Raw genomic sequence first — 141,930 nt, forward strand, 5'->3', positions numbered from 1 at the left:
AACTTTATCGAAAATCATTTTGAAAGTATGTATGTTTGTGGATACGAAAAAATTTCACAAATCTGACAGCCATTAGCAATTTAATTTTCAATTTGCATTTTTTCTTTAATTTCGCACTTTCTGCACTTGAAAAAAATAAAAGCATTTTTATCACGCTGTATATTTACGAAGCAACCAAGTCAGCTGGGTTTGTTTTCCAGACACGACGAGAATTGTTCGAATCTTGTTGGATGGTATCATTATTCTAGCCACACTGAAGGACCTAAGTTTCTTGTCCTTTTCTACTGTCTCAGCTTGCTGCAAGACTTTTTTCCAGAAATCTCGCTGGCCATCGAAATGAACATACATATGTATTTCCACAACATATTAGACATGTGAACTCTAAATGTGTCTTTTTTCAGGATTTACTGGTGGGAAGTGATAAGAACGGCTTTAAAGGACTTCGTAAGCAATTTAGTGGGCGATTTAAACGCTTAGTTACTCGAAAAGTAGAACACGGCCCAGTGATACCTCCGGAATTAAAGCCACAATTAAAAACAATATACGTGTACTAATTTTGGAAGAAACTTCGATGGCAAGCACAAATGATTCAATATATGCACGCATATACAATATTCATGTATAGATGTACTCGTATGTATTTTTATATATTGTGGAAAACATTAGTGATAATAAAAGCAAGATAAACTAAGCTCCAATTTTAATCAACATTTTTAAGTACTAAGTTAATCATGCGTAATGTGTATAATTTTCGTATATTATATGATACATCTCAAATTTTCCAAAGCATTTTAGATTTTATAAAAAAAAAATAGATACATTTAAACAAAGCATTTTTAATTTATATTTTACCTGTTGCGATTACCGGTCAACTTGATGGTCACGACAAACAAAAAGTATGAATTGGAAATGGTGATACCCAGTGAATTGGTATCAGAAGTCAGAAATGGCAAGATATAGAAACTAATCAAAAAATGGGTGAAAGTAGGGTACTGAGGAAAAACGAGTTGTTCCAGTGCGGCCATGACATTAATCTGCGCCAAGGCCAAGAAATACAGGTAAGCCAAAAAGAGGAGTGCTGGGAACATACTACTGTTTGAAAAATGCTGAGTCGGCCTCGGCGGTTATTCTCCACATCAGCATAGTGAGGCTAATGAGACAGACGCCTTAGCCAAAACGGCAACATACCGCAGCTCTCAAGGTACCCCACGATCCACTGTAAAGCAAATGTCGTGCCGAATCTACCCATCTCGTAGGAAAATACGCGGAAAAGACTGGGCAGCGCCAGTGCGTACTTTACAACATCGAAAGTTGGGAAGTTTTAGATGACCAGTCTGATCTCAGGTACTCTTTAGAACCCAAAACCCGCGGAATAAATTAACCCCAAAAAGGCTAACTGAGAAGCATGAAGCACAGTTTAAGAGAAATTACTGCCATTCAAAGCTACATTATGAAATGCAATGACTGCAAAAATAGAACGATAAAGAATAACGAGGATCCGGATCGCTCAGACTATATAACCAGTTTAGCACTATACAAAAAAGAAAGGAGGGAAGAAAAATAAACTTGAGGAATATATTTGCATTGGGAAAGTCGAATCCTCATGGCTTAAGGAAAATATATAATAGAATTTTGATTTGTTTTAGCTGCCGCCGTCGCTCCCTCTTTGTAGCTGCCGTCGCCCAGCAGCTCGGTAATGGGAGTCAAGTCTTCTGCTGCAGCCGTCATTTGTATATGGAAGTTGGTTGTGGCCTGCATTGTGGACGTGCTTTTGGAGGCCTGCGACAATCTTGTTCATTGTCGTTTCTATTTTGGACAGCCTATCTTCCAGGCTTTGTTGATGCTGGATCACAGCTGGAGCTGGCTTACCATTTTGTTCTGCCTGTATTTGCAAAGGCAAGATGAGCTTGTCCAGTTTAGTAGTGATGATGCTGATGTCGATATTGTTGTCATTTTTTGAGTGTTTGTTGCGATTTCGACTCAGTTGCTTGATGATCTGCTCCTGTAGTCGTAAACTTGGTGTGAAATTTTTCCCAGATCTCGATCTTCTCTGTCGTTCTTGTTTCTGCTGCACGGAATGACCCTCCCTGAAAGCAGTGACATAGCTCTTGGCTTGCTTTGATGTGCAGCGTGCTTCTGCACGTGTACGGGAATGACTTTGTTGGTTGCTCCGTTGCTGGGTGCGGGGCTTGCTTGCTTGGCGTCGTTGACTTTGGCTCCGAGTTTCAGAAGTCGTTTGTTGGCTTGGACGAATGCTGACCACTGCATTTCACACAGACGAAATCGCTTCGACAATAGTTGTGTGTATGACTAGTCCACCCAAATTCGGAATGGTAAGCACTTCTGAGTTGTTTGGCTTTGGTTTCAACTGTACACTGAACATGTTGAATGGTTCTTGGGATCCGCGGCGTGTAATGCAGCGAACGAATGTGGCCGCGTGTCCATGGCGATCTCTGATTACGATCCTGTAGCCTCTCTCCGCTTAGAGTTGGTACGTGTATGAAGGGGTGGTGCACTCACCGTCCCTGTAGTGGGGCTGCAGGACTCTGTAGGAGTCCACATCATTGCACATGATGCGAGGTCCACCTGGATGTGGATGCCCCAGATTTTCGTCCTTTGCGGGGGCGGAAGGGGGTGTGGCGATATTTTGACACAAAGCGGCTTAATTCATTTATTAATTATTCGTTTATTAAATAACGGAGAAGGGGTCTGCTCCTTCCGCCATCTCTCCAGCGACCTAAGCGTTCGCATCACGCTTGAGGCGAACTCCGCAGCCGCTTTCCACACTTTCGGGTCTGGCAGCATTAGTCGCACCAGAGTCTCGCTGCTGACCCTAGACCCTGCTGCTGCCTCCAGTGTCTGACGCTCATGGTCAAACCTGTGGCAGTCGAAGAGGACGTGACGAGCGTCTTCCTCCATGCCTGTGCCACATTCGGGGCTCCAGCCCTCTGTCTTATGGCAGAAACGCTTGAGGTAGCCACGGAAGCAGCCATGTCCGCTCAGTGCCTGGGTGAGGTAGCAATTTACCTGGCCGCGCTTCCTTTCAACCCAGCATGCTATGCTCGGGATGAGAGTGTGGGTCCATCGGCCTTTGGGTGTGTGGTCCCAACGAGACTGCCATCTGTCCAAGCTGATCCTTCTGGCGGCGTCCTTTATTTCTGCTTGGGAGCGTACTTCAGCTGCACCGTCCTGCGTGGCGTCGTGGGTCTCTTTCCTCTCCCGTATCAGCTCCTAAGCGGAACTAGCCCGGCAATGACTAGCGCTGCATCGTCCGAGATGGTCCGGAACGAGCACGCGATCCTCCACCCCTCGCATATAGCTTTTAACCTTCGCGGCTTTCGCCCAGAATGGTTCGGCGTAGACCATCTGTGACGTCACGACGCTCGTCAGCAACTCGTTGCAGGATTGGGCGTTGCCTTGCGGCGCCTCTGGTCTCCTGGTCCGTAGTCCCCAGGGTTCGCTGTTCCCTATTTCCTGCGGTTTCTTTTGCCTGCAGATGGATTGGAATCATTCCTGCTACCACTAGTGGTAGGATACCATACCGTCTTGGGATACCGTTCTGAATGCACAACACACTCTCAGGGCACACAGCCTCTGGAGTGCGTTGCATTCTCGGGCATACATATGTGCAGCGTACATTAGCGTTGAGCCAACTACGCTCGCTAGTAGCTTTTGCCTTGGCTGTTTCGGGCCTCCGCCATGATGCGGGATAGGGCCACCGCCGGCTTTCCTACTTTGGTGCATGCATACGCCATGTGATGCTTGAAGCTGAGTCTGTGGTCAATCATGAACTCCAGGTTCTTCAGGCTTGGACTGGAGCTAATAGTGCAGTCATCTACTCGGATCGTGGCCGTCTCCACTACTTTCCTGCTGCTTATGAGCACTGCCTCCGTTTTGTGGGTGGCTAATGAGAGGTCCCTCACGGATAGCGATGTTCTGGCTCGCTATGCCGCGTCGTTGTAGATTTCTTCCGCCTCTTCTATCTGTTTTGCCACTACGACTATTGCTATATCGTCGGCAAATCCTATCACTGTGGCACCAATTGGCATATTCATCTTGAGGATTCCATCATACATGATATTCCATGTCGGCCATGATCGGCCGTGGACCGATCCTTGGGGAACTCTTCCAGTGATTTGGTGCTCACGTGTCCCCTTATCCGTCTCATATATGAGCACTCGGTCTCTTAGGTAGTCCGCGATGTTTTTCTGCAGATACAACGGTATTTGGAAGTTTCTCAGTTTTTCTAGTATGTGATCCCAATTGGCAGAGTTGAATGCATTTTGGACGTCGAGTGTTGTCACTATTCAATACTCTTTGGTCCCGTACATCCATCGGGTGCTATCAATTGCTCGCTTTGCTATCTCACATACCTCGCCGATTGCGTCCACCGTGGACCTGCCCTTGTGGAACCCGTGCTGTCTCGGTGAAAGCTAACGCGTTACTGCCTTCTCCAGCCTCGTGCGGATTATGCGCTCGAGAATCTTACCCACTGTATCGAGCAGGCAGAGTGGTCTAGAGTGGCTCCTCGGCCGGCTTGTTTTCCTTGGGTAAGAGGACTAGCCGCTGTCGCTTTCATGGTAGGGGGAAGGTCCCTTCGGACATGCACGCATTGGTTAAACCCACGTACATTTGTGGATTGGTCTCAATGGCCGTGCGAGGAACGGTATTTGGGACCCCATCAGGTCCTGGTGCTTTGCCGTTCTTGATCCGTTGTAGAGCTTTGAGGACTTTGTCTTCCGTGGTGGCTTATATTTCAAGGGGCGGAATTCTATCCATCACCCTCTGGGCTGCCACAAATAGGGTTTCTACTATGTAAACCAGCAGTCACAGTTAAACAACACTCGCAGTCTCTTTATTACCAGCCTGTATGCGAAGCCCCAAGGGTTCGAATCTGCGTCATCCCAAAGCTTTTCGAAGCATTTGCGCTTGGAATCCTTGATCTGTCTCTTCAAGCAGCGTCTGCTTTCTTTATATTCTCCTTGGAGCCTCTCGAATTCTGAGGAACCTCTCGAATAATCCTTTGCCCGACAGGGTCCCGTAAGTACTATCCGGCCATAGCCTAGGTACTCTCGGCGATACCTAACGGTATCTCAGCATAGCAAAGACTTTCGTAGTAGTTCTTAGTCCAACAAGTCCCGTAAGTACTATCCGGCGATACCTGTCGGTATCTCAGACTAGCAAAGACCCTCGTAGTAATTCTTAGTCTGACAGGGTCCCATAAGTACTTTCCGGCGATAGCCTAGGTACTCTCGGCGATAACTGTCGGTATCTACGAATAGCAAAGACCTTCGTAGTAATTCTTAGTCCGACAGTGTCCCGTAAGTACTATCCGGCTAAAGCCTGGACACTCTCGGCGATACCTGTCGGTACCTAGCAAAGACCTTCGTAGTAATTCTTAGTCCGACAGGGTCCCGTCAGTACTATCCGGCGATAGCCTAGGTACTCTTGGCGATAACTGTCGGTATCTAGCAGAGCAAAGACCTTCGTATTAATTCTTAGTCCGACAGGGTCCCGGAAGTACTATCCGACGATAGCCTAGGTACTCTCGGCGATACCTGTCGGTATCTCAGCATTGCAAAGACCTTCGTTGTAATTCCTTGCCCAACAAGTCCCGTAAGTACTATCCGGCGAAAGGCTAGGTACTCTTGGCGATACCTGTCGGTATCTCCGCATGGCAAGTCCTTCGTAGTAATCCTTTGCCCGACAGGGTCCCGTAAGTACTATCCGGCGATAGCCTAGGTACTCTCGGCGATACCTGTCGGTATCTCCGCATGGCAGGACCTTCGTAGTAATCCTGTGCCCGACAAGGTACCGCAAGTACTATCCGGCGATAGGTACTCTCGGCGATCAACTTGAAGGAAAGCTCGTCCACAGCCGGGTCCCAGCGTATTCCAAGAACCTTGACATATTGGGCTATCTCCCTTTAGGGCTTCAAGTGGGTACTCACAAAAATGTCCTTTGGCAGCGAATTGAATAGTGACCAACAGTTTGAACTCCATTTTCGAAGTTTAAATTGAGCTTGGCTCAATAGCAAAATTAATTCATCTTTGAGTGCAACGAGATCGTCGATATTATCGCAACCAGTAGGAATATCATCCACGTACGCGTCTCGTACAAGCACAGAAGCAGCCTTCGGATACAAATCACTATGATCTTGATCAAGGTCTAGCTTTGAGAGCAAGATATGGATGAGCCACACATCGCGGCTGTCGCAGCTCAGCATGTAGACCACGTATACTTTCGTCGGCGGTGTCCACTATTTTACGCACCTCGGCGATGTTTAAACCCTTTGCGTTTGGCAACGAAAGAAAGTTTTGAATGAACGAATGAGCAATCAGTGATCTCCCATGCGTCCTGGTAATTGGCATCCGATATGGGAATATGCTTTATTAGAGACAACGCTTCACCATCCAGATATGATTTCAAATAATGCAACTTTTGGCAATTGGACAGACTACTCTTCTTGTCGACTGAGCCTAAGAACAAGTCACTAAACTGACACCAATCCTCGTATCTGCCCGAAAATGTCGGAATGCGTATTTTTGCGAACTGCAGCTCTGTGGTTCCCGATGAGTCCCGAATCCTCTCGAGGAGTTGAGTTTGCCCCTCAAATAAGCGTTCCACAGTGTTTGATAGCAGTAGATTTGAGTTGTCGTGCTCATTATCGTGACTGCTCCGGTCACGTATGGCTTCGGTGAAAAGCTCCATAAAGCGGTTGAAAGTTGCAACCAGTCGGTCCAACTTTTGCTCTAAGGTTTGCACAGAAGTACATGACTGGCATCTGGTAGAAACTCTTGAGCCTCCATAGCCACGCGAGTTAGGTGATTCGAGGTCGGATTTGCCTCGTGCGGCCATGCGTGCCGCTTGAATCAATAAACTGATGTTTCCTCCCTCTGATACAATAAGATCTGCAGACTTCTTCGTGCTCAGCGACCTTTTTAGGAATATAACAGTATAGGGCGTTCCACTGACTTTTTTGGCTTTTGGAACGGCTACACTTGTTTGTTTATCGAGCCAATCCACATACATATTTTCGTTCAAACATTTTTTAATTTGACCTGCATTTGTTTCATTTTGTTGCCAAACGACAAAAAATTTTCTTGCTCCTATCTTCAAAAGCTTTACTAATTGTATCTATAATGTCACCAATTCAAATCATATAATTGTGTACCGTATTTTCCTTGCATGTTTTACCCTTCTCTGAATTTCATACGGCAAACAACTGTGCATTTTTAAATTTTAATGCAAATTTCAAGAATTGTGGTGGAAAGTGGAATTTCTTACTATATACATTTCAACAAGAATCTATATATCTACGACAGACAAAAGGTTTCAGGGTAGGACTAGGTAGGTCTCATTTTGTATACCTTTTCTAAAATGTAGTTTTCCTTACTAGTTGCCACATCTTGAACGACTCACTTTAAACTACATTTACGAAGACATCACAACTACTATATACAGTTCACAACTCAAAACAAGCCCAACTGATTAAAAATCATCACAAAAATTTAATCAGAGATTTAAAGTTGTTATTAAAATGTCATTGCACGTGCTTTTTGATAACAACAGCTGGGTGGAACAGCTGATTTTGCAAATGTGGAGACATCTATAAAAATTTCTGGTACGCAGCTTTTTTGACTTTTCAAAATTACGTTTTGGCGAACAAAAGTGGTCGTTGGGACCATAGCGCGGCTCTGCTTCTGCGCTTTTTCGGCCAACAACAAAAATTTCAAAGCAACTTTAATTGCCCGTTTGTTTTGCTGGCTGCTCTCAAGTTTCGTATAGAAGAAAAATAATTTGTACGCTACATACGTAAAGCATTTACATATACGTATATGTAGGTGAACTAAATTAGTATATATTTTATTTTACATGAACTAGTTAAATACATATTTATAAACTATATATTGTTATTACACATTCATATATGTATACACGAAAAAATTTAATGTATACATATGTCCATATAGACATACTTATAAAAACGAATACATATGTACATATATAGTGGAATATATACATATGTATATTTTGATTTTTTTATATAAATGTAGATCACTATAAAACCCTAATAACCCTATATAACAATGATAACTGATTCGTGAAAATGAATTTAAAGCATATTTTATTATTTTGGATGTTGGCCTTGTTAAGTTATGCCAACCTAATTTGTTCGGAAAAGTATGAGGCTTTCAATGAATCTGCAACTACAAGTATAATTCATAAAAGAACCAGTAAATTTTTATTTGATACTATTTTTCGAATAAGTTCTGGGGTGTCAAACGCTTTTGGACTTGACACAGAAGATGATGTTGAGTATACTGAAAATTCAAGCCTAAAAAATTGCGACTGTGGTAAGTAGTCTTCAGTGACTGTATGATAAATATCAAAATGCGAACAAAACAAATACTAATATATTTGTTGAAAGTTAAACCATTTTTAAGAATGTGACTAAATAATATTGAATTTGTGAAAATTTACATTACTTGGCTTATTTCCAATTCGTGTTTGTTTTTTTACATACATATGTACATACATTTGTAGTCGTACCTCTATATAGGAACCATTTGTTTTTTATTTATTTATATTATTGTTTAGTTTTCTTTTGTTACTTTTAAAAAATTCTCAGTCACGCGGTGAAAATTACATTCTTATATGTTCATACATTACGGATAAATATTTTATCCAATACGATGCAAATTATACAAAACGAATATATGTGAAGTTTTCAAAGCTGAGTACAATTTTTTATAAAACAGATAACTGACTTACGGTCGATCTTAGATGTCATCGAAGACACCTTCCATTTCTTGTACATATTTTTAAAGCACAGAGGGTACCGTTTATTATCCCTTAAAGCATACAGAAATGTTCTACGAGCGTTATTCTCTAGGGTCCCCCAATTCCTCGATTTTTCGTTAGTGCTTAAACCATCAATCATATAATGGCACGCCTTTATATAGCAAAAATCAAAAATCTTATTGCTTTCTTCTACTTATACATACTTTGACAAATACTGCAACACTTTATCTTTATCCTAGTAAGGGGTTCGGAAATGCTTTCTTCGGGATGCTAAGTAAATCTACTCGAATCTTATATGTTTAATGTTTAATGTTTAGAGTTCAACTATGGAGAGTTAAACTGTGTAAAAATAGGAATGTACAAATTATAAAATTATCAGCTACTGGAAAGTTTGGTACACAATACAAGGCAGAAGAAAGTTAACTTAAATTATTCATTAAAGAGGATTTTACTTTGGAAGCACAAGTAGCAAAGGAAAAAAGATGGACAAATTTATTGTATTCGCAGCAAAGGCTACGGAAAGTCCAAAACGATCTGCAAGGGTAGTTTTAGAAATTCATTTAAACGTTAATAAGTTTCAAATATTTTTTTGTATAAGTTTCCTGAGATAAAAATTTCCACATAATTTTTTACTAATGAAAATATTACTGTTATAGATTGTGGCTTTTCAAATGAAGAAATAAGAATTGTTGGCGGAAAACCAACAGGCGTAAACCAATATCCGTGGATGGCACGAATTATTTACGATGGAAAATTTCATTGCGGTGGATCGTTATTAACTAAGGATTATGTTCTATCTGCAGCTCATTGCGTGAAAAAATTGCGAAGATCAAAAATAAGAATAATTTTCGGAGATCACGATCAGGAAATTACTTCTGAGTCTCAGGCCATTCAACGTGCTGTAACAGCTGTAATAAAACATAAGAGCTTTGATCCTGACACATACAATAATGATATTGCACTGTTAAGATTAAGGAAACCAATTGCATTTTCAAAAATTATAAAGCCAGTTTGTCTTCCCCGATACAATTACGATCCTGCAGGTATTTATTACTTAATTTATAAATTTCAATTATGATCATAAACATTCGATAATATTTAACCGTAGAACATAATCAGAGCATTGAAGGAACCCTCAGAATTGATACTCATAAAGATTGTATATTGGCAAGTTATGATGACAGGAAGAGGAGGGGGGTAATTTTTCGAGTTCATTAGAGTACAAAGTGGTGGAGAACAGCTCACCGAATACAAAACTCATCCTTCATTTAGACTTTGACACCAACAGGCAAATACGCTTGACTCCTCCAGCCCAACCGACCGAGGGGCGCTGCCGCCTGACGCGCAGCACGTTAATCGAACCGATCGCGTATATGCAGGAAATATATATGTTAGACTAATATTGGAGAAAAATTATAACTAAAAATTACTAAAAACTAAACTAAACTAAACGAAAACGGCAGAAGTTGTCTGCCGGCAACTTGCGACGACCTCCCATCCGTTTCAATGCATTTAAGAACGCCTTTGTTGACAAGTCAGAGACAAGTCAGAGACTACTTCGATGTAAACGGCCTTGGTGAGAAGGGAAACGAACACGGCTATGTATGATTTTGTAGGTCCCTTTCCTCGAATGCGTAGATATGTGTTGATGGGTCCACGAAAGTCAACTCCACAGCGTTCAAAGGGTCGAGCAGGAGCGAGTAGCAGCTTTGGTCTGTAGCGAACGCAGTGTAAACAGGAGCGGACAATTCGACGTGCCAAGTCTCTGGCGTTAACGATCGAATACTCCAACCGAATGAGAATGACGAAGGCTTTAGGTCCATCGTGATAGTCCCGAAGATGCAAATGGCAAATATAGTTCCATACAAATTTTAACTGACTTGGCAGCAGCAACGGATGTTTTTGACCGTCTGGTAGGTCTGAGTATTCCAATCGTCCACCAACCTTGATAAGTTCGAATCCGTTCACGACTTCTAAAAAGGGAGTAAGAAACTTTAAACTGATTTATCCAGTAGCTGGTGCTAAGCGACGCAAGTGAAGCAAGATTTCAGATGTCTTCTTCCCAGTCATGTCTCCGCCCCGGAGCAGCCGTCTCATTTTTGAGTCCTCTTACTCGCCAAAGGTTTCAAACCAAAGTTGCGGATTGGATTTATTAAATTTCAGAAGGATGATCTGAGCTAAATGTAGAGAGTTTGGAGCTGTTGGCTGTGCGGCTGCTACTTGAAGCCGCAGCAGTTGCTTTCTTAACTCCGTGTTCGCCATGTTTGTTGCGTCGTAAAATTTTTCACCGTCTTCTGCTGGTTTGTTTTCGATCGACGAACGCAAAAAATAGTGCTGAATAGAATAGAATAGAATAGTCGCCGGTGTTGCTACACCAGCGAACGACTCTAAGATGAGTGTAGCGTTATTGCTAAAAAAAATATTAAAAAATTTAATTTTATACTGGTAAATATGCAATGAAACAAAGGTAAACTTTGACACAATATTGTAAAACTCTAAAGCTCTAGGTCAAGTATTTCTGTATTGTCACTGCTTACATTACTATCTCATACCTCTCTCTTATTAATTTTGGATTTATTGTTCACTTTTAGGTCGAATTGGTACTGTTGTTGGTTGGGGACGAACTTCTGAAGGAGGAGAGCTGCCTTCCATCGTTAATCAAGTAAAAGTTCCGATTATGTCTGTTACAGAATGCCGAAATCAGAAATATAAAAGTACCCGAATTACCTCAACAATGTTGTGCGCCGGACGACCAAGCATGGACTCCTGTCAAGGCGATAGTGGAGGACCACTGCTGTTGTCTAATGGAGTTAAGTTTTTTATTGTCGGAATAGTTTCCTGGGGTGTCGGATGTGGTCGCGAGGGATATCCGGGTGTTTATACACGAGTAAGCAAATTTATTCCATGGATAAAATCTAACTTAGAAAATACGTGCTTGTGTTCTTAGTTTTTAGTTTTGTTATAAAAGTGTTTATATACAAATAAAAATATTTTTTAATTATTGATGACGTTAGAAATAATCCATAGGTTCCTGGCTGGTCCGGACCGCTCATTCGAAGATTCATGCCACGACACGATCTACTCATTTATTCAACATATTTGGCCGTTATTTCTCGCATATTCCGCCAGGGACGAGGAAGGTTTTTTTTTATTTTACTTATTTATTTATTATTGGGCTTTCCTAGTGGTACACGCAAATGGCTTATAATTAGAGCACTAGTCACTATATGTCACATTGGTTTTAGTTGTATCAAACTAAGCTAATATGATTATATACTCCTTTTTAATTTAAGTTTGCATATGTATGTCACATTCGTTATTGTTAAGTAAATTTAGGTAATAGCGAGGATGGGTGTGCGAACGTTCTACGCTTACTGCTTACGAAGCTGTAAAACTATTTAGGGTCCTGTGCAAAACGAGATAGGTAGTTGAGCGTTAAGAACTGAAAAGTTTGACCGAGATATTATAAAGCCAAAGAGAGAAGTAGGAGAGCCATCTTATTCAAATTTTTTATAAAGTCTTGATTTTAAGTTTTTAAGACTAAATAACTCTTTGATAAACCAGATCTAATCGGTCAAGATGGCGGAACAAAAGAATCAAAAAATGTGCCAAGTGCTTTGTATAAAATATGTGTGCCTTTTATAACATTAATGCATAAGTACAAAGCGGACCAATCAAAATACCTAATGAGGTTCGCAAACTCGGCCTTACGAAAGCAGCGGACACGTTCAGATAGCCTAGTCGACCGAACCAATACAGTTGATCCTATATCTATCCACACTTCGAAAGTAGAATGGTTGGCGTCTTCAGGTATAGTGAGTGGAAGCCCTCGGGTTAGCAACACTATGGTCGGATCCAAAACAAAGCACTGACTAAGCAATCGACCCAATGAGTTTTTCACGTGCTTGACATGAGACAGGGACAGGTCAAGCAAGTCGGCACTAGGGTACTATACTCGTTTACCGAAGATCAAACATCAAGTTGAAGTCACCACGAAACCACAATACAGTGTGGCACCACGCGGACGCACCACCACCATACGCCCCTCCTGAAGACGACCCGGCCCCACCGGTGACAACCGCTATGCAGCAGCCAGGCTCTTGAGGTACCACTACCGATCGGCACCCTGACTCGCGACTGTAACGACACTGCCATCGACACGAGTACGACCCCTATGACAAAGACCGAGCCGCTACTCCCACGTCCTCCCAGGCAGGAACCGCGAAAGGTGACCACCACCACACGAGACGCTAATCGGAACCCCGATGCACCTAGAGCCGACACGCCATCGATCGCCGCCGACATCATAGAAAGCCTCCCAGGCAATATTCTCAGCACTACGCCTGGGGCCATGTCGGAAGCCCTCGTCTCCCAAACTAGCCGTCGGTCCAACACTAGGATCGCCACCGAGACCCACACGAGCACACCACCCATGGTCGGGGCGTCGACACGGTAGACGCCCACATAAGAGAATACCCGCGCGATGTCGAACCAGCAATCGACACCACGATCCTCCCTAAGAACCCAGACCACACTTGCGACGATTCGGAGCGGATCTCCGACCCATGGTCCTCCGACATCGCGCCGAAGGTGCAGGAATTTCTGGACGAGGAGTTTCCAGCACTCGCAGGCCTCCGAGGGACCACGAATCGTCCTGAGGGACAACCGCCCCATAAAACAGTGGACTACCCGAAAAATCCAGCCATGCGCCGGATAGCGGAGGATATAATCAATCCATCCCGGAGCCCCCACAGTGCGCCAATCATCCGTAAAAGGAACGGGTGATAGCGTATGTGTGTAGACTATCGACAGCTCAAACAGCGTTCTATCGCGGACGCATACCCGCTACCCGGGATCAACTACATACTGGAGCAAGTCCAAAACGCACGCTTCATCTCGATCCTGGACCTGAAAAACGGGTATTGGCAGATACTGATGGCCCGCAATAGCAGGGAAGCCACGGCATTCACGATACTCGAAAGGGGACTGTACGAATGGAAAGTTATGCCTTTCGGTCTACACTCCGCGGGAGCCACGTTTCAACGGACCCTTGATGCCGTTATCGGCGCAGACATGGAACAGTTCGCGTTCGCTTATCTCGACGACATCGTCATCGTCGGGAAAGATTTTACGGAACACCTGAACAACGCGAATGAAGTTTTCGCCCGACTACGCAAGGCAAACCTTGTGATGCACCTATTTCAGGCTGATGTAACCTCAATCACGTCCAGGGGTCAATCCACAAGAAATTTGTTGTAATATATGGAACTTTGAGGGAGATGTCGGGTTTGGCCTATCTTAGAGAGGGTGGATCGTGGCTTGGTCGAGCGTTGCTAGTGGTGTGCGTCGAATGGTATCACAACGGCCCTAAGAGTGACAGGCTCCTAACCTAAACTACTCGAAAAGCTGACCAACATCAGCTCCTACATTCGTTGCTCACATAATGTCGCCTTGTTATTTCGCTTCCACCACTCAATGCTGCGCCATGCATTCAACTGCATAATCTGAAATCTCCAACAGCAAGCTTACTCTGACGACTTTCGGCTGCTAAACAAAGCACTAACAGAAAACAGAATTCGCTCCAGGATTTCAGCTCAACCGAGTGGGTGGCTGATTCGAGAACACTCACATCCCAGAAATCGATAATTGAATTTTGTCTGGATTTACGGTCTCTATCTGCACCTTAGTAATTGTCACGCTGATCCTAAGCTCTTATTTGTCTGGAATACTGAATTGTGAACACCAGGGACTTAGTAGATTGTTTGTGTTATCCGACCTTGCATGTTCTCTGTCCGTTACAGGCCGAAACTTCAGCAGAGTATGAGATGCCAGATCCGGTGGAATGCGTCTGCCTGAACAGCCGATCGACTTCGGTGGAATACCTGCTTCATTAAATCCGTTTTGGGCGAGGGATTCTAAGCTATGCGAATGCTGAATCACAGATTTTAACGGACCGAATAAAGCGAATCCCAAATCCCACGGAATCGATTCTATTTGGTCGGTTTTGCAGCGAATTGAGTGGTCGCAAGATGATGAATCTGCAATGACCTGATACATCAATATTACCAGCAGGGCTCGAGGCCACGCTGGTTATTGTTGCATTACTCGTATTTTGTTGTTGAAGTAATGGTTTTCATCGATGTTTTGGTATTGTCGACGCTTGGAAGCTGTGTTTAACAAAGTACATTAGAAAGGTATATCGTTTTTGTGTTATTTATACAATATAGTTGAAAAGAAAAGAGTAGTGTGCTTCTGTACATGTGTCTTACAAAGTATGTTAATAATGAACAAAATGTGTCTATTATACAATATAATGGTTATAAAGTGTAGTTATTCATATATCTCATGTGTTGATATTTATTGTTTCGTTTCTACGGTTTTTTTTTCCGGATTGAGAAAATAAAAAACAGTATTTTTTACTCAACAGAGATACTTTATTTTCTGAGAATCTATGTGTTGTTCTCAACGATTTGAGCCAAGACTAACTAACATGACAATCCAATAGTCCACCTACTGGATTTGCCAATTCGTTAAAATATATATGATAACTTTGTATATAATGGATATAGTTAAGTTTCTGTAGAAACATAAACATTATAGATTATTCAGTAAATATAAACATCAAATTATTTTTTTAACATTAGATTATAGCTATTCATGTCGCTTTATTCGAGCAACAATCAACAGAGTTTTAAGTTCATAAAATTAAGGTTTTATTTAAACACATAAATTTAAATACTTTGTTATTTTTTAAATTTGGACTATTGACGACGGCGGGTATTACGCTGCTTATCGAAACGCATTTCCATCTCTTCAAGAACCTTTGGTGTGTAACGAACTATAAGTTTTACAGAACCGATTGCTTGTTTTAACAATTCAACTGCCTTTTCATGGTTTTCCCCTTCAACCGACTGAAATTAAAATTGAATTTTTTAGAAAGCCATTATGAAATATGACAAAACACAGTTGTACTAATGTTAGCGTAGATAATCAAAGGAATGTGATAAATGCGGACACCACGGACACGGACGCTGCAGACGTACTTGGCTGCACGTTCTCCGAAGCGCTGAATTCGGCTACCGAATCCGCATCGCCAGCAGCTGTCGTTGCCCTTGGAGTGGCAAACGAGATCAACTGCTGCACACTTGGAGTGGTCGGAGTCAGTTTTTCGGCAGCGCACGGCTGAGTGACGGTTGGCACTTGTAGATCTCGCGGAGTAACCTTTTTACGCCTCGGAGACTCATTCAGCAGTTGCAGGCTGCCAAATTGAGACTCCATGGCTAGGAGCCGATCGTATTGCTTTTTAAAGCCAACGGTCAGCTCCTTAAAGCCCTTCGAAGTCTGCCCCATAAAAGCCACCATATCATTCTCCACCGCACGGCATGCCTCGCAACTGTAATGCAACCCATTACGTTTGACTATAGCATCACTCACGAGGCCAGAAAATCCAGCGCATTTTGCGTGCACTACGCTGTCGCAGAGCCATCAGGGGACATTCGGCTGATCGTGGGTGATCTGCTTCTTTATAGAAGCAAAGAAGCAAAGAATTTATTTCAAAAATTAAGTTTTTTAAAAACAATAGGCATGCACTCGCGTTAAAGAAGATTTTATCAAGGTTTATAAGGAAAAATACCGGCTATATTTGCAAAGTAAATGGAACAGAAGCGGAGCGTAAAACACGTCTGGCCACTACGAAAGAGAACGAACTAAACGTTATTTGTGTGCGTTATACTATACTATACTATAAGCTCCTGAACAACTGCCGTCTTATTTTCGGATAAACAACTGAACAGTAGAACATTAGAAGATCATTATGCCGAAAACATGTAAAATGCGATAATAACGAGATTACATAAAAAACGGTACATTTTTTTAGCGGTAGTTTTATTGATTCTTGATGCACTTGGCCATTTGGTGGTGCAGTCATTGCATGTCAACGCCGAAATAGAAAAATGTAAGGTAACTTAGAGGTTTTAACATACCACTCCATTGACCGACAGCAATTGATCGCCTCTTTTGAGACCTCCATGTCTATCCGCAACTCCTCCCGGTATAATGCGAGATATATAAATTGGAGAATTTTGTTCCTTGCCACCCATTACGTTGAAACCCAGACCTGTAAAAGAATTAAGACCAGTTTAGTTGCTTGCATGGTTTAATATGTGGTAAAGTCGAATATATATCATAGTTCGCAAACAACGGTCACCACTTTTTCCCTGTACTGTCTCGTCACTGATGAAACAGAAAAAGACCACGCAGACACGGTGTCTCACTGAACAGAACACTTTTTGTCTCTTCACTTGTGTTATGTGTTTCGTTTTTTCTGTTGAGCCCGACACACGATCGTGTTTCACAATAAAAACTTAAAGAGACACTTTTGATCAAGCGCTCACAGAAAAAGTGTCTTTTGATGAGCAGTACCAAAAAAGTGTCTGAGTAAATGATCCGATCTGAGCCAGATTCAGCAACCGGATAGATATGGTCATTATCTATGATTTTGCGTTTTTAGTTTTCTCGAATCTGCAATATTGTGGATGCAACAGATTTTCGTCCTTTGTTAGGGCGGAAGGAGGTAAGGTGAAAATGAGATATACGTTTTATAGTGAAATCTAACAGGATACCAAATTTGGTTACTCTAGCGTTAATAGTCTTTGAGATTTGGGGATATCCCCAGATTTTCGTTCTTTTGCGGGAGCGAAAGGGAGTGTGGCGAAATTTTGAAACAAACTCGTCAAGGTCTGATATCTTAGGAGTGTGGATACCAAATTTGGTTGCTCCAGCTTTTATAGTCTCTGAGATCTAGGCGCTAAAGTTTTACTCTAAGCAAAGCCGGCTATGCTACGTGTGTGTTAGAGAGAGACAGGGCGAGAAAAAATGAAATTGTTTTCTTGATGATGGTTATAATAATGATACGATCCAATTCAGATTCTGCAGTATAAAAGATATGATCACTCTCCAGATTCTGCGTTTTTGAATTGTGAATGCCGCAGATTTTCGTCCTTTGTGGGGGCGGAAGTGGGCGGGGCAAAGTTTTGAAATATTTTTGTGGCAGTGACATATCACAGAAGTCTGGATCCAAAACATCATTGCTCTAGCTCTTATAGTCTTTGAGCACTAGGCGCTGAAGGGGACAGACAGACAGACATGGCTCAATCGACTCGGCTATTGATGCTGATCAAGAATATATATACTTTATGGGGTCGGAAACGATTCCTTCTGGACGTTACACACATCCACTTTTACCACAAATCTAATATACCCCAATACTCATTTTGAGTATCGGGTATAAAAAGATCAAGAAGCGATACTGTTTACATACCATGACGATCCAATTTAAGGAGGTCACACAGGCATAACAAAAACACTAACAAAACTTAGAAGACACTATTATTGGAAAAAGATGACACGTCACATCAAAGAGTACATAAAAATATGTCCTAAATGCCTAGCGTCGAAAACGACGAAATATACAAGATCACCTCTAATTATTACAAACACACCAATATATGCTTTCGACAGAGTGATAATAGACACTATTGGTCCATTACCACGATCAGAGAATAGAAATGAATATGCAGTCACCTTAATATGTGATTTAACAAAATATTTAGTAGCCATTCCAATTGCAAATAAAAGCGCAACAATAGCCGTAGAAGCTATATTCGCATCTTTTATTCTGAAGTACAGTCCAATGAAGACGTTCATTACAGACATGGGAAGAGATTGTCCATACGAACTTGTATTCGGCTAACAACATAACCTACCGATTCAATTTAATAGCTTAGATAGAATAGATTAATAACCGCCTATAAAAGAGCAAGAATACTTTTTGAAGAAAATAAAGCTAAGCTAAAGTTTTCGATTTTAAGCTAGAAATATACCAAGTTTTGTTAAAAAACGAAACTGGCCACAAGTTGGATCCAGTTATGAACCAGTTTCGTATCTGAGACCTACAATATGCAAATAATAATGTGTATTTCAGTACTTTACAACCAGGGATGATATTTTTCTACTGTGGTAGATGGTATATGCTTCATTAATACATTCAAAATACATAAATAAATATCTGAAACCCTGAAGCCCACCTACCTTCTTCTGTTTTCGGTAGTTCAACTACTCGAGGGTGCGCATGTCCTTCGCTGGCAGCAAAAGCAGCAACGGTTGCTTTAGCTGTCGCAGAAGCACGAACATCATGTGAACCTTGTATATCAACCGTCTCATATACGTGTTCATAAACTTCTCGAACAGATGTCATAAAGTCTGAGCTTAAAACCCTCTGTAAAGCAGCAAGCTTGGTTGTTGGAAAGTCGCCGCTCGCTTGCAGCTTCTCGAGCAGCTCTATTGATCTTTTTACATCTGAATCAAGAAATTTTTAACTTATAAACAATCATCGAAGTAATCATCATGTATACAAATTACCTCTAGACAAGGTTAGTGGTTCAACGACGTCAGCCATATTACCATTAAATTCAAAAATATAAATCGTTGAATTAACTTTGTCTATTGACAACTCCTGAAAATAATGTGACCTGATGGAAAATTGCTAAAAATAGACATTCAGGCAATAACGCTTGCTAATTTGGATTGTGGGTCAAGAGAGCGTCAAACTGGTGCGTCGATTTGAAACCGTGGAAAATGGTACATGTAAAGTATTTCGTGTATGTTATTTTGGGTGGAGCAGTTATGTGAGAGCAAGTCGCCTAATTTTGAATAACATACGGTAGATCAAAAACGTTACTGCGAAGAGAGAGAAATCATTAGAAATAAAAAGCAACATAAGTGTTTGCAGCCGTTGTTAATCACTGCTCCCGGCTATAACTCGAATATAATATAATAAAATAATGTTTTCCAATAAGATTTAGTAATGCTTTCTTTTACTATTATCTCCTATCCGGGAGATGATTCCTGGTAAAAGTTTTTCCTCAAAATTTTTCAACAACGTTTTTATATTCAATAACTTGTTGAAGAGAAAAAATTGGGTGTAATAAACCTATACATTTAAGTACAATATAACTCCATTAAAAATTGAAGCAGATCTGTATGAAGTTTTGTTTGACCTTGGTGCTGAAATTTGCCTAATTATATACCACTTGATTTTCTGGTGCTCCTCACGTGCTTTCTACTACTCCTTCCCTGCTTGCAACACTCCCCGATCATTCTTCAGAAGATTTTCCAGCTTGTTTGCTATGGAAGGGCACCTTGGCCGCAGAAGCTTGGGCTACTTGGATCTGTCCCTGTCGGCATCAACGGAATTATTTTGGCCTCTCCACAAATCCGCAATATCATCATAGCAAATGTTTCTCTACACTCTCTACACACTTTTTTAATGGCTCTAAATTACGTATATGAAAAATCGTTTCTTACATAATGTAGCCTGGTTATTTCGCTTCCACCACTCAATGCTGCGCCATGCATTCAACTGCATAATCTGAAATCTCCAACAGCAAGCTTACTCTGACGACTTTCAGCTGCTAAACAAATCACTAACAGAAAACAGAATTCGCTCCAGGATTTCAGCTCAACCGAGTGGGTGGCTGATTCGAGAACACTCACATCCCAGAAGTCAATAATTGAATTTGTCTGGATTTACTGTCTCCATCTGCACCTTAGTAATTGTCATGCTGATCCTAAAGCCAGTTTTGCGCTTGTTTGTCTGGAATACTGTATAGTGAATAGGGACTTAGTAGATCGTGTTATCCGACCTTGCATGTTCTCCGTCCGTTACAGGCCGAAACATCAGCAGCAGTTTATGGGAATGCCAGATCCGGTGGAATGCGGGACGCACAGATATTTCTGGGCAGCAGCTTTGAATGGCATCATTTCGTCTGTATTCCTCTAAAAATTCAATTATTAATTTAGCGCACTGTTCCAACGAGTTGGCCCTTCCTGAATCAATGCCAACTGTTTCTCAACATCCTGTGCTTGTTTAAATTTTGCCATCGCTTAATTGTACTTTTGCCAACACATCCAAGCCAACCCAACCTATATATTTAAAAGAGTGTTTTAACAACGAAAATAAAATAGCTCAACCAAGTGGGTACCTTTCGTGCTTCTTCTCCTTCTCTCTTTAGTTTTTTCTTTCAGAGAGACGGGTCAAGACATAAAACTAAACATCGATGTTTCGCCACAAACAATCGATGTTTCAAAAAATTAAAAAACGTCCATGCATCGATGGTATCATCGATGTTTTTCCACCTCTATAGTAAATTAGAACTAATCTGTTCCAGCTAAAAAAATATAAGATTTTAGTTTAAATGAGTTTACCTCCTCTTCTTTTGAATCGCTTGAAGAAGCGTGGACTTGTAAAAAAGCAAAATGGTACTGCTCTATTTACATTAACATGTTGACATTTCTAAATGTATTTATTGAACCAACCGTGCATTGTTTTGTTACCCATTGCTAGATGTGCATTTGCATATATTGTATATATATACATATGTAAAATTTAACAAAGTTTCCCAGAGCAATATTTTAATGTGCACTTGACCCGGTAATTTTACTCGAAGAGAAGGGGTCCAGTGGTCCCTGGCGCAGTGAGCGAGGTATACATACATATGCATGTAAGGGGTTGTAATCGGCTCATAATATTGCATGCATATACATGTACAAAGATGTAAATACATTTATATGTATAAAAACTAGGTATTCTTCATCAAAATTAATAGCCGAATTTATATAGTCATGTTTGTCTGTCTGTTCCTCTTGCTTATCGTCTAATTTTTGAGTTGCGATGCCAGCTCCAACACTGAAGATACGAGAGAATCGAATTAACCAGAATTCTAAAAAGGTTCTGTTTCAGATCGGATCATTATGATGGGTAATCAACAAAAAACGGACTCTCCTGCTTCGTTCTCTCTCTTCATTTCCCTGTGTGTCCACCTTCTGTGTAGTGATCCGTTAAACCCTCCCGATGGCATTTCATAGGACGGCCAGAGGGACAGAGAGGTGTGTGTAATGGACCGTTTGGCCCCCTATGAAGTACTATCGGGACGGTATTGAAAACAATTAAATATTTTTTAAGAAGTAGAATGAAGATAGACAGAGTGCAGAAATATATTGCTCCGAGATTAATTCTCCGATGCCATTCAGACGCACATAGACGCGCATGCAAAAAAATTGCACAATAATTAAAAATACAAATACAAAAAACGACTCGAGTCGCGGTGAGGTTTTGTTGTTATTGGACTACTCCGAAATGCAATAAGCGTCAACGCCCAAATGATAGACCTAAATCCAACGATTGCTCATGGTAGTCATTCTTTAAAAGTTGATTGTATGAACCTGAATATAGCTGCTCATAGGGCTCTTCTAAATTTAATCTAGAAAAAATATCTTAGATTTTTAACCCCAATAATTTGTTCTTGTATCAAAACTATGGTTTTAATGAGTACCAGATTCAATATATGTAGCTATGTACATACATATGTCTGTCTGTCCGTCTAGATTGACGCCTAGAATTCTTAAATACAAAGAATTAGAGCTGGAGCAACGAAATCGTTTTACAGACTCCTGTGGATATGTCACCGAATAAAATTTGTACCATATTCACAATTTTGAACTATCGAAGATAACGAACACGCAGCATTAAAAATAATAGTATGTTTTATTTACCAGATTATGTAAAGTCGCTCTGTTATTGGCCATAATAAAGAAAATATGTAAGTTCCCCGGTGTCACATTCTCTACCGCAGGAAAAAAAAAAACGCGTTGCGGGAGTAGATTACCTCGTTTAATTACATAACGCTCGATCTCTTTTTGCCATGTATTATATGAACATATGTATATATTTATGTGGGTACATATGTATATAGGAACTGAGTGTACTGGGATACGTGCCTAGGTAAAACGCTGCGACCAGTTATGTTTCAGGGAAAACCTTGGCTCCAAATTTTAAAACAAACAAATATATAAAATAAAACAAATTATAAAGTGAACTAACAATATTTTACAGAATCAACGTCGGTATCAGAAGCAATAGAAGAAATTATTGCAGAGAACTATGATGATGAGGATACAAACAGCCCTTACGTATGCAGAGATGACACTAATTTGGAAAACAAACGCAGAAAAGCCGATGAACAGTTTTGGTTACATCGTATTAAAGAACGAATTGGTGTAACGGAATCCCATCATGGATATAAACTGTGTCCCAACAAATACAACGTTTGGCATAAGTGCTCACTTTATTGCGTTAATAGATGGACGAGCACACACACCCAGCCAAGTCAAAAATATCTTCGACGTTTCAAAAGATTACTGCGCAAATATCCAATAGAGACAGGTTGGAAAAAGGTTTATGATTCTGGTTGTAAATCATTTTACTTTTCCAATTCTACATCGCAAACCGTTTCGTGGTTACCTCCTTCCCACCCAAAAGCTCGCGCTACGCAAAGTGCCGCAATTTTCAGAAAACAGTTGTCTAATTCCCATGACGATTTTTTTTTAGATTCTAAAACAAAAACTGCCAATTTGAATGAAAGTTTGGATTCAGAAAATGCTTTCATTTCTTCAATCCACGGTAATAGTAAGAAACCCAAAATGCGCGACTTGGACCGCAAGCTTCAACGACGGCAACGAAAGGATAACTAAACATTTTTCGTACCAAATTTGATGTGAAATAAATAAATTGTTAAAAGCACAGTCTACATATCTTTATTTACATATGTTGTACATATTTGTGATTTATTTATTTTTTTCACATAAATAAATTTGTTTTAAATGTTTAATCGGACCACGGCAGAAACTAAAGTCGAATATAAAAACTTGTAATATTTTAGGTAAGTGTACGCACCAGAGCGATTGCCGAGTCACACAGTGGGCGAAATGGCCAATCTAGCCTTAATTGATTGATTGTTAACGATTCTAAATACCCTACTGGGTATGAAAGTAATTGCCATTTTGTTTTTCTCTCATATTTCGTGAAGCTGGGAAGCGGTAAACCGAACATATGTTGCAACAGCCGTTAGTTAAAATTTATTCTGAACTATCAATTTAAAGACTTGTTTGCTATTTTGTCAAAGGTGTATATGACTTTTAGTACTATCTTAAAACAGCTGTCGAAGTTAACCTTTGTAAAAGCTTTGCTCAAAAAACATATTGCTTTGTTTGGTAGAGTCCATCTTGTGAAACGGATACGATCTGGTTTCAAATGTTTTTGATATATGTATGTACATTCTCAAAGGTATTGTGTACTTGGATGTTCAAAATGATCTGCATGAGGATGGAGATCTCTCCATTTCCCTCTCTTTTGTGGTAGGTCCACCGCTGGTGATGCTCTGGTTGGTTCTTGGTACTACAGTATCTACAGAGGGGAGGGTAAATCAAAATTCATGGCATTGTCTGTTGGTGGGTCAAAAATTATAAGGAAAATCATAAGTTGTCCCTCCAAGGGATGGTGTTGCTGCCCTGGTGTGAAGGTTGTACCTTGACTAAGCATACAATTACGCATGGGTTCCTTCATTAAGATTCTAACCTGAGTCCCAGAATCACCAAACCGGCTGCTCCAAAAAACTGGTGAACCATTTTTCTATTCACTCTCAGAACGTACGCAGTTTTTTGGGCAAATGCGTCAAATTCATACAAATAGTGCGTATTTTGAATTTGACGCCATAGCTTTTACTGAAACCTGGCTAAACTCTTCTATCAATGATCATGAAATTTTCATTAACAATTACACTATTTATAGAATGGACCGCTATTTCTATTCTATTCTATTTAACCTGCTCTTACATTCCTCCTAGGCCTGATGCTAAGGTTTACTTAAACCACCTCTCAGCAATTAATACTGTCGTATCTGCATTAGGTTGCAATTATCGAATTATTGTCATGGGGGACTTTAACCTCCTCTTTCTTTCTTGGCTGCCTTGCGATGGCGCTTACCTGGTGCTTCCCAATTGCCCCAATGATTTCATCAATGGCCTAACGGATATTTCCCAATATCATTTCGTGAAGATCCTTGCCATCCAGCATTGGGCTCAGCCTTTCTACACGACATCTCAGAGATGTCCAAACTATGTCCCAGGAGGATAGCGAACTTTGTGAGAGCATCTGGATGGGATAATTGCTGACAGGAAGTCTCACAACGCAGGAAGGAATGATCCTATGCGGTATCACAACGGGCCGAAACCGGCCTAAGTGTGACGGGTTCCGAGCGAGCCCGGCAGCCGCCTCAACCTAACCTACCATCCAACTCTTTTGATATCCTTTGAGTGTACCCGATCTGGCGGTGCTGACAGTTCCATGGCTCTTTGCTACATAAAATGTTTTCGAAAAGCAAATTTTATTGATTTAAATCTTCATCTCTCGCTTTTTGATTAGTCGTTTCTTTATTCATTACCGAACATATACGAAACTGTCAACTTGTTTTATAGCTTTATTTACTCCGCCCTTAAATTTGTTCCAGAAATCATCGAATCACACGAATTTTCCTCACTTCACCTCCTAGGCTTGAAAACAATTCAATATTTTCAGCAGAAGTCCTAACCTTTCATTTCATCATATATACAAATCGACTGCCCTTAATCACATGGAAGTTCCCCATGACTATCTTGAGAAAGATTAGTATTAAAAAGTCAATGAGAGAAAAAATAATTTATTACTTAAGATAATCCGACCAATCTTACAACTTTCAGCTTAAACTGTCTCGATATAATTTTGAAATACTTTTTTGTAATTCCTCGAAAATTTTCGAGTTGTAATTTAAAAGTAAGTTTTATATGATTTAGCTTTTATTTGAATAATCAATTTGTAAGAGCAGTATCAAATATTGAGGACAGCACAAGCTACCCAGCCTTATTTTTGGTTTTAAATGTTTAATAGATATAAGTAAGTTGATCGATTTCCTTTAATGGCTAAAATTATACGTTCACATATATGTTTTTATATATTAATAAGTTTATATACATATAGTATTATTTAAACCATTGACTAGTTTGACAGTCATCAATTTACGTTAATGTTGGAGTGGTATGTCCTGTCCCACTGTTTCCTGACCCTTTACTGTCTCTAATCCTTGAACCAGACCCACTCTCATCGTGGGTTTCATTATTGTTTCGATGAGCTGTGACCGTATTTTTTGATCGAATGGACTCGGAGGTCTGTTTTCCAGGTTGGCCATTTGTTTTGTCTGCGGGTTCTGCTAAGTTATCTTCCTCATCAGAGCCTTCCACGCTGGATATTGATGAATTTGCCTTTAAAGTGTTGAAGATTGGTTTAATATTAATACTTTTAGCAAGTGTACAGTCCACCGAAATGAATATAGTCAGCAAAAGAGCTCGGCATGAAATCATGCCTCTAGATCATTACGCTTTTATACTTTCGATCATTACGAATCCTTCCTTAAGTCAGATTCGGATGATCATAACGAATCAATAAGAAAGCAGAATGTTTCATTGAAAGCAGAATGTTTCTGAAATGAGTGTGTGCTTTCACTGAAAAAATGTCAAACAAATTGTTCGGGCGACGCCCGAGTGTAAATTCTTTACTCGTCTTTCTATTTCCTATCCTATTCATTTTCTGTAACGTAACGTAAGCGTACCTTCGCATTTGCTCGCTCAGAAACATGTTCTCATTTCATCATCTATTCTTTATGGAACTTTTTGACAGCAATGCCACCGATTTTGCGGGGGTGGAAGGGGGTGGGGAGATGTTTTAAAATACACTTGAAACAGTGAGATATCACAGAAGTCTGGTTACAAAATATCGTTGCTTCGTAGTCTCTGAAAACTAGGGGCTCCTTGGGACGGACAGACAGACATGGGTTTATCGACTCGGCTATTGATGCTGATCAAGAAAATATATACTTTATGGGGTCGGAAACGCTTCCTTCTGGGTGTTACACACATCCACTTTCACAGCACTTGTTACTGATCCATAACATTTTGAAAATAACTTACGAAGTGAAGACGAAAATCGAGGATTTAATCATAATTGGACGGATTTCTTTGAATTATATTATATGCAGCACAGGTGGCTTTCCCACTTGACTTCTTGGGTGAAAGTTTGTTTTTCATTTAATTTGGACGTTGATATGCAATGACTGCCATGCAAGAACGCAGAATAGGAATCATAAAGTTTATGCGGCTCAACAAATCAGGCCATTCTAACGCACCATTGATCAATATGTACATACAAATCACACTATACATTTTTCCACGATTAACTAAGGATGGAAGGTTTATTAATAGCAATCTACAAGGGTAAGATGGAAATGTCACACTTGAATCACAATTGGGGCCCCGCAGAGCAAAAATTAGGGCCTAGGGGTTCTAGGGGCTAGAACATTGAAATGTCATTACTTTTCATTTCGAGGCATTAAGGTGTAACAGAGTTTAAAATCTTCTGCATACATAAGTACTCGAGCGTATGTTAATACCAAAGGCAGGTCATTGAGAAATAATGTAAGAAATAAGGAGCCTAGATGACTGCCTTGTGGTACTCCAGAAGTAACCTTTACTGGGAGTTTTTGAAGAGGACCCTTTGCGACTTGGAACAAAGGTTGCTAGAAATTTTAGGAGGTTGGGCGGAAACCCTAAAAGGTCAAGTGCTAGAAAAGTGGTTTACTGTGTCGAATTTTTACTGAAGTCATCATTATGTTAGATGTGAGGTCAGTGGCCAGTCGTGAGACAAAAACTTACGTTTCCGGCTTTATTATCTCCGAGGTGATCAATTCGGCTACCGAATTTGCATCACTAGCAGCTGTCTTTGCCCTTGAAGTGGCAAACGAAGTCAACTGCTGTACACATGAAAAGTTAGAGCTTGCAAGCCGTTACGTTTAGCGATAGCATCACCCACGAGGGCTACAAATTCAGCGCTCGCTGTTGCAGAGCCAGCAGGGGACACTAGGGAGATCATGGGTGATCTCACTCTTACAAGATTTTGTGGCGTAGACCACAGAGAATTCCATTCTAATATCTGAGAACATGAGGATCATTATTTTTGACAACATCTTCGAAATCGTGCTTTAACAAATGGGTTACTCTATTGGTTTTTCTGGCGTTAGTCGTGGTAGCCAAGAAAACCAGGAAGCCGGTTGCAAAGGTGGAACTACAAATCGTTACTAACTGGAGGGAACGCGCAGGTCTTTACCTGACGAGCAACACGATAAACAACCGATTAACCGATGGCACAGAGAGTATGTCAGCTAAAAACCAATAAGGACGCAGAAGAACTTACGACAAGCCCAGCAATCTGGTAGATATGGTCATTCACTATGATATTGAGTTTCGATTTTTTCGTTTCCTCAAAATTGTCGATGCCACAGATTTTCGTCCTTTTGTGGGACGGAAGGGGGCGGGCGAAACACATACACTCTCCTGTGTGTACTTAGCTATTGTTATAGTTATAGTTATACTATAACTATGCAAAGGATAGATTAAAGAGAATTTTTGTACGTCCTCCGAGCGCACATACCACGAAGCGTCGAAAAAAATTTAAATGGAATTTGTTCTTATGCAATGCTTTGGTGTTGCATAGTCTTTGCTTTAACTTACCATTTCTCTGCGTGACTTGTACTCAAAAAATTGAATTTTTCGCTCCTCTCGCATTCGCGTAAGCCGCATTAAAAGCGAATAATGTTGCTCTACACGATGTAAGCATGTTCTACAAATGGTTTTTGGCAACGGATCAGTCGGTGAAATCTGAAAATAAAAATATATTGATGGACTAATAATATACACTAATAATTTATATATGTATATGGAGAATGCAATTTTTCATTTGAAATAAATAACTTATAATTATTTTGTTTGCCTTTTAAATTTTTTTTATGGTTGTCGTTGTGAGTTGCTGCTGCGACCGCAACTCCACATTTATACCCAATACATAGTAAGTATGGCTACATTGAACGACAAAGATTGCGTGCGGAAGAGACGGAAAACGTGTCTGAACGTTTCGTCGGGTGCTGCGTAGCCACTGAAAACTGATTTGTTCCTTTTGGCTATACAAATGATCGATCTGATCTAGATTCGGCAATTTGGTAGATATGAATCTACGATTCTTCGTTTTTTGTTTTCTCGTATCTTTGAAATTGTGAATTCCACGGATTTTCGGCCTTTGTGGGGCGAAAGGGGGCGGGGCGATGTTTTGAAATACACTTGTAACAGAGACATATCACAGAACTCTGGATACAAAATGTCGTTGCTCTAGCTCGTATGGTCTCTGAGCACTAGGCGAACGGCAAGACGGATGGACGCACAGACATTTCTCAATTGACTCGACTATTAATGCTGATCATATGATGCTATACATATACATATAATCTAATGTATGTACATATGTATCTAATATACTATACTCATTTTAAGTATCGGGTATACAAACTAGTGAGGCTCGAAAGTCTTGGTATGCACTTAAGAAATTTTGTTTGTATAATAGAAGCAAATCGAAATTTTCGCCAAGACATTTTTGATTTCATTTATCTGTTAATAACTGTATACTATATGTATTTAAGATTAAGGATACAATAATATTACAGAATCTTTGTAATTACGAGGATCAAAACGATAATAAACATATGTACATAACTGTTCTGGCTACATCAATTATTTGTATACAAATCCACACAATGCTACTCAAAATATACCTGTTAAAATGGAAATGTGTGTACATATGTATATACTGAAAAATCTATATTATGTACAAGAGTTTCTTGACATACTGTATGTATTTACTCTGAACTCAAACATTTTGTATTTGAACTACCATATATGCTACCACAGAAAGTAAAGTTATTAAGTTTTTTAATACATACAGTTATTGGAAGGTAGCCGTTAATTTTTTCAACAAGACAGAGACGTTGGCCATGGTCGCTGTATATGTGAATTACAGTTCTGTGCATTTCAGAACATAGTCGGCAAAGAAACCCTGATATGCATGCCTTTTCAATACTGCCCATGACAATTAGTACTCTCTATGTATTAACGTGTTGAACTATGAGATTCGTTATCAATGCAAATAAAATATTGTATTTTCTCTTTCCAGATGTAATTTATATTACGAGGGTTGCATTTTCGATTAACCATACCAAGTAGAGAAATACCCCGCTTCCACTAGGGCACATTCCACAAATTAACCTTGTACTCAATTCTAAACAACATTCCCTGTCGAAATTATGTCTATGATGTGCATCTGCTATATGGATATGCGTTTTGATATTTATATACATATGTACAAATTAATATTATTAACAATTTTAATTCTTCATTAAAGCAAGAATCAAAGCAAATGGGATTGTATTCATTGTGTATAAAAACTAATAAACTTAATATAATTTTATTTAATATGTCTTTTGAATGTGCATGTTCCTGTTCCCAGTTCGGGAGCGAAATATATAATATTTTAATATTTCGCTACAACCTAGTTCTCAGATCCGAAAACGGGTTTGCAAGCAAAACGGGCTAAATATTATGGTAGCGGCAGAGTGTGACCAGCTGTGATTGATCTGCGGTTGCACTGTTCCAAGTTAGAATGTATTATTTGTGGGCACTGTGGATCTAGAGGACGGCAATGAAGGGAGAAAGCACCGCAATATTCGACAAATCTGTTTCGGCTGTACTGAATTCCCATTGTTTTACGCCCTTTACTAGATTCACTTCGTCACAGTCGCACCTAATCGCTTGTTTGGTTTCCGTTTTTTACTGTCCATTTTAGCTGTGTAATCAGAGTACTCTCATACACCACCATATTATGCTATGAGAAATTTCATTCATTAAAAATTACATTGGAAAAAAAAATTTCGCTGGCAAAAATCCTCCAGCTGAACCATCCATGAGGATGCCAGCTGGGCAATGGACACTGTATTATCCCGGGCAAGGGTAATGCACTGTCGATTGCTCTGTCCGGGGTAATGCAGTGTCTACCTAAGGCAATGGTCCAGCGACTTTCCGATCTAAAGTCGGGGGAACTGAACCAGGGCCATGGCTGGCGGGCACGGTGAGGAGCAACTCTCTCTGCGTGTCGCCAGCGGTCACACCTCGGACATAGCGAAAGCAGGCCATGTCAGTTGTAATCCTAAAGGCACAAAAATGGTGTGTTGCAAGATAAGCAGTACGGTTGCCGTTGTCGTGACAGACTTGGACCAGGAAAGGGTTCTATCCATAAGCAAGACCCAACCAGGTACCAGTTCCCTGGTAGGACACGGCCGAAGCGTTCCAGGGAGGGGTTGAAGGCTGAGGCCCCTTATAAGGCGGCCCTCGAGTTACTGAGCCGTCCCCAAGGCAAGGCGGATAGAGGAGAAATCCAAACTAGCCTGGGCTGAGCAACGGTTAGAGGATGGCCGCAGACACTACGCGCAGCTGCCGCAGATGCAGGTAGCGAATGGTGGATTCGCCAACACGGTGAAGGAGATGTTGGCCACCAAGAGTCCACGCTCGATCTAGAGTGCGCGTATGGCTGAACGGGGTCAAGATCTTAAAATGCAACTGGCTGGTGCAGAAGGTGCCCCAGTTGGAAGCTCTGTGAGAGTGGGCCAAGCTGGTGGTGGTAGTCTATACCAAAGACGAAGGTGCAGCTTTTTCGCTGCCTTTAATTTTTCAATAATTTCAGAAATTAATGATTTGGAAACATTATAATTTTTATTTGTTGTTAGTTGGTATTTTGAGGGTGGGCGAAGATAGCAGAGCCCTTTACAAATAGTAATGACGAGGTACCCACTTTGTTTGTGGGGGTCCAGCGACGAGTGAGAAAATATACAAAAGAAAAAGTCGGTAGTTTTTCAATAAGTGTATCTACAGGAAGAGTGTAGAGAATTGGTAAACGCAAATAAATGCACTACGGCAGCTTGTAGCGTAGGTGGAATCGAAACTTATTCTCTTTCTTACGAACTACGAGACGGTGAGCGCCGTATGGAACGTAATGGTATGGTGTCTATGGCTGTGTGCATGCACCAGATACGATCCATTCGAAAGCCGTGCTCTGGGCCACAGGAAGGCAGTCCTCGCGCGATAGGAACCCGGGTTGGATCATCTCCGGGTAGACGTCGGCGCCTAAGATGGTGGCTTGTTGATGAATCTGCGCATTTCCGCGCTTAATATCGTAAATTCGGAAACGGGGCTCGACCTTAAGGATAGTTTCCAGTTGGAGGTCGCCCTTCTTGGTCCAAATTATCGCGGTGCACACCTTCACGTTGCCAACTCGCTTAGTAGGTAGCTTGAAGGCGCTGGCCAATGAGTCGTCAAAGCAGCTCACCTTCATGGGTATCTGAGCGCGCCCGTTTCCAAATCATTATCCCGTATTTAGGTTATTTAGGTTCCTATGTTGTAGAATCCAGTCTATGGAGTGCGCCTACGACGGGGAGACGAGGAGACGGCGCGATGAGGTCGCCGCGACCTCACGGCGCTCGGCGTGAGTCTGTGTAAATGGCGGCAATGCAACCGAGACTGAACGGGCTTTTTTTTTTTCTTTTTTGTTTCTGCTCCGGTTCACCCCTCGAGTCCCCGGTGTCACAATCATAATTAACATAAAATAACATAATTAACATAACTTATTCGCTTATTCAATGTTAATGCATCAACAAGAAATATATATTTTTTTCAAATTAAAATTCGTTGTAGTGTATAAAATGTACAAAACTTCATTACGCTGGAAGCATTACGCTTTATTAAAAAAAACAACTGTTTTTCATCGGTATATTTTGAAAATTAGAAAGTATATTTCGGTGTATATTGGTATATTTTTAAGGGTAGGTGTTATCGATAAGTATCTTGTACGAATATATTGTAAGGGAACATTAAAAGTAATCAATTAGTTACTAGTTCTTTTCGAAATTAATAAAAGCAACAATTTTACGAACATGAATAGCACACTACGGAACAGGAGCAAGAAAAATCAATGCGTTTCTTTAAAACCTCTCGGCAAAGTAGATTCACCCCTAGCAAAATATCCTTTACCAAAACACATGTAAATATATGTACATATGTTTACATTAGTTCGAAGTGACTGGTTGATGACTGAGTTTACCTACAGTGACCTATGTAGACATGTATATGTATGTACATATGTAGTATATGTATTATATAGTGGAAAGATTTCCATAAGATATTTGTTACAGAATTATACAACTAATTTAAAAACAACTTTTAAAGATTTTTCGTGGCGGTGTGAACTTTCATACAGTGATTCAATTTGGTTTGGGCACACCCATCAAATAATAAGTAATAAGTGAAAAATTATATGAGTCTATGACCAAAAGAAAAAATAACAGGGGATTCATAAAATAGGCTATAGGACATGAAACATTGAATGCATCACATAACCACGAGAATTTTTAAGGTAAAGAGCTGGAGAAATATTCAGTCACTAAAACTCCCTTTAATAGCTATGTAGCTGTTTATCCTGACAAAACCATCGTTTCAAAGCTTAACTAAAAAGTGTTGGCCGAACTTCATATAAATCAACTAAACCGTAGTCTGAAAAGATGCAGAAAAACTAAAAAGAATCTATACAAAAAGCGAAATTTAGTTGATGGATAGTGTGCGTATACCATGAAATCTGGTATAAGCTTATTAGAAAATTGTGTAGGAATATTTAGAAACTGAAATTTTAGCTAGAGAAATGGAATTAGTTCTCCACTTTACCACCCCAAAACTTAAATCTTAAAACTCCACATGAGTTCCGTAATAAAACGCAAAACTATGGTGCACCAAAGTTAATTGATTCACTTTGTTATTATAACCTCCTAAATAGCTTCAAAACTGAGGAACCAGTTTGTGGAAACAGGCACCTTTCTGTTTCGGGGGTAAATATCCAAATCCTTTTTACAGCGAAAGTTTAACATTAGGTTGTGTCTCTATAGTAAGATATGTTGAGAACTGAGTGAAGATTGGTGAACTTTTCAATGTTATGGTAGAATTAAGTTTTCGAGGTACACATTTGTGGTTTTCTTAACTTAAACTAATACATACAACGCCTCAGGAATCTTAACATGCATAATATGCCGGATCGCTATTAAGCCAAGTGTCTGGAAGGTGCATGTTAACTCCAAACAGCACAAATTAAATGTGGATTTAACCAAGAAAAATACGATTAAAATATCCCCCAACAAATTATCTCAGCAGTTACTTTCAACCGAAAATAGTAGTACATACAAAGATAAAACCCCTCGAAAAAGTGAACATTCTGATTCTAGGATATGTGAAACATTACCTGGCAAGTTTTTTGATTTGGAGAAGTCAAATCAGTTTCACCAAGCTGATCCAAACGAAGATGAAGAGTGGATACGCTTTCAGCGAGAAATTAAAATGGCTGCTACCGTTTCTAGTACTATTGTGGCTGAGGAACAAGAAAATATTAATATTAAAAGACAACTAAAAGAAATTGATGAACAGATTGACAATTGGAAACGATTTATAAAAATAAATGATCAGAAAAATAGTCTAATTAATAAGGAACGCAAAGTCAACAAACAAGTTTTAGTACAGTCTGATTCAAGTTCAAGTGACGAAGAATACAGTGTTGATGACTTGTACGACTGGAGAACTAAAAACATGCATTCATAAATTAATTAATCTTAGATTTCGTACATGTATATCAATATAAATATAGAGATATGTTAAAAAATGTATTTTTTTATGCGCTCTAGTGGGAAATATAATAAACGAGTCGGTACGTGAGTCGCGGTGCATTACATTACTTCATCTTCAGTTAGTAGGTTAGGTTTAAGGCGGTAGCTGGGAGGGGGGGATGTGAGCCTCCCCCCACCAAGCTCACTTGGACCTGTAAAAGGTACGTTGTGTTGCCGCATGGGCATGTGCCCCTTCTCGTTGCCTGAACCGTGAGAGCAGACTACTGCAGGTTAGGGGCAGTCCCATCCGTAGGCTTCGATGTATTTGTACAAGGTCCCTGGTTTGATTTCGGACAGGTCCGAAATGTCCGTGAGGAAAGCGGCCCCGAGAATACGAAGACGACGATTTCCAAGGGCTGGGTAGTGGCAGAAGAAGTGGGGGACCGATTCCTCCTCCTCGTCGAGACAACTCCTTCAGAAGTCGTTATGAGGGATTGACAGTCTGGAGGCATGAGTGCCGATCTGCCAGTGTCCCGTAATGGCTCGAGTAACTGCAGAGCACTGTGCTCTGCTGAGTCTATACAGCTCTGCTGAGCGCTTTTTCGATCGATATGGCCATATCAATCTTGAGACTACAGGAAACGGTTTGCCGCCATCTCGTATTGGCATTTTGCTCGAACAGCACGTAGCCAAGGGCATCGCTACTTGCTCCCTCTCCGATAGGAGAGGAGTCGTAGTATCCTGTCTGGCTAGCTCGTCGGCGGCGTCGTTCCCATCGATGTCCCTGTGGCCGGGGACCCATATAAGGAAGAGATCTAACTGCTCTGCGATATCGTGCAGAGACCTGCGGCAGTCATTTACAGTCGTCGAGTTCGACGATATTGAGCCTAGAGCTCTAATAGCTATTTGGCTGTCCGAGAAGACGAAATGGCCTGCTTGATGGCTTCAACCTCCGCTTGGAACACACTACAGTGATCCTGAGCCTGCTAAGCCAGGAGAAAATTTCCTGGGCGATCAGAAGCTTTAAGCCTTACAAGTCCGCGGGGCCAGACGGCATTTTCCCTGCCCAACTGATTCACGCGGGATATAAAGCCATTAATTGGCTTCGAGGGAATCTTCTCCCACAGGTGCATTCCTGACACCTGGCTTCAGACCAAAGTCGTATTCATACCCAAGGAAGGCAAGCCCTCGCACACTGCCCCAAAAGATTTCAGACCCATTAGTCTATCGTCGTTTCTTCTGAACACGATGGAACGGCTTCTGGGGCTGCATCTATCGGCGTGTATTCGGCCCAGTCTGATCTCAGACTCCCAGCATGCCTATCGGAAGGGAAGATCCCCCGAAACCAAACTGTGGAAAGCGTCCGTGGTTGGGCACTCGGTAATCCTGATAAGACTCCCGCAATTACCAGAGAGGACTACTGTATTCCTAGTGATCACTTCTCGACGCCCTTCCAGGTATCAATCCCACCTAGGGAGGACTGGGAGATGGGCGAACCAGGACCTTCAAATGCGGTTCACTTCTACACTGATGGCTCAAACTTAGACGGCCGCGTGGGAGGCGGAGTCTTCTGCAGCGAGCTGAACATCAGTCATTGCTTCAGGGTCCCGGATCACTGTAGTGTGTTCCAAGCGGAGATTGAAGCCATCAAGGAGGCCATTTCTATAGTCTCCAAACTACGTCTAGACACGCACTTAGTGTGCGTCTTCTCGGACAGCCAAGCGGCTATTAAAGCTTTAGGCTCAATATCGTCGAACTCAGCGACTGTTAATGACTGCCGCAGGTCTCTGAACGAGATCGCAGAGCAGTTAGATCTCTTCCTTATATGGGTCCCCGGCCACAGGGACATCGAGGGGAACGACGCCGCCGACGAGCTAGCCAGGCAGGGTACTACGATTCCTGTCCTATCGGAGACGGAGCAGGTAGCGAGGCCTTTAGCTACGTGCAGGCTCCTAACGCACGAATTGTTCGAGCAAAATGCCAATAGGAGATGGCAGGAAACCGTCTTCTGCCACTGCCCAACCCTTGGAATTCGTCTTCGTATTCTCGGGGCCGTTTTCCTCACAGGCGTAAGTTATTTTCCTGGGAGTATTTGAGATATCCATGCCTCTTAATAGTGTTGAGTTTATCTTTTTTTTGTTTTTGCTCAAAAATTTGGCTTGGTTGGATTAAGGCACACTAAACTTCAAGTTCTATATTGCTAAAATTGATACACTCATCTATACCACTAAACGATCGACTAACATATAATTGGACGTCATCGACTGCACATCACAGTCGGACAATACTATTGGGAGGTCATTTACATAACTGAAGAACAATAACCGACCAAGTACTGATCCCTGTGGGACAACACACTTAACATAAACAAAAGACGACATACTGCTACGACAGAGAAACTATAGGATTTATGAAGCCAAAAGCTTTAGTGTAGTCAAGAAAATTTAGGAATGTTACATTTCCGTCGTCCATTCTTTAACGGATATCATCTACAATTTTTATTTTGGCGGCTGTACAACTTCTATTTTGTCTGAATCTAGATTGGTTGTCGTAATTAATTTATGCGCTGAAAGAAATTTTTTATTGAATTATGTTATTTTGTTTTTGTTATGAGGTTTTTTTGGTGGTGTTTTTTATGGTGTTGCATAGTGTAATCAAAACATCGGGCTTAAAATCCCACTGAACGATTCACATAAAATATAGATTGTTGTTTTGTTTGAAAATACAATTTTATTCATTTGATTTAAGTTATAATTACTTTCAAGTTAAAAATGTTTGAAGTGTCTCAAATGATAAGCTCGCATTATTTAATGATGTTGGATTCTGTATATTATTATACCCTTTAAAATTAAGGCAGCGATGAAATCCCGGGTCTAGTCTTAAAAGTGATTGAATTTTTGGATTCGATAAGCCAAAAAAAGATTCTCCCTGCACATCAAATGGTATTTTTACTCTTTTATTAGCATACCGCTGAATGTTATTCAAAAGTTCAGCATGACACATATTAGGGGTTTCTCCAAAATACACACCATCCAAATCATTATCAGGGATTATTTGAAACTGAGGAACTCCAGCGTTGTTTAAGATTTTACAAGTGTATACACACTTTTTGTATGGATCCTTTGGATGGGCGTATATTCGTGTTGCCACATAACCAACTGGATATATCCAACCCTCATTATGGAAATTTAAATTCCCTGATATATCGCCTAATGAATGTAGCAGCAAATTATTTAAATGAATTGGAAAAGACTTTTTTAGTTGTGCCGTAGAACCATTTTGAGTATCCTTGTTTATTTCCCTTGGATATGAAACACTTTGTTTATTTTTGTTCAAAGCTCTTAAAAAATTATCATTGGATTCGAGCTTTCCATTTGAAACGCAGTTGGGTTCTATATTGGCCTTTTCTAAACCTTCGTAAAACATTAGTCGCTTAATTAGGTAGATCCTTTGATATCGAGTAGCAGCTAATTCAGACTGTAGATGGCAAATTTCATCAGTAAGGCACGAGTTTTCCTTAAAAAAAAAAAGATGAACAATTTAGTCAATTTTGGAAAGCGGGTATAAAGAATTCCGACATGTATAAGGTGTGCCATCTTTTAGTACGACATCCACCGATATCGCAAGGTAATGGCAATCGCAGACAAACGAGCGCAATTTGTAATTGTTGTTGTTTACATCCAAGACAGAACTCGGATTAACAATTCCTAGGTATGGCCTAGTAGGCAACGTGTGAGCCAAATTTTAAACGAAAATGTTAACCTTACATATTAAAACAAAGGTGACAAACTCCGCTTAACTAAGCGTCATAAAGACGCGCATTGCATTTTTTAAATACACAAGTTCTGGGACCTAGAATTGGAAAATGTAATTTTTAGGTGACCATCATAAATATTGGAGAGATCCGTGTCATCCACGGGCAACTTATTCATGTTCATATTTTCCGAGCCTCAATGGGTTACTTTGATGATACTTTATATACCGTTGATGAAATGCCGGAAATGTGTGCAGACTTAAAACAAATTGAGGATCTGTGGGGCATCCTTTCAGAAAAAGTTTATGCCTGTACAAGGTAGTACAACACCTTGAAGGACTTAAAAAAAGCGATCGTTGCAGAACGGGATAATCAGGGGATATATTTTACGTAGAAAATGGGTTCCAAGGAAAATGTTTTGAGGGAAATTAAATCTCTTAATAATTAATAGAGTTGCCCTTATACTACTCCTGAAGAGACTGCGGCCTATATAGGTTCCCTATACCCATTTTCTACGTAAAATATACATATACAATTTTTGTTGTTTACAAAATTGATATTGAATTTTTTCTGTGTTTTAGTTTTGAACTTATTAACAGCTAAACTAATAAAAATATAAAATAAATCAAAAAATAGGTGTTGAAAAAAACCTCATTTAAAGCAGTACAGATATAGTCCTTTTACTAAGGCAAATGTAATAACGATGATGGGAGTATGGTTGCGCTCAGTGCTTGAGTCGGATTTCGCAATGTGAAGGCGATACAAAACTGGGGACCATGACAAAACCCCATTTTCCCTTCTGTATTGTGTCTGAAAAGTGATATGGCATAACTTTTGCGTGTCTATTGTTACTAAACAAAACAATAAATCGAAATAAAAATTTGTCCATACTTTTTCATATGTATCTATACTAATAAGTGTGCCGTCACTTAATTGATTTATTGTATGTATTGTATGGATGTATTTATCCAGAGACGAAAGTAAACTTAAATGTTCTACTAAATTGTATAAAATTCACTAAACAAACTAAGCTAACAATAAACATATTGATAAAATCGTTTTGACGAACAAATTTCTTATTCTAATCGATTACATTTTTAAGGGTCTACGAATACGTATTTATATATTTGTATTACCAGTATGTACAATTTAATACACCGTTTCAATCTGTCGTACTTTCGTTTATAATTAAAATGCATGACTGGTTGAACTGGTTTTGAAAGAGATTTCATTTTGTTAGAAGCAGAATTAGAAAAATCATATCTTTCATATAGTGATGGGAAACCATCGAGTCACTATCGATTGTTTCTTTGCCTCGATGACCATCGAGGTTTTTTTTATTCAAGTGCAATAGCATTATGACATTAGACTTTGCTAATTTTAAAGCGAAGAGAGAGCATGTGAGATAAAACGCCAAATTTTATTTCCTAGCCATCTCGGATATTAATCGAACATTTTGCCACCCTGCAATATTGAGTCTAAAAAGTATAACGATAATTTCTCTCGCAGCGATGCTCCTAGCTCAACTGAAAGGCCAAGCGGACGCATATATTTCTTCCGTTCTCACTGAAAGATTTTCCCACAACGTAAGATATTTCTGTTTTTTCAGCTAGTCAGTTAGAGACGTGTGATAACATATAGCTATAAAGAAATTTTAGGTTAGAAGTATATGCTATATTCATAACATGCGGCAAACGCCGCGGGTCTTCTTTCTCCCCAGTACTCAGACAATATATATAAATATCTTTTTAAGGAGTCTTGGCATAATAAAGAAGCAATCGAAGCTATTTTGCTATCCACGTGCGAAGTTTAGAAATATTCTATACTCTGTACAATTTTCTATATTACCATTAGGCAACAATTTATATTTTTTAAATTGGTCGGCAGCGGAATTAAAAAAAATCTTGCAAAAAAATAAATAATATATTATTGTTGACGGTTGGTGAATGTTGGGAACCGAGATTTCACATCTATCAAAAGTTTCCACCGTTATCAGGACATGTTCTGTGTGGGAAAATGCTTTAAATTATTAATAGCCTATTCCCACAGGCGACCTTCCACCATCCATTTTAAGATGGTCCGTAAGGTTTTCCCGTTCGAAAAATTGCCCAGTGTTCCACCAACCATCTTGGATGTTATTAAATCACTTGTTTCTATGCGATATTAAGCATATAGTTTACTAATGCAATCCTAAAAACAAATTTTGGGTTACGCAGCTCAGTATACCCAAATACTCATAGATGATGGCCAGTGGTGCAGCAATGAAGTAAGTCCCTAGTTTTGTTGGTTTTTTGCACTGCCCACTATACCGATCCGACACAGTCATGAACCGACACCCGAGCCTTTAATCGACACCAATCGCGAATGACTATCGTTTTCAAATTCTCTCATCTTGCCTTTTTTTCGATATGCTATAGGCCATATATTTAACCTAACAATCGTCGCCTTTCAAATAAATTGATCGCAACATACTCTGCTAAAGAAGCTCAGTAGCTAGAAACAATCTTTATTGGTTGTTTGGTTTATTGGTCTCCCATATTGGTTGTTACTCCTTGGTTGTTACTTTGGTCACCTGGCGTAGTTGAAAGTACTCATCCATGACCTAGCCTGTTGTGGTGACATCTAATGGTGACAGCGTGTGGAAGTGGCTCGACCAAAGACTGTCCAGCCAAGCTGGGTGTGCAATTGGTTGATTCTCCTTTCCTCTGCGGATATCTGAAAGCAGGATCTGTGGGATTACGTCCGCTCCCAGCAGCAGATCAATCCGTTGTGATTTGTAGAACCTGAGATCGGCGAGTTCTATTCCGTTCAAATGAGGATTGCGATGTAAGCGTTTTAAGTATAAACGGAGTACCAACGGTAGTACAAACCTGTGAAGTACAAGAACTTAATGACAATTCTGTAGTGTAGGTACACCTGTTCTTGGAGGTGGTCCCAACTCCAGCAATTTCTGCCGAAATTGGATGCCACTTGAGGTTAAGAGCCTGCACTGTGTGCTCTGTAATGAGGGTTCCTTCCGAGCCTGAATCCACTATCGCACGTACCACAGCTGATTGGCCAGTGTGGTGGTTGTAGATATGTGGTAAACGGAGCCTGGCCGATATCATATAGGTACCCTATTCCACTGTTTCAATTGGAATCTCCCGTTGGCATTATGACACTTATCAGCTTTTTCCATACTTCGATTACCTCTTATATCGTTTTTATATATATATATATATATATCGATACAACTTACAATATCAATCTCATTTGGGAAGAACTGTGACTTTTGTGTGAAATGAAAATTAAGAATATAAATTCTTCTTATTTATAAAAAAACTAAAATGGTTTCTATGCAATTTGTGTTGCAACCTCTTCCAGGCAATGATGATCAATTTATTGAAAGGTAAATATAATAGTGGAGCTGCGCTCCTACGCACATGGGAATATAAAATTATTTGTGAAAATATATACATACTAATACACACACATATGTTAGCTGCATGTTGTTTCTTTTAACAAGAACCATAAATATATACACAATTTGCATATATCCTTAGATAAGGAGGATACATATGTATATCTCGGGCAGTATGGCTATAGATATGTATGTACTTCATGTAGGTGTATGTATATACATATATATATTTTCCAGAATGTGCACCGAAAAGTATGGATATAATAGTTCAAATCTGTTCCTATGCTGTTTTTCGAAATGATATAATTTAATAATTTTAAGTTATTCTATTATATATTCGTTTAGTTATTCTATGTAAATTACTACATAAGTAATCTTGCGATCCTGAATACATATCTACATGCATACACATGTTTAAGCGCACATATATTTTTAAGTATATAACACTTTCGGCAAACTATGTTGTGAATTATCAAGCTTAATACAAAATGCTCCGAATATTTGTGTGCAGCTTTGTTTAATGTAAATACATATATGTACGTTGGGTCGCATATGTATTAGTTGCAAGCCAATCAAATTTTATTTATTTTTTATAGACGGCCACTTCTAACAAATTATTGTTACTTACGCTGTAAAAGACTACGCAAAAAAAAAAAAGTCTAAATTGTTCAGCTAAAAAATATTGGGATATTCTCCATGCAATCGTTAACATTGCTCCAATGATATCCATGCTCCAGAAATAATCGTTCAAAGAGATAATCGTTAGTATATTTCAACAAAACGCTGACATGGCAAAGACCTGTCGAGGCTTTAAAACTAATTACAGAACTTAATAAAAATACATGAATTAGGTTAAAGAAATGTTATTTTTAAAGTATAAATATGAAATAGTTAAAATTAAAAATTAAAAGTTTCAATTTCCACGTGGCGAGCTGCGCACAACTTGTTGTTTGACCGATCGTTCCTATGCGAGCAATGTACTATAGTGGTCCTATATGGTCGATTCCAACGTATCATCTGTCTATTTCTTAGGGAAGACTATTATATTGAAATAACTTTAAAACTAAGAGACTAGTTTACATAAAAACAAACGGCTTTTGTTAAAGTATTGCAGTGTGTGTATCTCAATCCACCATATTCTTACCGGTCTAAGACTATTTCCCGGTTCTGAAGTGATTCCCAGTAGTAGATGGCACTGGAGCCGCGATTGGCAGACTGCATTGACCACGCCGGTGCGTCTATTTCCGTTAATTGGGCACAACTGTTCTAGACTGACGCTAAGTTAATGGCTCCGCACTGGTATAACTTTGCTGTGAAAGGGCAGCGATCTTTGATTTAGCTGGACCCAAGCTGAAGTCTTCAGAACAAACGATCAACAATTCGATTTTCAATTATTGTTTATGTTACGCCCTGCCCTATATTCTTAGATCCCGACACAAATTCTCGAATGGTGTTACACTGTTTTAAAGTAACGTATTTGTTTATTTATTAACCTTCAAAATTTTTATTGTAGAGTACGGGAAGTTTCGGAAAAAGTGAATCGATTTGGGTATGGCACTCATCGTATATTTGAGCAATTGAAAATTCCAGTAAGAGAAGTCGTTATTGGGCCTACCCATATTGGTGTACTTCTTGAGGATGGTAAAGCATTTCGAGTATCATTTTCTATCAACTCTGAAAAGCTTGATTTGACTAAATCTGATACTAAATGGTATGTTAAGAAGTTATGTATTTTTGTACGATTTTATGTTTACATGGCTTTTTTTTATAAGTTCCACAACTGGTGCCGGTGGAACAACCAATGCTTCAAAGGCTCCTTCATCATCGCGTCCCATGGCCCGTTCTAGGGCACGTCTTTTGCGTGCAACAGGCCGGTCAAGCTCAAGTGGTCAAGGATCCGGATCACGAAGTACCGGTGTAATTATAGGAGGCAGCACATCTAATCGTCCTTTGGTAACTGTACCAGCTACGTATGTCCCAGAGGAACTTATTTCACAAGCAGAAGTAGTTCTACAGGGCAAGAGCAGAAATCTCATAATAAGAGAATTGCAGGTAAGCGTTTAATTTCTACAAACTAATTCAGAAATTATAATAAATTATTTTAAAAGCGCACCAATTTAGATGTAAATTTAGCTGTAAACAATTTGCTTTCGCGCGATGATGAAGAAGCTGAAGATACGGAGGAAGGTGCAGACAATTATGTGCCTGAAGACCTTATATCACTGTTGGACAATGGGTTTAGTGCAGATAATAACAGCGTTATCATCGATCCTTCAGATGGACTATTTTCAGAAGAAATATTCAGTAACTATTCAAGCATTCGAAAGTAAGTTTAAAAAAAACTTCGTTTTTGTGGTCCGATCGAGACGGTTCCAACGCATGGTCGCTAATGGTCGTTAAAATGGTCGCTTAACAAGTCTCGGGCAGCTATATGAAAACGATAATATGGCATTATACAACATTTATATTATTTTTAGTTTACTGTTCGACCGTATACGTAGTGAGCGCAGTAATTCCAACACAAACGCAGCAGAAAGTAATCAATCAAACCGTTCAACGACATCAGGTGGTTCTATATCTGGAAACAGTGGACTCTCAGCTCAAATATCTGTTAATGCTGATCGCGAAGCGTTCAGTCGTTGGCGGGATCGTCAGTACTACGGGCCGCGCCGCTGGATAAATAAAGACGATTATACATGGGAGAAGGATGCAGGTAATTTTGAAAAGATATATTTCGTACTTCATAACTTCTCCAAACCATTTTATATTAGATTCGAAAAAAAAAGAACCTTCATCAATGTTGTCTCCAATATGGATATCGGAGGAACTGCAACCATGGCCTGATAAAACTTCGGTCCGGTTTAAGACAATCGGAGCTTTATTTTCTGAATTCATTGCACTGTCTGATAATGGAGACTTATACCAATGGCGTTGGTCCGACTCAGAGCCTTATAAGTCAGATGTAAGTGAATGCAAATTAGATATTATTATTTTTACTGATATTGGTAGCTACTAGAGGTTTGCATGAATAGCAAAACACCGGCTAAAAATTACTAAAATCGATCAAAATCAAAAATAATTAGAAAAAAGTGCCAACTTCGACGTGCCGAGCTGTGCAAAACTTGTTGACCGACCGAAATATATCTAAATATCTATTTTAAATATTCTGACTTTCAACATTCACAATTTTAAAGATGCGAGAAATACGACTGTTCTCACGTTATTTTAATGCAAGAAGTCCTAGAAAGCTACTCATTTGGGTCAGAGAGTACGTACATGGGTGCACGATTTATGTTCGCAAAACCGCATAACTGACTGGACTGGGTCACACTGAAAAAACTATGAGTTGATCTAGTGAAAGTTGATAAGACTAAACTGTTACTGTATAGTCAGATAGTAAGGTAGGGATATAGTGAGGTCAAAGGGTTCTCAAAAGGATGTTTCAACATGCTAATGAGCCAAAAAACTCGCGAAATTTCGCTAGGAACTGGGTTCCATTCGAAAATATCGACATTTTGCCATGTTTTGCTCAGTCACTAGATTTTAATCTCATCGAAATCTTGTGGAGAAAAGTCAAAGCTATTGTAGCAACTGAAAATTTGTCAACCAGAAGTAAGTTTTAGCAAGTGGTTTAAAAATTGGCTCAAATCTTATTGAAACGAATCAGGACCCTATTGACCCATGCCAGACCGCTGCAAGACCATAATAAAAACAAAATGCATTAAAAATTAAATATTTAACCTCAAGAAACATTTAGAGCATCTAAAAACGCTTTAAGTTTAAGTCCCGTTGTTTATTTTGATATTCTTAAAAAAAAAAACTATTTTAATGAACAGCGATTTTATAGGTTATTGTATTCAGATAAAAACTAAGGGTCTTTAGACAAAATATACAAAAAGATATCAATTAAAAAATGGCAAACGTACAAAAAGTTATACCCGACTTTTTTATATGTATTTCCATTTCACATTTGTAAGTGAAGAAACATAAACGATTCTGCTGGTCCTTTTGATTCTGAAGAAATTACAGAGCCGTGAAAAGGTCATGTTTTGGGGAACTTGAGAAAGCAAATTTTTTTGCACGGACAGTAAATGATTTTTATTTTTTTTAAGAATAAAACCAATCAAAAAAGAACACAAAGACATAATTTACAGTTATTTTATAAAAACTTAACCTTAATGTGCATGCCCCAGATTTTCGTCCTTTGCGGGGGCGGAAGGGGGTGTGGCGAAACCGAACGGTCAAGGTCCGATATCACAGGAGTTTGGATACCAAATTTGGTTGCTCTGGCTTTTATAGGTTCTGAGATCCTTGAACTCACATTTTGCAATTGGCAAAGCCGACCATGAAACCTGTGTATTAGAGAGACAGAGCGAGCTAGAATGAAATTATTTTCTTTATTCTGGCTATAATAATTATATATTGCACTCTAAAAGATATAGTCATCCTCTGCGATTCTGCATTTTTGTTTTGTGAATGCCACAGATTTTCGCCCTTTGTGGGGGGCGAATTTTTGAAATATACTTGTAACAGTGACATGGGGTTAACGATTCCTTCTGGACGTTACACACATCCATTTTCACCACAAATCTAATATAACCCTATACTCATTTTGAGTATCGGGTATACAAATTCTGCTATTAATCCCACCGCTTTGTATCTTAACCTTACCGTTTGGACAATATTAAGCTTTCAAATTCAATTTTGATAATTTTTTAAGGTATATTTTTGTTATTGCTTTTACCCAGTCTGCTTTGCCTGCTGCTCGCATTTGGATTATTCGTACACAGTGATTCAAGTGCTGTCAAAAATGGCCATTGTGTGCAGTGCAAAGAAATGGGAATTCGGTGGAATCATTATTGGAGATTCTTTCCTTAGCTGCTGGCTGTGCGAAAATTTTGCCCACATAAATGTGCCCATCACTGGGCGTCAAGCTCAAAAGGGTCTTCTTTCCCCGCTAATTATTCCAAGCCCGTTCTGATTGCTGTCAGAACTGATTTCCAATTGCCACAAAGATTTCATCAATGGGCTAACGGATATTTCCCTTGTCCCAATTAATGCTGTTTAAAAAATTAGGAACAGACTTCTTGAACTCATGGTTGTTAACGATCCATCTCTAGCAACGGTATCCAGGGAAAGTCCAATATCATTCCCTGATGATCCTTACCATCCAACTCTGTTGATGTCCTTTGAGTGTACCCGATCTGGTGGTGTTGACGAAATTTTGTAATACACTTGTAATAGTGAGATCTCACAGGAGTATGGATACAAAATTTGGTTGCTCTAGCTCTAATATTCTGTTCGATTTGTGAATGCCAAAGATTTTCCTCCTGTGCGGGGGCGGAAGGCGGAGGGGCGAAATTTGGAAATACACTTGGATACAAAATGTTGTTGCTCTCTCTCATATAGTCTCTGAAAACTTGGCGTCAAACAAGGCAGACGAACGGAAAGACTATAGACTCGGCTATTGATGCTGATCAAAAATATATATGGGGCTAGAAAAGCATGCTTCTGGGCGTTACACTCGCAAAGTCTGACGCAAAGAACTATATATGTATATCCACTAATCCTTTATTCATAAAATGGCTGAGAAAATTGTAACTCTGTACCTGAAACATCTTTGCAAATCGCTTATGCATTCGGATGATGTTAAGCTCTGTTTTCAGAGTCTGCGATCCGATCTCAAAAACTTTCAGTAATCGTGTGTACACCTTAATCCCTCGAAATTTAATGTAATTAAATGTAGTTTAAATTACCCTGGTTTTACCCTAAAGTTTTCTGAAAACATTTCTACTATGGTAAATTAATAAAGAGGTGGTTAAAGGAATTGTATATAACGAAGAATCTCTATATCTCGGTAGTTCGTCCGATTTTAGAATACGGCTCTTGTGTATGGTGAACTGAGGTCACCAAATTAAACCATGATCTTTTTTCTCTGCGTGGCCTTAACTGGGAAGCAAGTGTTGATGGCCATCTTGCCGTACTTATTCCCACATGCAATAATGTATGATGTGAGCGGTTGCACACTCGACGTTTATTGGCTTTGCATTTTACAACAGCGTGGCCTTTTCGCAGACAATTAATGCATAAGGATGCCGACTTGGCAAACTTAAACCTTTGCATCACCGAGAGACGCGAAAATGGAGGGCAATTTGACACGACATGGTCTCCTGAATTGCAATAGCTAAAAGTTCTACTGTTGGTGAAAGCGGAAGAACAATCAAATGAACTGCTATGATGTTGTTCTTAGCTAGTACGTCCGCCGCCTCGTTTCCTTCGATGCCTTGGTGGCTGGGAACCCAAGAGATCCGCACTGACTTTGTCGTGCTTAGGGTGTCTAGTGCCTCCCTACTCGCCAAGACACTTCTGGAACTGACCGCGGACGCCTGCATGGATCTAATTGCCGCTTGGCTGTCGACCGCATCGTGTGCTCGCTCTATAAGTTAAGCCACCTCTGCTGCTTTCCTGATGGCGAAAACTGACGCCTGAAATATGCTACATCGGTCCGGTAGCCTATACGATAGCCTTATCTCAGGGTCTGTGCTCCTACTCCTCCGTCCATCTTGGAACCGTCCGTATATATGTTGAGGTGTTTAACTTGGTTCCTTCCCTTTTTCCAGCCTTCGGGTCCCAAAGATGAGATAGTTTTGATGTCAAAGCAAGTTTGGGGAATCATGTAATCAGTGGATCTGGTCATGTCCCTGCCAATTGAACTGTGCCCGTATCCTTGTGGCGACATATTTCCTGATGCGATTAGGCGCTGTGCTGCCTTTCCCGCAATCAGGCGAGCGTGTGAAGGGGGTCGATTCCGAGTACAGTTTCGAGTGCTTTTGTTGGGGTTGACCTCAGCGCCCCTGTAATACAGAGCAGAGTCTTTTCCATAAGCTTATGGTATGTATTCTTTTCAGTAGCTTGCCACCTTAGTGTGGCTTCATACAGCAAAGTTGGTCGCACCACCGAGATGTAGATCCAGTCCATTGTAGCAGGTGCCAGGACCCATGTGCTGCTGAGCATCTTGGACGCATAAAGCGCAATGGTGGCCTTCTTCACCCTTTCCACTACATTGGGTGTTCATGCCAGCCTGCTGTCCAGTACTGTGCCTAGGTATTTCACCTGTGCTTTTGGGGTAAAGAGCATGAGATCCGTCTAGTCCTCGTTGATACTGAGTCTTGCCTCTTCCACCCACTCACGTATCTCCCTGAGTGTACTTCCATTAAGGAGGTGAGGGTCGATGGACATACACCCGTAATAAGTATGCCTATGTCATCTGCATAAGCTGTTATCTTTGGGGCCTTCCTTTTAAGTCTCTTGATGAGGTCGTCGACCACCAGATTCCACAGTAGTGGCGACAAGACTCCACCCTGAGGTATGCCTCTGAGTGCCCCCTTTATAACTTTATAACTTAGGAGGTTCTTGATCCAAAGGTTGATTGCTGGGTGTATGTTATTCGCTTCTAGGTTGCCATGTCCTGATGATATTTGGCATCAGTGACCAGCCGTGCATCCAGGGAGCCCACTTTAGTGATTTTAAGGCTTCTTGACGGCCCTCTGTCCCTGGAACGCTTCGGCCCTTCCCTACGCAGGGAGCTGGTACCTGGTTCTGGCGAGCGGAAAAGGATTTCCTCTTCGATCTTGCTAATGGATAGCACGCTCTCCGGGTCCGAGTCTGTGTCAACAGCGGCAGCCACGCGGCTTACACAGCAACGCGTCGTTTTTGTGGCAGTAATATTACAATTAACATGGCCTGCTCCCACCGTGCCCGAGGTGTGACCGCTGACGACATGCAGAGAGGATTTCTCCTCCCCGAGCCCGCCGGTGGGCAGTCACTCTTTCCACCGACGTTTGGGTTGCCATCCCAACCCGTGTTTGCTCCTCTCCAACCTCCATGTTTGGCCCGAAGATCCATACTGGCTAATATTTTTCGGGGGGACCACCCCCTAGCGTTTTATGCCGCCAGGCACCTCTAGCCATGGCACTGGTTCAGTTTCCCCGAATTTAGATCGGGAAAACGCTGGACCATTGCCTTAGCTAGACACTGCATTACCCCGGACAGATCAAGCGACAGTGTCCATTGCCCAGCCGGCACCCTCGTGGAGGGTTCATCTAGAGGGTTTTTGCCAGCTCAACAATAAATAAACAATAAATAGTTAACATTAATCTTTTCAGACTAATGTGCAATTACACGTGCAGAGTATTAAAATATCGGATTGTCACCCTCGTCTACCCAAAATGCATGTGTGAATGGGAATGAAATTGGGAGTAGTTGTTAAAATTAAAAAAGCTTGTTTTGATACAACTGTCTCCAATTCTAGACAACTAAACAACTAGACAAAAGACACTTATACCACCCATGCGGACATCACACCAGTGAAATACATTTGCGGGCAGCATTTGAGTCATGTTCCGAAACTACATCAGGTACAAACGTTGCACTCTTTGCCAGATTCAAAGATTCCTGGAAGACTATTGAACAAATCAAGTTTATGTTTGGTGTGACTGATCAGTACGTTGCGAGGATATGGTTTCAGGGTTAGGCTTATCTTAAAGGACGCTCTCTCCCTGGCATAAGAGAAACTGAACTTCTCCAACTTGTTTCCAACGGCTTTTATTTTACTTTGTATAAAAGCATTTACATACATCATTAGATGTGACATGCCGCTTTGGCACCATAGGCCTGACACTATAGACGTTTCTGGCTGTATGGCTGAATTAAGACGCTGAGTTGAGTCTCCCTGGCTAAGAGCTGATCTTACTACTTTTTAAAGCCCCATTCAGCTCCATTCAGCTTGGAGTTTGCCCTCCAAATACTCTACTACTATAACCCGAGCACATCGCACACCAGATTTGTTGAGAACAAAAATCATCGAATTTATAGGTCATCTGTCTTGGCGAAAAGTGCTCTGAAAATTCATAAACATTTTTAAAATTAATCAAGTAATTTTCCATATGTTGTTCGTTTTCTCTTATGATATAAAAACAAAAAGGCTCGTTTATAATTATTGACGAATTTGAACGGTAGTTGTAAAACAAATATTCATTTGTGCATTGCTAATTTTTTGTTTGTTTCTGGCTTTTGTTTCTATATTGCATAGCTCGCAAATAACACTTTCTGCGTGTCTGATAAAAACCTCTCATTGACGGACACATTGAGAAAATGGACTATAAAGACCCGATCAAATCTGTTTTTGCCCAACTCGCTCTTCGCTCAAGCAAAGACCGATTTTTTCACTTCTCTTTTGTTCCTGTTCTTCACTGAGCATCTTGTCGCGAGTTAACGAACAAAGTGTCTTTTGCGTATGTATGCGTACTAGCGTACTAGCGTGTGATGCTTATGGCAACGAACAATTTTTGTGAATTCTATACGGTTTGACTATTGGAGCTTAAAATGAATCGTGAAAAGCAAAACGAAAATGTTCTTTTGGCAATTTTGCAAATAAATATACATATTACAATACAATAGCCCAAAAGATGAGGAAAACATGAATAAATAAACATATACACGAAAAAAACTAAAAACACTTTACTCAGACACTTTTTTGGTTCTGCTCATCTAAAGACACTTTTGCTGCCCGAAACGCATAACACAAGCGAAGAGACAAAAAGTGTTCTGCTCAGTGAGAGACCGTGTCTTCGTGGTCTTTTTCGGTTTTGTCAGTGACGAGACAGCAAAGGGAAAAAGTGTTGACCGTCGTTTGCAAGCTATACTATATTGACATAATCATATTTTTTGCCTACCCGAAAATAAGGTAAACCGCTAATTTCTACCCTTTACTCACCGTTCAAAATATTATGTGTCCTCATTCTGTTTGATACCATAATAAGAAACTGCCTTTTTTGCTTTCAGGTGGACAATATGTATCATCCAAAAACCTTGGCACTCAACATTAACGAAAGGGTCGTGCATATTTCAGCTAATTTTATACGGTGTTCCGTGGTGACTGAGTCAAATCGAGTTGCCACCTGGATGGACGAACAACTGGGATATCTTGGAGCCAAGCTGGACCATACTTGTTGTACTTTCAATGAATTTATTTCAGATCCAATAACAAACATTTATGTTTGTTCATTGTATACAGTGGTTAGAACGGACAGCAACAACATTTATTGGTGGGGCGTTCTTCCATTTGATCAGCGCCGATATCTGTGGGACAAATTTCGAACAAAAACAAAGAAACCGTTTAAGGTTATTGCAACGGATATTAATGTAGGGGCGCAGGTCATAATGAAAAAATGTCCTATATATCAATCTGGATCAATTGGTTTTACATGTTCCAACGGTGTACCCAAAGTTGGGCAACTCTTAAACTCGGTTTGGAATTTCACTGATGTGTGTCGTATGAAAATTATAAATATTAGCACACATTTGGGCCCAGATAAATGTCCAGCAACTGGGGTAAACCAAAATATCCAAGGAGCATCTACAGATAAGGACCTTTTGAAGGCAACAGTCATGCAAAGCACAAGCAATAGTAAAAATGGACAAATGAGTTCATCGAGCAAGGAATCAACCGATAGGATCGACATGCCTCCACCACCATCTCCGGCTTCTAGCACCTGCAGTGATACTGGTAGTGTTACATCACACAAACGCACTAAGAGAATGACTGCAAAAGAGGACTCCCACACCAATCAAGAGAGCAGAAAGGACGAAGAGCTATGGCAGTTAAAAGACGTTGTTTTTGTTGAAGATAAGGTCGGCCCGATTGGAAAAGTGCTTAAAGTCGATGGTGACTTTGTAGCCGTTCGGTTTCCAGCATTGAACAACGCCTCTAATGCAGCTTCAACATCCAAAGACGAATGTAAAGAAGACGACTGGCAACAATGCCGTCTGCTTCGGCGCGAAGATGTACAAGTTTTTCGGACTGTAATGTCAACGCGTGGTCCAGATTGGTTGCAAAAGCAGCCAAAAAAAGTTAATGTCGGTGCTGATACAGCTGGCGTTCAGTTGCTCACAATAGCTGTTGATATGCGAGGTATTCACGTAATCAAAAAGGTACTCGGTAAAATACATTACAGCTTGTACAACTTGTACAACAGTAAGCAGGAGCAAAACTGCCAATTTCCTACAGACTGCGCTTCATTTATTGGCGTTTCTCCTACAAATATATTAATGGCTTGCAATAATGATTGTAGTGGAAATAACAGTACTATTGTGCTCAGAGATGGCAATGGTGCCCTGTACCCATTAGCGAAGGATTGTCTTGGCTCAATAAAGGATCCCCAGTGGTTTGATTTACCCCCAGTAAAATCAATTACCATGGCAACGATACCGCTACCGGCAATGGTTTCTGGATTAAACCTCAAATCAAAGGTGTGCATGACGGCTTTGCTTTTTGACACACAAAAACTCATGCCGCATATACTACGTTGTGATATAAAGAATAGCTTCGCTGCTATAGCCCGGCTTGAAAAAGAAGATCACACTGATACTGCTTCAGTTGTCGAAGAGCGCTGCGATGGGGCTCGTAACATATTCCATGCATGTGTTATTATGTGTGCCCCAACCTCTAACAAGGATTCGCATGCAGATTCTCCTAGTAGTAGCTCTGATAAAAAGACACTATCGGCTGGGCTTTCGATCACACGTTCTATTCCAAACGCACCAGCATATGTTAGCGGTAACTCTTTTGGAGCGAATGCGTCCACTACCAGTGACAGCGCTAGTTTCGCCACAATGACGGCTGGAATAAGCGCGTCTGGTGTAAGAGACAATCGCATTAATTTGCGTGATATGATGCAACGCCTTATTAATACTGATCAACCTGAGCAATCCGGTCATCCAACGACGAGCGGAAACGAAGACCATGCTTATATTCCATGGCCAGCAGAGGCGTCTTCGGCTAACAATCTAAGCGGGGTCTCATCGCAAAACATCGCAGATGGTATTGAAGATATTTCCAAAGCAATTCCGTCCTCTACCCAGAGTTCCATTTTATCAAGCATTAAATTAGGTTCTCCAAACTACACATTCGATCTATCACAACGCCGTGAGCATGCACTCTTGATTCTGCAACAAATGTGCGCCAGTCCTGCACTACGGCCTTACCTCTACCAGATGCTAAGTACCAAAGATGCGCAGGGTCAAACTGCTTTTATGCTATCCGTTACATGTCGTGCCTATGAAGCAGGGATTATAATTTTGAACACTATACTAATGCTTGCTGATCAAGATTCTCAGTTTAAGGAATCTATGATATTTCCCAATGGTTCTCCAGCGGATCAATCACCATTACATGTGATATGTTACAATGATACGTGCTCATTTACTTGGACAGGGGCTGATCATATAAACCAAAACATTTTTGAATGTAAAACATGTGGTCTGACTGGATCATTATGCTGCTGCACAGAGTGCGCTCGAGTATGCCACAAAGGACATGATTGTAAATTAAAGCGCACAGCACCGACAGCCTATTGTGATTGCTGGGAAAAATGCAAGTGCAAAGCACTTATCGCTGGCAATCTCACAAAGAGATTTGCTTTGCTCTGCAAACTAGTTTCTTGTACCGATTTGGTCACGAAATTCAACTCTAAAGGGGAATCTATACTACTATTTCTGATACAGACTGTGGGTAGACAAATAGTGGAGCAAAGACAATACCGTTTCAATGTTAGGGTTCGTAATGTCGGAAATACTACGGGGAGCACGAATGGGAACAACACAGCTATATCGAATCGAAAGTCTTCCTCGCTGGACGTAGAAAGTGAAATGCCAGACCATGATCTCGAACCACCGAAATTCGCCAGAAAAGCACTTGAACGACTCCTAATTGATTGGAATGCAGTACGCTGCATGATAATGAGTGGAGCTGAAAAAAACGATATAAATTATCATATTTCTCCGAGCAACATTGCAGAAAGCCCTAGTCCGGATAGTTTCAACACGTTTATACAGACCCAGCAAGGTTCTACACTTCTGGACAAGTTTACTCACAGTTTAATTGTAAAATGCACAGGCGACCATCTTGACACTTTGCTGCTTACATTAGTACGCGAGCTACAAAACGTTGGTATTACTAATAGATGTAAGGAGGCTGAGGAAGTTGCAAGGCGCTTCGTTCGCTCCGTTGCTCGTGTTTTCGTTATTTTTAATTTAGAAAAACAACCAAATCCAGAAAAAAGAAAACTACACACTGCATGCAATAAATATGTTCAAAGCTGTGTGAAAGTTTTTCAGACGTTACACAGAATATCTATTGAAGAACTATGTGAGGTTTCTGAAGCACTAATTGCTCCAGTACGACTTGGTGTTGTGAGGCCTACCGCTCCTTTTACAATGTCATCATCAAACCTAGATGTACGTATATCGCATATTTTCCTTGATGATGCGTATCACTAATGAAACAATTTTATAGAACTCGGATGATCTATTTAGTGTAGACCCGTTAGCACCCTCGAATGTAGAGCCACTTTCCGAGAACGTATTGGGACACGATGCTGCAAACGATCAAAGTACTAGCTTTAATATCCAGCAAAACTACGACGTTGTCGCAATGGAAAGTAAGTAACTTCTTTGATTACTCATTCTTATTTAAAATGAATCTACAACAATAATATTATTAGCGATTCGCGATGCTTCAGAATCGGAAGAAGCTATTAATCGAGAAGCAAATTCTCATACTCAGGACGATGATTTGATAGAAAATCAACGAAATGAGGATGGTCTCCAGGATGATGAAAGTGATAATGATTTTACTTTTAATGATGCTGAGACCGAATCAGACTCTGATGACAACCAGAGTAACCAGGAGGTGCAGAGAAACGTTCCAACCGGTGCAACCGCTGGATCCGAAACAGGTGATTGGCTTTACTCTAAAAGTTTTTTAAAAGTAACATTTGATATAAACATACACATTTACTCGTTCTGGAAATTATCCAATAATATGGAGAAAAAGAGATATTTTTTGCCCTTTCTAAAACAATATCCAATATCAGCAATTCCAAATGTTTGACTTACGCATACGATTATAATTATTTAATGTATCAGTAAAAAGCATGGTATGTTTGGCATCCGATTCGATTTGTCCAGCTTTTGGAAGCTTCTCAGAAAAGACTCGATCTTTCACTCGGCTTAGCATCAGCGCCGATCAGGACGGTAATTTGGCCCTTGCATTTTCAGTCTCGAGCATTAGCTCGCACCAATTAGATTAACATATGATGTTAAATGTACATGTAAATATTATTTCAACTCTCGACTTTCATTAAATTTAAAACTCGCAACAGTTATTAAAAACGGCAAATTGGCAAATTAAAACTTTCGCGAACTTTGGGACTATACGGAAGCAGTGTTGCTGCAATTCCAGTTCAGGCTATCGTTTCGACGCACAGTGGGATATTCCGAGGTTTCAGCTTGCTAATACGTGGACGTTGACATGCAATGACTGCATCTTACAAGAGGCGATGCAATTCAATTCTAAAATCGTACCAACTAGCAAAGTATAGAAAGTCTTTGTTATGTAGGGGTCGTCAAATTCCTTTTTCCTCGTTATAAACCCCCATGGCCTTCTTTACCATGGTCGAAATTTGTTCAGAAAACTTTAGCTTGACGTCTAATATTCCACCAACATCATCCACCAGGGTTATTCTCTCAATGCCATTAATTTGCATTTCGAGGCATCAAGGTGTAACAAGGTTGTTGCAGTCATATAGTGAAAGAGGTAAACTCTAACAAGTTCGTGGTGTTTGATCGCCGCCTAATAAGCCCTTGCAGATTTGGAGATATAAGTGACTTGCAGAGAACATTTTAGGAATAGCGGAATTTTTTTGCTATACTTCTATAATTTTTTGAGTCACACTTGCTACCTTTTTTATGGACAGGAATTATAAACGATTCCTTCCAGATCGGGGGGAAGCAAGAAGAATCAATAGACAGGGTGAATAGTTTATGCAATGGTCCACACAGACTCTCGGCGCAGTACGTGAGAACACAGCCTTTAATCGCGTCTTGACCCGGTGAAAACACCGGCTTAACTAGTCAAACGTTCCTTTAAGAAGGGATTGAAATCGTATGGGTATGGATGACCGGATTAGCTTTCCTCAGAATAGGTAGTTTGGAAAAGTTGAGCAAAAAGATCGGCGATTGCCTGATCATTTTTTATAAAGTCTTGATTTTAAGTTTTTTAGACTGGATAACTCTCCGGTAAACCAAGGCGGCTTTCCAGATCTAATCGGACAAGAAAGCGGGACACAAGAATCGAAAAATGTTCCAAGAGCATTGTAAAAAATTGTTGTGCCTTTTATAACATCAGTGCAGAAGGCGGACCAGTCAAAATCCCTAATAGGGTTATTAAGCTTCGCAAGCTAGGCCTTACGAAAACAGCGGACACGTTCAGTCAGCCTATTCGACCGATCCAATACAGTTGGTCCTATAGATACTTCGAAAGTAGGATGGTAGGCTTCTTCAGGTAGCGGGAGAGCACGGGTTAACAACACTATGGTCGGATCCGATAAAAGTTTTCCTAAGAATTTATTAATTAATTAATTAACTAATAAAAAATACCAAAAACAGAATCATACGATACATACAGATAGGCTCCATTTTTCATTTACTTTTGCGGATTACGTTTTCAGCCAAAATGTTTCGTTTTCGTTTTGAGGTTCTCCAGTTTTCACATATTTTTGCTGTTTGCACCAAAACGAAAATTGTTGTTGCCCTGGCCAATTTTTTTCGAGTCAAATTTGAGGTTTGGCTAAAGTAAAATTATTATTATTTATAAAGAAAGCAAAGTTAAGTTACCCTAATATAGGTGTCAAGCTTATGTTAATGCATCAATAAGTCATCTATTTTTTTTCTTTGTGAATGCGAAAAACGGAGCATGGCTGATAGTTTACTTTTTTTCCACCTGAAAGATGCAGTATTTGAATAAAAGTTAAAACATTTTTAGCGCACTGAAACAATTTTCAATTTTGAGTGCTCATATCTTCTAAACTAAAAGTCAAATTATTTGAAAATTTGATTTTTTAAAGTTTTGGGAAATTCTCTATTAAATGCATGTATTTATTGTATCCAAAGCGTTAAAAAAATTCTCGAATTTTGCCATCTCTTTTCGTCTGATTCTCCACTGTGCTACATTTATATTTGAGTGCTTGCAGTAATGAAGCTTTTGTAGAAAAATGTTTTAATAGTACCCCCTGGTCCATCGATAAAAAATATTTTTTATCGGACAAACCCCTACACGCTTAAAAACTTCTGGCTTTTCATTGTTCGTCTGCTGCATAGTCTTGTAAATTTGACAATGTTCTTAAAGAGACATGGATTCCTCTTCAATTGCCTACTTTTGGATTTTTCGTCTATCAAGTGTAATATTTAAACCAAAATATTTCAATATAAAGCCCTCCTCTTTGCATAATAAATAAATAAAATATTCCAGAAATTTCGGATTTGTCAATAATGTAACCTTCTTCTCCTAAGAAGCTGGACAGGAGTAGAATAGGTTGTCTCTATAACTATATCTATGTACTTCCTCGGAGTTTTGTATTGAGATCTCGGCCTCAAATGGCACGCACGGAAATATCGACATCACTACATTTATTATAGCAGTTTTACGCACGTAAAATATAGATCTTTAATATTTTATTACTTTCTTTAAAGATATTGGTGTTCTATTTTTGGAGGACGAATCGGGAGACTCATCAGCACAAGAGGAAGATGGTTCAGAAGATGGTGAATCTGATGATCATTCCGATGAATTTAATTTTAACGATCAACAACTTGAACGTCGTAACACTAGTTCAAATGCACGTAGTGATCTAGCTCCCCAGACAATGCAATGGGCAATCAGAAGCCGTGACACTGCTCGGTCATCGCTACGCGTGCCAACGGGTTCCAATTTAGTTTTCATTGACCCGATGGCTTTAAGACGCTCCACAGTACCAGCTACTACCGCGGTTACTACGCCATCCGCAGAGTCTCATACAATGGCTACAACTGCTAGCAATTTAGCACGGGCATTTGGAATTACAATTAGACAGATTTCTGAACTTATAAGTATTCTATCTTACAATATAGTAAATGATATAGATACATCATTGAAAATTCAAGGAGAGGAAGCAGTTGCTGTCCAGGCAAGCTATATAATATATATAAACAAAACTGTAATTTAACTTTAAACTGAATTAAAACTTTTTGATTTTAAAGGCATTTGTTGAAAAGCGATTAAAGTCAACATGGGACTGGATGTTTACAGTGATGGACGGAACGGAAGCACAGCTAAAGTTTGGTGCCTATTTGACCAACTATACTGACCCCAATCATCCTCTGCACCCCCTTAACCTTAGCGGACCATCGACCAATAATCAAACACCTGCTCCTACCACTTCTACATCCATTGGTGTTAATGTGCTGGGTAAGACAAATTTGTATATTGTAATTTACTTGAAAATTTTATAAAATGTAATTTTCTAAGGATCTAACTCACGTCGAGACTTCTTTACATACTGCCTGTCTCTGATGCGTGCGCACACCTCTGAACATAGAGATGCCCTTCCAGTATTGGATATAACTGCTCTTCGACATATTGCATACGTGCTCGACGCGTTTATTTACTATATGCGCAATGATACAGGATTTTATGATAAGCAGGAAAATATCTCTGGACGTATAAACAATGTGTCACCAATGCCTGAAAATTATGATACGGACGATGAATCAACGAACTTAGAAGAGTTTAGTGACGTACAGCCGTCTACAAGTACCCTGTCTTCAAGCAATCTCGGCACACGCAGACATGCCTTTTTCACTAGATCTGAGTCGACCCTCAGCTTAGGCTGCTCGGCGCCGGACGGCTTTGAATTACCGCTTGATATGGCAATGCCCCTTGCCGATAAACCTCATTTGCTGCAGCCTAATTCCAAACGACAGGAGCTTTTTGCCAATCTACCACTCCTTGTAGTTGCAAGTGCTAATGCTAGTATCGATGACCCTCCTACAAGGCTCGGATTTTCCAATTCCTTAAAAACGGATGGGCCTGTTTTTGAAACTGTCCCATCCCAACAGCCTGTGGAAGTAATACAAAATCCGGTGAATAGCATCTTAGATGATGATAATATCGCATATGAGGCTGATGAGACTGCAGAAACCAATATTTACCTGCAATTAAAGAAAAAACAGTGTTTCGAAGATTTAAAATCCCGTAAGGACGTTGATGGTACGTTAAATATCCTTTCTTGCTAACTCTCCAAAAACCCATATTTTTCTCTTAGTAGGAAGTCAAAGCTGCCAATTCGATAGAGTGGTATCAATGGATACAGATGAGTTGGAAAAATTAGGCAGTGGTACAAGTACATCAAAAACGACGGATGCGTTAATGGCTACAAGACCAGAAGTTATAATTGCGCCAAACAAAGCATCATTAACGTCGTCGACAGCCGATCATTGCAGCGTTATTGTACTGGCAGGAGGTTCTTGTTTAAAAACGGTTGACTCGGAGCTCAACAGTTCTTCTTCCAATTCCATTTTATTAACTTCGGAAAAAACAAAATGTGATACACTTCAACCAAAGACACCACCGCAGATGTTGGTGTTTCCTATTCGAGGTTCTTTGTTTTACAAAAATACTTTTTCGGAACTGCCGTCTTGGAACTTTTTGTTAAGCCGTTGGAAACTAACACTTGATATCTTCGGACGTGTATTCATGGATGATGTTGGAATGGAACATGGGTCTGTATTGCCAGAACTGAGAGGTTTTCCTGTTAAGGAAATGCGTTTTCGACGACACATGGAAAAACTGCGAAATGGTCAACAGCGTGATTTAGTGTTCTGCAAACTCGAACGAAACCGAGAAACGTTAATTGTTCAAACTTTTAAAGAGCTTAATACCCAATTTGGCAATCAAAATAGGCGATCTCAGCCTCCTATTGCATTCAACAGAGTAAAAGTAACATTTAAAGATGAACCCGGTGAGGGATCTGGTGTAGCCCGCAGCTTTTATACATCCATCGCAGAAGCTTTGCTGGCTAACGCAAAAATGCCTAGTCTTGAATCTATACAAGTGGGGAGCTCGCATAGCAAATATGGAGTGCCGTTTTCGAGTATACTGAGAAGCAGAACCGTCGCCGGATCTAGTCGCGACCAGCCCACATTACAAAGACGTGGCACCAGTAGCAAAATTCTATGGCGAACAGCTCGTGACCGAAAGGTTTTAAATGTAGATGCCAGACCGTATACCCCATCCAACAGCACAGGTAAAGAATATATTTGTAAATAATCTTTTTCTTTTAATTTTCAATATTTTACAATACTTTTGCTATGCTTACTACTTACATAGATAATTCAATGGCGGAGAGCGCAAACGAACATTTATCTGTTCATTTGCAACAACTTGGAGAACGTTTATACCCTAAGGTAGCCTATGTTCAGTTAATATAACCATTGAAATAATTACAAATGTTTTACTTACCAGATCAACTCGATAAACTCAGCACATGCACCGAAGATAACAGGAATGCTCTTGGAGATACCAACCCCCCAACTTCTATCTGTTCTTTCCTCAGATGAAACACTGCGTCAAAAAGTTAATGAAGCCATAGAAATTATAACTTTTAAGCAAAAGTCGGAATCATGTTCTCAAAATAGTCAACAAAAAAAATCTGCATCAGTAGTGCTAGTCGAACCCGCAGATGACGATAATGAACCATTATTTTACTCTCCGGGTAAGCGGGGATTTTATACACCACGCCAGGGCTTTGCGACCTTTGAGCGCATTAACGCATTTAGAAATATTGGAAGGTAAGACTTTTGCGAACTATTTAATCAGATTTTCGTTTACAGCTTTATTAATTTTTCCTCGTATATATTTAGACTAATTGGACTTTGTCTGTTGCAAAATGAATTGCTGCCACTGTTCCTACAAAGGCACGTGTTAAAGTACATACTTGGACGTAAAATTAAGTTCCACGATTTGGCGTTTTTCGATCCAGCATTATATGAATCTTTCAGGCAAATTATTCAAAATGCCCAAACAAAAGATGGTGAAGAAACTATCAATCGAATGGAATTATGTTTTGTGTATGTACAAATTGTATTTCACGCAATGCAAGTTTATATTATACAATATTTTTTTTTTAGAATTGATTTAATGAAAGAGGAAGGTTGTGGCAACACAGAGTTAATTCCGGGAGGTCGTGAAGTACCGGTAACATCAAGCAACATATTCGATTATATAAGACGTTATACGGAATACAGACTGATTAAATCGCAGGAAAAGGCACTTGAGGTAGGTAACTGTTAATGGTACTAGAAAAACATTTTTAATATTTTTTTTTTAGGCATTAAAAGACGGGGTTTTTGACGTTCTGCCTGAAAACAGTATGAACAGCTTAACCGCAGAAGATTTACGTTTGCTCTTGAATGGCGTCGGAGATATAAACGTATTAACATTGATTTCATACACTACCTTTAATGACGAGTCTAGTGAAGGTCCTGATAAACTTCTAAAGTTTAAACGATGGTTTTGGAGCATTGTTGAAAAAATGAATATATTGGAACGTCAAGATTTGGTAACTGTTCTTGCATAATTCAAATATTTATATTAACTATATTTTTTTTTTTTATATTTTAGGTTTATTTTTGGACAGGTTCGCCAGCCTTACCTGCTTCGGAAGAGGGATTTCAACCCTTGCCCTCTGTTACTATAAGACCTGCGGATGACTCTCATCTTCCCACTGCAAATACTTGTATATCTCGACTGTATATCCCTTTGTACTCCAGCAAATCCATTTTACGCACTAAAATGCTGATGGCCATCAAATCCAAAAATTTTGGATTCGTATAAGCTAGAGAGCACTTCTTTGTTTATAAGTTATTCTTTTTTCCTTGATTCTATTTTAGATTTTGTTTTTGTCTTATAGCAGCTCTTTGCAATTAACCATACCATTCCCATTTTTGATTATATAAAAATTGCATCAAGTTTGATAATTTTTCTCAAATAGATAAATCTTTTCGTAAAATTATTGAAAGCGATTGTCGAAATCATTACAGACTTGTTTGGAAAAACTGGTTGGTAAATATATTAAGAATCAAAACTGAAAAAATTCAAGCAAGAAAAGCAATTAGGTATTAGAAATCCTATGTTTTAAATTTGGAATAAAGTATGTTTTCTTACACAAATGTATACAAATCAGTTCTAATTTTGCTCTGAAATGGTGTGACACTTTATTTAAAACCTCCATCCGTCGGTTCGTCAGACCTGACCATCACACACTCACTGTAATTGAGATAACAAGATTACAGGATAACACAGCTTGTAGTTTGGACGTGCTTTACATATGGTCTTTTCCCTCTGGAACTTTCGGAGGAGTACCGAGCTCCTTTGCGGTGTTTTTTTTATTGATCTTCAAATTTGGCCTTGTTAGGCGTTGTGAAGGGGTTAGTCGCCCGGGGCATAGCCCGCGTGCCCCGGGAAGCCTTATTAAAACTGGAGGTCGGCAGGTATCCAGAGTCCGCATATTAACGACCGAGCACCCCCTCGGCCATGCATCCCTCGGCATATGACAATGTCACCTTGGATTGGGGTTATTTAACTGATAGTTTTCTTCTCTCCGGCCGACTACAATTAGGCAGCATCCTGACAGAGACATGACCGTACCAGGACCTGTTTCCAGCCGCCGTCACGGGGAGAGTATAGTCGCACTTCCTCCGGTGTGTACAGTTACGGCGGGTGCCGGTTCGCTCGTGACCACCTGTATCCTATGGCGTGAAGCCATGAACCCGAGGCGCCTGTGCCCCGTTTCGAGCTTACAGTTGTGACGAGCCGACCCGTCATCCGATTATCCCTCTTTAGCACCCGATGGCTGACGTCCTGATGGAACTTAAGTAATTTTTATTCATGATGATTATCCATTTCTTCTGTATGGTTAATTAATAGTACTGTTAATGGATTCCAAACATTACATTACTTATATAAAAGGATGAAATTGGCTCGTAGCTTTCTGTTTGAATACTTTGATGAGGTACTAGTATGTTATCATCGGTTCGCACAGTACAACCATATATTTTTGTTAAAATTCCTTGTTGCGGAAGATCAATTAGTTCTTGATTTGAGTTACTACATTCAATTCTAGCATTAGTGTTTACTGGAACTTTGAAGATAAAACTACCCTGTATATCTAAATCGACCCAAAGTCACCTTGTCTCTGCTATCTTTCTACGAGGCTTGTCCGTAAAATAAGTTCCACGGGCTGCCGCTGGCGCTAGGATCGTTTCTTTGCGCCGCCAGGCAACAGAGGCAGGTTGTTTGGTTTTCCCACTCCAATCCCTTACCAAGCCAGCGTCGCTGTGACGGTTAGTCTTGGCTCAGCAGCCGTCAGCGATGGAGCTCCCTTCTGCGTCTCCAGCGAGCTGCGAGTTGCGGTCTGTTATTCGTTTCCTGGCCGCTAAGAAGAAATCGTCGAAGGAAATTCACGAAAAACTTTGTCAGATGTATGGAGAAGGGTGTATGAGCTCCAGGATGGTGCGCAGATGGGTCAGGGACTTTAAAAACGGCCGAACAGACGAACACAATGAAGCCCGTGTATGGTGGCCATCGGTTTCCGACGAAACAATTGTTAAAGTCGAAGCGGCAATGCTTGAAGATCGACGGATTACTGTTCGGGAGCTGTGCGAAAAGATTCCGCAGGTGAGCAAAACCACAATTGACAAGATTTTGACTGAACATTCTACACGGAGGCGGCAGAGTTTTATGACTCTGCTTTGAAGAAGTGGGTGCATCGAATGCAGAAGTGCATAGAACCAAAGACTATACAATACCAAGATGTTGCATGAGCGACCAAAAAGCTGTTCTATGGCGGGTCCTAACATTAGAACCCAAACGGCACGAGGGAGCGCGCGGGGTTTCAATTCCCTTTTCGCCTGTACTTCGTCTCTACCGCGACCCCTCTGCCCATCGGTTTCGTCTGTTCGGCAATTCTGGACTCTCGAGCCTCAGCACCGTCGAAGCAGTGGTCGCGGATCGCCGATGTCTTTGGAGCGGCACAGTGGGACCTTTGGCCGTCTCAGCTTGCTAAATTAGTTAGTGAATATGATTTTTTTACTATTTCGGCTGAGTCCCCACTCTGCCGCGCCAAAGACATCAGCGACCACGCTGCCCTACGGTTTCGGCACGCAGACGATTCATATTTTGTTTTTGTATTCTTTCTCTCGAGACACACCGACTCGACGCTGACCGAGGCATTGACGAAGCCGAGTAGCATTTCGGAGGCGATGGTAGCGTAAAAGAGAATTGAAGTAATAGCCCCGCGCGCCCGTACCATGAAGCGTCAAACGAAAATTGAAAAAGAATTTGTTCCTCATGCAACATCTTGGTATTGTATAGTCTTTGATAGAACGCATCGGCGATCATGTAGAAAAATAAAAGTAATTCTGAACTGTCCGAAAATGTACTTCTCTTAGCTATTAAACCAGTTTTTTGATGTGAAAAAAATTCATGGAACTTATTTTACGGACAAGCCTCGTATAAACGCAATTTGAATAACCTCATGGCATCTTTTGGATTCATTTCTGAGTCTTGCTTTTCTGACTCAATTCCAGCCAATGCATTGTTCGTTTTATCAACCCGTCTTGATGTTTTATAGTTACTACTAATGGCCATCTAGCTGGGTTCATCTCTTATTAATACAATCTGTGTCCTTTTTTAATATTCTGCATTCCTATTTTCCATTCTAAATAGGAATGTGTGCAAATAATCTTCCTTCCATTTAATCCAAAATTCTCTTTTCATTTTCTGAATTAATCATCACCAATCCAGATTCCCGATTTTTTCCTCTGAAATTGTCTCAATCGGGCCAAATATTGGCCTTCCAATAATAAAATGACTTGGTGTTAATACATCCAGATCGTCAATATAATTTGTAGCTGTATGCAAAGGGCGTGAATTTAGTACCGCTTCAATTTGACATAATAGAGTTTCCATTTCCTCATAGGTTAAATTATTGTCCCTAATTACTCTTTTTAAGCGATATTTCACTGATTTTACACCAGCTTCCCAAATACCTCCAAAGTGAGGTCCTGCTGGGGGGAATGAAGTGCCACTCGATCTGTTCTTTTTCTAATATTGGCAACAGTTTTAGGGCTCTTTGGTATTCCTCGTCTAATTGGCGCGAAGCTCCCACAAAGTTGGTTTCATTATCGGTTTCATTGCTCATTTTCCCCCTTCTTGAGAAAAATCTTCTAAGTGCAGCCAGAAATGCACCTGAAGCAAGATCGCTGACGACTTCCAAATAAATAGCCTTTTTCGACATGCACACGAACTCGGCAGTATATCCCTTATAGGATTCCTGCGCCCGGTTTTTAGAGCATAATTTATGGCAGAGATCGCCAGAGAGCAATTCGAAGAGCAGAAGGACCTTCACAGGAAGAAGGAAGAACATGATATGAGGCAGGAAAAGATAGCCTCATCCACACGTAAAAAAATTCCAGAATGATTTATTGGAAGTACTGAGAAATATAAATATATAAGTTTTTAATTTGCATTATGGTCTAAACAATATTTTGCGATTGCAGATCGTATCTGTTCTGCTGACTGATTAAAATCACCAGAACTGATTCTGCTATCGGGCTGTTCGCATATTTTGCTGTTGAAACACGGCCGAAATAATTGCTACATCTTGATCATCCATTATAAGAACCAAAAATTAATAAATCTTCCGCGCAAATGTAATGCACTTGTTATTGGCATTAGCTGTTTTTGACGGATGGTGGATGGTGCCAGTGTGAATCGGAGTTTCACATCCGTCAAAAAATCCCACCATTCCCCCGGGATGGACTCAGTGTGCAGAGCCTATAATCCTATACATTTTATTCCGTACCACTAAGTGAAATTTTACAATTCTAACGAAAACTGTGGTCATCTGCAATTTGTGCCAGTGGGAATTAGTTTTTCATATCTTGAAAAAAGTTCCCACCGTAACCCCTAGATGTTCTCCCTTTAGGTAACTACCAGCGTCAATGTAATGACACCTAGTCTGCGTCATTGTGTCTAATCAGACATCGATAGACAACGCGCGGTGTAAAAACGATATTATCTCTTTAAAACATCGCATATACACTTTATGAAGTATCGATAAGATATCGAGAAAACATCATTGGTATTCATATTTGCTTATCAAAATACATATGTTATGGGAATAGCGCAATTAAACATATTTTAGTGAAGCGTAATCGGAAAAATTGATTCTGTATAGAATATGGATGTTCATACCAAAGTATTACTTGTAACAGCTAATGTTGGGAGTTTATTCGAAGATGTAAGTAGAAAATATTTGAAAAATAGAGGTTTGTTTACATTTTAACATTTGTATAAACATTTGCATAAATGTATACATCACTATTAGAATGTATGTATATTAGAAATTTTCATGTACATACGAGCATTATTTTAATTATTTCATAATGCAGCCAGAGGGACTTCTTCAGACATGGCTACACGAATTTCTTTCCAAGGTTTCGTATATTCAACCAAAATTTTTAGCTTTACACCTTCAAGAAGTGGGAGGAAAAACTTACGAGAAATCAATGGAACACGTACAAGAATTTATCAGATGCTTGTGTGATGATAGTGTAATGGCAGATTATTTATCCGTTCATGCATATTTGGATGAAGATTTTAAGTCAGCTGAACACTTTACGGTAAGTAAATAAGGCCAGTCGCAACTTCATAAGCGACAATTAGATACCCCGATGGTATATGTTCACTCGGTTTCTACATACATATACACATATGTACACATGTACATACATAAATCGAATGGTTTAATTTATTAATATTCGTTTACATGGGTATATATGTCAACCATTACCTTAATGGTAAATAAGGCAGGTTACCAAATATTACTAGCCTTCTCTAGTACTAATCTTATTGGGAGAGAGCGGCCTTCACATGCCAGGCAACAAAAACCCACCCTTAACTGATAAGTCTGACCAATGGAGAGGGTTTTCCTTATTCCGTCCTCCATCTTAGGAGTGAGTAGATAACATTAATATAGATACGTTATGGTGGTATTCCACCAGTTTGCGAATAAACGAGGGGGAACGTTGTGAGTCGCTGCGGACATCGCAACTCTATATTTACACCCGATACTTAGTCAGTATGGCTCTCCTCCGGCAGAAGCCAAATTGATTTGTTCCTTTGGACTATATAAATTATCTGATCTGATCCAGATTCAGCAATCTGATAGATATGGTCATTATCTATGATTCTGCGCTTTTAGTTTTCTCGAATCTGCAATATTGTGGATGCTACAGATTTCCGTCCTTTGGGCGGAAGAGGGTGGGGTGAAATTTGGAGATATACGTTTTATAGTGAGATCTAACAGAAGTGTTGATACCAAATTTGGTTACTCTAGCCTTAATAGTCTCTGAGATTTGTGGTTGCCCCAGATTTTCGTCCTTTGTGGGTCGGAAGGGGGTGTGTCGAAATTTTGACACAAAACGGTCAAGGTCCGATATCACAGAAGTGTGTATACCAAATTTGGTTTCTCTGGCTCTTATAGGTTCTGAGATCCTTGAACTCATATTTTGCAATTGGCAAAACCGACCATGAAACCTGTGTGTAAGAGAGAGAGAGCAAGAAAGAATGAAATTGTTTTCTTGATTCTGGCTAGTACAACATTTTGCTTTAATTCTTCGCTAAATTTTAATTTTTCACTTCACCAAATCGGTGATACTTTTTTATTTGAGGGAATCACATTTTTTCTTTCGCTGAGAGTTACGTAAGATCTCTAGAATTTAATTCGTATAGCTTTCTTGGTATAATATGCATTTGGTAAAAGTTATTAGGAAACCAGCAAACTTACCCTATACATTCTGGTCGCTTCCCTCAGCCACCAACCACCTGGATCTCTGGCAACAACAAACTTAAGACATTGATTGGCAACCCAGATCTCCAGACTAACGCCTCCGCACTTCTACTTGTGAGGTTATTTGAAAATTAAAGCTTACGCCAGCTGAGGCTTACTACCATTGAAGAGCTCCAGGAAAAAATTCGTGCCGAAATCATTGCTATACCGCCCGAAAAAATAGAAAAAGTATTGGAAAAATGTGCAAAAAATAAATTTGTATTGTGTCCAATAAAGGTGGCCACTATATTAATATTGTGTTTCAAAATTATTCTGAATGTATATATATATTTTTTTTTTCAAAGTTATTCGATGTTGACACCAAAAGAATGTGTTCGGGCCAGCCGCCAAATAATAACCGTAACTTTAAGCATTATTATTGTATGAGCAGAGAGAGCCGCCTATGTTGTAAAACGTTGACTTTTTGCAGAGCTGCTGCGTTCTCCCGCTAAAGGAGCTCTCTGCCTCCGCCACTTCGGCAATCACTTTGATCTGGCGCCGTCGTCTATTTCAGTTCTACGCTAACCCCTCTGCGCATTGGTTGCATATCGATCTCGCCTAAATTCTATCTGGCCATAGAAAACAATCGGCTTCCGCTAACCAAATTCTCTTTTAATTTTTGAAACAATAGGTGCCAAAAAAGCTTTGCATCTCAAACAGGATGTTTTCCACGGAAAAAAACCACCGAGACCAAAAAAATTCTTATTGAATAAAATCACATTTTCATTTTTTAATTATATTATTTATTATTATTATATATTATTTTCTAATATTTTTCCTGTATATTTTAAAATGTAAATTAACATGTTTCCTTTATTATTATTATTAAAAAAAAAATCAAAGAAAAATGGACCAACGGCGGCTAACGGTATTTTTAGTATCTGTTATCACCACAAGAAATTATTGTTCCGTGCAAGATGTCTAGCAAAAATGCGCTTCACATTAAACAATTTTTTTTTGTATTTTTATAGATTCAAAACTATTTTTAAGACACAGTTTGCTTAATTTGAAATTTATATAAATATAACATTTTATAATTTATATAAACATAATATTGTCTCTTATAGGCACTTGGAAATCTATACTTCGCTCATATAGACATAGTGTCTTTGAAAATATGGAATTTTTTAACTCACAACTGGGAAGAGCAAATCCAAAAAGATAAACACATATATTGCGGTAATATTGAAACAATTGCAACAAAGGAAAAGTCAAAATTCCCGCAAAACTATTTTCCGGAAGTAAGTATTTATTTATTTTGCGTAATTAAAAATACGTAACACACTCTTGAATTCTGAGAAATGTCAGGACTTAGCATGAATCGCACATTGACTTGGGTTGCACGCTCGAGCCTGATGCTCCTTATGGAAGCATATCTTGACCTTTTATTAAATTTAAAGCATGAACACCGGATTTCGTTTTGAAATTTCGATTCCACCCCCGCTTCTACCGATCGAGGAATACTTGTCATCAATCTCCGAAAGCACTGAAATAAACGAGGGGGAACGTTGTGAGTTGCTGCGAAGACCGCAACTCTACATTTATACCCGATACTTAGTCAGTATGGCTCTCCTCAGGCAGACGCCGCTAATATTAAACGACACGACAAAGATTGCGTGCGAGAGAGACAGAAAACCAGTCTGAGCGTGTCGTCGGGCACTGCAAAGCCACTGCAAATTGATTTGTTCCTTTTGGCTACAAAAATGATCCTATCTAATCCAGATTCAGCAATCTGATAGATATGGTCATTCTCTATGATTGTGCGTTTTTCGTTTTCTCGAATCTTTAATATAATGGATGCCACAGAGTTTCGTCCTTTTTAGGAGCGGAAGAGGGTGGGGTAATCTAACACGAGTGTGGATACCCAATTTGGTTGCTCTAGCTCCTATAGTCTCTGAGATCTAGGAACTCACTTTTAGCAATAGGCAAAGCCGACCATGAAATGTGTGTGTTAGAGAGAGACAGAGCGAGAGAGAATGACATTTTTTTCTTGATTCTGTCTATAATACGATCTGGTTCAGATTTTGCACTCTAGAAGATATAGTCATACTCAGTCATACATTAAACGCAGGTTTTCTGTTTTCTCGTATCTTTGAAATTGTGGATGCTACAGATTTTTGCCCTTTGTGAGGGCGGAAGTGGGCGGAGCGAAGTTTTGAAATACAATTGTAACAGTGAGATCTAACAGGAACATGGATACAAAAATTAGTTGCTCTAGCTCTTATAGTTTCTGATCTATAGGCGCTCATAGAGAGGGACAGACGGACGGACGGACAGACAGACATGGCTCAATCGACTCGGCTATTGATGCTGATCAAGAATATACATACTTTATAGGGTCGGAAACGTTTCCTTCTGTACGTTACATACATCCACTTTCACCAAAAATCTTGATACCCCTAACTCATTTTACGTATCGGGTATAAAAACAGTTTAAATAAAAGTTAGGGGAGAGTGCGACTATGTAAAATTCTGGTGGTTGACTACTAAGTAACTGACAGTTAAAATAGTTGTGGTATACGACTGATGTTTGGGGGACTTACATCACTATCATCATCACTCAATGGCCGCCTCAATAATCCAGGACTTGAGGCAGGCAACAGTGTCGCTGCAAGGATACGCACCTGGAAAAAATATTATAAAATTTGCTAGCTATAGATCCTTAATGATTTAAGTTGTACATTTAGTAAGGGACACGGCCAATGCCTTTTATTTATGCCCAAGAATCCAAAAAAATAAAAAATTATACAAATTAAATGAAAATCGATTATAAATAAAGGGGTATGAACTATCGCGGGAGTGTCTATGTGGTTTTAAAGTCCACGAGAACCGAGGTAAACAGCACTTCCTCTGGCGTCCTCTTGGAGGCATCTTCAAGCGATACCAGCACCGAGCCGCCTGGGTATTTTCTCCTTGCTCTTAAGAAAGCCGGTTAGCCGATTACCCCATGTTCTACACATTTCCTTCAGCTGTCTCGCTTTTTTATTCTTCAGGTGGTAGTACTCCTCCACCTGCTTTCGGTCTGTAGTCTGGGCTGCATCTCTAAGTCCCTTTGCAGCGTTCTAAGAGAGGACGTCAGGGGCGGTACTTGAAGGGCGCTCTCGATGGTGGATACTAGCGAGTGTAGTGCCGTCTCCACTGATTTCTCTTTGGTGTAGGCGTGTTGGTTTGTTGACTTCAATCCCCCTACCTCATTCCTGATGTGTAAATCCAACAGCTTTTCTAGTGTTTTTAGTATAAAGGAGGTAAGGCTTATCGGTCTGTAATCCTTGGGACTCACGTGGCTGCATTTTCCTGCCTTAGGGAGGAAGACAACTCTCGGGGTTCTCCATTGGATGGGGATATAGCCCGTACTTAGGCATGCTGAGTATATTGCGAAGACCTCTTTGGTCAACTACATCATGGCTGGAAATATCCCGTCCAGTCCTGGTGCTTTTATGCCCGCGAAGGAGTCTATGGCCCAGTGGATTCTCTTAGTGGTTAACAGACCTATTCCTCAGACCTGTTCCTCAGTTGCTAGGTCCTGATGCTCCTTGGCATCAGTGACCTCGGTGCATCCAGGGAAGTGCGCCTCCATTAGTGCTGTTAGAGCTTCTTTACTGCCCTCAGTCCACTGTCCGTTGTCTAGTTTTAGTTGGCTCTGTACTGTGGGCTGCTTTGAAAGCAGCTTCCGGAGCCTAGCGGTTTCGGGCACTTTCTCGATGTTGGAGCAGAAGTTTCTCCACGAGTTCCTTTGTGCCTTACCTATTTCCTTCTTGTAGCTCCTAAGTAGGATTTTATATGGTGGATAATCTCTTCGTTCGCTTGTTTGGCGATCTTGAAGAATTCCTTGAGGTTGTTCCTTTGGAGAGAGAGATCTCGGTTCCACCAGAGTGGCTTGGACCTCCTCTTCGTTCTCGAGGGTTTGCACGATGCATGGTAGGCGTTCAGTAACTCGTTAGATAGGGTCTTTAGGGACTTCTCTATATCCTCCGCGGATTTCACTGAGCCCGGATTCGCGAGCTTCGAAGTAACTGTCTTTTTAAACTTTAACCAGTTTGTGTTCCGGGGGTTTCTATGGACTGTTATCTTCGAAGAGTGTTTGAATTCGCACTTGAACTGAATGTACTTATGGTCTGAGAAGGATGGTCTTTCGAGGACTCTCCAGTCAGATACCAAGGTACTCTTTCCCGTTACAAGAGTTAGGTCTAGCACGTTTGACGAGATGGGACGAAGGTGTGTTCCTCGCCCACCTTTGCTACGTCTAAGTTGGTGGATAAGATAAAGTCTAGGAGTGACTCACCTCTATCATTGATGTCAGGGCTTCCCCCACACATTGTGATGGGCGTTGGCGTCTGCGCCATTGAGGAGTTGGAGATTTGTGGAGCCGGCTTCTGTCACCAGACTCCTAAGTTCGTCCGGTGGAGCGGGCCTGTCGTGTCCCATGTAGCAGGAAGCTGCCATAAGGCGCTTTTCCTCGCCTTCCAGCATCACTACCGTCAGGTCATCCGTGCTGTAATGAGACATAAGATTCCCTTCCGTACGAGTACGGCGGTTCTGATCCTGCTTACGGATGTTGAGTGCCCATGCCCATGCCCACGCATGGGAGCGCTAGGGTCCTCCTCCATTCGCGTGAACAGTGACTCAACGAGCTGCGCGTGGACTAACTTCCACTGCGCCGCCATCATCTTCCCATTCTCGTCGCTGCGGTCGATCAAGGCCACAAAGAGATGTCTCTTGGACACTTCGCTCATGGCCTTCTGTCTCGGCTTCCTTGCCTGGGGCTGGGGCTGGGGGGGTGGCCACCTTGGGCCCGCGTTGCCGCTTGCTGGCCGGAGTGTCTTTGGCAGCACTCTCGATCGAGCGTTGTCTCTTAGACCAACCACCTTGTTAGCGAATCCACCGTTTGTTGCCTTCATCTGGGGCAGCTGTGCGTAGTGTTCGCGACCCTCCTGTACCCGTTGCTCAGCCCAGGCTAGCTTAGAATTCTCCTCTTGGGAGATATCCGCTTTGCCCTGGAGCCGGCTCAGTAACTGGAGGGCCGCCTTATACTGAGGCCTTCATCGCATCCCTGGAACGCTTCGGCCCTTCCCTACGCAGGGAGCTGGTACCTGGTTCTTGCGAGCGGAGAAGGCTTTCTTCTTCTGTCTTGCTAATGGATAGTACGCTCTCCGGGTCCGAGTCTGTGTCGACAGCGGCACCCGCGCGGCTCACCCTGCAACGCGTCGTTTTTGTGGCAGTAGTATTACAACTGACATGGCCTGCTCCCGCCATGCCCGCCATGTGAGCGCTGGCGACACGCAGGGAGGAATGCTCCTCCCCGTGCCCGCCGATGGTAGCAGTCACGCTTTCCACCGACGTTTGGGTTGACATCCCAACCCGGGTTTGCTCCTTTCGAGCCTCCATGTTTGGCCCGAAGATCCATACTGGTTAATATTTTTCGGGGGGACTATTCCCTAGCGTTTTATGCCTGGCACCTCTAGCCATGGCCATGGTTCAGTTCCCCCGACTTTAGATCAGGAAGACGATGGACCATTGCCTTAGCTAGACACTGCATTATCCCGGACAGGGCAAGCGACAGTGCATTACCCTCGCCCGGGATAATGCAGTGTCCATTGCCCAGCCGGCACCCTCGTGGAGGGTTCAGCTAGAGGGTTTTTGACAGCCAATTTTGTTGATAGATATGACTTTTTATTTATCTTATATTTATTTTATCTTATTTTTGTTAATGGTGTAATTTGTATTTGAATATAAAATATTATCACAGATACAAAAAGCGTCCCTATGAGCGTCTATAGCTCAGAGACTATAAGAGCTAGAGTAACGAAATTTTATATCTAGACTTCTGTGATATGTCACTGTTTCAAGTATATTTCAAAACATCCCACTTCACCAGAGACGAAAATCTGTGGCATCCACAATTTTTAGGATCCGAGAAACCAAAAAACGCAGAATCGTAGAAAATCGCAGAAAATGACTACACCTAATTCTGTTTTTACACGGTAGATTTGTTCCTGAAAAAACCGTGTAAAAAATGCATTCCCTACCGGCAAGCGAGGTGTAGGTTGCCGTTTGTAGCGTCCTGTCAGCTTCCAAAGGGCGTAATTTGAGTGTACGTCTTCTGTGGCCTGTACTCGTGCCTGAGTCGTTTCTTGAGCAGAGAAGCCCTTCGATCTCACTTGAAGTGTCAATTTTGGTCACAAGAGTGTCGACTGCGGCATCTACATTTTGAGCGGTCCTTAAGTATGTATGTAAGTCTAGCGAGATACCCAGAATTTCCTTGAACAGGTGAATGTTTGAGTTGGGTTTCAACAGACTCGTCATGGCTGGGATTGTCTGCAAAGTTTTTGATAATGTAGCAGTAAGAGACAGTTGGTCGGAGCTGAGGTCATGCTCTTCACCGATATTTAGGACGTGTAGCGTTGAATCCATGACCGCCGCAAGCTGAATCGGCTCCAATTGCACAGCGTATTGGTGAAAGTGGGAAATATCCTTCCGAAGGAGTACATCTCGTCCTCCTCCAGACCTGTTGGAAGGGTGGTCGGCTCTGTAACACTCGTATTCGTAGAGAGTGTAGTTTTTTCGTGGGTATAGGTAGGTTTCAGCCACTAACATGATGTCAATGTTAGGACGCTGTAAAAATAGAGCCAGCTCATTAGTGTTATGAGCAAGGCTACGGGCGTTCCAACATCCGTTCCTTAGGTCCGACAGCATTATGGTCTTCTGGTGTACCTGCGTTACGCAGTTGGTCGAGGAATTGCAAGGTACCTGCTGCTCCCGTTGTGAGGCCCGCTACTGACCTTTGCAGTTCCATAAGAGCTATGGAGTTTGTATCCGTCTGCGGTTCAGGATGAGAACCTTGAGCGTTGGTGGACCAAGTTGGTGGTCTGCGTATTCCTTGAAGCAGAGGGAACTGGGTGATGTAGTCCTGGTGTGTCGAGTAGTGCCGGCGAGTATCAACGTAGTCCTGCTGAGGTTTGTTTCGTCGGAAAGCATCCGCGAAGCATATCCCGCGCTGTAATGCCTTTGAGGGGATGCTTGTAACACCCAGAAGGAAGCATTTCCGACCCCATAAAGTATGTATATTCTTGATAGCCTAGTCGATATAGCCATGTCTGTATGTCCGTCCGTCCCGATTAGCGCCTAGATCTCAGAGAGTATACAAGAGAAGTTTTTTGGCATGAAGATACGAAAAAACACAACATAGCACCATATCTATCAAATTGCAAATTTGAACCAGATCGGATCATTATTATAGCCAAAAGGAACAAGTGAAATTGCAGTGGCTACGATAGCGTAGCCACGCGCTTACTTATTCCCTCTCTTTCGCACACTCTTCATCGTGCAGTGTGCGCCCTACTGACTGAGTATCAGCTATAAATGTAGAGTCGCGGCCCTAGCTGCGAACATGGTTTGAAAATCAACGAGGGGGAACGTTGTGAGTTGCTGCTGCGACCGAAACTCTACATTTATACCCAATACATAGTCAGTATGGCTACGTGCGTGCGGGAGAGACAGAAAACGTGTGTGAAAGTGTCGTCCGGCGCTGCGTAGCCACTGCAAATTGATTAGTTCCTTTTGGCTATAAAAATGATCCGATCTGGTGCAGATTCGGCAATCTGGTAGGTGTAGTTTTTTCGTATCTTCAATATTATGGATGCCACAGATTTTCTTCCTTTCTAGGGGAGGAAGGGGTGAGGCGTATTTTGAAATACTTGTGCAGGTTCGATATCACATTAGTGTGGATACCAAATTTGGTTGCTCTAGTTCTAATAGTCTCTGAGATCTAGGCGCTCACTTTTTGCGATAGGCAAAGCCGACCATGAAAATAAATTGTTTAAATAAAAAAAAAGAAAATAAAATTTTTTTTCATTCTGGCTATAGATTCTGCAGTCTAGAAGAATATTGTCTATTGACTATTATCATCTCGACTCCGCATTTTTGGTTTTCTCGTATCTTTAAAATTGAGGATGTCGCAGATTTTTGTCCTTTGTGGGGATGGGGTGAAGATTTGAAATACACTTGTTACAGTGACATATTACAGAAGTTTGGATACAAAATGTCGTTGCTCTAGCTCTTATAGTCTCTGAGCACTAGCCGCTCATAGGGACGAACAGAAGGAAGGACGGGCAGACGGACGGACAGACATGGCTCAATCGACTCGGCTATTGGTGGTGATCAAAAATATATGTACTTTATGGGATCGGAAATGCTTTCTTGTGGACGTTACACACATCCACTCTCACCACAAATCTAATATATCCCTATACTCATTTTGAGTATCGGGTATAAAAATGTTACATTTTTTAGGAACTAATCTACAGAATTAGGCGTAGTTCCCTAAATCCTAAATCCTGAAATCCTACATAACCATAAAAGTTATTACTATTGCTAAAAGAATTTTTTAGATGTACAAAAATACGAAAAATTATATTATTAAAAAAGCAACTATGGCTCCGCATGTTTAATACTGTTAAATCTATTCCAATAAGGTATATATTCTTGAACTTTTCTCCTGCTTTAGTGTAAATGGTCTCGGAAAGGTTTTATGCGCACACGTTGGGAAATTAATGGTACAGTGATCGATCTCGTCAATATCCACCTTTTTCATGATGCATCAAATTTGGTTGCTTGTGAAAGTTTTCCATCTGTATATTGTAAAACAAGGAGAAGAGCGTTAGTTCATACAATTGAAAGGTACTATTAAATAAATAATTAAATACAAAAATGCAATTCAATTACATATATTTTAAAACAGATTTCATTCGGATGAAAAGAATGGTTCAGTACCATATTTCCTATTTGGTGATTTCAATTTTAGATGCGATACCGACGGCGTCGTAAAAGTAAGTTAACAATGTCAACCTAAGAAACTGTATTTTTGAACTTTTTGAACAGGAACTAACGAAGAACCTAAATCCCTATCGCGCTGATGATACCAGGATTGAAAACAATAAAGTTCATTATCGTAATTCAATTGGAGACACCGTACTTACTATAGGAAAGAAGGAATTTAGTCATGTCGATCATCAACTGAAGTTTAAGGAAGATTGGGTAACTATTTATTGCAGATCGTAAGGCTATATTTTATTATTTGCTATAATTAGCTCAAGAAGTATGACAGAGAATTGGAGCCACTTAAGGATACTCTAGACGAATACCCGATAAATTTTTTTCCTACTTATCCTTTTGAAGAGGACCCACACATGCCCATGGACTATATGTCAACTCGTTGTCCGGCGTGGTGTGATCGTATTTTAATGAGTCCCCAAATTAAGGAAATGGTCGTAATTGATGAATGGAAATATGGCATGATCGGTGAATCTGCATGCATGGGAGATCATAAGGTAAATTCAATAACTATGAGAAGCTTAAAACCAAACGTTGGTTCACATATGTACATATATGTCTTAATAGTAGATAGGAAAAACCATTTTTACAGAGTGTATTGTAGTTTATTTTGTCAATGACTTGGTTGGTCCAGCTTATCGTAAACTTAAATATGATGTGTTTCATTAAACGGTGCGCGGAAACTAAACGACTTTACACATTATACATTATATTCCTATCTTTTTAGTCTGCTGTTTGAATACGGTTTAGATGCTTGGAGTACCCCAATGAAAGGTTCACCAAGAATGGATTCATCGGGAAATTCATTTCTAGCAATTTATATTATAGTGCACAGTCTGTTCAAAAAAGATGTTAACGCCATGGAAACATTTTTGAATATTTTTATATACATGAATGAACGCATTGAAGTCTTTAGCCAAATCTAGTATATTCTATATTATATCGAAGAACTAGAAATAATTTTAAATGGTTTTATTGTTATTATTCTCTAAAACTTCATAAGTCTCTTTTGGTGTCGGAAAACGTTGCCCATCCTATTAATCCTATTAAAACGGCAAAAAATTACATTAAAAATCTTTTAAATTTGAATACGTATTAAGCGTGATCCTGTGATATCGGACTTTGACCGTTTTGTGTCAAAATTTCGCCACACCCCCTTCCGCCCCCGCAAAGGACGAAAATCTGGGGCATCCACAAATCTCAGAGACTATTAACGCTAGAGTAACCAAATTTGGTATCCGCACTCCTGTTAGATCTCACGCCACCACAAAGGACGAAAAACTGTTGCATCCACAATATTGAGGATACGAGAAAACTAAAAACGCAGAATCATAGATAATGACCATATTTATCAGATTGCTGAATCTGGATAAGATCAGATCATTTTTATAGCCAAAAGGAACAAATCAATTTGCAGTGGCTACGCAGCGCCCGACGACACGCTGATTTTCTGTCTCTCTGACACGCACTCTTTGTCGTGTCGTTTCGCGGCGTCTGCCGGAGGAGAGCCATACTGACTTAGTATCGCGTATAAATGTAGAGTTGCGGTGTCCGCAGAAACTCACAACGTTCCCCCTCGTTAGTGATAAATTTCTTTTACTTTTGAACACATCAGTTTCACACGGAGTGCTAAAATTCTTGTTAAATTTGGTTGGTATATAAAGATTTTCAAAAGATGCTGTTAAATAAATATATACAGTTAATATAAACAACACAGTGCGACATAATAAAACTTTTGGAATGTGTACTTTGTACGGGACAAAAATTATGTTTAGGCCTGGTTGAGTAGATCACATACTTACAGCTTCTGAAATTTGTGGGTATGTTTTGTGGGTATGTTACAAGTTTTAATTAGGGGGAGGTGGTATACACAACCAGGCCTACAACCTAATTTTTGTCTCGTGCAAAGTACAAAAGCTCCGTCGCATAGTGTAATAAGTAATACTAATTGAATTTAGCGATATTGAAAATTGTTTTTAATCGGTCTAATAATTATTATCTCTTCTCTTTTATCATGTAGCCTATTTACTTAAGTGTTCGTCTAAAGGCAAACAAAGGTACTTGTAGATCTTGTGTTTGCACCTATACACAAACTTATGCAAAAAGCGAAAACTTCCCAACATCACCTCTACCCGCAGTCAGAAACATATGTCCCTATTCCAATAAATTATTTTTGGAAGTTTTATGCGAATGTAAAAACATACCTAGCAGTGCAAAGCTTACAAATGTAACCGATGTACGTAAGGTATTCGAATCCTTAAAAGTAAGTCAAAGTGAACATAAAGAAGGAATCACTCCCTCAAATATTCCGAATATAACTATTAATGTAATTGACTCTGATAATGTCTGCTTGTGCTTGTGTTCACAATTATCTAGTACAATTTTGCAATTTGACGATCAAATGGAAAAAACTGATGAATTAAATTGCGTCATGTGTCGTAATATAGGGAAAATACAGACAACCGCGTTCCAACACAAGCTTTTTTCGGAGCGCCTTCTGCTCCCCCAAGACACAATAATCAGCACTATCGATCAACAGCATCTCAACACAGATATTGAACATGTTCATGATGATCCATATACTCCAGAAAGCAATGAGTCACACTCACCTCATCCTGAGATGACAAGCGGATGTACGTCAATCTCAAACCGAATTCGCAATCCGTTTGATCCTACACTGTCACAAGACAGATATTTTGAAATTAAAAATACGGAATTGGACCCTTCGGATAGTGAAAAGCTAGCAATATCAAGAAATTTTGACTCTGAAAAACAACCGAGAGGAACTGTACCTCCTGACCAATTGAAATCTAGGTTAGAAAACTTACAGAAGTTATCAATACGTTCTTTGGGGCGTGATGACACTTTTGTTCGGAATGGTGATGTTGAAAATGTTAATAACGTATGCTCAAGTGCTTATCCATCTCGCACAAGACGAAACTCAATTGTTATCCCTATGTGTTGTAACATTAATTAACATCAGTTTGTTTTTATTAAATGATTTTGCTAAAAAAAAAAAAAGTATTCCAAGGTCGTCTTCTTTTCATTCTTTTCTTTCATTCTTGTCATTTTTTTCAAATACAGCACATTATCTCTAATATGTCGATTTTTCGGTATCAGTCCTAGAATTTTAATATTTATATTAAAGGGCTTACTTAATAGGAATACTCCAATTCGAAAAATTAAGCTACGGAGATGGAGGGTTTTGATTTCGGAAAAATATGGGTTTGAATTTGATTCAAAAATAGTTAAATAACTTATTTTAAAACAAAAAAGTCGAAAGAAAAGAAAATTATATTTTTACATGCAGACGGACGATGCTTAATTTTATTAAACTCAAATAAAAAAAAAAACTAAGAAGAAGAATTTAAATTTGAATTAAATACCTTTTTCAAAAATTCATCAGACGAATTGTTAAAAAATTGTTGGGTTAAATTTGTATTCAATTTGTTTCATCTTTATTATTTTGAAACGAATATAAATTTGATAGATATAAAATAAACATGGTTCGATAGGTCTAAAATGTTGAATTTTCAAATGACAGCTTTTATTTTCTGAACATAACTTTTTCCAGATTATTAAAAAAAATTCACCTTTTGGACCATAGTTACCTTTGCTGTGGTATAAAAAATCATTATCATAAATCAATTTAGCACCAAAAAAAGTTGGTTTTCAATGTCATTTATACATTTTTACATATGTACGTTTTTTTATAAATTCATTTGACAACTCATTTTATTTAATGCAATATCGTTTATTTTTTTCGCAGTGGAAGAAATTCAGCATAAACCCGTTCTTAAACATTTGTTTTGGATTTATATATTTTTTATTTTTTGTCGATCTATTTAAGAAAATAAACATTTACAATATACCTTCAAAATCGTTTATATTTTTTAACTATTAATTTAATAATATTATTGTAGTTAATTTTCAAATATTTGCGTATTTGTGTAAGATCAGTCATATATGAATGTAAACGTAAGGAATCAAAAATGTCTAGGCTCACCCATCATTATTACAAAAAAGCACCCAAGCATTATAGGATTTATTAACTTTTTATTGAACATTTTATCCAACAAAATTTTTTGTGTTACATGTATGCTCAAAGTTATGGTGTGCCTAAACTTTATTGATCCACTTACAAGTTAGTCTTTTAATTATACCAAAGACTTTACAATACCAAGATGTTGCATGATGGAACAAAAAGGTTTTCATTCAGGGTTTCATTTTTCTTGCCCGCTGCCCTCTCGGCCACAACAAATACGAAGGCGCAGAAACGGCGTACTTTTCTAGCAACAAATACACATTCTTTGGCGACCCACAAAGTCTATCCTCTTGCACAAGAGAATGGTTCGAAACGGAATTTGCAATAGTGCAATAACAAATTGTAGGTCTTCGGCATGATAGGCTTATTTTCTCCGAGACGGTGAAAAAATGCGCCTCTCCAAAGACCGAGTATTTGTTATAGGCCGAAGCCGAGTAGGCAGCGGAGCCGACGGAAAGCGAAGATAGCCTTAAAGTGAATTGTACTACATACAAGTACACCGCGCTTAAATACCAAGAAGCGTCAAACGAAAATTTGAATTGAATTTGTTCCTGATGCAATACCGTATTCTATAGTCTTTGATTATACACCAACAAAATTATTATTCAAGAAATTTAAATTTTAGTGGTTTTAGTGACTGGTATTTAATGGATTTCACTTTTTAATCTAATTTATTTTCTATTGTTATAGGCTCTGCGCATATCCCTTATGTTCCCGAATCGTTAAAAGTTTTAGGGCATGAAGCCTTGAATGATGATAGTCTTTGGATGGAACAATCAAACATTGATACTTGTTGTTCTTCGAACAGTTTGGTTGCCAATACGCATTATATACGTATGAAGCCCGTCTCTACCAGCCCGAGTAAAGACATGAAAGACAAGAATGGTATTCTGTCTTGCAAAAATGAAGATTGCAAAAGTCTTGACAATGATAATGCACTGCTATTAAAGGAAACCGTTTAAAAAAATCACGTCAAGAATTTGTGTAAACTGGCCCAATTACTTGTACCTTAAAGTATTGTTTTTAAATTATGTATGTTAAATGCGTCCATCTTAAATAATGTTTTTAAATGGAGAGCTTGGAATATTTAAAATATATAAACATGTGTACTTTATTGATTCTTGAATTTATTTTAAACGAAAGTTAAGAGAGGATTCATGTTTTTTACACTATTCAATAAGTTTTTTTGCTTTAAAATATCTGCGAAGATACAGGACTTGCCACGTAGCCAAACCAAGCAAACAGCACATGCTGAAAATGCTAAAGAATAGGACTCGACTATTTGTTTTTTCTGCAATAAGAAGATACAATTTTTTTTTATAAAGTTATTATTCTTAACTGGCGAAGACTGTTTTCACTTTTACCATTTGTGTCACGCATTTCTTCCTCTCGCTTGCGCATTAGAATAAAATCCCGCACTATTGAATCGGAAAGGTCTTCCAAGCGTTTAAGGTCGACTTCAAGAGGTTTCAATTTGGAAGCCTCACCAATCTATAGAATAAGAGTTTAAAACTAAACGTGGTACCCATTTAAAAAAAAAAAAATCAGTTTGACTTACACCCTCGTAGCTTTTTGTTTCTACACCTTTTTTTGTCACTAGCGAAACCTCTTGCGGAATCCCTCGTTGATCTGTAGCAGTATTATTTATATAATATTTATGGGTAGAAGGCATTGTTTTACATACGTGGTGGTACTTTTGAGATGAAGCATATTTCGTAGGCGTCATATACTTCTGACATAAAACTGAATTTTCCTTTGGTAATGTGCTCCTTTTGTGACAATATATGTCCTTTTGTGTCCCGTGCCTAATTTTATTGAATTTTAGTTTCGATTTCGTTTTAAAAAATGATGATCAAACTTACAACATAGTCGATGATTTGGCCGGGCACATCGGAAACTTCGTATTCCCCCATTACCAATTGATTTGCCTGAATGTCTTCTTTGAGGCACTTTTGGGTGTTTGGCGCCAGGTTAAACATAACACTGTCAATTGGCCAAACATATCCGATGAATAAAAAATAAAAAAACGTTGCTTTTGCCATGTCGTGAGTTTCAATATAAATAACTTAATGAATGACAAAGATGAGGTGGCCAACTTTTCTTCTTCCTACTTCATACTCGACATTCAAAGTAAATTTATTGACATTCCAACAATTGCAACCCTGCATGAAATTTAATTTTAAGTGTTGAAAAAGTGAGAGCATGATTACTGGTATTCGTTAAAAGATTTTCCATTTGCTTAAAATATCGTAGCTATCGGTTGAGAGATATAATTGTCACTCATGTGATGAAACTGTTTATTAAGAATAAAAAAAAACAATTTTTTTTCTTCAGTCAAGTATTTCCAACCAAGTCACAAGTCCAAGTCACAAAAGATTTCCGATTTACTTTTGAATACACGTAAATTGGTGCTGCCGTTTTCACATTACGCAAGATTTATGTTTTCAAAACGAAAACATTTTCGTTGACGAAATGATCAGTAAACGGCTTTTTATAGAACGAAACGAACTTTAATTGCAAAAAGAAAAAAATTGATAACTTATTGATGCATTAATATAAACTTGACACCTATATCAGGGTAATTTAACTTTTGCTTTCTTTATAAATAATTTTATTTTAACCCGACCTCAAATTTGGCTCGGAAAAAATTGGCCTGGACAACATCAATTTTCGTTTTGGTGCAAACAGCGAAAATATGTGAAAACTGGAGAACCTCAAAACGAAAACGAAACATTTTGGCTGAAAACGTAATCCGCAACAGTAAATGAAAAACGGAGCCTGTCTGTATATATCGTATGATTCTGTTTTTGGTATCTTTTATTAGTTGCATTAATTCTTAGGAAAATTTTTAAAAAAATATGGTCAGTTGTATAGGCAGTCGTCTAGAAAAGCTTGTATTGTCAAATGGAGCCTGCCTGATAGTGAAAATAATTCTTAAATTACAATTGAACGGAAAAAATTTGTAAGCAGCAGTTTGCTGTGTAACGAACTAAATTTTCCTGTTGTCTGGTCACACTCTGCTACGGGCGAACAACTAGTTCAACTAGTGAAATTTGTATCTTGTATCTGTTAGTCATAATTCAGTTAACTGATTCTGAGTTTATTGACAGCCAATCAAATAAAATCGAATCAAAAGTAAATGTAAAAGTCCTCAATTGTCGAAACGATACTATACGCATGTAAAAGTTCACGTAACATATTGGTTCACGACTGGTCTCGGAGGCACCGCCGCTATAACAATTTACGGCTTAGGACGCGTTAAGCATTTTATCTACATACACTTTTGTAGAAGTGCGAGTGGTGTCAGTGTGTGGTTCTTTAAGTAGAAAAAATCGCAGTTTTCTAAAAATTTTAAATAGCAACATATACCAATCTTGAGTTTTTTATAAATTATTTTTAAAGAGGTAACTTCAATCATTTTAAATTTTAAAAAGCGTACACTTGTAAACTTGGGCATCATGTATCTTTTTCCAGGTAGCAAACTGCTGCAAATGTCAGGCGTGGATCAGGTAATTTTATTTTTCATAAATACATATGTATGTACAAACATATTTGTACATCTAAATATATGAAACTTTAAAAATCCGTGCGTGAATGGATGTACACACATGCGTTTGCACGTATGCATATGCGTTTGTTACATTTTGATTTATATGACTCGTTGACGGAACATTTTTTAAATTATGTGTTCACTTTTTTTTTGCAGATGAAAATATCAGGAAATACAGGTATTCTGCTAAAAACGATACATTAGGCATTCTAATAGTTAAAGACGTAAAAATGGAACTTATATTAAATTAGAATATTAAAATTTAACGTTTTACGGAATTTCATGTGTGTATACATTTATATACATACCCTTGCAGAGAATACAATTCCTATGGCGATACGATTACAGCCCAGGGAATAAAGCGTTAAGTATATGTACATGCATGTATGTACATGTATGTATGCATGCAATGTACATACATAAATATGTTTGTACTTTAGTGCCGAATCGATATAGTACTGTCCGCCCGTCTGTTTATACAGAAACTTTTCACTCGGTTCTTAAGCTACATATGTACATATGTATCTGACCATATCTGCACAGACTTCACAGAAGAAACCATACTCAAAACACTAGTTTTATGTGTTTTCCATAGCTCGCAAAATTAGATCGAACACAAATATCTAAATTTAAAACTAGAATAGGAAGGTTTCATCTGCAAGGGTATACATATGTATAAGCTTTGGGACCCCCGATGCGAGACTTACTTCTTGTACCATTAATGATACCAAAATCTAATAGCAAAATCGGTTGAGGAGCGTAATATACCATGGAGCCAACAAGTTGATGAGGCATCGTATGAAAATTTATCTTCTCCAAGCGATGAATTCTCTGGTATGATAAAAACTACCGTTATATAAGATACATTATTTAAATTTTGTTCTTTTCACTATAAAAAGTACATGAAAACTCGATGCAATTCCAATATCCGCCGTTTAACCTTAAAGAGAACTATAATTTACCATGGAGTAACATGAAGGGTCGACAAATTTCTACAGACCATGGTATGTATTGCTAATTTACAGTACTAAGTAATAAGAAATTAATCAATTCAAAATAGTATTAGTAATAAATAACATAGTGTAGTCAATTCTCTGATAACTCTGACTTGTTTATTTATAACAAAAAACTACATCCCCAAGTAAAACTGTTTATAGGCGGTCAAAATAATATTAATGTGAACTAGGAACATACTGCTCGCTTTAAAAAGTTGTAAGATCTTGTTAGTTGTTTACAGATCCATGAGATCAATACAATAATAACGTTATCAAAATAGTAAAGCAAGAGTAAAACAATTATACCAAAATATTTTGCGTCAGCCAGACTGCCTGAATAAACCGAATTTCAATATGCTCATCTTTGACCAAACGGAATTAAATCCATCCATTTATTAAACGGCTACTTCCTTATAAGTAAACACGAACCATCTAAGCATCTACAAATATGTAAACAACTGGACTGTTTTATGATAACGCTTAGTTGGTATTGTTTCCACATATTGTAGTTTTGATCTGGCGCCAAGGAACTATCGCTTTAGCGGCTTTCAAGACGAATAGACGGAGCTTTTCAGTTCCAAGGACTAGACCTATGAGATAGGATTAGATGTGTGTTAATTGCCATTCATTAATCAGTGTCAGTCAGGGCAAACAGATCTAGCTTAGTAATCTAGCGTCGCTTCCATTTAAAACCTGGATGGCATGTTTTGTCTAGAACAAAATCTTCAACAAAGTCTAGGTTTTTAAAAACCTATTTTTGCTACTGCTTCTTCATGGATTTATTTAAAAATTAATTTTCACGATAATTTTATTTATTTCGATTTGCAAAATTACTGCACACCAATATCTGTAAAAGTTAGTTTTATAAGTGTTGTGCTTATTAAGTATTAAAGCGGATATTTACCTTAGCTTTCAAAATATCTTCAGACCAGTCCTCTTTTGAAATATTTGTTATTGCTTTGCTCAGTACCTGTTGGAGTTTTTCCACTTTGTTTTTAAAAACATATATTATTTCATGGGTAGTTGCAATTGGTTGGTTTGCGCACCAGCACTCAATGTTAGTAACCAGCCCTATCGAGGCATATAATATGCCCGCTTCCTTGGCCAAGGTGGCTTCAGGAGACAGAGTCATACTGAGCAGATCTGCTCCCCATTTGCGATATATATTGTTTTCAGCAAGTGTCGAATAGCGAGGTCCTTCGAGTGTAAGAACTGTTGCCTTGGAGTGCGTGGCGAGGTCAAGTTCTTGTGCAGCATTTAGAAGATGCTGCCTTGTACGCTCGCAAAATGCAGGATACATTGGTAGATGACAGACACCAAAGGGACTGCCCAGTGTACCATCATAGAAAGTCTGAGCACGCCTTGTTGTGTGATCTATTAAATCGTGTGGCACGACAAAGTCTCCTGGCATAATATCCTCCCGCAAAGAACTAAGGCTGTGGGTTACCAAGATGTGAGTGCATCCTAATTTACGCATGGCCCAAATGTTAGCTCTATAGTTAATATTTGTCGGCATGATATCATGCAAACGGCCATTTCTACAGAGAAGGGCACATTTTACGCCATCGATTAAGCCTTCAATTATAATGTCAGAAGGTTTTCCAAAAGGCGTACATACAGCATATTCCATTCGATCTTGTAGTGAGATTGTTGTATCCAGATCAGCGTCTCCAATTATTCCAATTTTAATTGGGAAAGGATCTTCATTTATCGGTGCTAAATTGTTTTCCATGTCTAAATTTAAATTTTATCTGAACTTTTCGAAAAGTGTTTTTTTTTTTTTTTTTTTAATTTTATTTGTTTTTTATCAGTTGTAAAGATGATCTGTGTTTCTCAGAACACTTGTTCAAATGAACTGTATTTCTTTTAAAGAGGGCTAAAATGTAATATAATTGTATTGTAGTGCGTTGTATATGCTTACCAAACTTGCTATGATGGTTAGTTTTCTAGACAGTAATTCATTAATCGCAATGACAATCAGCTATAACAAGCCCGGTATTCGAAGATTTTAGGGATATAGTATTATTTTTGTGGCAACACCCAGAAAGAAGCGTTTCCGAACACATAAAAAAAGTTTTCTTCAGTGAGTATATATTTTTTTTTAGGTTTTATAATTTTGATTGAAGATGTATATCATGTAAGTATCAAAATATAAAAAAACAAAAAAATAGAAACGAAAACAAAGGTTCTTATATTGTTTTAAAATTATAGAAATCGAATTATTAAGCCAACATTTTATAAATACACACAAAAGAAGATATAAAATTATTCCTGTGGATACAGGTGTTTTTGTTGTTGTTATACGTTTCAGAATGGGTCGTGGAGTACATTTCACGGATATTAAGAGAAATCATATCCAAAATCTAAATGAGGGGCAACGTTTGTGAGTTTATGCTTCGGCCGCGACGCTACATTTGTACCCGATACTCAGTCAGTATAGCTCCTCTCCGCCAGAGGGCACAGATAATTTACGACAAAGAGTGTTTGAGAGAAAGACAGTCTGGAAGGTATGGTCATTCTCTATGGTTCTACGTTTTAGGTTTCTCGTATCTTTAAAGTTGTGAATGCCACAGATTTTCATCCTTTGTGGAGGCGGCTTTTGAAAGGCGCTTGTACCAGCGCGATGTCACAGGAGTCTAGCTATAAAATTTGTTTTCTCTTTGTCAATGAGAACCAGTCCGGAATGAGTCCGTCAAACAAGACGGACGGACAAACAGACAGACATGAATCATTCCACTCGGCTATTGATGCTGATCAAGAATATATAACATATACTTTATTACACACATCCGCTTTCCCCACAAATCTAATATACCCCTATAGTCATTTTCAGTATCGGGTATTGTCCAAAAATGGTGAGCTTGGTGTGGCCAAGTTTCAGTCTATTTATTATGACTTGGTGCCTTCTATAGGGTAGTGTTTGAGGGGAGATTTAGTGATAGAGAGATTGCTGATTTGTTGGTACCACGTAGTGGTATTTGTGAGGAGATCGGTATTCGGAGGACTCGTTTGTAATGCTCTATCTGGTAATGCCCCCTGCTTTGGAGCCATCTGTGTAAAGGAAGTTGTGTTTGGGGAGAGCTGAGTTAGTGGAGTGGAAATATTGGTCGAAGACTATTGGAGGGGTAGTGTTTTTGTTGTGTTTGGAGAGGATTATGTTGATTGATTTGTAAATGGTTAGGAAGTTGAATTTTTGGCATGTGGCGGTTCTGATTGGGCATTCATAATGGCATATTGGGCATATTCATATGGGTCTGTAGTCCGTGCTGAACAGGCGGTGTTTTTTTTGTATGGTTCTTTGTAAGAGTTTTTAGGCGGGTGGATTTTCCGTGGATAAGGTTTTTGGAAATTTTGGCATTAAGGGGGTGGCGCCCTAAGGCTCCTAGAGCGGCTCTTAATGCTGCTTTTAGGATAGTTTTTAAGCGATTAAGTTGGGATGTGGTAGCATATCTATATATGGGAAGGCAGAAGGGATTTCTCTCTAGAGAGGATTGAGCCTGAGTAAATGCACCAGTCGTCTCATTGGTTAAACTAAGTTTTTTGTTAAGGAAATATAAAGTGATATACAGTGGCGAGCACATGTGGATACATGTTTATCACTTTTAACTTAAAGCGCCTGTAAAATCTTTAGAAATGAATCAATCCTTGTGATTTTTTTTTTCATATATTCTTTAATTTAGCGAGTATGAAAAAAGACAATAATTTCAATTCAAAGAGATCCTTTTCCTTAAGATATTTTAATTTGTTAAAAAAAAGGGAATGTATCAACATTTGCACGTTTCAAAGTTTTGCTCCCAAAGCCTCACCCAATCCCTTTGGTGCAGACTCGTACTTTTCCAATGTTTTTTAAACAGAGCACATCGATTTTCAATGGGATTTAGATCTGGGCTATTGAGCAGGCCACTGGATTGAGTGAAAACTCAAATTATTGGGACGATTTTTCACGAATTTAACCGTGTGCTTCGGGCTACCGTCTGGCTGGAAAGTGATCTCGCATATGGGGAAGACACATTTGTCTATATAATTTGACAAAATGGGTTCCTAAATATTGAGATAATATTCTTTCTGCATTATTCCATCGATTTTAACCAATTGGAGAACGTTCCAGTGTAGAAGCCCTACACCATCAGGCTTCCTCGTTCATGCTTTATTGTTTTCTTGACCTAATGATTTTTCAGCTTTCCACTTGAGTTGTGCCAGTATTATTCATTTCGACGAATGCGAATCCAACAAATATCATTAAAATCGTTTCAGGTGTTCTTGAGTTATTAAAAGTTATTACATATACAAAAAAAGATTCTTTAAAATTATAAGAGGTATAATGTAATGTCTATAATATAACATATCATATAATTATCATACTTATACAGATACAGCTCGATAGAAACCTGCATATGATCTTTTTCTTGTTGATTTCTGATTTAAATTTTCGATGATCCCAACATCTTTACAGATTCATATAAAAGACATGGACATAGTATTATTAATAATACACGACGAGACGACCACCAAATACCTTCTTGGAATCCAAAAAAACTGTTTGAAACGAGTTGTGCACTTCAGGTACTTCAAAAATATACATAATTAAGTGATTTCAAAACTCTAAACCGCTTCTGGTCCGCATGATAATAGTAATTCAAAAATCTCTTTCGGAGTACTCCAAAGAGCTCACCAAATATTAAAATTTCAGATATTCTGGGATACAGAAGTATGGATATTTGAGCTATCGGGGTGCCACAGAAAACTCTAGAGTCTTTGACTCCCTTTGAGCAAAAAGTTGTAGTATTACAAAAATAGTTTTGGGAAATGTTGGTTTATTTTAGTACTTTTCATTAGGGAAAAGACAGTTTTTTGTAAGCCTACGCAGAGAAAATTTTGGTACTCTTTACTTTTAATTTGTAAACAAAAAAATTCGAATTTTTACTTGCCCAGCTATTGCGTTTGAATGACAACCTGACAAAAATAGGTTTTTTGCAAAAAACCTGGCAGACAATATATAAGAAAAATGAACCTTCGTAAAGAAACAGTGAAGCGCAGTATACTTAGAAGCACATCAGACCCGTTTTCCACTGTCCACACAGTTAGAGCTTTCGTTTAAAGTTTCGCTCATTTTATTCTTGGCAAGGAATACATACCATTTGCATTTATGTATTTTAATAATGTGTACAAAACTAAATAAGTTGCAAAATGTTCGTAAAATTGAGAAGCGAAACCGAGCCGAAGCACATTATTGAAATGTCTTTTGGCATTGCAACGAGTGATTCCAGATGGTGTCCGCAGGATGGTGTCGCACAGCCCCATCAGCTCCAGTGTTGACATCGATCACCCGTGCTACGGGCCAATTCAACGGCGTCAAGATGTCGTCCTTAATGCAGACGACGTCGTGGACCTGGACCGAGGGTTGTGGTGTGCGCCATTTGGCACGTTGTTGGAGCAGACACAAGTACTCCTCATTCTGACGCTTCCAAAAGCTTTTGCTGGGCACAGGTGATTCGTTGCCAGCGATCAAGTCGATTGACTGGCTCAGGAAACTGCATCAGTGGACGAAAATGTTCTGATGTAAGGACTTCCAGATCTTCAGGGTTTTCTGAAATGAAGATAAGATGACAAGAATTGATTATAGCGTGGATTTGGCAGATCAATGTCCGCAGCTCGTAGAAGCCAAAGAGGGACGATCCCAAGGAGCTGCCTCCCATAAGCCCCGAAATACGGATAGCGAGGCGGTATTAATGAATGTATAATGAATAGCCGCCAAAGGTCCACAATCTCGTTCCTTCCGCCCACAAAATTGGCGGCATTATCCGACTGCTGAATGTCTCTGCTGAACGAAGGAAATGCAAATGAGTGTGGTTCTTTCGTAGGCCATTAACGCATAACAAGAGCCTCTTTGATTCTTGGCTATCATATTGTGTGCGTACTCACGGTTTATCCTGACTTTCAAACCTGACCATCTTGTCCTTGCAAGATGCCCTTCAAGAGTACGACATCTTTGTTTCAAAAAGGCAGTAAATTTCTTCCAGAATGGAAGATCGTGATTTAACGAAGCTGCTTCCCATTAAGAATGAGACGCCATGTCCAAATTCTGTCAGGTTGCGTGGACGATTGTTCAATCTGCAATTTCCATGTTGGTGCGGCGTCCGCAAAACGCCCGCAGCTTGCCAACCCATGAATCCCTACGCTACAGGCTAAATATCTCTCTAATAGAATATCTCTCTAGTATAACGAGACGTTAATTAACAAATCGTTTCTTGAGAATGTCTAGTGCTGTATTGCAGTTAGCCTCGCTCATCTCCAACGAACTGATAGTTTCCAACGACGCTCCGCTCAAACAGGACCTGAAAACTTCTCGATAGAAGCCAGCTCGGCTTCACTATAAATGAAATCTGTGAAAATAATGGATTGGGATTCACTTAGATTCGAAACGCCATTTGGCGCAATTTTTCACTATCCATATCTGTGCCCATGGACTCTAGCCTGTCATGGACTCTCGCTCATTTGGAAGCAGTCTGAGTTTATCGAGTTCCTCCACTCTGCCATTTTGGCTGTTGCCTAGGCCGCCTCTGCGTTCCGGGCGACAACCCTGTTGGATTTGGTCACTTCCGCGAAAGAGGTGACAGAATGAATTTCCCTGGCGGACTCTGAGCTGTTATTTAGGAGTTCAGGGAGCGGTTAGATTGCCAAATGGGTCTGGGAAATATCCACTTGATCCCTTAGGTTGGGGGAAGTTCTATCAAAAAGGATCGGATATCTAGCCTTGACCTCAGCTCTAGTTAGGTTTTCTAGTGTCATACACTTTTGTATGGCGTACGCTTTTTGGCAGCATGTTTCCCCTTGCAGTTTGCACAGGCCAGCCCTGAGCAGATAATATCCTTGTTGTGATCTTGTCCGCATTTGAAACATTTCCACTCTTGCAATGTTGCGCTAGATGGCCAAACCTAAAGCACCTGAAACATTGAATAAACTGAACAAAAGGTATCACTTCTACTTTAGAATATAGAAAATTGATTTTAGTTGATAACTGCTCTCTTCTGACTACTGCCAGTAGGTAAACTTTCCCCCGATGCTCTCTCTCTTCGCGTAATCCGAACTATCTCCTCAATTGGGATGTCCGAGGTTACAAGCTCTGCAAGCTGTTCCTCCGAGTAATGCCCGGGGATCCCAAAAATTAATCCTGCTTTTTGGACGAAGTGCCTAAAGATTTGGGTTGAGTACCCTTGAGCAGCGCAAAAACTGTTTTCCACTATCCCGTTTGCACACTTTGCCGACCCGCACACAATCTTGCACCTGCCATAGCCTATTCTAGCAACCTCGTCGATATCGCTAATGCCCTGTTTCAGCAGCAGATCGGATAGATCAAACTGGTTAATAGCATTTCTGGCATTATTCGCACTCATTTTGTCGATATAAACAATGTATGGGCATGGCGGATCTAGCTTTTTTCGCGTTTCCATGCGAATTTTAACTCCCGTCGCCTTCTTCGTGGCCATCCTTGTATTTCCTATGCTTGCCATGCTTCCCATGGTCCAGACGGAGTTCCAAGACCCGTTTTAAAAGTTATACCAGATCGCCATGCGGTAAATTCCAGGTTCTTCGACTTAATTAATGAAGCTTTGGGAATTTGATTTTGTCGTCTTCGTAGGCGTGTGAGGCGCCCCCAGAAGCTTCGAAAAATGTCTTTTTGATTAAAACTACCAGCGAATGTCTTGAAATATGATACTTTTTTTCCTTCCGCAAACAATTTTAGTGTTGCAATCAGTTATTTAGAGTGCGGCCCTAACTATTTTTTGATGAAAATCATTTTCGATAGATTTAGAATTTTTGTATACGCTGGGCAATTTTCGGAACGGCAAAACCTTACGGACCACCCCGAAATAGATGGTGGATGGTCGTCAGTGTGAATAGCCTATAACGGTAAAATTGTATTTTTGTGGGTATCAATCGGTACAAAACGGTAAAATGTGAGTTTAGGAGTCAAACTGTTAAACGGTACAAACCTACTTAATATCCATTCGTTACAATACCTTTTCTGCTTTGTATTCTGTTTTGTTTTAGATTTATATTTATATTTATATTATATATAATATAATATATATAATATAATATAATATAATATAATATTATATATATATATTATATATAATATATTATATATAATAATATAATATTATATATTTATTTATTTATATTTATATTAATTTTCTAATTTTTGTATTTTTGCCAGTAGCGTGCTGCCCTTTTTTTATAAATGTTTGATTTCGAACATTATTGGCACTTACGGCTGCCTCGTATCTACTTTGAGTTCAATTCATCAAAAATTCTTTTCCAACTTTACTAAGACATTTCAAGTTGTCATTGCTTTGCTTTTCAATTTCTTCGTCCCTATATATGCGGTACAAGCATGATCTTTTTTTTTTGTTTTTTGTTTCCTCCAGTGGAATAGCCAAAAATGTACCAAAAATTCTATCTGTAGGAGGGAATTGAAAAATATTTTAACAACCGATTTTATTTAAAGTAAATGTAAAGACAAGGAATGGCAGGAAATTATAAAAAATTACTGTTGAAAAATAAAAAGAAAATATATTGAATATCTATCTGTATTTATATACTTTTTTTTTTTTAGCCAAATCGTAATGAAAACGAATACCGGTCAACACAAATTGACAACCGCACATGCGATGAAGCAGAATTTCATGGAGCTGTGGCAGCACCCAAAAAGACAACCTGGGCGTCTATTGCATCGCAGCCGGCTAAACTGTCATCAAGAGTAAGTATTTCATGATATCAATTTGATGGAAATATAACTAAAGTAAATACACAGGCTGCATCGACTACTTCCAATCATAAAAAAAAGGGTCCTGGTATGCCACCACCACCAATGGTACCCGGAAAACACAATTTAGATGTTAATGTATGGGACTTACCAAACAATAAGCCACCGCCTGTACCGACACCAACATCACCGATTGATTTGGTTTATTCTGATTTTAACTCGGATTTTTCAAAATCATCCAACACAGAGCCTCTTCTAGGGGCACGATCTGAAAAGGCTTATAAAGACTCGGAAAATTTGCATAATTACGAGAACAAAAGTTTGGCTAACATAAGTAATTCCAGCAGAATAAAGGTATCTCCAAAATGCCAAACTCGCAAAAATTTGGGAGCACATCCAGTTCATCAGCCAGTAGGTCCTCAATTGAGTAATTTGGAAACTCACGGGTCATCTATCCGACGACCCGAAGGTGTTAATCTTACAAATCGGAATACTGACCGTACAGGCAGCTTTTCTAGTTCCCGCAGTGATTTTGAAAGTACATCCAAGTGTAAATATCTGGATCAAAACAGTTCTCGACCAATAGAACCGCCTGTAACTGAAGAGATTCCTGTTGATCCACAATTACTGTTGGAAGAATTAAAAGACAAAAACAATTACAATCCAAAACTAATGGACTTAAACAAAGCCACAACAGCACGGTAATTAACCCTATTTAACATAACTATAATTTTGTACTTTTCTGGTTTCATGGACTCCCCATGGACTCTTTTTATAGCCGATCCTCGAAAAGAGTATATTAGGTTTGTGGGGAAAGTGGATGGGTGTAACGCCCAGAAGAAAGCGTTTCCGACCCCATAAAGTATATACATATATTCTTGATCGGTATCAATAGCCGAGTCGTTTGAACCATGTCTGTCTGTCTGTCCGTCCTTATGAGCGCCTAGATCTCAGAGACTATAAGAGCTAGAGCAACCAAATTTGGTGTCCACTCTCCTGTTAGACCTCACTGTTACATGTGTATTTCAAAATTTCGCCCCACCCCCAGCAACTCACAACGTTCCCCTCGTTTTTTCCAAAAGTATGACTTTGAAAACTCGAATAAGCAACTTCTTGTACAGGTACATTAATTGGCCGTTCTTTAAGGTATCGTTTGTAAGAATTTATAAATAAACGATTAAGGTGCAGCCGTTTGACAAAACCTCATAACCTCATGCATCTGTGTGTGCATCCTCCTTCCCACAAATAAACATAAAATATTCCATCTGCCATGGAAAAAAAACCGCACCAACCATTGTGAAATTCACAATTTGGCATTTCTTGCATTATCTGTTTCTTCTCCGTCTAGAAAATCATAATTGAAATGCAGAGCTACGCGTTGTCATACTATAAAAATATGGTAAAAATATTAATTAGAGCGTGGAGAATCTCCATCAAGAACTGACTAACTTACTATGTCCACATATACGAAAAAAGATTCATTAGATCAATAGATCAAAAAACGTAATATGCTCTTTATCACACACACCAGTATATCACTTCTATCCAAAGCAGAAGATAAACGCCTTTTTCAGATAATCATTGCACTTGTTTGGGCATGATTCTGAGCATTTATGCTGGGCTCTGATATGATAATACGTGGCATGTATTTATAGTTGTGATCGTTCTTTTAGTTTGTGCTTTAACTCTATTGTTAAATTATAAGGTCAAAATCCAAGCAATACACAAGACATTTACTAAAAGAAAAGATGGTAATAAGTTAGTTACTATGTTTGTATAATAAATATTTTACTTTTAATTATACATTTTTGTCATTCGAAAGGTTAAGTATAGCTCATGACAATTTAATTTTCTTTTTTTAGTTTTTTTGTCATCAAATCGTATTCTGAAGATGATATCCACCGTAGTATAAAGTACGAAATTTGGTGCTCAACTGATCATGGAAATAAGCGATTGGATGATGCTTTCAAAGAGAGACATAAAGAAGGTGGAGATATTTTGCTCTTCTTTTCTGTGAATGGGTCTGGCCATTTTTGTGGGATGGCGCAGATGATGACTCCAGTAGATTACAATTCTACTTCAAGCGTTTGGTCTCAAGACAAATGGAAAGGCAAGTTTAAGGTAAAATGGATATATGTAAAAGATGTACCTAATGGGAAACTCCGCCACATCCGTCTGGAAAACAACGACAACAAGTCAGTGACGAATTCTAGAGATACCCAGGAAGTGCCAAATGACAAAGGCATTGAGGTGTTACAAATATTGCACTGCTACGACCATATTACGTCCATTTTCGACGATTTTTCTCACTACGAGAAGAAACAAGAAGAAGAAGTCTCTTCGAAGCGTCCGCCAATGCATGTCCATGATGGCAATAATCATGTCAAACCACCTTTAAGTCGCAGTTTTAGTCGAAACTGTGACAATAAAGAAAGGGAACGCGATAACCGCGGCAGTGTCATGTCCCAAAAACATTTCATCGCTGGAGGAGCTAGTTTCCGTAATGTAGTTCATAAAAGTGCCTCGGGAAGCGGGGGCTTTAACATCAACTACACTGAATATCGTCGTGGCTTTGACATAAAAAAAACTTTTAGTAGTGGTTATCACTTAAAAAATAGAGAAACCGTGGAATTTGAGAGAGAAAACGAATGTGGAAGTCAGCATGTTTCGAAAAACAGAAAAAATGAATATCAACAAAATAATGCCATTAAAAGCAATTTAAAAAATCGTGATCGAGATTTCAGTACTGAACAAATGAAAATCGACGTACGCTTTCGTACTGGTCTGTGCACATCCAAGGATATGACAAGAGTAAGTGCTACTAATCAAAATCAAAATCTTTGTAAACGCGATATTTTTATACCCGATAATCAAAGAGTGGATGTGTGTAACATCCAGAAGGAAGCATTTCCGACCCCATAAGGTATATATATTTTTGATCAGCTTCAAAAGCCGAGTCGATGTTGCCATGTTGTCTGTCTGTCTGTGTGTCCATCTTATTTGAGACCATAACAGCTATAGGAACGAAATTCGGTGTACAGACTTCTGTGATATTACACCGAATCATGTCTGCTACCTCCACAAAGAACGAAAATTTGTGGCAGCCACAATTTTGAAGATACCAGAAAGCCGAATGTAGAATCATAGCGAATGACCATATCTACCAGATTGCAGAATTGCAGTGAAAATTCCACGCGCTTACTCATTTTCTCTCTCTGTTTCATACACTCTTCCGCGCGGAGGGAGAATAGATAAAAAGAGACATTTAAAAAAAAGTACATGTGACTTCCTGAGTATCGGGTATAAATTAAGCGCACGTTCTCACTTCATTTGTTTAGTAACTTGATACATTTCTTTTACAGAATACTGATAAAGGTCCGAAGCAATGAATATCAATTAAGCATAAGTTTGCCAAGATTCAGTAAGATTATTTTTCCAAATAATATTGAATGGATGGCTCCCATAAATCTACGAAATTTTAAGATGTAAAAGTTTAACATTTTTTAACTATTGTGTGTATAGGAAAAAGCCCATTTCATGATAAATATAGAAAATAACACCAAACAAGTGGGAATTAGGATAAATGATTAAAATATGATTTTTTACGTAATTATTTATTTTAATATTTATATAAATCTATTGACGCTCACATTGAACAGGACATACTGAAACTAATGACCGATTTGTACAAGATTTCAAAACATCAAGGAACTTTCTTATTTCATTCCTTGTAGTTGCACTGTAACAAATTATAAGAGTTATCTGAATCTAAATAATTTTCACACGACCTATGTATGTATAATATAATTAAAGCATTCAATTAATCATTTTCTGAAGTTTTTATGTTCAACTTATCCTACTATATAATCGACATTTGTCTAAAGAAAATTCACTAGAAATTGATATTACTTATTGAAGTACACACTTCACAGCATTTCGGGAAAAGGCAACATTTTTGGAATGAGTGAAAACAGAAAGGTGAGGTACAAATATGGTTTATAGATTTTAGACCAGAAGTTATAAACAAAAAATCAATACTGTCATGAGTCTAATACTCTGACTTCGCTAGATTTTAATAAATAATGCCTAAGTAGAAGACTGATACACATTAATAAAAAAAATGTATGTATGTGCGGAGGACTCACATTCGAAACTAGAAAGTCCACATTATATTCTATTGACAGATATGTTTTCCTGTCCTTTGGGACTACTTTCGCCTATTCAATTCCATAATAGATCACTTTCGATTAACAAAAAAATTATGAACTGTTTTAAAAATGTATTATATAGATATAGTGTTTAAAATAAATGAAGTTAAAACACTAGTCGACATTCGACTGTAACATACCCGCATCTCAGATTTGTTGTTTACACTAACTGGAAATTATCTAATTGGAATTTAACAGGCGTGACCTATAAAATGACCTATTATAATAAACAAAAAAGATTGGAAAGCCGACAGTGTCTATTTCGTTTGCTGGAAACGAGGACACTAATAAGAAAGTATGGTCATGCTTGTCTCCATTTCAGCATACGTTTTTCACAAGTCCATATTGGTCTGTTTGTGTCACGCAGCAACAACTGCGCAGATACCAAAACACATATGTGCATTACCAATTAAATGAACCACCAAAATACTCCTTTAAACAAAGATACATATATCAGTCGGACAACCTTGGAAATATGGTTGATATTGATGGTCAACGGAAATGGTCTTTTGGAAGATATGGCGCAGTGCCGCCATATTAGGATTATTTATTCATATTACGTAAATAACAATAGTTGTGTATATTTTTTGCATTATCCTTGTGCATGCTCCTTTATTCTTATTCCCGCTGTCTGGTTTGTATTGCTTTCGAATCCGGGCGTTGGTCTCGTTTTTTCTCGTTTCGCATAGATCTGCAAAACAAATGGGAGCTATGTGCCGAGCTAATACAATAATGTATAAATTAACCTAGTTTTTTAGAAGCAAGATAGAATATACGCATACCGAATCAAATAATAAAGTACAAAAGTTGTATTTATTTTCCCCTGTAGTTTGTTTTATAATTGAAACTTTGATTTAAGTGTTGCGTGCGTTTTGTATTACAATACACAAGCCATTGTATTGCTAAGTTCTGTACAATTGCAGCTACCCACTATGTATGTGTGTAGGCGCAATCTTAGAAGAGGTTCTGACTAAAGTGCGGAGAAGAGGACTCACGCGAACCTCGGAAGCAGTTTCATGAGCAAATAAATAAATCGAAGTGAAGGTGAAAAGCTTCAGAATGTGAAACAGGCAGGTAGGACCGGCAACCAAAGTGGCAGAGATGGTGCTGAAAAGAAAAAAACACCATACCGCCGAAACCCACAAAAGGGCATAATAAGGTAAGGTACAAAATTATAAGGAATTTTGAGCATTCGACAGGAAAGCCATATAGGAAAGGCAGGAAAGCCCATCGAGTGGGTTTTTTCCTTGAAGCACAAGAAAAACGTTAGGCGGTGCTGCAAACTGGAAAATCCGAATAGGTTGAACAGAATGACGGGGGCCTCAGAGCAAAATGTTTGGTCTCTAAGGACTAACCTTGGCATAGCGACATAATCTCGTAAACGTAGAGCGCCGGCTCCACATATATCACTATAATCATATATATACTAATAAAATCATACTCAAACAAAAGACATCTTATTAGATTAAGATATAAAATACATGAAAATCAGCATTTCCAAATAAACTGAGCTTTATTACCGATGCCAAGCAGTATTTATTTTATTTATATACAATAAATATATACATTTTACAGGGACTCGAAAACACTGTGCACAACGAAGAAATAATTTTGTAAAGGACTTGCTGATCCATATGTTTTGTTTGAAACCCCCCATCTGACCATAAGCTGTTCGCAGAGCTTATGAAAAATCGTTAATATGTAATCAAAGTATCTTTTGTCGATTGGTGAAACAAAATTAAAGTATCAACGTAGGCCTTTTGGGGTTCGTTTCGACGAAAAGCATCCGTGAAGAATATCCCACGCTGTACTGCCATTGATGGGACATTCCTCACCTTTCTAGCATCTTGGTTTTTCGGAGAGATGTTCACGGCGGTTTGGCGATTTTTAAGCAGAATGACGTAGATCTTGCATGCTTTTCGCTACAGTTTAAGCATGTGGGGGTTATCCTTGGTCATTGCGTTGCATCTGGGCGCATCTTCATACACTGCTCGCTTTAGACAATAGCTCTTCATGTGGTTGAATTCAAAGAATCGGATTAAGAGCTTCATTGTTGTTAGGGGCCTGGGCGAGGTCAATAAACCAGACGTTTTGGTAGGGTGGGTCCTGCCTGACTTCATCAGCGCTGACAGAAGGGCTCCTCCTGGACTTCGGGTTGTACAGGTTGACCACTCGATGTCCCAACTTCTCAAATGCCTGGTTGATGACAGACCCTGTCTGTCTGTCCGTTTGTCCGTCCGTCGTTGATCTAGCTCTTATAGTCTTTGAGCACTAGGCGCTGAAGGGGACGGACAGACGGACGGACGGACAGACAGACATGGCTCAATCGACTCAGCTATTGATGCTGATCAAGAATATATATACTTTATGGGGTCGGAAACGATTCCTTCTGGACGTTACACACATCCCCTTTTACCACAAATCTAATATACCCCAATACTCATTTTGAGTATCGGGTATAAAAATACAGGAATATAAGACGTGCAAGACATTACGAACTAAGCAAAACCAAGTTCTTCTCAACATGTTGGCAGCCACTGCAGATCAATATATTTCATCCATTAGATATGTGATCATCCCAAAATAAATCGGCAAGCAGTTATTCTTCAGAAATGATAAGTTTATTAGATATTCCTCCCACTAAACAGGAAGTGGAGGATTATTTTACAGAAACAAAGAAAAATTAGAGCAGATTTAAAATGAAAAAAATTTTTATTACAATTTTTTTTTTAAATTAGGTTAAGTTGAAAATTAAATAAATAATATTTCAAAGTAAAAAACCCCATTTAAAGTACCTTATCGATAAAAAAAGATCAGAAGCAAGCTGAAATGGCTGCCCCGTTGTGCGTCGTAGGAGCCACGGCGCCCTCCATAGACTCCTCAAGGGCAAAGATGGTCAGGCCAGCGCCTCGTGCGCTCCAGTCCCCACACACAACTTCTCCGTGGCCGTCCATGCTGGTCCTTTTTTTGATTTTGACTGATTTTTCTTTATTTTATTTTATCATTTGTTTCTATCGTTTCTCGGCTTATTCTTTTTGATATATGTTTTGCTAAATATATTAAGATAACAAAGCTAGACAATCCAAAAGCCACCAAGAGAAAAACGTTGTCAGCATTCACAACATTTTGAAGGCGATCAAAGAATAGTGAGCTTCTGAAAAAAAAGACAAAAAATTTGTATTGTCAGAAGTAATTATTCAATTCGAGATACCTAAAGGTAAACCAGATCAAAAGATTCGATCTTATCATAAGTAAAATTATTGTATATCGTGATGTTTAATAGTAGTGGAAAAGGTTCGCCCGGGCCCATGGTTCGGTTGTGGCCACCCCTACTTAAATTTTTACAGAAAGGACATATATCAAATCTGATAATTGTCCGGTGTGTACATATTATCAATACACATTGTTTGATTTAAATAGCCACTTTACTAAATACTTAATAACATTTTTATAGTCCACAGAATCAATTTAGTTTTTTTACAAGTTGTTAGTACTAGTAAGGGTCTGTAGCATAACATAGATAATGTTAGTATAATGTCCATTTGGTCACAAGTTATGAGTTAAAAACAAAGCTGTGGCCACATCCGAAGCACTTTCCCTAATGTTTTTATACCCGATACTCAAATGAGTATCGCAGCATATCCTTTCATTTACTTTGATCTTTTATAAAAAGCATAAGTTCACTTTTTCGGTATTTTTTCATATAATTTCTATTTTTATAGTAATGTTTTAGTTCCTATATTCTTTCTCCTATAAGAAAGATAATTATAAATAAATGTTTTTCCTCAATATCAGTAACGCAATATATTTTAAAATGTATTAAGCCAAGAAATTAAGGCTTAAATTACATTTTCAAAAACAAAAAATTATATTTGGGTAAAGCTATAACCATTTCAAAACGACAATGCGCAATATTTATCAGAAATTTGTATGCAAATATGGCCTCAACTTTCGCTGAAATCTAAGTTTGAATTTATCGCCGCGAAAACCACTTAAATGTTTGTCCCTGCGACTACCTGGCTTTTTTGCAAAAGTCTGGAAAACGAATAGTTGCCCAAAATCTTTCTTAGGACCACTTATAGGTCTACTTTATAATAGAAAACCAATCTTAGAAATCCGTCTTATTTTGGCCCCTTTAACCACTTGCAATATTTCCGATTATCCCCTTTAACATCTTTTAGATGACCATATGTAATATTTGATTTTGGCCATTCCAACATAAGAATACGTACTGCGTACCGCACAAAGTCAAACTTTGTTAACAGTATGGCAGTTATTTTGTCATTCGATTTGAACTAAATTTGGATGTAAAGAGGTCTTGAAATAAAATTGTATTTTTAACAAAGAGGTCTTGAAATAAAATTTCTATTAGTTTTCATTGACATAAGAAATAGATAAACATGCCTGACTTTATAGTCGACCAAAAGGACTCTATGTATGTGTGTAAAATGTACATAAATATATTATTTGTTATTTTAAAGAAGTAATATAACAAAAAAAAATAGTTTATAACTCACATCACACTAGGTGGTTCTGGCACCATTTCGGAAGGGCTTTCTAAATAACTCAATTCTGCAAATTTAATAAAGTCTTCTGGACGATACGTTTTGGCTATATAACGATACACTTTTCCTTGACGTATGCTGAAAGATTTTTATTATTATATTTTTCAAAAAATTTTATGAATTTTACTTACAAAATGAATTCTGGAGAACCCAATATTCCCAGTCTTCTTGCTGTGGAAATTCCAGTCTCCAATCTATTCATTCGAGCGATATTCAACTTCTGCCTGAGCTTTCCACCTACAGATTCCCAAATAGCATACAAGCGTTGGCAGAGAACACAATCAGCGGAATAGCTATGGATGTATATGAACTTTATTTATAGTCATGTTTACTGCATAAAAACTTATTTCGATTCTTCTAAAAGATCTACACTATTGCGGTTCAGCTTCGGCGTGCCGATAGTCTCGAAGAAGCAGTCGTCAAACAATATGGACAGACGGACGGACAGACAGACATGGCTATATCAATTAGGCTACTTATGCTGATCAAAAATATATTTACATTATGGGTTCAGAAAAGTTTCTTTCTGCGTGTTACACACATCATCATCTTTCATAAATCTAATATACCCCTATACTCTTTGAGTATCGGTTATAAAAAGGGTCACTTTGCTGACAAAATAACAATATTTACAAGCATATACAAATTCATAAATCATGCTTACAAAAAAATAAACCAATCTCCCGTCGTGGCACCAGAAGAAGCTTGGGTAAGATGCTCAAAATTTTCATCAGATAACTCTTTAACTGCTGGTTCCTTATTGTCATTAAAGAATTCAACAATTTGGTCTTCAATAATGTTTCCGTGGTAAAGAATCGGAATTCCATGCCTATAATATACAAGAGCCGGTTCCTTGGTGGGGTCGTATATTCCAACTAAATTACTTTCATGGGCCTGAACAACCATTGCTCCCAAAGTCTCCTTTAAATCATTTTGTATTAAGGATACAGTAGTTTCATACTCCAAACACACTTCGCAGTTATTTTTGCCTAGAATAGAGAATAAACCATGTACATTTTCTCAAAGACTTGACAGTTTTTGTTGGAAGCTGCCGAGCTTTTTCGGCAACTCTGACTCCACATTTACAAATTAAAAAGTGCTCCGTTGTTAAGGTTACCATTTACGTTTCGTTATTGGTTGTGTGTTTTTGTAGAAGCCGCGGCCGTGAACTTAGCTTTTAGGTGTTAGGTGCCTTCGCTGACGATGATCGACCGCCTGCTTGAAGTCTTTCGCTACTGAAGGGTCGAAGCAGTGGACTATAAGTAGTAAGAACGTTACATATGTGTGTGCGTGTATGCACTGAGAGTGTACATTGGATGAGCGCGATAATCGAAAATTAAGAGAGAAGTTCTTGACGTTACTTAAGAGCTATAACCGGCTGCTGCTTCGAACAATTATATGTTTTATGTTTTTTATATATGTTTTTTTATGAATACATGGTGACCCCGACGTGATCTAAAACTGCTTAATAGCGTTCCGTTTAAAAAACTTATTAATTATACAATATTTTGTTTTTGGGTAGTTTTAACAGCCAACAAATATATTTTGGTGCACGTTAATAAACAGTTTAAGGTGCAAATTCAGTGAGAGTGCGGCTGTGTGTATTTATATACATATTCCGGTACTTTAAGCGTTAAAGTACAAATGTTTACAAATTAAACACCGCGGAAGTCGAGGTGCTCCTTGATATAGTGGCAGAAATTCGAAAGGAATTCAATAAGGCTGCGCGAAAACTTCGATACTCTTTTCAAATCATTGAAAGCTGAGTTGCTGGCTGCTGTTGAAGTATGCCAGTCACACGCCGCTGCCCATTTTGCGACTTTGCCAAACCATTCCAGACATAGTACATTCATCAATGCTCACAAGCAGCGACTTTCTGAGCTAAAGGTGCCTAAGTTTTCTGTTGGATACGTTGAGTTTTCGGATTTTATGGCAATGTTTAAATAGGTGATTGAAGCGGATGCGGATCCAGGACTCACCGTTTCTGATATTCGGCAAGGAACGCATCTTCTAATTGGTGGATGGACATAAAGGAGATTCGGCGCAATGGTCATGTCATGAAATCCAGTTCTATTAGTTCGCTCAACCCGTGCATCGATCATTCTGGACTACTTAGAATTGGAGGTCGTCTTGGCAACTCATCGCTAGGATTTGACGCTCAGCACCCGCTCATTCTGCCAAAGGGACATTCCATTACCTTTGCGCTGATAAGATATTATCACGAAAGAAACTTCCATGCCGGACCTCGCGCCTTGCTATCCAAAATTCGGCTGGAATATTGGCCAATTGGAGGTATTTAAGCAGTGTCAAGGGTCGTCAGCAAGTGTGTGAGATGCTTTAGGACTAGGCCGCGCATGGTTGAAGATATCATGGGAGACCTATCTAAGGAACGTTTGGAAGGATCTCGAGCTTTGGAAGGCACTGGAGTAGATTACTGTGGACCTTTTTTCTACCGATCCGAAATCCGCACGAGGCCTCCGATCAAGTGCTACATAAGCGTATTCATCTGCTTCACTTCGGCTATACACACGGAGCTCGTGGCTGACTCGATCGACTGGCGTTTCATCCCACCACGCTCTCCGCAATTTGGCGGGTTGTGGGAAACGGCCATGAAGACAAAATATCACCTGTACCGCTCAGTTGGACCATCTGTGCTTAGCTTCCACGAGCTGCGCACTCTGATCTGTCAGATCCGCCTGCGCCTAAGCCGCCTACGTTTTGCAACCGTTGACCTTCTGCAGAGCTGCTGCGCTCTCTGCCGCCGCAATTTCGTCAATTACCTTGATCTGCCGCCGCCACTTCGGCAATCACTTTGATTTGCTAACCCCTCTGCGCATTGGTTGCACATCGACCTCTCATAAAATTTATCTGGCGATAGCAAGCAATCGGCTTCCGCTAAGCCACCAAGATTAAATACGAATTATAAAGTTTAACCCAAATTCTCTTTTCATTTTGAAACACATAGGTGCCAAAAAAGCTTGGCATCTCAAACAGCAACTATGTGAATTATCTTGGATTACATCTTGATTGCAGACTTACATGAAAAAATCACAATAAGGCCAAACGGCAGGAACTTAAATTAAAATAACAACGAATGTCCTGGCTGATAGGCCAAAATCCCAAACTAACCTGGAAAGCAAAGTTCGTCTCTGTAAAGCCTTACTACTCCTGTGTTAAAATATTCAATACAGCTGTGGTGTACGGCTAGCAACTCGAATATTGAAATTCTTCAGCGCTAACAGCCCTTTCTACGTTTATAATGAACCATACACAAAGATCTAAAATTTCCTAATAGACTTCGAAACCACGAAAATGAAATATTCTTATATCAAACAGCGTATAGTCTTGCAGTAAATTTCGCGTTAACATTTCTCTGACCGAAAATGTGTCTGAAAACGATAAATTGATTTTCTCAAGGGCTAGTACGAGAGTTAACTCTTAACTGGCTGCCGGTGAAGAATTTATTGGCTCTATTGACAGCTGATTTAAGAAAGCCAGTGCGATAACTTTCCAGCTTCTTGGCAACAAATTCACTTCGGGACTTTCTTTTTAAATCGACGAACTTGTCCCTGAGCGTTTTCATTGGACCTAGTAGGGCTCATAGGGCCTAGTCGCATGCATGCATTTTATAAGCGATGATTTTCGCGGAAAAATCATGCATTTTATAAGCCATGATTTAATGTCCTCTTAGGATGTACCCGACCCATTAGGTTCGGTTTTTTGTTGATTTAATAATAAAAAATATGTATTGTAATTTCTATAAAATACTATTCATTTGGACGCAATTATATGAAAAGAAAGTTCGAAAAGATCATGAAATTTTTAAATTTGAAAAAAAAAACAAGCGCCAATATATTAACTTGCTCGACTCAAGCCTCGCATATAAGCGTTCTTTCCTGTTTTTTGCTGTTGGACTGCTCAGAAATTAAAAGTTCGAAAATATAATTCGCTTAATTCTATTCTATTTCTTTAATCTTTAGAAACATAAGAGCATGAGCATTAAAAGACTAAAGAAATATTGAGTAGTGTGAATGCGGTTAAATCCAGTTTTTATTTTTCTCCAAATTTAACATTTTATAAAATTGATATTTTCATTTTTTATTATTTACCACGCACACTACAAATATTTAAATTTACACACTGCACTTCCTTGATAAGAATACATAAATAATATAAATATTTTTCACTATATTACTGAAGTTTCGTTTCTCACTCTTTTGCGCACAATTTTAATAATGTAATATGATAAATATGAACAGTTCTGTGGACGCACGCGCAAAAATTTAAAAAAAATTCCAAATTTAATTCTACTGCGCACGATCAGCAGAGCCGAATTCTGTTGCGAAACGCGCGGAAATGAAAGAACCGAAGAGAAACAAATACATACATACATATGTAGGTAGGTTTGGCCAGCGCATGGGCCGGTGTCATAGCTCATTTCGCTCTGACTTACGTTTTAAACCTACATATGTATGTATGTTGTTGATTTATACGGGTTACAGTATTTATTCGAATATATGTATTACGAAATTGTTCCAAATGGAATTCTTCTTTGTGAATAAACGCTTCAAATTATAAATAAAATCATAGTACGTTGGTTGAAAATATAGGCAATTATTTTCCCGTAAGCTTAAATTTCAACATAATGTTTAAATAATTAATTCATTTGGAATAATAGTATCATATGTATGTACATATATAAATATTTAGGTGCAAGATCTCGATTGTTAAGTAGGCTATTCATGTGCGCATACATATGTAAGTATACAGGCAGAGGTGTTTTTGTACATACTAAATAAAACCACAACGTTGTGTTCGACATTTAAAAGATGAATCAAGTCAGAATCGTCAACACGACGCAATTCGGAGCAATTAAAACTTCTTAGGCTTATGCCTATAACAATTAAAAGTATCAGTAACATTTCCATTTCTAAAACGAATGGACTGCAGATCGTCTGCTTATCGATAACATATACTCTCAGACTCAGCAATATCACTAACCATACAGTATATATGTATGTACATAGATGTGCCAGATCATACTACGAAAGCTTCACACACACGGGTTTTGGTCTGGGCACCCCAGAGACTTCGGCTCTGGCGTTTCGGTACTGACGCGTCATCAGAGGGAACATCTTTGCATGTGTTAGTACGCACGCAATATATATTTGGTACCAAACATATGTTTCGACAAAAATATGTGATTGTATGGTTTTTTCTTTTTCAGATTTGTTCCCAGCAGTACTGGGAACTAGTTCGGAGGTGGTGATATCACCACTCCCTAACAGACCACGGGTACATTCTTTACTAACCCTTAACAATGCTTTTCATCATTTCCATTTTTACCCGCGAGTTTCCAACCCAGCTTGTAGCTACTGAAATGGGTACCCATCTGGTGGGTAGTGAAATGGGAACCCGTCTATGCTTGTGGATAGATATGCTTATTTCATTTTGATTTTTTAATTTTCTTAATTTAGTTATTGTTGTTCGCGGTGGTACTAATTTGGAAGAAGCGTTATTATGCAGCTGAAGGACTTTTAAAAGCCTTTTTAGCCTTATGTCATCTATAAATATAAATTACAGATATAATGTGCATACAAAAACAAAAAAATGTACTTCCAAGTAACACCCCATACAAATTCCTTAAATTTTTAAATGCCGATTTGATTTGGACTCCTTCGCCGTTATATTGCATAACGACGGCATTCTCCAAAATGTTAAAATTAAAATATTAAAAAAAAAATGTTAAATCCCGCTGCGCTGTAAATCAACTTTTATGGCATCAATCTGTAAAAAGAACATTATTCAAAAATATGCAATAAAATTGTAATTTCAAATATATTTACGTATTAGTGCTGTTTATTTCCATTCTCAGCTCTATTAGTCAATTAATTATTAGTTAATACAGGGAAACAATTGGCGACTATGTGCCCCTGTGCCTGCTGCCTCACTAGACTCTTCAACGTAACAGCTTGCTCTGCAGGCATTTCTTCGATAGATGTATTATGTTGGATTATAAGCCAACTAGCCTCTAATATAAACCTCTACTAGGATTCATTTGGAGATCTTGTCAGTCCTTAACGTTACCTTAGAAGCTCGAAGTTTTGTATTTATGAGTTATATATTTTTTAAAGATCTTACTACACAAATAAATTTACAATACTTTAAAAGCTTAATTATATTTTAACAATCTTAACCTAAACATAAATAAACAAATCTTTAAAACTTAAAAAATATGAATTGCAATTTCAAACATTTATTTTATGATTTTTATAAATCTATAGATTTCTTTATTCAAAATTACGTAGAGAATAAATAAGAAAATCGTTTAGATTTTCAATTCGTTGTTCTAATTTATCTGGAAAAAATATTTGTTTTTGATTTGTAGTATCTTTATACATACATATATACATTTCCTTACCTTTGTCTGTTAGCAAATATGTTCTGTCTGTTCCCTCACTTACGGCAGTCATTTCATCTTTAAAAATATTTTTTAGCTTTGGTAATACCAAAAGTAAAAAAATCAACACGATAAATTTAATAGTTTTTTTTAAAATCAAAATCTTTAATAATATTTTTCCGAGCGTATAAAGGTTTATTTTGGATTTCAGTTTTTCCAAAAGCCAAGAGTTTTGTGAATGGTATGGAATTTGAGCTGATGGCCCCCCTGACGGATAGTAGTGCGGTCTAGACCCGTACCACGGATGAAAACCTGAAGGTTCATACCCATACTCCGTAGCAAGTGGCGAAGTAGCCGGGGGTACATAGTGGCTGTTTGTTGGTGAATTATATTGATACCCTCCGTCGGTATTATCTAAGAAACAAAACTATACAATTAGTTAAAGCAAACATATGAGCAGTGTCTTCAATTGTCTTGTGTAAAGAAGGTACAGGTGAAATTGCACAATCTTTAATAGATTGTGGGACAAAAATATTTGTGAATAACATTAAAAAAAATTCGATAGAAACGCAAATTTCAATATATAATTTTTGGGCCAAAATTATTTAGAAAATTGGCCTTGATACCACAGGTTTATTGGCTGTTTCATAGTGTAATATGTGATTAAGTAATTTAATTCTATTTTGAAATATTTACTAATTGACCAGTTACCATTAAGCAGACGTACGGACATGCATAATAATCCTAATAATCCTTGCATATCCATTTCTTTGGCTGCTTAATGAAGTTAACTGACTATTTACATATATGTATCTCTATAATCTATACTGACATATTTTATTATTATTATTTTTATACCCGATACTCAAAATGAGTATTGGGGTATATTAGATTTGTGGTAAAAGTGGATATGCGTAACGTCCAGAAGGAATCGTTTCCGACCCCATAAAGTATATATATTCTTGATCAGCATCAATAGCCGAGTCGATTGAGCCCTGTCTGTCTGTCCGTCTGTCCGTCCCTATCAGCGACTAGTGCTCAAAGACTCTAAGAGCTAGAGCAACGACATTTTATATCCGGACTTCTGTGAGATGTCACTGCTACAAAAATATTTCAAAACTTTACCCCGTCCACTTCCGACTCCACAAAGGGTAAAAATCTGTGGCATCCACAATTTCAAAGATACAAGAAAACTGAAAACGCAGAATCGTAGGGGATGACTATATGTTCTAGAGAGTAAAATCTGAACCAGATCGTATAATTATTCATTTTGAAAACGAATAAATCTTGAGGAATGTGAAAACGGGAGCCCCAATTTATGTGTATTCAAAAGTAAATCGGAAAACTTTTGTTAATGTGAAAAACGGAGCCTGGCTGAATATAATATTTTTGGTGAGAGCGACTCTATACTGATACTTTTTAACGAAATACGGTCAGAACGGTTTGATAATTTTAATTATTTACAATTATATTATATTTACAGTAGTAAATAAATTTTACACTGAAATTGTTGTATACTTTTATTCGTAGATTTACTTTCGGATGTATTTTGGGAAATTTGTATTTATATTTTGTAAAATCAATAAAAACAGTATACATAATTTGTATTATCATCTTATTTTCTTCAAATAAATTCAAGTAAAATTACGCACCGAACTCCTTTGAATGTACATTTTTAAAACCGTTCACGATGCTTTCCTTTACACAAAATGACACATTAACTAACGAAGCGCACATTAAGACTATGAACAAGATGTTACACATGGTTTCGACGAATGAATGAATTGAGCCGTTCCCAAAAATCAAATAAACCGTTTTCTCGTCTACCGTCTTTTTATAAATTTCGACCTTTCAGAAACTTTTTAAAATGAAAAAAAAACAATGAGGAAAACCAATTTTATGCAACGAAGATTCAATACCCTAGATGCTTGACAACTTTTTCAACCACTTTCTTTTAACTTTATGATGTTAACCATCCAGTCCATTTGCACACATGAAAATAATACTATTTCTTGTTTATAGAGTTTTTAACTAACTCAGTAAGAACCAGGGTGATCTTCAGAAATAACTATATCGATTCGGCTTTACGGGAGTTTAATTATTATATTTATAGGATGTATTCGTACCATATTTTGGATATTGCAAACACCTTCCAAAAATTAGAATACCCTGGTTGGTATAGGTATAAGCACCGTCTGTGTAACTGTCAGTTTTACTTTTCTCTATAAGGTTGCCCCTATCAAACGCTGAATCAGTTGTGTATTCTTGTGGCGAACACCGCTGGCGTCACAAGGCTTTTTAGTATTCATGCTGCGTGCAAGTACTTGGATTTTGTCCGAGATATCGGAAAAAGAAGTGTATAATTGAATTCGAAATAACTTTCTCAATTTTTCAGAACAAATTCCATTTAACATTTTTTATTAGTATTGAATATTTGTATACGTATTTTTATGCAAATATCATACCCAAAACATAAAATATGAAATTTACGGTAATCTGGATCGTTTCAAGAATTCTTTTTTTTTACATTAATTATATAATTTATTAAACTTGATAAAAATATATATGTACATTGTACATGTATATATGTAAATCGAGAAAATAATATGGAAATGCTCAGGCATGATCCGGCTTACACGTTTTTTTTTTTGCGGATTACGTTTCCAATCAAAACATTTCGTTTTCAGGTGCTCCCGGTTTCACAAATTTGTTTAATCGACATGATTAATTTTCTAATCGATTCTGGCAAACAAAAACGGCTAAGCGCGATTTAAAAAGAACAATACATCTTAGAAGCAACACCAGAGTATTTAACATGTCTGACGAACTGTGAGTAAAAGCAGGCATATTGCAAATTAAATTGCAAAAGGTTAACAAATTTAATTTTTGCACTTACACTTTGAGTTCAATGTGGCGGGAAACAGTTGTCCTTACCCAGATGTTCTCTTACGCGTACGTTACGAGCACAGTCTGTCCTGTTAAGAGCAACTTTGTGCTGTTATGCGCAAAAATGTAAGCCAATCGGGCTGCATCAGCTGTAAGAACGAAAACGAAAAGTGTTTTTGCCCTGACCAATTATTTCCAAGCCAAATTTGAGGTTGGGCTAAAAAAAAAACAATTTATAAAAAGGTGAAAGCAAAATTGTTCTGGTTATGGTGTCCAATTTTTGTAACTAGATCAATAAGTCATCCTTTTTTCCTATTACTTGTCATTTCAGCAAGGAAAATGTTTCTATTTTCAAAACAGAAATCTTGAAAACGGAAAACGGGAGCGTCAATAATGCGTTGTGCAAAAGTAATGCGAAAGTAAACCAGTGCTTGCCAGATTATAAAAATATAATTTTTTATACGTTTAGTTATGTGAAATAAATCACAACTAATGAGTTTTGATGGATTAATAATTTTTAAGATTTCGGCTTTCGTACAGAAAATGTATGGGTCAGTAATTCCATATTTCTAGCTACATTGTATACATATACATACATACATATGTATATAGTTAAATATCCGCAACTCGAGATTAGTTTACTCCTATGTTGTAGAAGGGAGTCTACGGAGGGCGCTGGTGTCCCTACAACGGGGCGGCTCACGGGGTGACGGGGACGGCGTACAGCTTGAGACGCTGGACTCGAAGGCGATGAGGTCGATGAGATGAGGTGGCGACGGTGCAGCCGAGGCTGAACGGGCTGGACGACGAGGGCGGCGACCGGCGTTGGCCGATGTATCTGGCGACTGTATTCCCGTGGCTGAGCGGGCTGGACCGCGAGACGCGGGTATGTGGAGTAGCGTGTGGTGTTCCACACCACACAACCTGCACAGCCCGCCACTGAGGCAGTCCTTCCCGGAAAGCTGGTGCGCCAGGCAATTTGCGCAGTATTTGTTTCTCAAGACGGTTTGGAGCCTCTACTCAGGGCGCAGGCGCAGAAACACGTGGGAGGTCCGTAGCGGATGCATTCCTGAGCAGACTCGGCAACGATAGATGGTTCTACCTTGAGGGTGCCGGTTCTCCCCGGTGCGGTTGGCGAGTTAGCGTGGGGCCATGTCTGGATGAGCTGGGGGAAGGAAGGTAGTCGAATAAGTATTAGTAACGAAACTTGGAGCTTTGCAAGAAACACTCACGTTATTGTTGGACGAGACTAGGGGGTTCTGATGGAGGAAAACGACCTTCACAACAGGTATTTTGAGGACGCTGCGGGCAGTAAGGATATCTACCACACGGACCCTATCGTCAGCGCTGGGATACACGTATTTGACTCTCCCGAGCCGCCATTCATTGGAGGGCAGATTGTCTTCTTTTATGTCGACCATATCGTCAATCTGGAGTGGGTGGCGTCGACGTCGGCGTCTGCCACTTAGTGCGCTTGAGGAGCTCTTTGAGGTATTCCTCTTCCCAACTAACAAAACTGTTGGGTGAGGGCCTTCAGATGCTGCCATCGGTTGATGATTGATTTGAGGTCACCATTTATTTCGGGTTCGACCGTAGACATCAAGGGTCCCCCGATGGGAAAGTAGCCGGGGGTAAGGGCCAGCAACTCAGTCGGATCTTCGGACATCGGCGAGAGCGGCGTGGAATTAAGGCATGCTTCGATCTTCGCGAGATTTCTCGGTCGTGAGATCCGTGAGAGGAGAGAGTGTGAAGTGTGAGCAAGTGCGGACGCGTTTCCTTGGTGCAGGGAAACGAAACCAGATGGGTAACTACAACAACACTGGTGTCCGTACATACCCAGGAGAATGACTAAGCATAGGAGTTGCCGCATCCACGAGCTCCAGAGGCCCTCGATGCAGAACGATGACCATGGCCAGGGGTGAGGGGTGAGAAATTTCCTCTCTGAGAGTGCCCTCTGCGCTCCCTCTATCTGTGCCTACTGTTTTCTTGTTGCATTTACAATTGGTGTAACTTAGGGCCGCTCTGCCGGCTCCACTCTCCCTGCAAATGCACTTGTCATGCCAGCTGATCCAGATATCTGTGTTAGGCAACAGTGTTAGGCAGTGTTAACAGTGTTAGGCAGCGGAGAAACCCTCAAGGTATCCCAGCAGCAACCCGACCAACAGATGGCGCCAGCAGACAGGACAGCTCAAAACAATGGCGCCCACCGGCAAGATGTGACAAAGAAGACGACGACCAGCACGCAAAACACTGACCCAGCGCAGAAGTGGAACGAGGTCTGAGGGCAGACAGCCCGGCCGGACGCGGTACTGGTGAAGTGCACCGAAGGAAAGTCATATGCCGACATCATGAAGGTGGTGAAGGCAGCGCCAACGCTCCAGGCTCTGAAGAGCAAGGTCCAGGCAATGAGGTATTGGAAGCAATTACAGCAGCGATCGACCTGGACTTGACCCAAGCAATAAATCCGAGGATGCGGACAGCGTATGGCGCCACGGATGTGGCTACACTAAAATTGGTGGCACAGATGCTCCTGGAGCTTGGCAAGGTGCGAATCGGCTGGGTGGTGTGCCGCATGCGACGACGGATCGCGCCAACACGCTGCTTCAAGTGTATGGCCTATGGCCAAACGGCAGCGAGGTGCAGAAGCCAACGTACAGTGGCGAAGGATACCTGCTTCAGGTGTGGTGGAGAGAGGCATGTACAAAACAAATGCACCAACCCCTCAAAGTGCCTACTGTGCGTGGGCAACAACGGAGACGCTCGCTCAACAGCCCACGCGGTCCTCAGCCGCAGCTGTCCCGAGTATAAGAAAGCCCTTTCCCAGCTGCTAGATGGTTAAGCTACTTCAGCTGAACCTCAACTACTGCCAAGCTGCCCAGGACTAACTAACGCAAACGGTTCTGGAGTAGCAGATCGATGTAGCGTTCCTCAGTGAGCCCTATAAGTAAAGAAGCGAAGCGATTCGGCACCAAAGCACAGACGGCGGTGCGGCAATCTGGAGCTGCCCAAACCAGGCCAGCTCACACATAGAGCAGCTAGTGTGGGTTATGTGAGAGCCAAACATACAGGGGGATTGGGGGTGATGACACGGCTGGATCGGGATTTGATGGCCTTGGTTTCCATAGTTATTACTTCTTCCGGAAAATGTAGGCAATGATCCATAGAATTGATATTGCTAGGACTGGTGCTGCACGGTGGTGAGATGGTGTTGCAGCTCGTGATGATTGATGGCTGATAGTTGCTGGCGTAGATCATCAAGTTCTTGAAGATAGTGTGATGTCTGATTCTTCAGTTGCCACATTGGTGGCGAGGGTAATGTCTCCGGTGGGCTCACGTCACCAAACCGAGTGTAGGTCGATTTTACTTCGCAGATTGTGATGCTGAAGGTGCTAATGATGCTTACTTCAGTATTGCGAGTAGTGCATTTAGGGGACATGGAGAGTAGACGAGTTCCTTCCAGTGTTATGGTTGACGTTGAACTCTGTTGCAAACTGCTTGAAGTTTAGTTGTGGAATGCGTTGCGAAGATCCATTTAGCCAGATGCTGTCTTAACGGCAACCACTCGTACGTGGTTGTCCTGTCCAGGATATGTCTTAACGATGCGACCCATTGGCCACTACTTCAGTACTGGAAGGTTGTCTTCCTTTACCAAAGCGGTCTTCGATTTATGCCATTTTTTCCTTGATGATCAGTATTGATTTCAGGTGGCGTTGTCAATGGTTCACCATTTGACATTGGAGTGATGGGTCGAGAATTGATAATTGCTTCAATTTCGATTATCCCTGTGTTTAGTTCTTCAAATGTCAATGAGAATGTGTTGGTAGTTGTTATCAACAGCTTTTTTGCTGATTTTACCGCCGCTTCCCAGAGGCCGCCAAACGATGGAGCCCTGGGAGGAATGAATTTAAAATCCACTTGTTTTTTGTTTTTGCAGTGATTCGTGATCAGAGCACTTGCCTTTGAACTGAATATAGATTCTTCTAAATTTTTAAGCTGGTTGCTTGCACCCACAAAGTTCGTTGCATTGTCGCAATGAATAGTTTGTCACTTCCCACGTCTACTTAAGAATCGACGCGGGGCGGCCAAAAATGCTTCTGTGGTCAGGTCGCTTACCAGCTCTAGGTGCACTGCCTTTGTGGAAAAGCAGCAGAACACGGCGATGTATGCCTTATGTGGTCTTTTGCCTCGGATCTTATGGTGGATCGAGATTGGTCCACAGTTGGTCCTCGTTGTGCTGCGAGATTGCCCATGATGTGGTGCATCAGCTTTGGTCTAGCATCTAACACAGCTGTGAATGATGCTTCTAGCCATTGTCTTGCTGATGATTGATGATTCAATATTGTTGTCTTGCAATTGCCCTTAATGCTTGAGCACCACAATGCATGTTTTGACAATTGGGTCATTGTATGGCAGCAAAACTGGGTGTTTTGCGTTGTATGGCAGTAGAGCGCCGAGATGGCCCAAGTCCTCGGCGACAGAGGAGAGCGACTCGGCCGGGTTGAGGGGCAGCCGCTGGACTACACACCAATGGATTGGCTATCCCCAGGCCCTACCGACTGCGACGCCCCAAACCCAGGACCAACGAGCCGCGCGGCCCGAGAGCCCGGACCAGGGAACCCGAGCCCACCCAAGGGTGACAGCGACCTGTCATTGGGCCTGGATGAGTCAGAGGTCTGCGGATTGCTCAGCGGGTTCTAGGAGATACCGAAGCTGAATGCGCTGCAGGAGGAGCAGATATGGTCAATCGCTCCCGTCGCCTGGCGAGTGAGCACGCCCGATCGGCTCACACCGCAAAGTTTACTGGAAAGCACTCAGGCAAGCGCAGCGCGGAAACCTAGAACACCACGAAGGCCAGCGCTTCCGGGTATCAATCACCGGGAACCTGGTCCACACTTCGCCGCGCCCCACCCCGTAGTAGGAAGGGAGTGTGAAGGCACAACTTTCACAGCTGGGCAGCTACACCATTCCCTGGAGGGACAACTTATCATTTTGACCCACAAGCAGACAAAGCCATGAATCTTTATTTACCATCCACTCTGTAGATACCGCCCCAATTAGAATAAGAAATAGATTAAGGAAGCCCAAAACGACGAGGCGATTTACTTACTGTAGGGTAAAAAAAACACGGACCAGTACCAAGAGCCAACCAGAACATCACCAGCGGTGGACCTGCCGCAACACAGCGCACCACAAACAACAAGAGAAAAAGCACCAGAGAGGGAAACGGACAGAGAGCCAACGATCGCTCCCACTCTCAAACCCACGCATCCGAAGCCAGAGATCCAACGGCCAACACAGAAGCAGCGCGACACGAACATCAAGAGAAATGGCAGAAAAGAGAGCGAAACGGGGAGAGCCGACCGATAACACACCCATGCATCCGAAGACACTGAATGACCAGGCCCCATTCGAAACACGCGTGTGCGTCCGGCCGCGCTGTAACGGCGGTTTCCCTCAGGTACTTGCATGTTTTTGCTCTCCCTTTAGGTCCTCACACACAAATTTTGCTCTGGGGAAGGACCGGGCCCTGGAGAGACTGAGAAGCTGTACCTCGGCCTGAGAAAACAATGCAGATGTGCATGCGAGCATGACGCGGTTACGCAAATAAAAATCGCAAGAGGCCCGAAATGAAAGAAATCAACAAAGGCAACTAGAACGGAGTGTAACGCGCAGATATATAGTCGACAGACGTAGAGGAATTGAACAACAACGCAACAAACGTAGAGGAATTGATCAACAACGCCAACAATTTCATCGAGTATGATGTTAAATATTATGCTCATTCTAAAGTGGTTATTGGTACTTTGGAAACGGAATGCACGCATTGTCATGCACTCAAATTTAAAAATGATTTGGAAACATAATGCTTTTCAAAACAGAAAACTATATGTGGCATTTTCTAAATTGGGAAAACCATCCAGTTTGTTTGTGTTGGCTAAAGGCGGACTAACCAAGAATATTGTAGACTCTATTGCGCTGAGAAATTAATCTTTATTTTTAAGTAATCTTCTAATTAATAAGTAAGTCCCCGCATACTTATAGTAGATAGTTATTTTTATTGAGCTGAAAAAATGTTTCCTCGAAATAATATAGATGGCAAAACAACGTTTGCCGGGTCACCTAGTAAATAAATAAATATTAAGCTATATTTAATTTCTTTATTTGAATTCATTTAATCTTTTATAAGAAACATACATAAGTTATTTATTTATTCAGATCCCTCGTCGTCAAGTCCAGAATATTTGTTGGAAGATTGCAAAACCTACAATAAAAACATTTCATTAAACTCGTTAAAGAGACATTAAATACAAACAATACATGATAGTTTATAAGGAAGTCGTTGAGTGGAAATCGTTTCAATAAAAATCAAACTTGACTACAAATTTACAATGATCTCCCTCAACTACGAACGACCACAAATAAAGCCTAAATATCATTATGATCGGGGATCGCGGGGTACGCTCTCCGGGATATATTGACATAAGTATGGGCATTTCCGCGGGTCACGAACGTACGTTTTTGATGTATAAAAAAGATTTAAAACGAGGGGGAACGTTGTGAGTTACTGCTGCGACCGCAACTATACATTTATACCCGATACATAGTCAGTATGGCTCTCCTCTGCCAGATTGAACGACACGACAATCTGGCAGAGGCTCAGTTAGAGCGTGTCGTCAGGACCTGCGTAGCCACTGCAAATTAATATGATCCAAATTCGACTATTTGGTAGATATGATGACTATTACTATTACTATGACTATATTACTCTACGGAGTTACCGTGTGGTGGCCTGCCCTATCAAAAAAGACAATCAGCTGGGCAAAGTTCAGCGAACTGGCGCCCTTTGCATCAGTGGGGCTCTTCGCACCACTCCATGGCGCTAAACGCCATGTTATGCCTCCAGAGCCTAGACCTGGCAGGAAAAGAGCGGGCAGAAATACCAGCAATACGTTTAGAGACACTGATCAATGGGTACCAGCAAAAAGGTCACTCATCTATACTAAATAACAACAACTCCCTTCAACACTCGAACTCGGCTACTGTGGCAAACTGTCGCGAATCTGTTCACTAGATGGCAACAATTTTCTATCAGCCTTATATGGGTCACGGGCCACCGGGACATCGAGGGCAACTGCATAGCGGACGAGCTGGCCAGATTCTTTAAGACCAGGAGGATGTCTGTATGCCATTGGCAACCTGTAAGCTTATTGCAGCAGAGACGAGGACGAGCTCCTGTCCAGCTCTCAGCAGAAGAAGGCTACAACACTTACGCTCTGCATTTCTAACCGTCATCTCGGAGATGTCTACACTATGTCCCAAAAAGGTCGCTAACTTTATAAGAGCAGATCTGGTTCAGATCCTGCAGTCTAGGAGATATAGTCATTCTTTACGATTCTGCGTTTTTGGTTTTCTTGTATCTGTGAAATTGTGGATGCCACAGATTTTCGCCCTTTCCGGATATGAAATGTCGTTGCTCTAGCTCTTTTAGTCTTTGAGCACTAGGCGCTAATAGGGACGGACAGACGGACGGACGGACAGACAGACATGGCTCAATCGACTCGGCTATTGATTCCGATCAAGAATATATATACTTTATGGGGTCGGAAACGCGAAACGCGTCCTTCTTTACGTTACACATATCCATTGTCACCACAAATCTTATATATCCCAATACTTATTTTGAGTATCGGGTATAAAAACAGAAAAAAAAGGAAAGTGCAGAAGTTAACCTTTTCGGTGTAGCATTTTGCATTTTACTTTCGAAATGTCATGAGCGCGACCCCATTTCACTGAAAACAACAAAGGTACGTGAAATATACAGGAACGATGAAATTGGCGGACGACACTCAGCGTAGGTTTGCAAAATTCCGTTCTGGAAATATTGGGATTCAATCATTCAATCGACAAAATAAGGACAATGAATAGCCATTATTTAATACGATTGATTGGTGAGAAACTTGACGTATCACTTGCATCCGTAGAAATCCACTAAAAGAAATTTGGTTCTGTAAACAAGCAAGATTTGGATACGATATGAAACAAACTTCTAGCTCGAGGAAAAGTGCTCAAACGAAACAAAGGTGAAAAATGTAATGTTTTGAATGTAATAAAAAAAGTACTTCCTTGTCAAGCTTTAAAACATAAATAAAAATCCAAAGCCGGCCAAAAACAGGCCTTTGCTTAGTTTCTAAATTTAAATGTGTGTAGATATCAAAAAGAATGACTATGATTCTGCATCTTCGGGTCTCACAGACTTGACTCGGCTTTTGATGCCGATCAAAAATAAATTTTTTTGGGGTCAAAAACTCTTTTTTTTTGGTAGATCTACACGAATTTATAATATCCCATTGTTGAGTACCGGGTTATTACCCTTCAAAAGTTGGAAAATAGGTAGTGAACTTACTGGTCCAGTCTGGTTAGGATTATACTTGGGCAGTTCTCGATCATTACGTGTGTTTTTGTTATCCTCTTTGTACTTTCCCTCGTCGTTTGTGCTTATTTTTCCTTTTACATTTTCAGATCTACAAAATAAATAATTTAAGAAAATGTTAGAAAAAGTTAAATAACACCATAATTAAGACTATGATGCAGCGGAACTGCATTGAACTGCTGCCAAAAGTAAATGTCATTTGCAGAGCATTTACTTTGCAAATTTGGTACCCTTCGAGCATTTTGTTTCAAAATATCCTGATCATGGGTACGGAGGATAGAGGCCCAAAAAAAATTCGATTTCAAATTTCAACGTAAATTTCATTACCCTTGAATCGTAGTTTGAAGCTTTTGAGCGAATCACTTATACGGAAAATCTCAAGTAATAACCTGTGGTAAGTCAAACCGATTTTCATCTAATCCTTACCTCTGGAACCATTCTATACCTAGCGGCCATCCCTCGCCTAATCAAGTCAATTCGCAATCAGATGCTCCAAGCTTTTTTACACATAAGAAAAATGACATCGTCAATATTTTCTCTCCACTAGCATCAACAAAACTACCATAAACTCTTGACCAATGGAAACAGGAATACCGCCGCCACAAACACCCATGACTTCGAGATTCCAACATCCGATTATGTTGTCATGGTAGCTCTGATGGTGTGGGTGTGATATTGCAAGTGATGTCCTCCCTGTTCCTCCCGTTTACCATGGTAGAAATGTGTTCGGTAAACTTTAACTTGGGGTCTAACATAACACCCAGATCATCCACCAGGGTAATTCTCTCAAGAGAACCACCAAATAGGGCATAGGGAGCCAACAAAGGGCTAGAACGATGAAATGTCATAACTTTGCATTCCGAGGCATTAAGGTGTAACAAGTTTGCACAACACCATGACTGAAAGATATTGAGATCGGATTGCAAGCGAGAATGAAATGAACTGTCCTTTTACTGGACACAGAGTTTAACATCATCCGCATACATAAGTACTCGAGAGTATGTTAATACTGAAGGCAAGTCATTAATAAAGAGTGTGAAGAGTAAGGGGCCTAGGTGGCTGCCCTGTGGTACTCCCGAAGAAACCTTTACTGAAAAAGAGAGGGAGTTTTTGAAGAGGACTCTTTGAGACCTAGAACAAAGTTAGCTAGAAATCCATCTCAGGGGGTTGGGCGAAAACCTTAAAAGGTCAAGTTTATGCGCTAAAAGGGAATGGTTTACAGAGTCGAATGCTTTACTAAAGTCGGTGTAAATAACATCCGTCTGTAAGTTACCTTGAAAGCCTTTAATAATGAAAGAGGTAAACTCTAACAAGTTCGTCGTGGTTGATCGCCGCCTTATAAATCCATGCTGAGTTGGAGATATAAGTGACTTGCAGAGATGTTGCAAGTGCGGAGTTAATACTTTCTCTATAATTTTTTGCGTCAGACTTGCTACCTTTTTTATGGAGAGGAATTTTAAACGATTCCTTCCAGATCGGGGGGAAGCAAGAAGAATCGATGGACAGGGTGAATAGTTTAAGCAAGGGTCCATACAGAACCTAAACGCAGTACATGAGTACACAGCCTAGAAACCCGTCTGGACCCAGTGAAAATATCGGCTTAACTAGTCGAAGATCATGAAGTAGGGAACATTCATTTAACAAGGGACTGAAAATGCCGTTCGACCTCGGTAAACCGTATGGGTACGGATGACCAGAATAGCTTTCCTCAGAATAGGTGGTTTGGAAATTGGGCAAAAAGATCGGCAATTGCCTGATCATTATTTGCCGACGTATTACGAAATGATAGCGAGGATGGGTGTGCGGACATAATTAATGTATGGTTTCTCGTTCTCTGTACCCGAAAATAGAATGAAGAGTGGTAGAAAAAAACTCGTGATTTTCGGATCCAACACAATAAAGATAGCCCGATAATCTTTTCGTTCCGTCCGTTTAAAGAAATGAGATGATAATGACATTCGCACTTAAAATTAAAATTTTACAGATTTTTAAATATACAAGATTTTTAACTACCAATATTTATATTCACCTGTCATGGTCACGAGATTTGTTAGATCTGTTAACATCATCACGACGTCTATCATCTATAAAAAAGGTTTTAAAATGTAAGAGGTTAAGTTTTTGTATATGTAGGTATTTTAAAAGAAATAAGTAAAAACCATTCCTTGAATTCCACTATTAACCTAAAAAAATATTTTCCAGAATACATAATCAAACAAAAAATTATAACCGATGATATTTTGATTACGTGAAACCTACCTACCTACGATCGTACGCTTTTGATGTACAAACCAAAAAGAAAACAGATAAGTTTTTCCCTTTTTTTTTGCGATTCGATAGCAAGCAAAAAAGATTAAGTATTTACACAATAAATGATATGAATTGTTTTTTTTTTTTTTTTTTTTAAATTGAACTAAGTACCGATCGTGGCTGTAGTCGCGATTATATTTGCTTATTCTAATAGGTTTTCCGATAAAAGTTAATACAATTAAATGCCAATTGGTTAAATCAGTTAGGTTTCATTTATCTAAAAAAAAATTCGGGAATAAAGGATATGAAAACGGATTTACATTAGCTTTTAATTATTTAGTGTCGGTAGAATTTTCCAATTTGTAATTATTTAGATTTAGTCGTATGATTTTTGTTTATTAATCAGAACCGATGTGACAAAATAAAAAGTTATTAATGTACTTTGCACCGTTTATTAGACGATTTTTATGAATATTAGCTTTTCTTATTGTGAACTAAAGGCAATAAAATATAGAAAACTAAAATAAATACCATACTATACTAAAGAATGGTAAAAAATAAAAGTTCACCTTTGACTTGACATATCTGAAGGTATTGTATGACAACTAATTCTACATATAATGAAACATTTATATTTTCAATTCATCAATGTGCGCTTGAATTTTAAACGAGGTGGATTTTTTCATTATAGGTCGGGTACCCGACCTTTATTTATACCCGATACTGACCGAATCAGTATGGCTGGCCTACGCCAGAGAGCGCACACATTGCACGATGAAGAATATGTGAAAGAGGGACAGAAAATGAGTAAGCCCTGCGTAGCTACTGCAAAATGATTTGTTCCTTCTGGCTATAATAATAATTCGATCTGATCAAGATTTGGCAATCTGGTAGATATTGTAGTTCTACACAGATTTTCGTCCTTTGTGGGGGCGGGGCAAAATTTTCAAATAAAATTGTAAAAATGTGATATCAGAGGAGTCTTAATACAAAATTTGTTTGCTCTAGCTCTTGTAGTTTTTGACATCTAGGCGCTCATTGGGACGGACAGAGAATAATATAATTTATGGGATCAGAAACACTTTAAATTTAAGGTATGGTTTTGTACTTATTTTGGCATATTTACGATATATATGTAGCTCCGTATTTACCTTGTGAGCACGCGTTACTTCTGTTATCGTCGCTGCTTTCCAGATTTTGGCGCCAATTGACAGCTGCATTGATACTTTCATTTTCATTTTTATCTATTTGAACTTCTGCCAATTTTTCATTTAAATGCTCGTCTTCGTTCCGAATCTTGTCTTGCCTCCGAGCTAAGCGTTCTTCTATCTCTAATTCTCTCGAAGCTGTATCTACTGGCTTAGCTGAGCCAAACACATTTAATGATGTTGTCAAGCCCGGCTTTGAAACATTTGTTTCATTGATATCAGCATCTTCAAAATCTGGGTTTGTCTTTATATCTGGTAAAGGTAGCGTTCGAGGTTTCAAGTTCAACCTTGGCCTTTCTTCTTGTTTAGAGTCGTCATCTGTTACATAACGTTCAATATTTTTTCCACGACCATCTCGAAATCTGTCATTAGTTTGATCAAAGTCTCTCCTCGGAGGCGAAGAATCATTAGATTGGGGTCTCACGCTTGTGCGCCAAGATCCAGGTGCGTTAGATTCTTCCCTTTCAGTTATAGGTTTCCTTTCTCGATTAAAGCCTCTGTCAAAATTCGCTGTATATCCACCAAAACTACTGCCATTATTTTGACTATCTCGCCTCCAATTCACAGAGTCTCTATTGTCACTGCTATTACCAAACCCTTCAAAACGACGATTCGTTTTTGGACGGTTTTGCTGGTCATTTTCATTCGATAGCTCTATACGAATGCGCCGTCCTTTGATGGATGGGTCTGGCAAGCTAAGCACATGAATTAGATCGTCCCTGCTTTCCAATTCCACATAGCCGAAACCACGGGATCGTCCGTTTTCACCATCTTCCCGTGGTAGGCGCAATGATATTAAATTTATAGACCCAAAAAATTCATAAAGGTCGTCTTCGTTCGCATCAAAAGGCAAGTTATTGATGTAAGCTATAAAAGGAGGCCTGTGCGGAATGGAATTATCATCAAATATCCGATTTGCTCGAGGCGCAGTAGGAAGCTGATAAACTGAAGGTAATGTGCTACTCCCGTCGTCACTGTCATCGCCATCCAAGTTTCTAATTTTTTTCGAAACTTGCGTTGTTCCGGCTGGTGTTTCACCATTAGAAAGAAACGATTGCAGCGAAATGACTGTTCCCTTGTTCTTTTTACCCTTTTTTCCTAAAGAATATAAGAAAAAAATTTATTTGATTGCAAATTTAAATGAAATTTCAATACACAATACACAACTAACATACCACACATTGTTAAAATGTATTACTAGATATGTGTAATAAAATACTAAAAATATTTGCACACATATGCATGTGTTTAAATGTTTGTATTACGTGTCTAGCATAAAACCACGAGGATACTAGACACACAACTTTCTACTAGTACTAAATAAAACAGGTCAAAACAAATCTAATAAATCATTAATCAGCGGATAGTAAAATAATGAAGCAATTGTATATCAAACCTGCGGACGCCATTTTCACAGAATATTCCAAACAAACTTAAATTTTGAGATGTTTTACGTATGCATAAATGAATATGACAATTTTCTTATATCATTATCGACCTTATATTAGCCGATTGTTATGTCAAGATAGCATTTATTGTTGGCGTTGTCTTGACATATAAAAAATGGAACACGGCACAAGCAGTATATAACAGAATCATATTAGTTTTGTAAAAAATTTTTAAGTACTGCAGTTCTGCCACGAAACATATAATAAAGGTGGCTAATTTATAGCAAACATTTTTTAGATAACGTGGTGAATGAATGAATGAATGAATAAATATGAACAATAAATAAGCAGATTTTTTAATTTATCATGTTTAGTTTCGTCGATTTTTCTCATGATCCAATGCGATGGTGAATTCTAGTATCTTGAATGTTTCTTTGATTAAATCCTTGTTATTCGATAATGTTTCAAACGAGGTCATTTGGTACCCACAATTGTATTTTTGAGTGTTCGGTCGTTTCGTCCCAAAGCAATGAATTTCCATCAATAATGGAAATTTTACTTTTCCACTAAGGCAGCAAAATCCGACCGTTTCCCGGTGAAACTGACCTATTTCCTGCGGCGGGGATTTTTTGAGATGTTGCCGCAGGAAGTAAGGACGAGGAACAAGATATGGGAAGAGCCATTCAAAGAATACATAGTGGAGAAGCAGACGCTCATGCGAGCCCTGAAATGTCCCCAGGAGGAGTAAACGGAGTTGATCCGGGAGAACTGCATGCCAGACTTGAGGGCATACATAAAGTCCCACAGGTGCAGGGAACTGGACAGCATGATGGAGTAGGCAGACGAATTTATCGGGAGAGCCGACAATCAAAGCCCCGGCAGCGAATCCCTTCAACAAGCCGGCCGAGACAACGGTGTGTCTACGGTGGACAAACGGCCCGGGGAACGGACCAGCGCGAGAGGAGGAGGTGTGCGATTCAACACATCGACACAAACGAATAGTAATATCAAAAACGAAAACGTAAAAAATTCGGCTCACATAATGTTGGAGATGAGGAAAAGTGGGCATATCGGTGTGTCAGTGCTGCAGGAAGACGGGAAACGCCCCCCGACCCTTGCGGCGGAGGGCCGTGCCAGGATCGCAAGAGCCTAGTCAGTGGGTTGACCAGTGAAGAAGAGCAGCTGTCCGCAATAGTGGAAGTCACGGGCATGGAGCTGCAAGCCACTGTAGGCTCGGGGGCTACGAGCCGTTTCGTGAACTGAGAGCTGGTGGACCGTCTGAAGGGTGAGGGTTAGCGGATGGGCATAGCTAGGAGGTCACACGTCATCGATGTAAAGGTACCCTTTGGGAACAAGATGATCCCAATGACTTTACTCGTGCTACCGGGCGTGATTGATGAATTGGTTGTGGGGTGGGATTTCATCAGCGCGGTCGGCCCAGTGGTGAACTGTACAGGGCACAGGGTAAGGGGGAGAGACTGGCCGTGGCGAACACGGCCCCAGAATTCAACACAAAGGCGGAAATAACCCAAGCCGCTGCCCCGGCTGCGCCTGAGACTCCCGCGGACATAAGGCAGGAATAGGGAGCAGGGGAAGAGCCAGCGGAGGATTTTTAAGTCCGAGAGTTGGAGGCGCACACAATCACCATGAGTGATCTCAGTGAACCCCAGAATGCAGGCCGAAATGACCCAGAAGGTAGACGAATTGTTGAGGATGGGATGCATCGATAAAGGACGCGTATCCCATGCCAAGAATCTTCTACATCCTCGATGAACTACGGGAGTCAAGGTTAATCAGCTGCCTGAAAATGAAAGATGGATATTGGCAAAGTACCGGGAAGAGAGCAGCCGGCCTGACATTGTGGTCATCGGGCGAACGGAGGAAGAACACCGAAGAAACCTAAAAGAGGTGCGGCGCAACTTTGACAGGGCGCCACAGGACTAGGCCCGGAACTCTTATCTGCGAAGAAGGCCGTGGACTGGCCGTGGTATGGGCAAACAGCACCACCTCTCCAATGCAGCGTGGAGACTTGACGCAAAACTAGCACCAAGGTACGATGAGCACTACCGAATACAGAACTTCATATCATCAGTGATAAGCCGACTAAGGAAGCAAGGCTACAAAAAGCAAAGAATGGCACACGTCTAAAATCTGAAACCCCAACGCGAGGAGCACGAAACGTAGGCGTGCAGGAGTGAACAAAGTCATCCAGGGCGGGAGAACTCACCCAGGCGGAGGAGGAACCAAGATGTATGGGATGAGGAGAGCACTGTCAACGGTAACGTATCTGAAGCAAAGACATAAAGAAATAAGCATAAATAAAGCGTCAAAACCAAAAAAAAAGAGGAAAATATATAAATAAACATGAATACAGATACAACAAAATACATTTAAAAATACATGAATACAAAAGAAAATACATAAATATAAACGGGGAGGGGGTGGGTCCATCAAAGATAAAAAATGGATACAGCAAATCATCGAAGACGACAAGAAACACGGCGAGAACACAACGATATCAACAGAAAAAGATAAGACCGGATGAATGCATCAGCAAACGATAGAACACGGCGAGAACAGATAGCGAGCGGAGGGAGAAGAGAGAGCAAATGCACCAATCACAAGAGGGGATCACACAACAAGGCGCAAGGTGCCTTTACAGAGCTCAGGCGGTAGGGAGAATATGCTACGGTGGGAAGCGGGGCGATAAACACTTCACGGTAGCACACGCGGTAAGCATAAGCACAAAAAAAAAAACGGAAAGAACCAAAATGAAACGTGCAAGAACTAGGAAACGGAAAAAAAATGGAGGAACTTCGGCTGGAGGCGCAGAGGGAGATCTTCGGCGAGGGGGGCTATGGTGCCGGTACTCCTCGTCAGCGACTGGCGTCTATGCTCTCGAGCCAAGCATTCGCGGCCGTGCGGCGATGATTCGCCAAGGGAACTGCTGGAGGAGACGCTGGCGATGAGGCGGACTGCGACGACGGAGAAGTCCAGCAAAGAGGAATCCAGCGAGGAGAGTGAGAGGGAGGACAGCGACGAATCGCCGCCAACTCCACCACTTCGGGCCGACGGTGTGGCCCACACCAATGGCGCCAACGACGGAGCGACCATCCTTAAAGCGGCATGCCTTGCCGCGAGCCCAGAGAGGGACCGAAGCGTCCGGCCCTGCAGCAAGCCGATGGCACGCTTCCACACTTCTCGCAAAGATCGAAGCTAACCTTAATTCCAGGCCGCACTCGCCGATGTCCGAAGTTACGACAGAGTTGCTGGCCCTTACTCCCGGGGGGGACCCTTGATGGCTACGGCCGAACCCGAAATAAATGGTGACCTCCAATCAATAATTAATCGATGGCAGCATTTGAAGGTATTCACCCAACAGTTTTGCCAGCGGTGGAATGTGGAATACCTCAAAGAGCTCCGCAAGCGCACTAAGTGGCAGACGCCGACGCCAAACTTCTATGTTGGCGATATGGTTGTCGTCGAAGAAGACAATCTGCCCACCAATAAATGGCGGCTCCGTGTGGTAGATATCCTTACTGCCCGCGGCGACCTCAAAAAACCTGTGGTAAAGGTCGTTCTCCTTCCAGTAGAACCCCTAGTTTCGACCAACAATAACGTGAATGTTCCTTTCAGGGCTCCAAGTCTCGTTACTTATACTTCTTCGACTACCTTCCTTCCTCCTAGCTCATCTCATTCTGACATGGCCAGGAATGCATCCGCTACGGACCTGCCACGTGTTTCTGCGCCTGCGCCCTGAGTAGAGGCTCCGAGCCGTCTTGAGAAACAAATACTGCACAAACTTCCTGACGCAACAGTCGCCAGCTACATCGGCCCACGCCGGACGCCGCCCTCGTCGTCCAGCCCGTTCAGCCTTGGATGCATCGCCGCCCTCTACACCGGCTCATGCCGAGCGCCGTCCTCGTCGGCCCGTCAGCCGACCGGTCGGAGGAACCGCGACCTCATCGTCTTCGAGTCATGCGTCTCAAGCTGTACGCCGTCGCCGTCACCCCGTGAGCCGCCCCGTTGTAGGAACACCGGCACCCTCCGTCGACTCCCTTCTACAACATAGGCGTGCATATACTTCGCTGGTTCGTCCGATCCTAGAATACGGCTCCTGTGTATGGTGCCCTGAGTACAAAGTACACCAGAACAGTATAGAATCAGTATCAATCCATCTGCTCTGCGATCTCATGCAGAGACCTGCGGCAGTCATTTACAGTCGCTGAATTCGACGATATCGAGCATAAAGCTTTAATTGCTGCTCGGCTGTCCGAGAAGACGCATACTGAGTGCGTGTTTTAAAGTAGTTTGGAGACAATAAAGATAGCCTCCTTGATGGCCTCAACTTCCGCTTGGAACAAACTACAGTGATCCGGGAGCCTGAAGCAGTGACTGATGTTCAGCTCGTTACAGTAGACTCCGCCTCCCAAGCGGCCGTCTAGCTTTGAGCCATCAGTGTAGAAGTGAACCGCATTTGCAGGTCCTGGCTCGCCCATCTCCCAGTCCTCCCTAGTTGAGATTGATAACTGGAAAAGCGTCGAGAGGTGATCACTGGGGATACAATAATCTGTCTTCTCCGGTAATTGCGGGAGTCTCGTAAGGATTTCCGAGTGCCGAACCACGGACGCATTCCACAGTTTCGCTTCTCTCCTTCTGAGGGCGGAAAGTGTTGCCATCTTCTTTCCTACGAGATCTACTGGGAGGAGGTCCAGTACGGTATCCTGGACTTCCCCTGGAGTAGTGCGTAGCCCGTCAGTTATGCATAGCCCTGCCATGCGTTGAACTCTACTAAGTCTGTTGAGACAAGTTCTTTTGTCTAGGGCTTGCCACCATACTACCACTCCATAGAGCATGATAGTCCGATTGCTTTCCTACATGTGTAAAAGGCCACTGTGGCGTTTGTTACTCTATTAGGCCAAGGGTACTTGGCATTAGGACTCCGCACTGCGTTGACGTCCCAAGTCAAACCCTAGGTACGTCAGTGCAGCCGTTATGGCGGTCGGAAGGATGTTATTAAAGGCACCTTCTATGTTCAGAAAGGCTACCAGGGAGAATTCCTTAAAGTTAAGGGACGCTTCGATGATCTATGTTATCAAGTGTAGGGCTGTTTCGGTGGATCTTCCCTTCCGATAGGCATGCTGAGGTCAGCGATCAGACTGGGCGGAATACTCGCCGTGAGATGCAGCCCCAGGAGCCGTTCCATCGCCTTCAGAAGGAAAGACGATAGGATAATAGGTCTAAAAACTTTTGGGGCAGTGTGCGAAGACTTGCCTGCCTTGGGAATAAAAACGACTTTGGTCTGAAGCCAGGTATCAGGGATGCACTCGCGGGTGAAGACTCCCTCGTAAATTATTTTGAGCCAATAAATGACGTTATGTCCCGCGTGATTCAGTTGGGCTGGGATAATGCCGTTTGGGCCCACGGACTTGTATGGTTCTGATCGCCATGGAAATTTTCTCCTGGCTTAGCAGGCTCAGGATGGCATTTGAGACGACAGAAGGAGGCGCAAAGTAGTTGCGTCTGTTTTCATCGCAACCAGGGAAGTGGTGGACGTAGTCCACGATTGGTCGGTGTTCTTCAAGTTTCCCAGGGTGGGTGTTGTATTCGAGAGAACTCTGCGCAAGCGCGAGGCTTCTGAGTTATACTCGATTTCGATGCATAGCTTACGCCAGGAGGCGCGTTTGGCATTTCTAAGTTCTAGTTGTAAGCACCTTCACCGATTTGACCATTAACAGGAGGTGACACCTCGTTGTTTTCCAGCACATCACCTAAAAAGTTCCGAAACTCTTCTAACTTATGTGAAACATATGTTTGTAATTTAAGTATTATTTTGACTTAGTATCAATTTCCATCTTTTTGATAAAGAAAAATCTGAATTTTCAAAATTTGCCAACCCCAAATACTTTCCGATTTTCAAACGCAATAACCATTTTACTTATCGTTATTCAATACATTTTGTGAACACAAAGTAAAATTTTGTCGAAAATAAGTGGTTAGGGATCTATTGACCACATCGATACATCGGAATATAATCTCAGCTACAGATAACAATGGATTTTCTGCCCTGAATACTTACTTCTGCGCTTAACATACCACATTTTGATGTTGACAAAATATTGCGAAAACGGGAGCTCCGAAAAATTACAGCGGACCGTTTCGGTTGAAGGCGTAAAACACAAAAGCAAGTGAAAGCCGATTGTTCATGTGGACCAGGAAATATACAATAAAGCTCTATCAATCTTTCTGCGGGCAGACGCTCTACCAAAGCAACAAAAGGCAATGAAGAATAGTTCCGCCTAGAAATATTTCAAATCGTAATTCGAATTGTAAGTTGTTTGAAAAATACAACAGACGCAATTGAAAATAGAGAGACTAGTAATTGGTGGGAATAAGTAAACATATGTATTTGTATCTGGAGATACAATCTGGAGATTGTTCGGAAAATGCTTGAAGTCCAGAAGGAGCAACAGAAATTACATGCAGGTTTTGACGGATTGTGGATGGTGGATGTTGCCAGTGTGAATTGGCTTTTTAAATCTGTCATATTTTCCACCGTTCCCCTTACATTTTCTGTGTGAGAAAAGGCTTGTGACAATTTATTATACTATCGTGTTAAAACATCGAAATTTGATTTAGTATCGATACATTGTTACAATAACGAGCCCTAAAAAATCATCATTAGATTGGTCCACGTTTTGGCTAAAATGGTGGATACACAGGTTATTACATTAAATATCATATTTTCCTTTTAAATCAAATTTTTTTATGTTACAGTTGTCTAGTGCCTTGCGGGATTTGCCCAATAGGGTATTAAACGTTCACGTGGAGGAGCGGCAGCAATTGTTTCAAAATGTTTCTGCTGTTCTGAAAAATCCAGGTAAGTGTTGCAGTGTTAATATGTATATAAGTAAATTTTATGTAAGCACATAAACATATATAAAACACGATGAATCGATGCAGAAAATTATTGAAAACCAAAAGCTACAAACGGCAGAAAAGCCTTACAGTTCCTCGTATCGTAAAAGCGGTGCATAAAGTGAGTTTATCCAACGATATTATCTGGAACTCCAACACCCAATTAGAATGATTTGTACATATACATCCATATGTATGTATTATTATTTGACATACTCTACTCGTCACTGGAATGGGACAGTCACATTTTGTCTTGTAAAGTATACACCTTTTAAAATACTAACACAAGCTACGTACAAACAGTCTAGAAAAACAGAAAAACAAACAGTCAACATACAGCACCAATTTTTCAATATATCCGGTTTTCGCAATCAATCCAGCAGAACATGTATGATTTTCTTTGGATCAGTGTCCTGTTGTCCTGGCGGCTCAATATAGCCGCCGATGCTTTCAAATTTTCTTTCAATATCTTATACTGGAAGCCATCCATATTTCCTTCCACAAACACCAAATTGCCGACGCCATAGCGCCCCAAACCATTATACTACCGCTTCCATGCTTGACGGTGGGTATCAGATTCTTTACAGAATTCAATGGTTTCTTTAGGTGAACTTGGCTCATGAAACCATCCTTGTGCAAAAAATTGGCAATTGTTCTTGGGTGCATAATGACTCTTGCGCTTATTTTCGGGTATTTACTAACTTCCTTAAGGATGCTTTTCTCGTCGCGACTCGATAGCTTCTTTGGCCTTCCTGATCTCTTCTTATTTTCCGTGGAACTGTTGTTATTGTTGCGAAAGATGGTCTGGACGGTGGATCGACTTAATTTAACTACATCCTCGATTTCGCCATATGATTTTTTATCATGACGAAGACTAAAAATTAAATTTCGAACTAAAGACTGTATTTGCTTCCTTTTTTCCCCCAAAAAAGAGTAACAATAATACTTTTGTGGACCCAATACACCCACTTGATACGCAACGAAGCTAGGCGTCAAAATAGTCGAATTTCACTTTTTGACGTTCTATTTCTTGAATAATTAAAGGGAATTCCCACGCTGCATGTAGACTTTTTTCCTTGAACATTTAATGTTTTTTTCCTAGTTTAAAGTTAAATAGTTGTTATATATAATTTTTTAAAGACTTTTTTCTGAAATAAAGATATTTGTTAGTCTCCTAAATAATGGCACACCAACTTTTGTAATTTTCATTGCGAAAACCCGAAATATTGAAAAATTGGTGCTCTCAGGCGGTCGCTGCGTTTTTCACTTACTTTTCCGGTTTACCTTTTTCTCAAAACGTTCCGTTTTAAGGTGCTCAAGTTTTCAAATATTTTTGTTATCGATATGTTTCATCTTTAATCTTTTTTGGCAAACAAAAACACCTGACCTGGCTGCTTTTTTCAATTGCTTGTTTTGAAGCAAAACGACGGCAGAAATTACATACGTACATATGTACATGAAATTCCATTCCACAAAGCAAACAAATAATATTTTACATAATAAAAATTTGAAGTAATCGTTGAAAGCATTTCGTAGCGAAACCTTTTGTTTGTATCACTCTTAGAAGCAGTTTTCTTAAAAATGTACCTGCCTTTGCAACGTGGTGTACGGAAGACAATGCAAACAAAACAAAACTGAAACTCTTTTTAAGCAACAACCAGGACAAAGAATATGCACGTCGACTTTAGGAGCAGAATCATTTCTATTGACCTCAAGAAAAAAACAAAATGGACCGCTCCACCAGCCATTCAGGCTAATACATTCGTTTAATTGGTGCAGTAAAAACGGGACTAAAATTTACTAAATTTCCAAGTTACCATTAAGTACCATTACCAGTACATATTCGCGGCATCATCGCTGCCAAAACGCTTGCCTGACTGACAAGACAAGTCGCCATCGCCGCAAGCAACTGAGACTCTCCTGGTCCGGAGTCCGCAGTGCTGGGGGGGCGATGAGCGACCCGCCTGTCAGCAGGTGCCCGGGTGTTAGAGCCTCGCCGTCGCTTGGATCTTGGCTGATGGCTCCCAGCGGCCTCGAGTTCATTATGACCTCGATGCCGACGAGGACTGTGGCGAGCTCTTCGGCGGTTAGGAGCGCGCTGCCTACCGCCCGTAGGAGTAGGCTCTTGGCAGTTTTTACACCTGCCTCCCATAGCCCTCGTTCTTTGACGCAAAGTCTCGAATTGCGTCTCCTTGCTCCTTGAGCCTGATCCGCAGAGCGCTGAGATGGCGGCTCGCTCCGACGAAGTTCGTCCCGTTGTCGCAATGGACGACTTGGGGATATCCTCGGCGACCGACGAACCTTTGGAAAGCCAACAAAAACAGTCAGTGGTTAGATCGGAAACTATTTCTAGGTGAACCGCCTTGGACAAAAATCAACGTCAATTGAAAATGGGCGGAGAGCACGGATTCGATCTGCGGTTAAATTCCCCATGAGTTGCGTCAGCAATCGAGGCTTGCATTTAAAACAGCGCATACACGATCGAACTGTCTGACGGCAGTCCTCCTGAGCGTTCACTATCCAAACGCTCTGTCAAAGTATGCTCACAAGTGCTCGTGGGCTGACATGTAGATTAGAATGGTGCAGATGACGAATAAAGCTTCGCACGAATTGCGAGCGGTTAGTGAAAAGCACAGGAAACTTGGCATCGTATGATATAGGAGCTTTGGCTAGTCGCCCCCTCACTCGAAACAAAGAAAACTTACACCAATTCCCTGTGTCTTCATGGATGAATGGGTTTAACCGCTGAAGACTAGGACCAATTGTAGAATATCCGGTGGTTGTATGTAAACTGGATGGAATAGCACCGTTAATCTCATTCAGTTGTTGATCCCAGGTAGTGTGATCTTTCCCACACACGGATCGCTGCCAAAACCGATCGCTTTAAGCGCTCGCTTGCATTCGCTTGAGCCGAATAAAAAGCGGTACAAATATGTTTAATTGAAAATCGAGTTAAAAAAGCTTCAAAGAATCCTGATCGAAATTGAGAACCATGGTCCGTTAAGATGGATTCCGGCACTTCAAACGTAATGAAAATAGTGAATCGAAGTGAATCGTTTCAATGGGCAGAGTATTTTGTACAATGATCCGCGATTATTAATAATCCAATATTCCCTGCCTTTGAACGAGGGTACGGACCTGACAGATCCATGTAGAGTCGGTTAAACGGTCTCTCTGATTGAATTGTCTTTCCCAATGGTGGTCGTACTACTGCATTTGGACTTTTGGTCTGTTGAAAAATTACACAATTATTCACATACTCTCGGATTTGAACCAACATCTTAGGCCAGATCAGGTATCTCTTAAGTTTTTCCACGGTTTTACCCATTCCGCCATGTGATGCGCTAGGAGAATCATGGGCTTGTTTAATAACACTGCTGAGAGGGAACCCATAGTTTTTATGACTGGTTGTCAGATTTAGGATCTCCAATCGGTTATTTTTAAATCTGGGAGTGTTTCTTGGTTCTGCTGAATGCGTTCAATTAAATCAAGATATTCCAACGAAGCGAAATGCTCGAACTCTAAATCGATGATCGCACCTAGGTCTATAAACTCATCGACTGACGACTCATTTTTCCTTGACAGAGTGTCAAGCTCGAATTTCTTAATTCCCTTAATAACTGCTATACATTCTAGTTCCGTAACGGAATAATTCCGTTGCGCTTTGCATAACTTAACCGACATGTATCCGATTGGCATTTCGAAGCCTTCTTCATTCTCTGAGCTAAGCCGCACCCAAGGCCAAAAGAACAAGCATCGTACAATAAGATGATATTCTTAGAAAAATCAGGAGTTCTGAGGATTGGAGCTGATGTTAATCTTCGTTTCCATTCTTCAAAAGCATTGGTTGCGGTTTCATTCCATATTAAGGAGGTATTCTGTTTACTAAGCATCTCGGTCAATGGAAAGCTTACGGAGGCATAATTCTCCACGAAACGTCGATACCATCCGGATAAACCGAAAAACCGCCGTAACTGCTTCACCGTTGTTGGAATTGGGAAGTCGTTGATTGCCTAAATCTTAAATTGATCGATATTTATCTGACCATCATGAAACCGAGATATTTAATCTCTCTCATGCAGACCTTCGATTTTCGAACCTTGGTGGTGATATTCGCTTTTCTTAGGCATAGTGCGATTTCTTGCAAAAGAATCAAGATATACAAATACTCGATTCCGTAAATGTGGGGGTATGGCATGGTCCATTAAGCGGCATAACTGAGGACTGAGGTGCATTTGTCAGACCAAATGGCATGACCTTATATTGGTACAGCGGACGATTAGGAACGGTAAACGCAGTATACGGTCGTGATGGCTCGTCCAATGGTATTTGCCAGAAAGCATGTTTCATATCATATCAGTTATATACCGCGCGGGGGTAAGCGGCTTAAGATCCCGTCAATATGTGGTAAGGGGTAAGCATCCTTCCTCGTGTATTTATTGATTTCGCGAGATTCTACACACAACCGAACCTTATCACCTTTTTGAACAAGGACACAATTACTACTCCAAGGACTGCAAGAAGGTTCTATGATATCGAGAACATGTTATCTACCTCAGCAAAGGCCAGTGTCTTTGTTTGTTTAATCGCCTAATGCTAATCGCGCCTAATCGAAATAATGCTGTTTCGGCCTAACCCTTCTCATTCGTACGAAGGAAAAATTTCAATAACACCTTGCAGTATTTTCTGCTCTCTACTAGAATGTTTGTGTAACTTGGGTGAGCTTTCTTCATCCACCGTGGGACCTACATCTGACTCAAGTTTAAATTTTCTAAAAAAATCAATTCCTAAGTAAACCTCTTGGGTTAAGTCTGGTATGATAAAGAAATCTATACTTTCCGTGAGTCTACGATATGTAATAGTCACTGTGAAAATGCCCTCAACCGAGCATTTTGTTGGGCTGTTTTTACTCTAACCGACGCTCCAAAATCTAATAAGGCGTTGTAAACATTGTCTTCAATCGTGATGGGTGTGTACAGATGATTATCTCCTGTGCTGAATATACCCGATACTCAAAATGAGTATTGGGGTATATTAGATTTGTGGTAAAAGTGGATGTGTGTAACGTCGAGAAGGAATCGTTTCCGACCCCATAAAGTATATATATTCTTGATCAGCATCAATAGCCGAGTCGATTGAGCCCTGTCTGCCTGTCCGTCTGTCCGTCTGTCCGTCCGTCCGTCCGTCCGTCCGTCCGTCCTTATCAGCGCCTAGTGCTCAATGACTATAAGAGCTAGAGCAGCGACATTTTATATCCGGACTTCGGTGATATGTCACTGTTGCAGGTATATTTCAAAACTTTGCCCCACCCCCTCCCGCCCCCAGAAAGGACGAAAATCTGTTGCATCCAAAATATTGCAGATTTGAGAAAACTAAAAACGCACAATCATATCATATGACCATATCTATCCGGTTGCTGAATCTGGATCAGATCGGATCATTTTTATAGCCAAAAGGAACAAGGAACAAATCAATTTGCAGTGGCTACGCAGCGACTGACGTCACGCTCAGACTGATTTTCTGTTCTTTGTCGTGTCGCTTAATATTAGCGGCGTCTGCCGGAGGAGAGCCATACTGAATGTAGAGTTGCGGTGTCCGCAGCAACTCACAACGTTCCCCTTCGTTTTTTTAATGGAAATACTTCTCCACAAATCAAAACCTAGATGGACGCTGTTTATATGGACTCTTTCCAATCATTTGCAACTGTAAAGTTCTGGTCTGCTGTCATCTAGTTGTCTGGAAAAAGAAAAAATGATCACAGAACGGATTTATTTTGAAAATTGCGGATAGACGGTCAGAAACCTTTCGGACCGTCCTATTCAAAATACTATTTTTTGTTACCTGGTACTCGAGGAATGTAGGGGTATATTAGGTTTGTTGTGAAAGTGGATGCTGAGTGAAAAACATTAACAAAAGAGAAGTGTAAAATTCGGTCTTAGCTTGAGCGAAGAGCGAGTTGAGCGAAAACATATTTTATCGGGTCTTTTTTGTCTCATTCAATACATATGTCCATAAATGAGACTTTTCGTATGTATGTATGTTTGGTTCTGGGAAATATTTGGTTTTTAGATATTGTTATCAAACAACATTGTTATCAATACAAAAAATGTCTAACTTTATTTTTATTTTTTTTAGGGATTAATTCAACGATAATTCGAGGGATATGTAAAGTGATTGCTACAACAATAAACAAATACAAGGATCTTCAATCACAACTCATCGTTCGGAGCCTCGTGGCTGATCTTGTCACTATTCATCATGATTTGACAGTAGAACATATGTTAAATGTCTTCAAAACACTTTTGTTTAAGGAATTTAATACGGTTTCCCCACAAAAATCTTGTAAGCCGGCTGTTGTCGCATTGGGATGGATTGCTGTAATATTAAAGCTTGCAAATCGCCAATCAAATATTTATAAAACCGAAAAAGCAAGATTGATTGAGTATCAAACATTGCTATATCAAATGACTTTATTGGGGCCACATCAACGCTTTGTCGATGCATCAACGAAAATAATATTTGATTTATGGTTGGATAGTAGCACTACTTATGATGAAACTCTGGCCACAATATTTCAAATGGAGTTAAATACAAATGCGACCATTATGATAATGGTTATGATCAAATTTGAAGCTAAGAGTAGCAAATCCATTATATTGAGATCACATACAGAAAAAATTGTGGAATATTTTGTCAAAAGCATGATTTCATGCAAATACAAACCCGACAAGTCGTTCATTCTGGCTTGTCGTCCATTGTTGGAATCACTTGCTGAATCCGAATTTGATTTTCATATATATCCTCCTTTAAAAAGGTCTATATTGCGAAGCCCTGAAAATACTCTAGAAAGTATTGGATTAATTTTTGACATGGTTAATATTGATTGTAGTCGGTACGCTTGCGAAATAGGAAAAGTTTTAATTAAGAACTTATACAGCAAGGGTGACAATACACGACGCGAATCGCTTGAATCGTTGAAACTTCTTTCGCAAAAATGCTCTGATGCCATTATTATTAAAGAATTATTGGAAGAAATTTTTTCTGTGTTAAACGGCGCTGATGGAAAAATAAACGTAGTCGAATACAGGCTCAATTTAATACAGGTAAATATATCTTTTCCTACTCTTATACTTATAAGAAAGCAATTTTGGGTTGTGGTTGGTCCTTTTAAAGAACGAACAATCGACAATAAAAGCATTGAAGGAAATAGGTCCATCAATAATTAAAATAATAACAAAAAATTGGTAAAAATGTGTCTAAAAAATCTCAGCTTAGGGAAGAAAACTTAGGAAAACTTACATTTTTTAATAGAAAACAAAAATAATTTTTATACCCGATACTCAAAATGAGTATTGGGGTATATTAGATTTGTGGTAAAAGTGGATGTGTGTAACGTCCAGAAGGAATCGTTTCCGACCCTATAAAGTATATATATTCTTGATCAGCATCAATAGCCGAGTCGATTGAGCCCTGTCTGTCTGTCCGTCCGTCCGTCTGTCCGTCTGTCCGTCCCCTTCAGCGCCTAATGCTCAAAGACTATAAGAGCTAGAGCAACGATGTTTTGGATCCAGACTTCTGTGATATGTCACTGCTCCAAAAAGATTTCAAAACTTTGCCCCGCCCACTTCCGCCCCCACAAAGGGCGAAAATCTGTGGCATCCACAATTTCGACGATACGAGAAAACTAAAAACGCAGAATCGTAGAAGATGGCTATATCTTCTAGAGTGCAAAATTTGAACCAGATCGTATAATTATTACAGCCAGAATCACGAAAACAATTTCACTCTTTCTTGCTCTGTCTCACTCTAACACACAGGTTTCATGGTCGGTTTTGCCAATTGCAAAATATGAGTTCAAGGATCTCAGAACCTATAAAAGCCAGAGCAACCAAATTTGGTATCCACACTCCTGTGATATCAGACCTTGGCCGTTTCATGTCCAAATTTCGCCACACCCCCTTCCGCCCCCGCAAAAGACGAAAATCTGAGGCAACCACAAATCTCAGAGACTATTAAGGCTAGAGTAACCAAATTTGGTGCACACACTCCTTTAAGATGTCACTATAAAACGTATATCTCAGAATTTCGCCCCACCCCCATCCGCCCCCACAAAGGACGAAAATCTGTTGCATCCACAATATTGCAGATTTGAGAAAACTAAAAACGCAGAATCATAGATAATGACCATATCTATTAGATTGCTGAATCTGGATCAGATCAGATCATTTTTATAGCCAAAAGGAACAAATCAATTTGCAGTGGCTACGCAGCGCCCGACGTCACGCTCAGACTGATTTTCTGTCTCTCTCGTACGCACTCTTTGTCGTGTCGTTAAATATTAGCGGCGTCTGCCGGAGGAGAGCCATACTAACTTAGTATCGGGTATAACCGTAGAGTTGCGGTGTCCGCAGCAACTCACAACGTTCCCCCTCGTTTTTTTTTAACATAGAAAATGGCTATACCATTTTGGCTATAAATAATTTTCTGTGGGAAAAACAGTTCCAGGGAAAAAGTTTTAAGGAAAGTAACTATTAGTAATTATTGGAGTTGACCATATACTCCTGAAGCTTCTGCAGCCTATGGAGCATTGAACCTGACAAGTTTTGAAGAGTTTATATTTTACTATTGTCCCATTCAGCAACGATCGCTGCAAGTCAGCCCCACAGATCCACACTTAAAATATACCAATTGTATGAAAGTACTGATTGAAAGAAGACGAAAGAAAAACAAACGGGACATCAAAATCAAAAACGACCAGACGCGTGCTTTTCTTAAATCTTCTTTGCAGTCATTCGTTTACAAATTTTCTTGGATCAATAACAAAGGAGCCGACTAAAATTATATGGCGAAAGCAATGTATGCTGTTGAATGTCTTTTGAGGACACTCTTCGCTGCCAGCTGAAATAATCATGACTCCATTACAGCTATTTTGCTATTTTTTCGATTCACAAATCTTGAATATGATCGTCGAGGAAACAATGCGTGCAGCTTTAACCGACAATATAGCAAATAAGTTCAAAGTGAACAATGATGATATCCACCATTAAAACGGTATTTTGATACATATGTCCATTTATCGCTACCCGAATCTAAAAAACTACTGGGGGAAAAACGCGTTTGGACCTATACAAACCTCCATGCCCCGAAGCAAATTTGAGGCAATTAAGCAGTACTTCTCACTGAGTGATGAAAGAGAGCGGAT

At 39.8% G+C, this 141,930-nt stretch overlaps 15 protein-coding genes and 1 long non-coding RNA gene across 24 annotated transcripts in view; 9 read left to right on the forward strand and 7 right to left on the reverse strand.

Moving 5' to 3' along the window:
* The window catches only part of LOC6591931, a 2,472-nt gene extending 1,848 nt beyond the window's left edge, over positions 1-624 (forward strand). The window contains exon 2 of the mRNA XM_002016735.2: positions 402-624. Coding sequence (XP_002016771.1) covers positions 402-554 — 153 coding nt within the window. The 3' untranslated portion in view covers positions 555-624. The remainder of the gene's footprint in view (positions 1-401) is intronic.
* A 7,432-nt stretch (positions 625-8,056) lies between these two features.
* LOC6591933 (trypsin-1) lies at positions 8,057-11,774 on the forward strand. The gene is made up of 3 exons (XM_002016737.2): positions 8,057-8,357; positions 9,462-9,848; positions 11,397-11,774. Exons 1-3 carry the CDS (start codon positions 8,111-8,113, stop codon positions 11,750-11,752), a joined length of 990 nt encoding a protein of 329 aa, XP_002016773.2. The 5' UTR covers positions 8,057-8,110; the 3' UTR covers positions 11,753-11,774.
* Positions 11,775-15,215: 3,441 nt separating this feature from the next.
* On the reverse strand, positions 15,216-19,281 carry LOC6591934 (protein lin-7 homolog C). Its single transcript, XM_002016738.2, has 4 exons — positions 19,225-19,281; positions 18,895-19,161; positions 16,788-16,921; positions 15,216-15,716 (listed from the first exon to the last, which is right to left on the reverse strand). The coding sequence occupies exons 1-4, from the start codon at positions 19,259-19,261 to the stop codon at positions 15,567-15,569; spliced, it is 588 nt and encodes a 195-aa protein (XP_002016774.1). The 5' UTR covers positions 19,262-19,281; the 3' UTR covers positions 15,216-15,566.
* Positions 19,282-21,048: 1,767 nt separating this feature from the next.
* LOC6591578 lies at positions 21,049-23,450 on the forward strand. Of its 2 annotated transcripts, XM_026991581.1 has the most exons (3): positions 21,049-21,123; positions 22,757-23,086; positions 23,252-23,450. In XM_026991581.1, exons 1-3 carry the CDS (start codon positions 21,060-21,062, stop codon positions 23,392-23,394), a joined length of 537 nt encoding a protein of 178 aa, XP_026847382.1. In that variant the 5' UTR covers positions 21,049-21,059; the 3' UTR covers positions 23,395-23,450. The 2 variants fall into 2 exon arrangements, with proteins under 2 accessions (XP_026847382.1, XP_002016775.1); XM_002016739.2 differs by having other exon boundaries at positions 22,757-23,450.
* A 2,180-nt stretch (positions 23,451-25,630) lies between these two features.
* Positions 25,631-29,720, reverse strand: LOC6591419. Its single transcript, XM_002016740.2, has 3 exons — positions 29,555-29,720; positions 28,296-28,442; positions 25,631-25,994 (listed from the first exon to the last, which is right to left on the reverse strand). The coding sequence occupies exons 1-3, from the start codon at positions 29,696-29,698 to the stop codon at positions 25,752-25,754; spliced, it is 534 nt and encodes a 177-aa protein (XP_002016776.1). The 5' UTR covers positions 29,699-29,720; the 3' UTR covers positions 25,631-25,751.
* Positions 29,721-32,570: 2,850 nt separating this feature from the next.
* LOC6591420 (zinc finger protein 830) lies at positions 32,571-34,412 on the forward strand. The gene is made up of 2 exons (XM_002016741.2): positions 32,571-32,679; positions 33,701-34,412. Exons 1-2 carry the CDS (start codon positions 32,594-32,596, stop codon positions 34,296-34,298), a joined length of 684 nt encoding a protein of 227 aa, XP_002016777.2. The 5' UTR covers positions 32,571-32,593; the 3' UTR covers positions 34,299-34,412.
* Positions 34,413-37,048: 2,636 nt separating this feature from the next.
* On the reverse strand, positions 37,049-39,282 carry LOC6591467 (transforming growth factor beta regulator 1). The gene is made up of 2 exons (XM_002016742.2): positions 39,194-39,282; positions 37,049-37,819 (listed from the first exon to the last, which is right to left on the reverse strand). Exons 1-2 carry the CDS (start codon positions 39,254-39,256, stop codon positions 37,064-37,066), a joined length of 819 nt encoding a protein of 272 aa, XP_002016778.1. The 5' UTR covers positions 39,257-39,282; the 3' UTR covers positions 37,049-37,063.
* Positions 39,283-41,383: 2,101 nt separating this feature from the next.
* LOC6591516 (E3 ubiquitin-protein ligase hyd) lies at positions 41,384-62,405 on the forward strand. 2 transcript variants are annotated; one of them, XM_026995349.1, is made up of 19 exons: positions 41,384-41,445; positions 42,971-43,168; positions 43,230-43,509; positions 43,566-43,783; positions 43,935-44,170; positions 44,229-44,419; positions 51,301-54,753; positions 54,812-54,956; positions 55,020-55,253; positions 58,048-58,520; positions 58,594-58,801; positions 58,862-59,602; positions 59,658-60,638; positions 60,722-60,798; positions 60,857-61,182; positions 61,255-61,461; positions 61,522-61,669; positions 61,722-61,952; positions 62,015-62,405. In XM_026995349.1, exons 1-19 carry the CDS (start codon positions 41,384-41,386, stop codon positions 62,225-62,227), a joined length of 8,622 nt encoding a protein of 2,873 aa, XP_026851150.1. In that variant the 3' UTR covers positions 62,228-62,405. The 2 variants fall into 2 exon arrangements, with proteins under 2 accessions (XP_026851150.1, XP_002016781.2); XM_002016745.2 differs by having other exon boundaries at positions 59,661-60,638.
* A 4,204-nt stretch (positions 62,406-66,609) lies between these two features.
* Positions 66,610-82,135, forward strand: LOC113566108 (type I inositol 1,4,5-trisphosphate 5-phosphatase). Of its 7 annotated transcripts, none has more exons than XM_026990219.1 (9): positions 66,610-66,695; positions 66,847-67,077; positions 69,353-69,526; positions 76,789-76,961; positions 77,023-77,110; positions 77,163-77,318; positions 77,372-77,611; positions 79,135-80,077; positions 81,850-82,135. In XM_026990219.1, exons 1-9 carry the CDS (start codon positions 66,636-66,638, stop codon positions 82,119-82,121), a joined length of 2,337 nt encoding a protein of 778 aa, XP_026846020.1. In that variant the 5' UTR covers positions 66,610-66,635; the 3' UTR covers positions 82,122-82,135. The 7 variants fall into 7 exon arrangements, with proteins under 7 accessions (XP_026846020.1, XP_026845987.1, XP_026845992.1 ...); XM_026990186.1 differs by having other exon boundaries at positions 79,135-79,171; XM_026990191.1 differs by having other exon boundaries at positions 79,135-79,377; positions 81,850-81,946.
* Positions 82,136-82,266: 131 nt separating this feature from the next.
* Positions 82,267-83,186, reverse strand: LOC6591888 (transmembrane emp24 domain-containing protein bai). The gene is made up of 5 exons (XM_002016746.2): positions 83,022-83,186; positions 82,844-82,964; positions 82,718-82,788; positions 82,524-82,650; positions 82,267-82,450 (listed from the first exon to the last, which is right to left on the reverse strand). The coding sequence occupies exons 1-5, from the start codon at positions 83,136-83,138 to the stop codon at positions 82,329-82,331; spliced, it is 558 nt and encodes a 185-aa protein (XP_002016782.2). The 5' UTR covers positions 83,139-83,186; the 3' UTR covers positions 82,267-82,328.
* Positions 83,187-84,317: 1,131 nt separating this feature from the next.
* LOC6591337 (YTH domain-containing family protein) lies at positions 84,318-98,067 on the forward strand. Its single transcript, XM_026994689.1, has 10 exons — positions 84,318-84,563; positions 84,634-84,668; positions 84,866-84,887; positions 85,451-85,543; positions 85,609-85,713; positions 90,158-90,267; positions 94,325-94,468; positions 94,523-95,175; positions 96,337-97,285; positions 97,837-98,067. Exons 2-10 carry the CDS (start codon positions 84,651-84,653, stop codon positions 97,861-97,863), a joined length of 2,121 nt encoding a protein of 706 aa, XP_026850490.1. The 5' UTR covers positions 84,318-84,563; positions 84,634-84,650; the 3' UTR covers positions 97,864-98,067.
* On the reverse strand, positions 86,499-87,439 carry LOC6591385 (purine nucleoside phosphorylase). The gene is made up of 2 exons (XM_002016748.2): positions 86,609-87,439; positions 86,499-86,551 (listed from the first exon to the last, which is right to left on the reverse strand). Exons 1-2 carry the CDS (start codon positions 87,434-87,436, stop codon positions 86,513-86,515), a joined length of 867 nt encoding a protein of 288 aa, XP_002016784.2. The 5' UTR covers positions 87,437-87,439; the 3' UTR covers positions 86,499-86,512.
* A 3,386-nt stretch (positions 98,068-101,453) lies between the features above and the next one.
* LOC6591693 lies at positions 101,454-108,184 on the reverse strand. The gene is made up of 5 exons (XM_026988942.1): positions 108,040-108,184; positions 103,912-104,236; positions 103,379-103,540; positions 103,200-103,325; positions 101,454-101,836 (listed from the first exon to the last, which is right to left on the reverse strand). Exons 1-5 carry the CDS (start codon positions 108,173-108,175, stop codon positions 101,671-101,673), a joined length of 915 nt encoding a protein of 304 aa, XP_026844743.1. The 5' UTR covers positions 108,176-108,184; the 3' UTR covers positions 101,454-101,670.
* Positions 108,185-108,290: 106 nt separating this feature from the next.
* LOC113565791 lies at positions 108,291-109,031 on the forward strand. The gene is made up of 3 exons (XR_003408794.1): positions 108,291-108,392; positions 108,475-108,642; positions 108,725-109,031. It is a non-coding gene; the product is annotated as an uncharacterized LOC113565791 (long non-coding RNA).
* Positions 109,032-118,671: 9,640 nt separating this feature from the next.
* Positions 118,672-125,874, reverse strand: LOC113564936 (eukaryotic translation initiation factor 4B). Its single transcript, XM_026984467.1, has 5 exons — positions 125,819-125,874; positions 124,366-125,520; positions 122,994-123,048; positions 120,938-121,055; positions 118,672-118,795 (listed from the first exon to the last, which is right to left on the reverse strand). The coding sequence occupies exons 1-5, from the start codon at positions 125,829-125,831 to the stop codon at positions 118,742-118,744; spliced, it is 1,395 nt and encodes a 464-aa protein (XP_026840268.1). The 5' UTR covers positions 125,832-125,874; the 3' UTR covers positions 118,672-118,741.
* A 6,599-nt stretch (positions 125,875-132,473) lies between these two features.
* LOC113564953 (eIF-2-alpha kinase activator GCN1) overlaps positions 132,474-141,930 on the forward strand; it is a 17,368-nt gene continuing 7,911 nt past the window's right edge. Inside the window, exons 1-3 of the mRNA XM_026984677.1 lie at positions 132,474-132,532; positions 132,588-132,690; positions 138,864-139,831. Coding sequence (XP_026840478.1) covers positions 132,518-132,532; positions 132,588-132,690; positions 138,864-139,831 — 1,086 coding nt within the window. The 5' untranslated portion in view covers positions 132,474-132,517. The remainder of the gene's footprint in view (positions 132,533-132,587; positions 132,691-138,863; positions 139,832-141,930) is intronic.

This window comes from Drosophila persimilis, unplaced genomic scaffold (assembly GCF_003286085.1).
Source record: "Drosophila persimilis strain 14011-0111.01,24,50 unplaced genomic scaffold, DperRS2 tig00000000-arrow-pilon, whole genome shotgun sequence".
NCBI classification, from domain to species: Eukaryota; Metazoa; Arthropoda; class Insecta; order Diptera; family Drosophilidae; genus Drosophila; species Drosophila persimilis.

Coding starts and splice junctions, on each gene's coding strand:
- LOC6591467 (XM_002016742.2), bottom strand. CDS start 39,256: ATGCATTTTAATTATAAACGAAAGTACGACAGATTGAAACGGTGTATT. Junction 37,820..39,193: donor GTATTAAATTGTACATACTG/GTAATACAAATA, acceptor TTTTTTTTTAAG/GAAAACTCGTGCCTTACTGA.
- LOC6591419 (XM_002016740.2), bottom strand. CDS start 29,698: ATGGGCAGTATTGAAAAGGCATGCATATCAGGGTTTCTTTGCCGACTA. Junction 28,443..29,554: donor ACGGCTACCTTCCAATAACT/GTATGTATTAAA, acceptor TTTTATTTTCAG/ATTTCACCGACTGATCCGTT. Junction 25,995..28,295: donor ACAAGTCACGCAGAGAAATG/GTAAGTTAAAGC, acceptor AACACTTTAAAG/GCAAATTCATCAATATCCAG.
- LOC113564936 (XM_026984467.1), bottom strand. Junction 123,049..124,365: donor AAGTAACGCGTGCTCACAAG/GTAAATACGGAG, acceptor CCTTTTTTATAG/ATGATAGACGTCGTGATGAT. Junction 121,056..122,993: donor AAATCTCGTGACCATGACAG/GTGAATATAAAT, acceptor TTTATTTTGTAG/ATCTGAAAATGTAAAAGGAA.
- LOC6591516 (XM_026995349.1), top strand. CDS start 41,384: ATGGTTTCTATGCAATTTGTGTTGCAACCTCTTCCAGGCAATGATGAT. Junction 41,446..42,970: donor GATGATCAATTTATTGAAAG/GTAAATATAATA, acceptor TTTTTATTGTAG/AGTACGGGAAGTTTCGGAAA. Junction 43,784..43,934: donor AACTATTCAAGCATTCGAAA/GTAAGTTTAAAA, acceptor TATTATTTTTAG/TTTACTGTTCGACCGTATAC.
- LOC6591693 (XM_026988942.1), bottom strand. CDS start 108,175: ATGGAAATGTTACTGATACTTTTAATTGTTATAGGCATAAGCCTAAGA. Junction 104,237..108,039: donor CAACGTTGTGGTTTTATTTA/GTATGTACAAAA, acceptor TCTCTATTCTAG/GCAAAAATAACTGCGAAGTG. Junction 103,326..103,378: donor GGTTCTCCAGAATTCATTTT/GTAAGTAAAATT, acceptor AAAATCTTTCAG/CATACGTCAAGGAAAAGTGT.
- LOC6591934 (XM_002016738.2), bottom strand. CDS start 19,261: ATGGCTGACGTCGTTGAACCACTAACCTTGTCTAGAG. Junction 19,162..19,224: donor ACCACTAACCTTGTCTAGAG/GTAATTTGTATA, acceptor TTCTTGATTCAG/ATGTAAAAAGATCAATAGAG. Junction 15,717..16,787: donor TGCTGTCGGTCAATGGAGTG/GTATGTTAAAAC, acceptor TTTTAATTTCAG/TCGGTTGAAGGGGAAAACCA.
- LOC113566108 (XM_026990219.1), top strand. CDS start 66,636: ATGGATGTTCATACCAAAGTATTACTTGTAACAGCTAATGTTGGGAGT. Junction 69,527..76,788: donor CGCAAAACTATTTTCCGGAA/GTAAGTATTTAT, acceptor CTCCTGCTTTAG/TGTAAATGGTCTCGGAAAGG. Junction 77,612..79,134: donor CATGCATGGGAGATCATAAG/GTAAATTCAATA, acceptor TTTATCATGTAG/CCTATTTACTTAAGTGTTCG.
- LOC6591337 (XM_026994689.1), top strand. Junction 85,544..85,608: donor TCCAAGCGATGAATTCTCTG/GTATGATAAAAA, acceptor CACTATAAAAAG/TACATGAAAACTCGATGCAA. Junction 95,176..96,336: donor AACAAAGCCACAACAGCACG/GTAATTAACCCT, acceptor TTCTTTTTTTAG/TTTTTTTGTCATCAAATCGT.
- LOC6591385 (XM_002016748.2), bottom strand. CDS start 87,436: ATGGAAAACAATTTAGCACCGATAAATGAAGATCCTTTCCCAATTAAA. Junction 86,552..86,608: donor AAGATATTTTGAAAGCTAAG/GTAAATATCCGC, acceptor TAACTTTTACAG/ATATTGGTGTGCAGTAATTT.
- LOC6591888 (XM_002016746.2), bottom strand. CDS start 83,138: ATGTTTAACCTGGCGCCAAACACCCAAAAGTGCCTCAAAGAAGACATT. Junction 82,651..82,717: donor AAACAAAAAGCTACGAGGGT/GTAAGTCAAACT, acceptor CTTATTCTATAG/ATTGGTGAGGCTTCCAAATT. Junction 82,451..82,523: donor AGAAATGCGTGACACAAATG/GTAAAAGTGAAA, acceptor TTCTTATTGCAG/AAAAAACAAATAGTCGAGTC.
- LOC6591420 (XM_002016741.2), top strand. CDS start 32,594: ATGAATAGCACACTACGGAACAGGAGCAAGAAAAATCAATGCGTTTCT. Junction 32,680..33,700: donor GTAGATTCACCCCTAGCAAA/ATATCCTTTACC, acceptor TTAAACTAATAC/ATACAACGCCTCAGGAATCT.
- LOC6591933 (XM_002016737.2), top strand. CDS start 8,111: ATGAATTTAAAGCATATTTTATTATTTTGGATGTTGGCCTTGTTAAGT. Junction 8,358..9,461: donor CCTAAAAAATTGCGACTGTG/GTAAGTAGTCTT, acceptor TTACTGTTATAG/ATTGTGGCTTTTCAAATGAA. Junction 9,849..11,396: donor ATACAATTACGATCCTGCAG/GTATTTATTACT, acceptor GTTCACTTTTAG/GTCGAATTGGTACTGTTGTT.
- LOC6591578 (XM_002016739.2), top strand. CDS start 21,060: ATGAGTTTACCTCCTCTTCTTTTGAATCGCTTGAAGAAGCGTGGACTT. Junction 21,124..22,756: donor ACTTGTAAAAAAGCAAAATG/GTACTGCTCTAT, acceptor AATATTTTACAG/AATCAACGTCGGTATCAGAA.